The sequence below is a fragment of the Hemicordylus capensis genome, chromosome 5, assembly GCF_027244095.1.
Source record: "Hemicordylus capensis ecotype Gifberg chromosome 5, rHemCap1.1.pri, whole genome shotgun sequence".
NCBI lineage: Eukaryota > Metazoa > Chordata > Lepidosauria > Squamata > Cordylidae > Hemicordylus > Hemicordylus capensis.
Window position 1 is genome coordinate 119,953,315 of NC_069661.1, and position 129,277 is coordinate 120,082,591.

The following is a 129,277-nucleotide window of genomic DNA, read 5'->3' on the forward strand; positions in this document are numbered from 1 at the left end:
GGCAGAGGCGTATCTAGGGGAAATAGCGCCTAGGGCAAGCACTGAAATTGCGCCCCCTGTCCAAGCATTTGACACCCAACTTTCAGATAACTTTACCATAATATCAGCTGAAAAATACAAGTCAAGCTCATTAATCGTTTAATATTTCAAAACTATTTAGCAGTGGATGTAGCCAGACCAAAAAATGCTGGAAAACTACAAATTTCAGTATGCTGAGACTCATGAAATACCCAAATACTATGTGGAGGTGTACTTGGAAAACTAAACAGAAGTGCCTGTCTAATTCTCTAGTATGCATTGTAGCATCACTATTACATAAGTTTTAAAAATAAATGGAGAATTTGACTTTTCCCAGATATTCTGAAAATAATTAAAGGATATGCAGAGTAAACTGTGTCACTACTTGGAATATATTCTAGTACTTCAGAAAGACAGTTAAAATGAGAGAAAGAGAGCAAGAAACTCCCAGTGGGCCTTAATACTAAAGATTTCACACTGATTCAACGACAAACTCACCATTAATAGCCATATTATTAAGATATCACATTTAACTCACTTATCACAAGAAGCAAAGTAAGAGCAAATGAATACAATCCTAGCTCATAAGCTTCAGCTCAGTATTCACAAGCCCTGATTCTCTGTACTTAGTGCCAAACTAAATATGTGTACAGGGACATATTATTATTATTTTTTTAAAAAAATACCTGTAGCCCCTTCGGGGGGGCTTCCTAAAGGCCATGTGGGGGGGGTCTGCAAAGGTTCCCCCTCCCCCCGCTGGTCTCTAGGGCCTCTCAGGGACCATTTGAGTATGTGCAGTGGCTGTTTTTTAAAACAATTTTAAAAAACAAAATGGCCACTGAAAACAAAATGGCCACCGTGCATGCTCAAATGGCCTCTGCAAGGCCTGGCCTGGCCTGACCTAGGTACTCACAGAGGCCATTTGAGCATGCACGTTGGCCATTTTGTTTTCAGCAGCCATTTAAATTTTTTTTTTAAATTTTAAAGAATGGCGCGCCCCTTCAAGTGGTGCCCAGGGCACATGCCCTGCCTGCCCTACCCTAGATACGCCCCTGGCTCAAGGCCATGCCCCATTTGCACGGATGTCATGGGAGAGAAAGGGGAATAGATGCTTTCAGGCCGCAAACGCTGTCTGAAAAAGATCAGCAAGCGCTTGCTGGCTCCCGGTAGCCCGGGTGGGGGTGGGGGCGGGGGCAGGGCGAATGCACGTCATCAGAGGGGCACCAGGCAGTAGGCTGGACCCAGGCCGCCACTTGGCTGGCTCCGTGCCTGGGTGGGATATGTGGTGTTCTCCTTCTAGGAGAAGGTTCAAAGTTTAACATGGTCCTAACTGGTGTCACTCCTGTTCACACTTTAAAAGATGTACATATATTACTGTGCATGTATGAGTATAATTACATAAACATATATGTGTGGTGTTTTCCCAGTAAGTCTGCAATTTCCTGGATGGACAACGTCGCAATGGATGCCGTACCATCACCTGGTGCCTTATTAAGAATAAAGAACTGCCTACCCAACATCACTTGCTTTCACCCATGTGCCTTTTCCCTTAACCTTAGTGGCTGGATTATGTGTGTGACATCAGCAGTGCTTGTTCAGTGGAAAGTGTGGCATGTTAGGAACATCCAGGGTGGCACAAGCATTGTTTGGATTCGAATTTGGGAGACCTGTCATATCGATGAGGATATGTCTATTGACGAAAAGCAAGATGTCATGAAATGTGGAGTATTCAGTGACGAACACACCTTCCTCCCCAAGGAAATTTTTGTTGCCCAGAGTCTCATGGCACTTGCTACCATTGCGGGAGCAGTGGAAACTGGTCTTCTGTTTGGAATATGGTTTTGGTCTTGTTTGAAGTGCCTGTTTTCTTCCCTGAAAATTTCATTGGCTGCCTCAACCAGAATACCAGCATGCTGGAGCTGCTCTTCCTGTAGGGTTGGCCTCTGTCATTTTTCAGGTGTTGAGTGGACGGTTTCAACAACATGTCAGCAATGTCAGCAGAAACATCAGAAAGGAAAAGGGAAGCAGCTATCTGTCCACTGTGCTCTTCTTTGTTAGTGCTTCAAATCCCAAACCCAAGTAAATGTGCTCCTGAGACCAACAAGGTTGAGAGCACATCAGAGATCCTCCACATTGAAACCCCGGCTGTGATCTTCCAGATGGACCACTTGTGTGAAGACAGTACAGACAACGTGATCAATCAAATGGAACCTCTTCCACCAGCACCAAACTATCACATTATATTTGTGACTCCATACACTGAACCATCAGTTCATGATTAATCTAACTAATCAGATTCTCATCTCACCATGCCATGAACTGTAAATATTTGCAAGTTCTATAAATCTTTGAAAGGGATAATGATTCTTTTTGTGTTGTAAGAATATATTTATTTGCTGTAACGATAGGTTTTTTGTTTTTTAAATTCTTTGGGAATAGTTTTGTGCTGTTAATGATAGCGATTGTTTTCATGCTATAGGCTACCCTTTATAGTTTATGTTTCTAACCTTTTATTTAAAATACTCACATTTTAACAATCACATGACTGGCTTTCATTTTTTTCATTAGTATGCAACAATGGACTATGCCATTATAACTGCAATGTCACCCAGACACATAATTTCACTGCCAATACTATATATTAGAAGATCAAAAACCTAAAACCAGAAAAGGCTATCTCAATCAGGCTCAGACTCCACAGAGTTGGGAAATCTGAACCTAAGACTGATGCCTTAACTGGTGTGCCCCATGGATCAATAATGATGTTGTGCAATGTCACAAATTCTGCTCACTTTCAATTTGCCCTCCATGCACTAACACTTTTCTTTGGTCTTTGAGGCCCAAATTAAGATGAGGAAGATGGAGTGCCTGGCACCAGCAAAGATGCCCCATGTTGTCCTGCTCCTGTACTGCCTTATGAAGCATCACCCATCATTCTTATACTGACTCAACAGAAAAGAGATTTTATGGTGCACTCCTCTATAGGCTGGCCTTGGATAACCTATCATTGGCTTATCTCTCTGCAGTCAGAGATCTTAGACTTTGAAGTTGCCTATAGTCTATTGTCCCATAGACCATAAAAGATGCCAGAGTCACTCATGTGTTCTCTATAGTCTATGGTGCCTTCCAGTTCTGTTTTAAACCTTCATCTGGGTCAAGGAGCACCAGAGGATGATGAGAAGGAGGACGCTGCTTCAACAGGTGAACAGAGTTAACCATTTCTCAAGAGCTAACCAAACTGCCCTGACAAAAGAGTGGTGTCCCCATTAGTGTCTCCACTCTAATGGGATGTCCCCACTCTCATTTTCATTTGTAAAAAGCTAAAATATATAATTTGTAAAATGACCCACAAAAACATGTCCAAATATAAAGTTCTCACAGAAAGCACAAACGGAAAAAAAGGAAAGGGAAAAAACAAATTAAATGAAATCAGTGAATTCATTAATAGTGGCAGTGTCTACTGGGCGGTGACAGGAGTGCTGTGGGTGCTGGGTTAGAACGGGCATTCTGCAAGGGCTCCTGTTTGTTGTGTTGGGGTGGAAGAACCTCAGGAGGGTGTGGGTGATTGAGTGGTGGTGCTGTGTGGGACCCAAGTCTAAAACTCTGCTTCCCCCCCCATGCCACCCTTTCCCTCCCCAGAGCCACTGCTGAGGGAAGAACCTGCCCAGCTGCTTTTTCCAACTGACCAGCCAACTGTGCTAGTCAAGCCTGGTGAGCCCCAAGATGAGCCAGCCCCTGGACCTAATGCCCTGCAAAGACCCCTCAGCAATGCCGCACGTGTGGCACAGCTTGGTAACCGGAGGAAGATTGGCCATCTCCAGCTGGCGAAAAGACCTTGTGGTGCAGCAGGACACAGAGTCCTCCCAGGCCACCTGCAAGGTGCAGTGCAAATTGGATGTGAGGGAGGGGGAATGGCATGAGGAGGAATGACGGGTCTTTGAGGCTGCCACAGAAAGAACTGTAGCCACCTACAAAAACACAGACCAGAAGGTGGTGGGTGCACAGGGGAATGCAGTGGGGAAGGTGGTGGGCACCCTCAAATGCTGCGATGAGGCGGCAAAGTTGTGTTTTGAGTGGTACATGGGGTACCTGGAACACATGATAGGCACCATGGAGCAGCTGGGAAACCAGCCACAAGCCTTTCGCCCCCAGCAGCCAATGTACCCACACCAGGTGCTTGTCCAATGGGTCTACATGCTTGGCCACACAGACAGGAGCACTGGATTCTGAAGAAACCACGCGGAATCATAATTCAATACTATAATGAACTGTACTTTGAGCTTGCATAAAATAAATAAAACAGTAAAACCTCATCGTGCTAGATAACACTGGGTTATATGTTTGCTTGGATGGAGAGAGACAGAAGTGAGTGTGGAGGAATGCAGGAAAAATAACATCAATTCCCCTCCCCCACCTTCCTCGAGGAGTAAATGGCAACATTAACCCTTTGCTTTCTGGCTAAGACTAATCCCATTGCTATCACAATTCCAACACCTGCCATGTGGGCAGGGAAGAAGAATACTCTACAGTCCTATAAGGAGCCTCTTGGAATGCTGTTCTTTTCATGTAGATAGAGCAGGATCGTGGCCTAAATCTGAAGAGTGTGTGATTAATCCATGTCAGCCTTTGTATGGCATATGGACATATATGAAATGAGGCTATATGGCTGGGCACTGGCAAAATGCTTTTTCATTTATAAACATGTACAATGAGCTATAAATTCTGGCGTGCTGTTACTGCAGTCAGATCTCTGCCCCTTCTGCAACGGATGACAATCTCTCGTATTTCCCAGCACACAGAAATGAGTACATTTTTCTAAAGAAACCTACATCTGTATTACACATTGAGAATTTAGATGCTTCCCTGCAGCTAGTTTCAATCATATTAGATATTGCAAGATGACGGAAGAGGAAAAAACATTGTTCCAACTAGCCAAGCAAACAGCAGCATTTTGAAGTTAACAGCTCTTCCACCAGGTAGCTAATATATTATATAGAACGGCAGTATAGAGCTATAAAAGAATGTGCAGAGTCCTCTCCTGAAAAATGGCACACCAATAAATAAGATTAGTTGAGGAACCAGGATGTAAAGAAACGTATTATATATAAAACTTTTAGAAGGTCAGAAGAGGTCCAGGAGATAAAGCTTGCTAGCTAGAGGAGAAAGGAAACGAATTTGGAATCCAGCCATACAGTGATGAATGCTTTTTTTTCAGGTTTTTACTGCTGTCCTTGAAAGTGAGCTTTCACCTTGGCTGTGGAATTATCTTGCTATGGTGAAAGTGTTTGCATGACTATTCCAAAGAGAACAAAAGGCTTAACATGGTGATTCTCTTTATTTAGCAGGGGAGAGCAACTGGCCCTATCCAACCCCAGCACATTACCCCTCTAGTGACTGTTGCTGGTGTCTATCTTATGTTTATTTTTAGATTGTGAACCCTTTGGGGATAGGCAGCCATCTTATTTATTTATTTATTATTTCTCTATGTAAACCGCTTTGGACACTTTTGTTAAAAAGTGGTATATAAATATTTCTTGTTGTTGAAAGATCTTTGCTTCTTTGTTTTCTTTCCCATGCATGGTGATGGGGAAGGTAGGCTTTTGCTCCCTACCCACCTCTCCACATGAAGGCTAGTCCACAAATGCTATAGAGAACTAGGTGGCAATGGGTACAACAAATAAGGCCACCTCCAAAGGATCCAAATGGAAAACATGGTCCATGGAAGAACATTTACTGAGGTTAAATATGTTGACCAATACAATGTCAAGTCTGCTTTCCCATAGGGACGTGCAAACCAGCTCAAGATCCTGCTGTTTGCCATCAAAATGGTCCGGCTTGAGGGCTTGTCCTCGAGCCGGACTGGGCCCGGTTTGGCTCCACCTTAAGCTGAAACCCCCTTCCCCAGCCGGCTCGGAGCCAGTTCAGCGGTTCTAAAGGTGTGTGTGTGTGTGTGTGTGTGTGTGTGTGTGTGTGTGAGAGAGAGAGAGAGAGAGAGAGAGAGAGAGAGAGAGAGAGAGAGAGAGAGAGAGAGAGAGAGAGACATACATATATACACACACAACTGCTACTACTACAATTTATATACCGCTTCTTAACAAAAGTTTCCAAAGTGGTTTACATAGAGAAATAATAAATAAATAAAATGGTTCCCTGTCCCCAAAGAACTCAAAATCTAAAAAGAAATATAAGATAGACACCACTAACAGTAGCTGGAGGTACTGTTCTGGGGGTGGAGAATGCCTGTTACACACACACACACACACACACACACACACATACACACATAAAACACCCACCTAGCAGTCTAGCAGTCTCGGGGGGGGGGTGCTGCAGTGGCTGAGGGGGGTGGTATCTGCCATTTTCCCCTCCCTCCCGGCATCCTCCCACTCTTCCATGGGCCATTTTTGTCTGCTTTTTGGCTATTACAGCCCTTTCTCTGGTGGCAGTAGCCATTTTGTAGGCTGCCACACATGTGCTCTGGCCATTTGCATGGCCGGGTCATGATCCAGGCTATGCAAATAGCCAGGGCACATGCATGGCAGCCTCCAAAATGGTGTCTGCCACCAGAGAAAAGGCCGGAATGGCCCAAAAATGGGATGAAATGGCTCTTGAAAAAGTGGGGGAAGACTGACAGGAGGAGGCCAGTGGAGGGGAGGGGGAAATGGCAGAGAGAGCCCCCATGGCCACGGCAGCACCCCCCAAGACCAACGGACCTGGAGGTTAGTGTTTTTAAAAACAACAACAACAAATATTTATATATTGCTTTTCGACAAAAATTCCCAAAGCAGTTTACACAGAGGAAACAATAATCAAGTGATAAGATGGAGCCCTGTCCCCAAAGGGCTCACAGTATAAAAAGAAACAAAAGGTAGATACCAGCAGCAGCTGCTGGAGGGATGCTGTGCTGGGGCTAGATAGGGCCAATTGCTCTCCCACTGCTAAATATAAGAGAATCATCACTTTAAAAGGTGCCTCTTTGCTCAGTTAGCAGGGGCATTTTTTTTTTTAACTTTAGAACCCCCAAACCGGCTCAAATTCGAACCAAGCCGGGGATCTGTTTGCAGGGGCACAAAACTGAACATGCCCAGTTCGGCTTGAGTTCGGTTCAGACTTGAACTGAACTGGGCAAACTGGTTTTGTGCACACCCCTAGTTCCCCAGAGTGGAGAGGCCTGGCATTGTCAGTTACAGACACAGCAGGAGCACTGGGGACTCAACAGTTGCTCAAAGATGCCATGTGGTGAGGCAAGGCTGGGTGCAGTGAGGTGAGATAGGCGTGAAGTAATGCAAGGCATAAATGATGTGAGGCAAAATGGAGGCAAAGGAAAAGCAAGCTAGAAGTTGTCCATATTATCAAGCCCAACCTAGAATCTAGTCAGACTTTACCATGTGACTTGCTCTAGCATTTTATTGATTGATTAAGTGCCATCAAGCCAGTGTCAACTCTTAGCGACCACATAGATACTCTCCAGGATGATCTGTCTTCAACTTGGCCTTTAAGGTCTCTCAGTGATGCATTCATTGCTGTCGTAATTGAGTCCATCCACCTTGCTGCTGGTTGTCGTCTTCTTCTCTTTCCTTCAACTTTAACCAGTATTATAGACTTCTCAAGGGAGCTGGATCTTCACATAATGTGTCCGAAATATGATTGTCTGAGCCTGCTCATTTATGCCTCAAGTGAAAATTCTGGATTGATTTTTATCCTGTAGTGATATTTTGAAAACTGAGTCAAGGTGCCAGATGCTATCCCCATTCCTATCCCCACCCCACACTCACTCATGTCCCCATCCCCTTACCTGGCTCTTCCTGATATACCACCTCTGCTCTTCACTGCTGGGTTGTTGGTGAGTGAGAAAGTGAAGCTGTGCCTGAAGCCGATAGCCATGGAGAAGAAAGGGGAATCGGAGGGATTTCCACGCATAGACTTGAGCAGAGGTGGTGCCACCCACATACTTGAGCTGGCTAGAGTGGTACTTGTGGCTCTGTAAGGCTGGCAGTCATAGCAGAGATGAATGAGGAGGGGGATAGCTCTGCATCTGCCATGTCCCCCAATTCCTCAGCCGAAGCAACTTGCTTCTCACTCTGTTGCATGATAGGGCTGGCCCTACTGTTCTGACCAAGTGTCATGGGCATGCTGTCAGACTCCGGGGATGAGGAGGAGGCAGGCAGTGTGACAGTGGAGGAGGGAGTGCATCTACCTCAAAGGCAAGAAGTTGCAGAGGCAAGCGGGACCGACTCATGGGACAATGAAAAAGAAAGAGAGCCTAGTACAACAACTCCCGTGGAGAAGGCGCAGCCAATCTCAGCTGTAGAGAGGCGTCAATCGAAGAGACAGGAGGAGATAAGGAGATGCACACACAGAATGGCTCAACTAACAAGGAGAGCTGCTGAGTCAAGGACCCATGATTGAGAGCACATGGCTTCAGCCTATTTAAGACAGCTTCACCGCAGCTGCATTGCTGGTAGCAACGTTGTACTTTGGTGAGCTACCCAGCTGTGTTCCTGCTTGTTTAATTGTGTTTTGATTCTGGACCGTTTGGACTCTGTTTGTGGAATTTGAATTGGACTTGGTTTGAATGACTGGATATTGTAATGACAGACTGGCTATGGTTTGGACATTGCTTACTGTTTGGCTCTTACATTCTCCTTTTGACCCTTTGCCTGCTGCATGCTCCATCTGCTGATATATAGCTCTTGATTCGTCTGAAAGGTTTACAACACCAAGAGCATTACCAAGAGCTTGGTAATGATTGATTGATTGATTAAGTGCCATCAGTTTATTTATTTTATTTATTTAAAACATTTATACCACACCCCTCCAGTACATTACTGCTCAGGGCAGCTCACAACATTTACAAAACAGTTACAATATAAAATCAGACTAATAAAATTAACCAAATCAAACAAGTTAAAAATCCAAGCTAAAACCACAGTCAAAATTAGCTTTTAAAATTCGAGTGGATTTTTAACTCAGGAGAAATGGGGGCTGAAAGGGGGCTTTTATTCCTCTGGCACAAACATGGCTCAGGAGCAGCTAGTAGTTGTCTCACCACATGCAGGCTTGCACGTGAAAGATTTTTGTACTTTTCCAATAGCAAAAGAAAGAGAGCTTTCCCAGGGAATTCCACCCCAAGTCCCGGGAGGTTCAAGCTCTATAATAGAGAGGCATAGTGGGGGCAGCCATTTTTGAACCTACTAGAAATCCAAAAGAGTTTTAGGAGTGGCCTTTGCCAGAAAGCTTTGCAGGAATGAGTCAGCATTTCTTTCCCTCATGTGAGCTTGCTCTGAGATAAAAGCTATAATCTGCTACAGAGTGGATTACATCATCACAAACTATGCCATTGAAGTGTCCCTATGTGTCCCTACAACTGTACCAAATTTGGTTCAGATCAATTAGGCGGTTCACAAGTTAGCCCACTTTCACCTCAAATGTTTACATGTCCGCCATCTTGAATTGGGGTGGATGGCATCATCATAAACTATGCCATTGAAGAGTCTCTTATGTGTCCCTACAAGTATACCAAATTTGGTTCATATTGGTCCAGGCATTGCAAAGTTGCTAGGGACACACACAGATGCATGGGCATTCACAGAGAATGTTGGGTGATCTCATATGCTTACTTTCCTTAAGGAAAGGAAAGGAAAGCAAAATGTGTGCTGTGATTTTTGGGAAGATTTTATACTCAACGCTATAAAGCATCCCAGCTCTTTTAGAAAAGCCTTAAACATATAAGCAAGTTTGTGGCTTAGCAAATCAGCTAAATACTTCCCCACAAAATGGTAACATAATGACTGTTTTACTAGGTCACTTTGGGTCACTGTTGTAATATATGGGGACAGGTTTTGATTGCTCCTACGCTATTTCAGCCTGCTATAGATAAGGAAATTCATGCCGTCAGATCCAATTTTTACCACATGTACATCAGCTGCAGTCAACGGATTTTATTTTTCAAACTGGTTGACGCCATGAAATATGTAGTCTGGTGGTTATGAAACAAATTTGATTGATAGACTTCTTTTCATCTCTTCAGAGCAATCCTGTTCTGTTCTATATCATGCAGCAAACTATGCAAAATGTATTGGACTCATTTAAAAACCATCCCACCTGTAACTAAGTTGAGAATTGTATAGGACTTTTTTCCCATAAGGGGAATACCTGATCACCAGAATCAGATTATAAATGTAACCCTTTACAAAAAGTTCAGCATCATATGTTTTAAACAGCACTGGTGGGTGTCATAAATTCATGAAATTATGAGCATCCAGCATTCTCACTCTCATTCTTATACCTTGGGAAACCCATTACCATAATTATTCTTGTTTCTTTCTATTTCTCCCTGACTATTTTTACACCTGATATCGACTCAGCCAGCCTTGTCTGTTTTTCGTTCAGATGGTCTTAGGAAGTCTCTATTCCCCATGGTGAAGATATATTCCCAGGTGATTTAATAATAAATATTTAGTCTCTATAGTTTGTTCATTTTTAAAAAACTAGTAACACAGAAGTCATTTTATCAGCAAATCCTAGTATTAAATTCCCAAGATGGCCAGTTGTAAATGAAATTTGACGGATGGGAAGTAATTTTTAAATTGCCAATTTCTAAACTACACACATAGCTTGTTAAATGGAGCAGTCCCTTTCTTGTATACTAAATGCCTTTCAGCTATTAACTAGAATGCAATTTGTTTCATGAAAATTCCCAGTAGACTTGGCAGTCAGTGGACCAGTCACAATACATATCGGTGATCTTAAACTGATGGAGTGAGTCCCACAACTGGCCTATCCTGCTGGCATCAACATCATATTTAAAAAGTGATTTTTAAGAAGATAAATGCTGGCAGAGAGAAAGACTGGGAGAACAGGAGAGAAAAAGGAGAAAGAGAAATAAAAGCAAAAGTTTACATATTGTTACCACACTTGCTCACACACCTGCATGCTACACACAAGTGTGCCCATTCTTTTGGGTTAAAATGGGAAACTTGTGCAAAAAACCAAATTTGTAAGTGTGAATAACAAACAGAGCATAGTCTGGAAAGAGGCAAATGCCAGCATTAGGGTACTCCAGAGGAGCAACAGACTCAGAGGCAGGGCTTTTGAAAATGAGATAAAGTGTATTGTAAGCTGCAGAAGTGCACTGTGAAATGGTGGTATTTGGCAATTTTGGTACAATGTGGATGCACAGGGAATGAAAGCAGCCTCAAGGGCAAATAATCAGAGAGGAGGAGCAAGGAGTGGAGGCTGTAATAGCCTAGTGGTTGGCGAGTGCTGGAATGTGAACAGGAGTGGGGGAGATGTGGGAGGGAGAAAGAGATATGGTGGTGGTGTGCAGAAGAGCCTTTTACCAGCCACAGCTGGTACGCCAGTTGCAATCCTACTCAGAAAGGTTGAGCCTGACCTCAGTCACTCATGGTCAGATGACATGCCTACAGTTAACAAAGCAGAGCACTGGATTTTGCAGGCAAGCAGGTGCAGGGGTAAGCCAGGGAAGCCCACACAGGTAATGGCCCAGCCTCATCGGCTCAAGGATTCCACTCTGGAGTCTAGGGGCTCTCAGGCAGCGACCCACCCATGACAGGCCCACACAGAGAAGGACTCAACTCTGGAGTCCAGGGCAAGCCAAGGTTAGGCCTCCCCACAACAAGCCCACGCAAGGAAAACTCAAGGCCAGTGATTTCAGCTCAGCAGTTCTAAACTCTGCAGTTCAAAGTTGCAACTTGGGGACTCAGCAGTCAAAATTATTCAGCAATAGGAAGGATTTGAGAAGAGTGCTCATCCTGGCAAGCTTTTTAGGTAGTAGGAGGCAGGATGTGCCACCCAGCTCCCATGACAAGGACTTCAGCCAAACAGAAATCAGAAGTCTCACAAAAGAACAGGCAAGCATGTCTGTGGGAAGAAGCTTTTTATAGGGTTGGTTCTTCTGCTAGGTTCCAGAGTTGTGGAAACTTTGAAAGACAAATGGGACAAAGGAGAACTCCCAGGTCCCAGATCTGAGGAGAGATGTGGATGAGGCAATAGCTCTTCAGATGAAGCAAAGAATAAACCTACTGTAATTTCTTCTGTGACTGTCACTTTACAGTGCTGAATCTACATAAGCGAATCTACCAAAGTTGGCCATAGGTTGCTTTCCAGGGTGTGCTTTTCTTCAGGGGCAGAGCCACCATTGCACAAATAGGTTCAGAGAACCCAGGCAGACACACTTCAGGGGCCACACCTCACGCGCCAGCCGCACCCCTGCGTCTGACACAGGGGTGTTATTTTGCTTGCAAACAGGGCTGCACGGCCCCGTTGACAAGCAAAATCGGGCTAGCACCATGTTCACAGCGTGGCTGGAGTGACTTTCCCTGTCTTTTAAAGCAGCAATCCCTGCCATTTTTGAAAAGGCAGGGAGAGCCGCTCTGGCCACGCTGCAAACACAGTGCTGGCCATACTTAGCTTGCAAATGGGGCCACGGGGCCTGACATCAGATGCAGGGGGTGTGGCTTAACCATGCCCCCTGCATCTGATGTCAGATGCTTATGTCTGAAGCAGGGGGTGGGGCTCGGGCTGCAGCTGGTCTCCCTCAGGGTAGTATTTATCATTTCAAAGCTTTTTGCTGTGTCATGAATTCTGGTTACATTAAGCATGTACAGAATTCAATGGGCAGGGTGGGACCCTACCCCATGCCTGCTGAACAGCTGGGTGCCACTCTCTGCAAACCTGTCGGCCTGAGTGTCCATTCTGGCAAGGAATATTTTTCCCCCATAGAGATCACTTCCTTTTCATAGGAAGGTTCCACCTTAACCTAGAGGACACCCCATGCCTGGTGAACAGCAGGGCCAGGCAGCTTTTGCACCAGTTCAAATAGAAGCCAGGTTTTCCCTCTTGGCACCAAGTGAACATAAGAACAGCCCTGCTGGATCAGGCCCAAGGCCTATCTAGTCCAGCATCCTGTTTCACACACTGGCCCACCAGGTGCCTCTGAGAAGCCCACAGGCAAGAGGTATGTGCATGCCCTCTCTCCTGCTGTTGCTCCCCTACAACTGGGATTTAGAGGCATCTTGCCTCTGAGGCGGAAGGCTATATGAGCCTATAGCCACCAGACTAGTAACCATTAGACCTGTCCTCCATGAATTTGTCCAAGCCCCTTTTAAAGCCATCAAGCTAGTGGCCAACACCACATCCCATGACAGAGAATTCCATAGATTATGTGCTGTGTGAAAAAGTACTTCCTTTTGCCAGACCTAAATTTCCTGGCTTTTAGTTTCATGGGATGACCACTGGTACTAGTGTTGTGAGAGAGGGAGAAAAATTTCTCTCTGTCCACTTACTCCACTCCATGCATAATTGTATACACCTCAATCATGTCTCCCCTTAGTCACCAGTTTTCCAAACTAAAGGGCCCCAGATGCTGTAGCCTTGCCTCATAAGGAAAGTGCTTGCCAATGTTCTGTTTCCTTGGCTTCTAAAGGAAGTCAGAGTTTTCAAAAAGAGGCAGGAAGGCTGTCTGGTAACAATATAGCATATTAGGCTAAAAGTGTGTTTGTCCGAGAAGATTAATGACTACTGGTATATATAAAGTCTGATGCAGTGAATTAAAGGCCAAGCTAAAGGTTGTTTAACACATTATGTCAGTTTCTGTTCCAAAGGAGGGGGGGAGATTTAATGATGAATTTCATCTCATTTTTCCCTTTCATGCTTTATAGAGAAATAGTGCTATTTCACTATTTATTTAAAAAAGAAAGAAAGAAAATCAGTCATTAAAGCCTTCCCCCTGGGGGAACAGAACCTGGCATTGAGGGAATTCATAGAGTCTCTTGAAAGAGCAAGTAACAGCCTGTTCTACTACTACTATTGCAAATGTGTATATACTGCTTTTCAACAATATTCTCAGAATGGTTTGCACAGCAGAATGAATAATAAGATGGTTCCTTGTCCCAAATGGGCTCACCCTTCATTTCCTGTCTTACTCACAGGGACAGTCTCTTTCTCTCTCTTTCTCCCTTTGATTTTCCAACTTGGCTGGCTTGATTTTCTGTCAGCAGCAGAATAAAACTATTCAAACATCAGAGGGCAGAGAGGGCGCGCATGCGCGCACACACACAGATGTTTGGAAGCAATGAGCTGCCAGCTTGCAATAAAAAGGCAGCTCCTGAAGCAAGAAAGCAAAGCAATGATTGGCTGAGATGTTCCCGCCCCGCACAGCAGTGTATTTTAAAAATTCAAACTACCTGGACAAATGTATTTTAGATGCAAAATACTTTTCTGAAAAGTATTTTAAATACAAAAGTATTGAAAATACATCTTTTAAATACTTGTATTATATACTGCCCATATCTGCCACTGCAGCCCTTCTTATCCCATATAGTCCTGTTCCAGAGAATCATTTCATGTTCAGTTGATATTTGAGGATGCAAGGGGCTTCTGTGCTTATGAGAGAACAGGAAATTTCACTTGTGTAACCTTCCTTCAACTCAGACTCCTGACTATACAACACTATGCTTTCTTTGACAAATGGACAAAACCATTATTTTTCTGCAAATTTACATATTCTATATTTTAATAAATAACATCATTCGTGTATCTGCAGCAGTAAGTGCCCAGATAACCCAAAACTGGCATTGACTTTGCAAGTAGGTATATGATCCTCCTCCTTCCTGATAAATAAATCACAGCTAATATATTGTGGAGTCAAACAGACACAAGAGTTACATGGTTAATGCACCCCAATCATAATAGACAACTTCAAAAATTTAAAGGGGGAGGAAGCTCAATTACTTCCCCAATAATTATGTTGCTGTCTCGATCTTATGAATAATAAAACTGCAGTAATTTCATTTGGAGAGGGTTATAGAAAAAAGGTCACTTCAAATGTAAGAAATTACTCAGTGTAATTTCCTAAGAAATCACATTGAGTGGGTTAGTTTCCTCTGAAATACGAGAGAAAGAAATGTCTGTAAAAGGAATTATTAATTAAATAATTACATATAAAAAACATACACATCTTTTCTTTTTTCTTTTAAGCTGTGCTTGGCAGTGGTGGCAGCAATGCTGGATAGGGATGTGCATGGAACTGGTTTGGAGGCCCTTTATGGGCCTCCGAACCGGTTGGAAGAACCGGCAGTTCCGCTTGTTTGAAGGAGGCAGGAGTGCCACTTTAAGAGTGGGGGAGAGTGCACTTACTTCTCCCGCCGCTTTCCCCCTGCCGGCATCCTTTTTTTAGAAAGCTAATCGGGGTGGCAGCCTACCTCCCTGCCACCCCATTACCCCCATTGACCAGATATGGCCAGAATTCCCTGACACACCTGCATGTGCTGACATGTGCACATGCTGGCACGTGTGCAGGCACACACGCTGGTGCGCACAGGCAAGTCGGGGACTTCTGGCCATACCTGGCCAATGGGAGTAATGGGGCGGCAGGGAGGTACGCTGTCACCCTGATTAGCTTTCTTTTAAAAGCACACCAGCAGGGGGAAAGCAGCAGGAGGGGTAAGTGCACCCTCCTCCGCTCTTAATGCGGCACCCCCGCTGCCTTCGATCCGCCCCGCCGTGGTTCCGTGCATATCCCTAATGCTGGAAGGACTGGAAGTCTTCTCAGAGACTTTCTCCCAGAATGCAACAGAGAATGATACAACATCATGATGCTGCAACATTTTCTAGTGCATTCGGTGGGGGGGGGGGATAGCAATCCTTACAACAGCGTATAGGGATTATCGTTTTTCTTTGCCTGAAATACCCAGTAGCTTTTTCAGACAGCGACTTTACCGCAACTTTACTTTGGGAAGGTAGGTGTGCATTCACATATCGGCCAGATTTACCCCAAAGTCCATGTGATATTTCAAAGAGCACTTCACACACAATTCGGGCTTTCCCCTCCATATTGGAATCTAGCCCGATTTATGTCAGGGGTAAAGAAATCCTCCTTTTGTGTCGGAGTATCCATTATGCCCCGAACTTGCAGTAAAGCCTCATGGTAAACCCATGGAAAAGCCTCAGGGGAATGATGTCATATCATGCAGTATCACTTCCTGCTGCATTCAGGGAATTGTTGCCCACTACTGCCTACAGAAATATGGTGTAGATGAAAGATTGCCAATATAACAATGCTAACACCACCACTGCTGCCAGTGCTATCCCCCACCCCCAAAACGCATCAGATACTCAGTCAAAAAGTCCTGTCTCATTTCTCCCCTGAACCTCTTTCATCTCTCCCAAATACAATTGCACTGAAAACATTTTTGGTGAATTTGTTCAGTCCATCTCTAGAAAGGAATGCATGTAAGTGGGTCTTCATTCCTCCTAAGGGTGCTTAAGATCAAAGTGTTAAATTTAAATTATTTATCTTATCTGCTTTATCAACTGTGAATAGGAAAAAGGGGATAACTCCACTAGGAGATCAATATTTCCAACAGCATTGGCATTTTGCAGCATGGTGATTCATTCTGATCTGGAACTTGGCTTTTGTTCACTTTCGTACTCGTCACCTCGATTGGGCTATTCAGTCAGGGCCAGGTCTTGGCTTTCAATGGTCTCTGTCCTTAATTGACCCTCTTGTGTGTCTGCTCCAGCACTCCATCCGGCTACAGTCTTTATCTTGCTGCAGCTCACACTTCAGCTCCCCTGTACTCGACTGCCTGCAGTACAGCACTGGCCCATATCAAACTGGATTGGTATGCTAACAATGTTTCTACCTTTCAAGCTGCATACTCTTCCTTCATTGTTGAACAGCACATCTGCCCCATGCACCCAATGATAGGGATTAGGGATCCAGGCAATGTTAAGCTATATCTCTTCACTGATGAAGCTTTGTGTAACAGAGTCTTCACTTGACTTCAGTGTCATTTGCTTTCACAATAGAGGGGGTTTGTATCATCATGTTTACAGGAAATTTTACTGGAGAGTGAGAAACTCATAATTCTTCAGTAGTTACTTGATTTCATCCATGAGCCCCCCACACATGTACACTCACAAAGATTGTAAAATCCAGACCTAGCTCTCAGTGAGGTGGAAAATCTAGACTGGACTGCATCACTTCAGACTGTAGTTTGGGGAGACACAATTATATGTTCCATTAAAAAAAATGCCATGCCTATAGACAAACTGGAAGTTTTCTGTGTGGAAGTAGAGGGGGGGGTGTCACATGAGCACCCACCTGCAGTGTGAAATCATACACCCCAAATTCAGTTTGCCACTTCAGGAATTGGACTTGAGAAACACCATCATCAAATTCCAAATTAAAATTGGACACTGCTTTTTCTCTGTAGTTATACCCTAAACAGCCAAATTTTGTTTCTTTGCTGATGTGATAAAATAAAAGGACATGTAAGTATTTATATCGTACATTTCAAATGGTCAAAACATTTCATATATATTTGCTCAGTAATTACAGCAACCATTCTGCACTATAAAGCTGTATGAGTATCTGTATATTTCTTTGTTTAGTAGGCTTGTACTCTGCCTCTCTGTATTCTCCGAGGTGGCTTACAAACTATACAAAAACATAAAATAAGAATCACATGAAAACTAGGACTTTTCAGCCACAGATAACAAACATTGGTGCCAATGGATACTTTTTCCTTGTTAAAATGTGCATACAAGAGTGATGTGGATCATGATCATAGCAGGGGGTAGGGTTAAGTTTCCCCTACTTTTCTCCTGGCTGTAGTCTGTGAGAGCTCAGGTTTGGCCACCATTTGCTCAGTTACAAACAATGGTGTTAGCATTAATAGAAGGCCTAACATCATCTGTAATATGGCCTAAAGAGTCCAGATACAATTATTAAAACATTTTAAGACGTTACCCACCCACCCACCCCCCACTCCACAATTAAGTGCATGGAGTGAGGAGACAGGCTTCCAATGTTGATGCACCTAATTGGCTCTACTTCATGATCTCTTCACATTGGGCCGAATGTCTGAAAGGGACACATACCTGTTCATAGTTGCCCCTTCCATGCATCCAGTTGAACACATGGATGTTGGGGGACATGGCCAGTGCATGTGCCAATGCCAGGGGTGGGGCCAGCAGGACAGTTCTGCTCCCCTCTCCATGCATTCAGTGAGCATGTAGAAGGCAACTTCTGAAAAGAGCTCTTGTTTAAAGAGTTCACCACCTCGCAAAACAATGAGATCCGGCCATTAATGCGTACACATTGCTGAGATACGCCATTATGTGCGGGAGGAATATAATTCAGCAGCACCAGATTCCATTCGAGTATTTTCTTTAAATATTTCAAAAAGCAATTAGCATTCACTTTTCAGAAGAGACTGAATAAGGACTCTAAATTATGTTCAAGGCAAACTATTCTTTTTAACTATTTATTTAAATAAGTGTCAGGAAGGATTTCGCCACTGTTCATGAAATATTTTATTTATTTATTATTTAGCACATTTCTAACCTGCCAAAAACAAGTGCCTCGTGGCAGTTTACAATGGGTTGCCATCTCTGCTTGGTGCCAGCAGGACAGTGCAGAGTATTTCGCTTCAGCCAACGCTTTGCACAGGCCCAATAAACAATTTCCCTCTCCAAATGTGGTTTTACAACTGTCCATGTAACAAAGAGGGGGGTGGAGTGGGAAACTCTGTGGCAGGAAACTCTTAGGAGCAGTTTGAAGGATGGAAATAGTGAATGAAGAAAGGGTTGATCACACTTCTCTGCTCTAAATCCCCCTCCTGATTATTACATGATAGTATGTACTACATCATTAGCCCCTAAAATATGGGTTTTCTCCATGTGATCAATCACTCAATAAAGGTTAAAACTGGATAAGTCATACACCTTGTTATGGATCAGGTGTATGATTTATCCATTACAAGCTATAGGCACATAAGCTCATTGAACAGCACTCCAGCCTACACTTTTGCTTCTGCCTGTGTTACACATAATAACAATTGCAGGTCCATGTATGTGCAGCCCCAGTCAGAGCATGATGTGGAAAAGCCCAGTTAGAACTGGGTACTGGAACCCTGCCAGAGTTAGAATGTAGCCTGTGAACACAATGCCTATGCCAAGCTTCTCACCTCCTCACTGTACCTTGCCCATGATGGCAGATACATCCCAATGCAGAGGTCCATGGCACATCAACCTGCCATATCTTGCCCAGGATGCCATTTGGGGATGTAGCTCTTTGCCTTGCTCAGGGTAGTCATTCTAGGGCAGTAATAGTCCTCTCCTACCACTGAACAACAAGAGAGGCGCGCCACTCTAAAAATGGAGTCCATCCACTCCCACATGAGAAAGCAGGATCATTGTCAGTCTTCGTGAAGAAATTTATGGGCCATTTCAGATGATGTATATCATGGTTTTTTATGATCATGTGGAAAGCAAATGCAGACTAATGTGGGTAGAGTGAATTATCCTATCCTGGGCTCTGTTGTATATACAATTCAAATCCAATGGTTAGGTGGGGGGAACACCACATAGTGATAATCTAATCACAATAAGGTCACTAGTAGAGGTGTGCATGAACCTAAAATCGTGGTTCGGCTTGAATTCAAGTCAAACCGCATGCTGCTGAATGTGCGAGCCCATTTGGCAGTTCAGTCACTGCATGCTGGCGAACATGCAACCGAACTGGTTTAGCAGTTCAGGAAGCTAATACTTGTAAAGGGGAACCCAGTGAGGATTACCTTTTACAAGTAAAGGCATGGGGGTCCTGGAATCCTCAAAGGGTGGGCAGGTGGGGGCAGCGAGAGAGGTAGAAATGTTCTTACCTGGCTGGTGTGGCAGCAGGCACAGCTACTCTCCCTCCCACCACCGTGTGGCCCCAAGTGCTAACAATGCTGTTTTAAAAGCTGCCCACATGGCGGTGGTGCAGTTCTGGCCTCTGCAGATGTGCAGAGGCTATTTGCATGGCCACGCAAATGGCGTCTGCGCATCCACGGAGGCTGAGACCATGCTGCTGCCTCATGGGTGACTTCCTAAACAGAACATTGCTTGCAACTGGTGGGGCAAGCACAGGGGCTGTGCTGACCCAGTAACAACATTTCTACTCTCTCACTACCCCACCTGAACCAGTTTACCTGAACTGGGCTTGATCTGGTTTGATCGCAGATCAAACAGCCCCTGGTTCAGTCTGAGACTGAGCCACCAAACCAGCCCGGTTTGAGACAAATGGTTCATGCACACCCCTAGAGACTAGTCAAATAATGGGTAAAGATTGTATGATTTTTAATTCAATGATCATTTGTACACAATTTAGAGGAATCTATTCACTAATTGAAAGTATTGTCTGAACTGGCCCTCTATCTCTACATTAGAATGCCTAGAAGGTTCCAAACAGTTTCTCAAACCTTGTAAAGACAGTCTAAAAGTGGAAGGTTGGCTGCTGCTGCCAACTTTGGGACTGATCTGTGTTTGGGAATCATATAGCTTGAGAGGATTGCAGTAACACAGATAGTATTCCATGCATGCCTGTCCTTGAGTCATAAATGCAGAGTCGTTAAATCTTGACAATAGTTCCCAGGAGTTGTACTACATTACAACCTCCGCTTCGCAATTCCTGATGCTGTTACTGCAGAGATACTGCAGAGCAGACAGCAAACTCAGGTTAACTGCCCAATATAGCAACCTTGGATACTGCAGTTTTGCATTGCAAGGTTACCATTTATCTTTAAGCTGAAATGAAAAGTATATGACAGCCAAGTGTGCTGTTTGTTTGTTTTCAAAATAGAGTCAACATAACCTGTGGTCATTTTTGTTGTGGTTTAAAACAAAAACACCATATATGCAGGGTTGATACTATGTCCCTCAGTCTTGATATCTGGATAAACTTCCAATTCCAAGATATTGTCATCTATAATAAGTTCCTGTTACAAAATATTCCATACGGACAGAATATATTACATAATTGATTGATTAATTAAGTGCCGTCAAGTTGGTGTCAACTCTTAGCGACCACATACTGTAGATAGATTCTCTCCAGGATGATCTGTCTTCAACTTGGCCTTTAAGGTCTCTCAGTGGTACATTCATTTCTGTTGTAATCAAGCCCATCCACCTTGCTGCTGGTCATCCTCTTCTTCTCTTTCCTTCAACTATTCCCAGCATTATGGACTTCTCAAGGGAGCTGGGTTTTTGCATAATGTGTCCAAAGTATGATAGTTTGAGCCTGGTCATTTGTGCCTCGAGTGAAAATTCTGGATTGATTTACATAGCTTCTTCTTAAACACTCTCCTGCAAAATTAAGCAGAGTAGGGAAAACATGGAGCTCCAGACATGTAATTGGACAGGATACACTGGACTTTGTGATCGTTAGATGTGGCTATGAGATGATGTCACTAAAAGCAAATGAAGCTTAAAAAGTAAGTATGATGTTTCCTGCCTAGTCACACAGGCAATCCTAGCCAATCAGAGAACACTTGAAGAATCAAACATTTTCTCAGTTTCTCCCAACAATCACAAACAAAGTTAAGCAAAAAGAGAGTGAGGGCTCCATTTCAAAGAACCCTTTTAAGGAACCCACTTTAGTTCAACCCTATTTATGATGGATGCTGTGCCATTACTATACTATAATCCCAGCTAACTGGCAAAGATGCAGCTTTTAAAGTGGTGGCTCTCTTCCATTTAGCAACTGTCCCAATTCAGCAAATCATAGTGCCCCTTCAGTAACTGTTGCTGGTATCTCCTTTGTGTTTCTCTTTAGACTGGAAACCTCTTTGGGACAGGGAACTGTTTTTCTCATTCATTTTGCTATAAAAACCTCTCGCAGAGCTGTTTTTGCTGAATAGCAGAGGAGCCTAATAAAATAAATAAATACACACACACACAAATAGTCATGACCTAAAAACAAAACATTCTTGACACACCCTTTCTCTCATCCCCATGCAAATATCATACAGCACCGGCATAGCTAGGGGAGGGTGGGCCTGTGTTGCCCCCCCCCGCCCAGCGACCCCATGGGCAGATTGCATGTATGGTTCCCACTCCTGCCTGCATACACAAAGCATGTGCACCTCCCCTTACTTACCAATGATGGCCCTCTCGCCCACTTCACCACTCCACATCCCACCAGTTCCCACCAGTTCGTGGGAAAGAGGAAAGCCCCAAACGGGAGCTTTCTTCCTCTGCCCAGCCCAGAACTGGTTGCAAATGGGGGACACACATGCCTGTCCTCCATTTTCAGCCAGTTCCAGGTTGGGTGGAAGGAGGAAGCTCACATTTAGGGCTTTCCTCCTTCCCATTGCCTGGAAGCCGGCGGGATGTGGAGAGGCACAGAGAGCAGTAAGAGGCAGTGTGTATGGTGAGCAAGCAGCCAGGGGCTGCAGCAGGAGTGGACCATTGCGGCGGGGGGAGGCCAGAGATGGCTCCTAGATGGTGGGCGGCTCAGGTTCTTTGAACACATCTGCCCAATTGTAGCTCCACCCTGTCAGACACTCCTCATGCAATAACACCCTCCCACACACACGACTGCATGTGCATTCCCCTAGCTCAGAAACATTTTAAAGACACATACCTACAACAATTACCTTATATATTCCTACAATATCAACAGTAAAGAGCAAGAAGTGAGCTGTCACCCAGCTGGCAGCTCCCGCACCCCGAAGGGCCCAGGGAAATTTGTGTCCCTTGCCTTGTTCAATGATAGCTATGCCCCAGCTAGAAATAAGAGCACTACACAAAGCGAACTTTCATGAGAAGCCCACAGCCAAAGTTCTTCTTACTCTCTGTTGCAATACAAAGGGCACAACCCACCAGCAAATTATTCTGCACAAGCACCAGTAGAAAACTATGTTCCTAGGCAGCTCCTGTTTCTTTTGTACTGTATGTTATGGGAGGGAAGCTTAGATTTCAATATAACCAACTTTGGTTTTTAGCTTTCTTTCTTTCTTCTTCTAGAGTCTTCATATACATGTGTGAGGAGTTCCTTTAAATTCAGTGGGCAATCAGAATATGAAAAAGTTAGTATGGCACACATGCACACATATACTCCTAAAACAAAACTGATGAATGAGCCAGTATCCAAACACTGGGGATGGAATCTAGGCTTATAAGGGAGGCCTTCTCCCAAGCACACTCCATTTAAGCAGCAGTGATTAAAAAGTAAAACATTGCCACCTGCTGGCAAAATAGATAACAGCATGTGAAAACAAGCAAGAATTTGCATAAGCAAATAAAGAATAAAGGCATTGTTGGTCTAGTCTAATCCATCTAAACCAAAGGGTACTTATTCAGATGGGTGCCTAATCCCTTTTGTAGAATGTAGCTGACAGTAAGCAAACATGCAGCAGCTGACACAAGAGTTTAGGCAACATTCTTGACCCCTAGAGAGGCGGCTGAAGCCAATTGTGGTATAAACAAGACAAAAGCTGAATGTATTGTTTACACTGCAGCAAGGGAGAACTGCAGAGGACATATCAGGCAGCATAGGAACTGTTCAAAGGTAATGTTGCCAACCCTGTGGTCATCAACAGCCCTTATTTGCCCAGTATATCCTGGCTTCTACTTCCCTTCTTTTCCTCTATTTTCTCATTACTTTGAAAGTGCCATGGGCATGAATGGTGATATGTTATTCTTATTCTTATCAGTTTTTTTTATTACTGTTGCTGCTGCTGTTGTATGTGGAGTACATTATTTATTCTAATATATGTGATGCCATGAATATCATGACTTTGGTGATTGCAAATTTATAGACAGACACTGACAAATTTTGTGAATATAAAAAAAAAAACCCCTCATATACTGGCATATGTTGACAATTACATTGTCAATTACATTGTCAATTACATAGCATAACTCTAATTATTAACAGCACTTGCGTGTATGTCTCAAAGGATTGTCAACATGCAGCTGTGAATGTCAGCATGCACCAGCATTTGGACATACATTTCCCTATTTTTCTGGCATTCAGTAACAAATGCTGACAATCACATTTGAAATAACTGTCAACCTTCACTAGTGTCTTTCTGTGTTTGGGGGCATTTATAAAGTGTGTCTGGGATTCACGAATCTGGACACTCACTATAACTGCCTGCCTGTCTGTCTCCTACCAACACACACACACACACTCTCTCTCTCTCACTCTCTCTCTACTCTGGTCAGCAACAATTTGGATATATATTGAAAATGACCAAAGGATACTTCCATGGAAGGCAAGATACCAGGTCAGAGGTCTTTAACTCCTACCTAACAATAGTAGCTTTGGCAGACCCCCACCTCTTTTATTATGCACTTCCAAGATGTGGGCTAAGGGCTTTTTGCAGGGCCTGAGTCGGGAATCCTGTAGACCAACCACTGGCTTCCTGCACAATTGAGGCTGCTGACTGAGGGAGGAAACTGCAGGCAATTCCATCGTAATCATAACCCAGGAGGCCTTGGAAGTCAGGTGCCACCAGAGGGCCAATCCAGTACCACCAATTGCTATAAAGACTCTGAGATCTCTGATTTCCCTACCTGAGCAACATGTCCTTAAGGAAGGGCAGCTATTTCGTCCTCCATCTATGGGCTTGCAGCCCGCCCCCCGAGTTATCTGTCCACCCTCATCACTGAGCACCTCACACTTAGCAAAGATGCAGATGTGTAGAGTAACAACCAAGGAAAACATAGCAGGATATTTATGGCTGGACATCCCAATGTTTTTTGGGGGGATTAGACTAAAAATAAGCTGCGAGGAGCTGAATTTTGACCAAAGAATGGAGGGTTAATCCTTTCTCACACATATACACGACTTCAAAAGCAAAAGGCTCCTGGAAATTGGGGTAGGATGTTAACTAGAATTGGAGCAAGAGGTTGCTGGTTCGAATCCCCACTGGTATGTTTCCTAGACTATGGGAAACATACCAGGCAGATATCGGATAGCGGCAATATAGGAAGATGCTGAAAGGCATCATCTCATACTGTGCGGGAGATGGCAATGCTAAACCCTTCCTGTATTCTACCAAAGCTCTGTGGTCTCCAGGAGTCCACACTGACTCGAGGGCACAACTTTACCTCCCCTGCAGCTGCTATTAGGAAGTGAAGGGAAAAACAGGAACTGCAAGACAGCAGAGGGCATCTTGAGGTGCATATCCTAACAACCAATCTCCAGCGCCTGAGCTCCTGTGCCACCCATATATGGGCCATGAGCAAGCCAGATGGATTAAAACCTCATGGAGCAAGGGGACCCTCTGCATTGCAATACTGGCCTGAGCACTGTCAGCTGACTCCAGACTGGCTGTAGTAAGCCAACTCTGCTGTCCTATTCACATGTTGTGTTCAGTGCATGTACAGTGTAGCACACATGTACAGATCTGAAGGCACATAGTTATTCACACATTATGCTCAACACACATCCAGCACTACAATGCCTAACTGCAACCTGCAAGGGGGACTGTATCCCGGTTTACATTTAAAATCAAGGAGTGTACAGTCATGCACTCATAAACATGTACAATACATGGTTTAAATTAGGAAAATAGTGTGGAAGTGAAGGGTTAACCCCTCTCCATCCCCAGCACAACAACCCCAATCCAACCCTCCAGTCCCAGCGGCTGCTTCTAAGTCTAAAAAAAATATTAGGGGAGACCCAGTCGTGGTTCTCCTGCATTGTGCATGTAGTTTAGCCTTAAAAGACTGTGCTGTGCGCTGCAACACCCTTGAGCCTGACTGAGCTCCCGGGCCATATTATGTACTCAGCCCCAACTAAAGCGCCATTCCTATTTCAGAAGCCCCTCATGAACAAGAGTTCCCATTCACTTCAGTATGACTGTTTCTGACACCAATGTGAATGAGGAACACACTGCTTATACAGAAGCTGGGGGTCGAGGAGGGCTGTCCCATGCATACAAGGAGTGTTGGGTGTGTGGGGTTGTTTCACTTAACCTGAGGGGGAAGGGAAGAAGAGTGGTAGCTCCCAAAATCACCGTAACACTGAAACGATTTTCCATGGCAACAGACCCTCTAAAGCATCACAGTCTTGTTTGTATGCTAGTACTGTATTGCCTCAGTTACAAATATCTTGGAAAGGAGAAGGTTTCATAAGTGATCCTAACTCTAAAATTCTCTCTCTTCTAGGCTCTTCTGTAGCCAAGCTGGCAATACTCCTTATCGGCTTGTAGTTTTGAGATTCTGCAGCAGTGAAACATGATTGTACTGCATATTATTTCAGAAGTCATTTTGGAAAAATGGTTTCTGCTTTACAGTTCCGTGAGCCAAGAAAGACTTTACATATTCATATGAACATCTGGGGCAAAAATGAACCCAAATTAGCTGTGTTATGTTCCACTGATTTCAGCGACTTAAGACTTTCATAGACTTAATCCTATGAACATGATAGATTTGACTGGATTGTGCCCATTAACTAAACAACATGAATGTGAAAGTATTTGGGGCTGTGGGGGGTACTTACCAGAGGAGAGCTGGTCTTGTGGTAGCAGCAAGCATGACTTGTCCCCATAGCTAAGCAGGGTCTGCCCTGGTTGCATCTGAATGGGAGACTTGATGTGTGAGCACTGCAAGGTATTCCCCTCAGGGGATGGATCCGCTCTGGGAAGAGCAGAAGGTTTCAAGTTCCCTCCCTGGCTTCTCCAAGATAGGGCTGAGAGAGATTCCTGCCTGCAACCTTGGAGAAGCCGCTGGCAGTCTGTGAAGACAATACTGAGCTAGATAGACCAAAGGTATATGGCAGTTTCCTATGTTCCTATCGTCTATTCTTCCTCCAAGGGGCTCAAAACAGCATCCAAGGTGAGTTATCCTATTCAGCCTCACAACAACCCTGCAAGGTAATAAGTTACATTGAAAGACTATTACTTGCCCATGGCCCTTCATTCTGGCAGCTGTTGTTGCAGCTGCACCCCCATCCACCTAGACAAACGCAAAGCAAGCAGAAAGAATAACCCAAAAATCTAGCTGGCTGTTTGCAAATGTCAACTTGGAAGAAGCTTTAAAGCTCATGTAATTTTTAAGCATTTTCCAAGATATGGGCATAATGTAATACAATTATGTATTTCTGATACAATTTGTGAACAGATCAAGCTTTAATAATAATACTCAGCTCTTTAGAATGTGTTCAAAGCACTTTACACATTGTTTCAGTAATGCTAACAACAACCAGGGACTTCCGACATCGAAATCTTCCTGGCTTGAGCCAGGGGATTGTCCTGCTCTTGTCCTGGGGTTTGTCCTGCTCTTCCTTCTCGTTCTTGAGAGCAAAAACTCACTGGAAACTCTTTCTATCAGTATCATTCTCTGTCCTGAACCAGGGTGGACGGTTAGGGATTAATGTATGCAAGATTCATATCTTGTATATGGAACCCACAAATGATACAGCAGCTATCCCTAATTAGAATGAATATACCTACAAGTAGTCATATTGGAGATTTTTAAAAGTCAGGGCTGGCCCTATAATTAGGGTAAATCAGCCAGCCTTGAGTGACAGATTGTTGAGCTATTGTTAAAAGAAAAGCAAACTGTCAGTTCTTTAGTTCCTTATATCTCTACCACTGTAGGGGCTTACTATTTTGATGTTACTTAAATCTTTATCCCACCTTTCCTCCAAGGAGCACAGGGTGGCATACATGATGGGTGTCCCCACTCCTTTCATCCTCATAACAACTCTGGGAGGTTGGGCTGAGAGATGATCAATCCAAGGCCATCTAAGAAGCTTCAAGGCTGGGTGCAGATAAATACTCTGATCTCCCCAGGCCTAGTCCACTCTAGCCACCACATCCCACTGGCTGTTTTCTGCCTTGGGCACCACAATGTCTTGGACTATCTGTGTTTTAAGTTCATTCATAAGATAATCAACAAATATATAATTGTATATAATGCATGACAACAAAAATGATACCCACTGCATATATATTGGCAAGGCATATAAGAGGGAGTCCATATACCTCAGTGGCAGAGGGTCTTTTGTTTCACTTGCTGGCATCTCCCACTAAAACGATCTCAGGTAACAGGGCAGGAGGGTCTGTGATCTTAAATTGTATTTGCAGGAATCCTGTTTTTCTGACACTCTTTTAGTATTTGTCAGTTGAGCAACTTTTATGAGTGAGCAGAGGGAGCAACCTAGTTACCACCTCTTTACTATGCTTTCTAGTTTTATTTATGCAACTGTGATTAGCCATTAAGCATAACTGACCTACCCTGGCCTAGCCAATTCATTCAGGGGTTGTAGGAGACACCGCAGGGAAATCAGAAAGAAATTCTGTAAAATTTAACTATGGATTACTATTCTACATGCCTATGAATGTGAAAACCACAAAGCAGAGATTTGACTACAGAAGAGCCCTGATCCTAATCAGCAAAGTTTTGGTTTCTCTCATTATTATCCTCTCTAATAAAACGCTTGGTGTCCGTCCGTGGACGGACACCAAGCATGCGTTCGTGCCTCGCCTGTTCTGTGCATGCCCAGAACAGAGTGCATGCCCAGAACAGAGCAAGGGAGGCACGAACAACAGGACCCGGTGGCCATCTTGGGCGGCCAGAAGCGGCCACCCTGAAGAAGCTGGGTAAGCGGCAGTGGGGGACACTGGCCAAGGCGGCGGCAAAGCCGCCGCCTCGGCCAGAGGACGCGGCACGGCCAAGGCGGCGGCGGAGCCATGGCCGCGGCCTGGTCACGCTGCCGAAGCCGGGCGGGGGGAGGAGGCGGCGGGGGAAGCCAGCCGAGGTGGCGGCAGAGCCGCCGCCGAGGCCTGGCGCTGCCGCCGAAGCCGGGCAGCTGGGAGTCCTTGGGGCCCTTGCCCGGCCGGGGAGACCGGCCGGGAATGTGAGGCGGGGGCGGCCCGGACCGGACCGGCAGCGGCGCCCCCAGAGTCCGCCCAGCCGCTGATTTGCCCTTCCCTTCCTAGCGCCCGTTATTCAACGGGCTAAAATTTACTTGTCTATATATATAATTCTCCTGGGTGTGCCTTTCGAACGTGTGTCCCGGCAGCCCAGCTGATTGGCTGGGCTGCGGGGGCGCCTGATTGGCTAAGGCGCACCCAGGAGAATTGCCTGGCTGGGCAGATGCGAGGCGGTGGCAGCGGGCCTGGCGTGGCCTGGCAGCAGATGCGAGGCGGCAGGCCTGGCCTGGCCCGGCCACGGCAGCAGCTGGCGGGCCCGCCCAGGCCACGGATGCAAGGCGGCGGCTGGCGGGCCCGGCCAGGCCGCTGGCAGCGGCCGCACTTGGCCCCGCCGAAGACGGGGGGGTGGGGAGAGAGAAAGAGGTAGCCGGCCCCAAAGAGCGAACAGATGCTCTGTGCAGGGTCGGCTTATTATTATTATTATTATTGCTGCCACCACCGTCAAAAGACAATTCCAGGGTTTGTGAATGAAGAGTCATCATTCACTAAATCCGAATGTGTATCTTTCTGAACAATTGCTACAGCAAATCCCTTTCTCTTTTGCCACCTCCAGACTGAAGGGAGGCCCCATGCTGAAATCTACTGGAGATGCCAAATGAAGAGGAGCTGGTTCACACATGCATCTTGATGACCACACTATCAATAATTCTTTATTTTATTTATTTATTTAACATATTTTTAGACCGCCCAAAACTTACGTCTCTGGGCTTGCATATGTGAATGACTTGCATATGTGAAAAGGCCAAATATAATGCCACAAACAGAATGTCCATATCATCTCACATCCCCTTGAATAAGATAGTTTTCAATGGAGTCAGTTCATTCATCAATTGTACAGCAATCAGGGGCGTAACTATAATAGGGCAAGGGGAGACAGTTGCCTGGGGGCCCACTGCCTGGGGGGGCCCTCAGAGGCAAGTCACATGACTGACTCCCCCAGCCGTGCACCCACCCGGCTTCCTTCAGTTGTTTTCATCCTCTGAAAGTGATGTGAGTGTTACGACCTGGAGCTACCAGAACAGCACGTCTTTCTCTAGTACCATGAAATGACTTGCATCATCCACAATTTACAAAACCTTTTTAAAAATAGTTTAGGATGATGTTCTATTGTGGCACATAGGAGACAGGAAATATTCTGGCACAAAAAGCATAGTAAATATTTACTATGCTTTTTGTTACCACTATTCAGCCTCATTCAAGATTTCTTTACTTCATGAGCTGAGCTTCAGTGAGGTGGGGGGCATTTTAAAATCTTGTCTCTGGGCCCACTCCAACTTTGCTACACCCCTGACAGCAATCCAGTGTAAAGAAATTATGTGATGCACATTCATGTATGCACCAGGAATAGACAATACTATCCTTCCAAGATTCATGGAGAGGCAGATGCACACTCTTGAAATCTTTACACAGAGTCCAGTCCCCTTCGCAAACATGCTGCATAACGTCAACTTTATATGTTTCATTTTGACATAAAGTATCCTTGTGTACGCGGTAAGATTTTAAAGAAATAGGAGTGTCAAAAAAACAGAAAAATTCACACACACACAAGAGCTGGTCTTGTGCTTGATTAAGTGCCACCAAGTGGGTGTCGACTCTTAGCGACCACATAGATAGATTCTCTCCAGGATGATCTGTCTTCAACTTGGCCCTTAAGGTCTGCAGTGGTGCATTCATTGCTGTAGTAATCGTGTCCATCCACTTTGCTGCTGGTCACCGTCTTCTCTTTCCTTCAACTTTCCCTAGCATTATAGACTTCTCAAGGGAGCTGGATCTTCACATAATGTGTCTGAAGTATGATCGTTTGAGCCTGGTCATTTGTGCCTTGAGTGAAAATTCTGGACTGATTTGTTCTATGATCCATTAGTTTGTTTTCCTGGCTGTCCATGGTATCCTCAAAGGTCTTCTCCAGCAAGAAGTTCAAAAGCTTCAATGCTTTTTCTATCTTGCTTCTTGAAAGTCCAGTTTTCACATCCGTAGAGTGTCACGGGGAAAACCATTGTCCGAACGATTCTAATCTTTGTAGGTATAGACATGTCACGGCATCTAAATATCCTTTCCAAGGCTTTCATCGCTACCCTACCGAGTGCTAGTCTGCAGCGTATTTCTTGACTGCTGGATCCTTTACTGTTGACAGTTGATCCTAAAAGGCAGAAGCGATCCACCAATTCAATATCTTCATTGTCAATTCTGAGGTTGGTTGCTGTACACGTTGTCATTAGTTCTTGTGGTAGTGAGCATGAATTGTCTCCTTTGCTAAGCAGGATCTATCCTGGTTTGCATTTGAATGGGAGCAGTGTTAGCAATGTAAGATATTTCCCTTAAGGGATAGGACCACTCTGGGAAAAGCACCTGCATGTTTGCATGGAAAAGGTTCCAAGTTCCCTCCTTGGCATCTCCAAGATAGGACTGGGAAAGACTCCTGCCTGTATTTTCTCTCTCTCTCTCTCTCCTGGGTGTGCCAGGGGAAATGCATCCCGGCAGCCCAGCTGATTGGCTGGGCTGCGGAGGCACCTGATTGGCTGGCACACCCAGGAGGAGAATTGGCCACTGGCAGGCCCGGCCTGGCAACGGGTGGTGGCCATGGGCCCGGCCGCGGCGAAGGGCCCAGCTGAGGGCTGAGGTAGTGAGGCGGCAGGCACGGCAGACCGCATAGGCGGCACTTGGTGTGGCGGGCCCGCCAGAGGGACAGGCCGCAGAGGCGGCTCTCAGCCAGGCGCACCGGCCAGGCCAGGAGGAGCCCATGGGAGAATGGGGTGGGAGGGAACTGGATGGCGGGACATTCCTGTTCGCCGCCCGGGAGGAGGAGCGGTGGCCGGGTAAGTAGAACTTTTAAAAATGCAGGGGGAGGGCAAGAGGGAGGGGGCAGGGGAGAGGGCAGGAGAGAGGAGCAGGGGGAGGGGAAGGAGGGCAGGAGAGACTGGGGCAGGAGGTTGAGAGGGAGGGGAGAGTGAGAGAGAGGAGTGGGAGGGAGGGCAAGAGTGTGGGGCAGAAGGGAGGGAGGGAGGAAGAGTGGGGCAGAAGAGAGAAGGGAACAGCCAGCACCAAAGAGCACACAGATGCTCTGTGTGGGTTGGCTAGTTATTATTATTTTACATTTTATATCCTGCTCTTTCTCCAAAGAGCCCAGAGCAGTGTACTACATACTTAAGTTTCTCCTCACAACAACCCTGTGAAGTAGGTTAGGGTTAGGCTGAGAGAGAAGGGTCTGGCCCAGAGTCACCCAGCTAGTATCATGGCTGAATGGGGATTTGAACTCGGGTCTCCTTGGTCCTAATCCAGCACTCTAACCACTATACCACGCTGGCTCATAACCTTGAAGAAGCCACTGCCAGTCTGGGTGGACAGTACTGAGCTAGAAGGACCAATGGTCTGACTAATTAGAAGGCAGCTTCCTATGTTCCTAGGATGGCAGGATGGACGTTCCTGGATCCATGGCAGAAAATCACACATACATGAATGTCAATAGCTTGGAATAGTCTCCCCCCACCCCTTTCATTATGGCGGAGTTTAAGCAGCTGGAGGGAAGGAATACTTTGGTGAAGAAGTTTTATCCATTTGTTACTTTGAGTGAAAAATATTATAAATATATGTAATATATTGAAGCTCCAGTTATCTATTATGTGTTTTGAAGACTGAGTGTGAAATAAAAACATACTTTCTGATGACCTACAGATACCAATTTTGTATGAACAATCCTGCCACTGAAGTTAGCTGAACGCACTACTTTTTACAGTGGAATATGCTTGGTGAAAGGTTTATTTATTTAGATATTTTAGAAGACATTCCTTATGTAATCATCATATTTTAACTGTTATTTGTTTTCAACAGATTTTGAGAATTCAATCAGCTCAACCAACTCAATAATTCTGAAATGACATCACACCCAAGAAAAGCAGATAATCTTTCCCAGATTCAAATTTACAATGATTCAAGTTTACCATATATGGTCGTTATACAATAAAAATGAATAATGTTTGAAGTTTAAATCCTACAAATTTCAAACTGTTCTTTTACTTCCATTATGCAAGCACATTAATAAAGAAATCCTATCCTATTGTATTTAATTTCTTGAACATTCCTATATAAGTGTAATCTGCACAAAATGATTTTGCCTGGTCAACAATAGGTCTCACCTACTAGCAAAGCATATTATATATGCCGGACGTAACCGAATATTATTTCAGTTTAAATAAGTAATGTCCAGGATGGTCCTTAGTGTGTTTACTGAGAAATCCCACCGCTTACTTCTCACATTCAAGTAAGCAGGAGGACTCACTCCCAAGTATGTGCAGAATTGCAGCTATGCAGTCCAATCCTAGCCCTGTTTACTCAAAAGTAAATCCTCCTGAGTTTAGTGAGGCTTTCCCCCAAGAGTAAGTGTACAGAAGATCACATCCCAAGGCTGAAATCCTATGCATACTTACTGGGAGTAAATCCCAACAGAAAAATATGCATACGCATAGGGTGCATATCCTATATAATAAAACCCTAAGGTACCTGCGTCCGTGTCTCTTGCGGGTGTTCTGAGCATGCGTGGCGTGCTGGAACTCTCATGAGATTCTGCAAGAATTCCAATATGCTGCCTGGTAACAGCTGGAACGAAGGCAACAACTGAAACGGAGGACGAGGGAAGAGGAGGACGGGGCTCCCGAAAATGGCAGGGAGGAAGCTGAGGAGGAGGACGGAGGAGGACGGGCGGTGGGCGAAGCCCCGCTGCCCTTTGGAGGGTCAAAGGAAGAGGAGGACGAGGGAAGGAGAGGACGGGGCTCCCGAAAATGGTGGGAAGGGAGCCGAGGAGGAGAACAGAGGGCTGGGATGGAAAAGGGCGGAGGAAGACAGGTGGTGGGCGAAGCCCCGCAGCACAGCACCTCCAACACTGCCTCGCCACTGCCCGCCACCGGGCTCAGCACCCGCTCTTGTGAGCCATCATAAAAGCCACACAGAAGCTGAGCTGCAGCCCACAAAGGAGACAGGTTCTGGGGTCGAGGTTCAGGCCTGAAGGTGGAGGAGGAAATGGTTTGTACTCCAAGGCCGGTGGGGGTCAGAAGGGGAGAAGCAGGGTGGAGCCCCACATGGCAGGCCGAACCCGGTGGAGATGCGCTCATGGCTCTGGAGACACAGCGCGACTCGGCCCACCCAGTCCCACCTTGCCCTTGAAGAAAGACTGTTCTTGCAAACGTTTCTACACAACTCTTCTAGCCCCCGTTAATGTAACGGGCTTCATGTCTACTAGTTAATGAATAAAGTTCTACCACACAGGCAGCCTCTTCTACCCACTTTGAAGGGCAAGTGCCCTTCTTCTCTGGTCATCACACAAAGCAAGTACACGTTTTAAGTCATTCCAAGAGGGTTCTAACCTTTTCCTGAATAACTGATTGATACATTCGCATTCATTTGCAGTCCTGAGTAAAAAGAAAAGCCATTTTTAACCTCAGGAAAGCCATCCGTGAATAGCGTTAGTCTACGTTGGAGGATAAATTAAACGCCATGTATCCCGCATATAACGCAGAATTCGATTAAGGCTGCCTTTCGAAGCGGGACTGACTACTACTGCCCAGGAAGCCTACAGAAGGCCGCCCTACTAGTAACAAGTCAACGTACGGCCGCAGTCAGAGCGTCATGACGAGTGCGCCCTATTTAATGCCTTGGGGCTTACTCCCGCGTAAGCCTGCCTAGACTTGCGCTCAGCTAGACCAGCGTTCTATCACGCCCAGGGGCTGAGCTAGAACTAAAGGGCGGGGCTCGGAGAGGCAGAGCTGGCACGCGCACTTCGCGACGGCGAGTGTAACATGAGATGTCTGCTTGTGGGTGGCATTTCCTTTTGTGTCCGATGGGCGCATGCGTACTTTGCCAGGCGACGAGGCCGTCTCTGGTCGAGGATGCCTCTCTTGCCCTCCCGTCCTCTGCAGCTTGTTGTTAGTCGCTTCCGTCCGGCATTCCCCTTTGCTTCCTGGGTTAGGGTTAGAGAGGAGGGGTGGAGCATCTCTGCTGCTCCGTAACCAGCCGCTGTGTGAGGCGCTGCCGCCGCCGCCGCCATCCCCTCCCAGCTCTTCACCATGTCCAGCAGCAGCAGCACCGTCGTCGTCGCCGCCGTAGCAGCAGCGGCGACCTCCGCGGCAGCCTCCCCGCCCGCGCAGCCCCCTCCACCGCCCCCTCCTCCTCCGCCGCCGCCTCCCCCTCCTCCGCTCCCTGGGACTTCCTCGGGTGCCACCACCGCTGAGCCCGAGCTGGTGTCGCTCATCCTCAACCGCCTCAAGAGCCAAGGGCTTTTCGACCAGTTCCGTCGCGACTGCTTGGCCGATGTGGACACCAAGGTGAGGGGGCTGCACGAGCAGGCTGGCTTGGTAGGGGACGGGGCCCGGTGGCAGCTGCAGGGAGCGAGGGATCTTCCCTGGTGAGGGAACCGGCTGCACGCTCTTCCCTGGCAGGGCTCGGGCTGGTGGTGTGCGACAGCAAGTGAGGTGCAGGAGGCAGCTGAAGTTTCCCCCGCAGTCCAGCAGAAAAACATCTTCCCTGCTGAAAGGCGGGCTGTTCGTCAGTAGGGTTGGCCAGGTCTTAGGAGACTCAGGTCCTGATACTTACAAGCTTGGGAGTGGAACTTGGAGGAGTCGGAGGCAGAGCCTGGTAATACATGCTGGGGGACATTCGGTCAGGGACTTCAGCCGGTGGCTCAGGAGTGTGGCCTGATGGAAGTGGACCTAATAGCAAAAACGCACTTAGGCCAAGCAGAAAATAGCTTTTCCCCTTGCCTTTTGACCATGAGAGCTTACTTCTTTGTTTGCAAACTTTGTTGAGGAGGCTAAAATCTTGAGACTTCAGGTTAAGAACCGATTGGTAAGACTATTTGGCAAGTAGCTACCAAAGATACAAGAGCCCTATACAGTCTTAAACCTCCTAGCAAATGTCAGCTCTATCTATATGTTCTTTCTCTCCCCCACAATTACCATATTTACCTGAATCGAAGGCTAGATTTTTCCCAAGTTCTTTGATGTTAAAAACTGGACGGTCATCTAAATTCAGTCTCTTCTTCTTTTCAAGTAACTATAGGTATAATCTGTATTTAATCTCTACTTTTTAAGGGGGTCATCTTAAATTCAGATTTACAGTATCTTCTATTCTGGTAAATGTGGTAGCGGTTTGCTAGTTTTTTGTTACAGAAATGGTAAACCTGCACTGAGATCATATAACTTCTGACAGCAGGTGAAGACTTGCATGTTTAAATGTCCCCCAATACAAAACATTGCCTGCATGTACAAAACTAAATGTTAGAGAGAACAGTTCTAGCCTAGCCCTCCCACCCATTCCTCTCTCTCTCACACACACTCGTGTGTTTGTACTTGGGGTTGGAGATATTTTAGGGAGGATCAGTGAGCTCTCACCTACAACCAGAAGTAGTATGACCCAAATATGGGTTTATGCGAGAACTAGGTTATTGTAAATTGCTTATCCAAATTTGTATAGAAAGTGGGGGGGGGGGAATCACATAATGTGTGAGGGTGTATTTGTATTTACACACTCAAACAGCAGGAACTTCATCAGTAAAAAAGTTAATTTCCATGCTGCCAATTCACTGGGTATTGCCACAGAATCAGTTGTGCAGACCATACAGAGCAAGACTTGTCTGCTCTGCTGTTGCAAGCTGCTGCTCTTGGATAGGGTGGGTGCGTATTCACCTTCCATGACCCCAAACTGTTTCAGCTTGCTAACAGGTGGGAATAGACATATGTAAACAAACATTTAAAGGGCTCTAATCTTACTTTTTAACCATTAATAGTTAGCAGCTCTGATGAAAACCATCAGGGGATCAAATTGTACTCCTCCATGGTCAGTCTGTGTCCCAGGAAGAGAGGTGGCCCTGGTGCCCACTAAGGATTGCAGCGGTATCAAAACAGGCTTAAGTTAGAGTTGAGAGTCCTTTGGTTTTTCTTCTGGCTCAGCTTAAGCATTCCTCTTCCACACAAAGTGAGAAAACAGCCGTCAGCATCTATCATGAGCTTTAGCAGACATGGGTTTGGGGCATCTTTTTTGGTGGGGGTGGTCTCTCGAAAGGTCATGGTTCTCTTGAGAGGACCAGGAACATTCCCTGAGTCAACAAATCTCCTCTTCCCATCCTGTCCCAGGCTGGTGGATCACATGGATTCAATGCATCACCAAGGTGCATTAGAGGGAGACAAGTGGATCAGTTGCTGCTAAAAGCAGCATAAGAACAGCCCTGCTGGATCAGGTCCAAGGCCCATCTAGTCCAGCATCCTGATTCACACAGTAGCCCACCAGATGCCACTGGGAGCCTACAGGCAGGAGTTGAGGGCATGCCCTCTCTCCTGCTGTTACTCTCCTGAAACTGGTACTCAGAGGCATCCTGCCTTTAAGGCTGGAGGTGGCCTATCGCCCTCCAACTAGTAGCCGTTGATAGACCTATCCTCCATGAAGTTATCCAAACTGCTCTTAAAGCCATCCAAGTCATTGACTGTCACCACATCTTGTGACAGAATTCCACAAGTTAATTATGCATTGTGTGAAAAAGTACTTCCATTTTTTGGTTCTAAATTTCTTGGCAATCAATTTCATGGGATGACCTCTGGTTCTAGTGTTATGTGAGAGGGAGAAGAATTCCTCTCTATCCATTTTTTCCACAACATGCATGATTTTATAGACCTCTGTCATGTTTCCCCACAGTCATCTTTTTTTTTTCTAATTTAAGAGGTGCCAGGTGTTGTAGCCTTGCTTCATAAGGAAGGTGCTCTAGGCCCCGATCAACTTGGTTGCCCTCTTCTGCACCTTTCCCAGTTCTACAATATCCTTTTTTTGATGTGGTGACCAAAATTGTATGTAGTACTCCAACTATGGCTGCACCATAGTTTTGTATAAGGGCATTATACTAATAGCAGTTTTATTTTCAATCCCCTTCCTAATGATCCCTAGCATGGAACTGGCCTTTTTCACAGCTGCCGCACTCTGAGTCAACACTTTCAACGAGCTGTCCACCATGACCCCAAGATCGCTCTCCTGGTCAGTTCAGTTCCCATCAGCGTATATGTGAAGTTGGGGTTTTTTTGTCTCAGTTGGCATCACTTTACACTTGCCAACATTGCACCGCATTTGCCATTTTGTCACCCACTTGCCCAGTTTGGCGAGATCTTTTTGGACCTCCTCGCAATCTGTTGTGGGTTTCACTACCCTAAATAGTTTAGTGTCATCTGCAAATTTGGCCACTTTGCTGCTCACCCCAACTTCTAGATCATTTATGAATAAATTAAAAAGCACTGGACTGAGTACAGATCCCCGGGGGACCCCACTTCTTTCTTACTTCCATTGTGAAAACTCTCCATTTATTCCTACCCTCTGTTTCCTGGTAGGGGAACTTCCCATTGAGGAACTTTGTCGAAAGCTTTTTGGAAGTCCAGGTATACTATGTCAACCGGATCACCTTTATCCACAAACCTGTTGACACTCTCAAAGAATGCCAAAAGATCTGTGAGGCAAGATTTACATTTGCAGAAGCCATGCTGGTTCCCCCCCACCAGGGCCTGTTCTTCTATGTGCTTAACAATTATATCCTTGATCAATTTGCCTAGAACAGACATTAAGCTAACCGCTCTGTAATTTTTGAAAATCAGTGTTATATTTGCTACTTTCCAGTCCTCCGGTATAGAGCCTGTCTGTAGGAATGTTATATAATTTTGCACGGTTGGCAATTTCACAGTTGAGTTCTTTAAGGACTCTTGGATGGATGCTGACTGGCCCTGGCGATTTGCTTGTTTTTACTTTTTCCAGACAGTTTAGAACATCATCTCTTGTCACTTCTATCTGACTCAGTTCTTTAGAATCTGTCCCTGAAAAGCCTGGTATATGCTTAGTATCCTCTGCCATGAAGATGGACGCAAAGAACTCATTTAGCTTCTCTGCAACCTCTATATCCTCCTTAATAATCCCTTTCACTCCCTCAGTGTCTAACGGTCCAACTGCCTTTCTGGCAGGTTTCCTGAGTCTGATGTGTTTAAAGAAGTGTTTGTTATTCCCCTTGATGCTTTTAACTAAATGTTCCTCCAACTATCTTTTTGCCTCCCTTATTGTCACTTTGCATTTCTTTTGCCAGCATTTGTGTTTCTTTCTGTTCTGTTCATTTGGGCAGGCCTTCCAATTTTGGAAGTATTCTTCTCCTTTTTAACTTCCTTGACTTCACCTGTTAGCCATGCTGGCATCCTCTCAGTCTTGGTGGTACCTTTCCTTCTTTTTGGTATACATTCTAACTGGACTTCTGGTATTGTAGTTTTGAGTAAACTTCATGCATTCTGGAGCAATGTGACTCGCCTGATTTTCCCTTTCAGTTTTATTTTCACCAAACTCCTCACTTTGTTGAACTTTACTCTTCTGAAATTCAGAGTGTCTGTGTTAAATTTCCTTGGTGATTCTGTCCCCGCTTGTATGCTGAATTTGAGCACACTATGGTCACTGTTTCCTAAAGGGTCCATGACACCGACATCACACACCAGGTCCTGGGTGCCACTCAGGATTAATTCCAAGGTTGCCTTCTCTCTGGTTGGTTCCATCACCAATTGTTCTAGGGCACAGAACACAGTCATTCAGTGGATCTAGAAATTTGACCTCGATGTTATTACCTCACTGTGAATTTACCCAGTCTGTGTGGGGGTGATTGAAGTCACCCACTATTACTGCCCTGCCTCTCCTTGATCCCTCCCTGATTTCCTTCTACAACTCACAGTCACTGTCAGCATTTTGATCCGGAGGGGATAGCATGTCCCCAGTAGCACATTTTCATTCAGGCCTTGTATTGTCACCCAGAGGGTTTCTGTGGAGGACTCTGGTCTTTCTAGGTTTTCTAGCTTGTTAGATTCTATCCCTTCTTTAACATACAGTGCTACTCCACCTCCAAGGTACCCTCCCTGTCCTTTCTATAGAGTTTATATCCAGGGATAACAGTGTCTTACTGTTCTACCATGTTTCTGTAATGCCCACTATATTTCTTCATTGGCAACTAAGGACGCCAGCTCGCCCATCTTGACTCAGAAGCTTCTGACATTGGCTATAAGCACCTATATGCTGAATCTCTTACCTGGTGTTTGCTATTTTTCTTTAGGGTCTTTGATCTCTTTGACCAGCTATCACAGTCTTCTGTCTGCTCTTTATGTAGTTCTGCTCTGTCCCCTTCTGTTTTATCTGAATCTTTTATACCCTCGCACCTTAAGGGATGGCATTTTTTGAACTGGATACTTCCCAGCTCCTGTCGGCTATTCCCTAGCCATCATTTTAAAAGCAGCTCTGCAACCTTCTTGATTTCAAGTGCCAGCAGTCTGGTTCCATCTTGATTCAAGTGCAGACCTTCGATTTTGTACAGGTTTTGCTTGCCTCCAAATGTATCCCAGTTCCTAACAAATCTAAACCCCTCCTTCCAGCACCAACATCTCATCCACACATTCAGACCCCTCAGCTCTGCCTGTCTTGCTGACCCTGCACGTAGAACAGGTAGCCTTTCTGCAAATGCTACCATGGGGGTCCTGAGCCTCCCTAGCAGCCTAAATTTGGCTTCCAGGACTTCCTGACTACCTTTCCCCACATCGTCGATGCCACTGGCTCCTCCCCAGCACTGCCCAACAGCCTGTCTAGATGCCATGTGATGTCCTCAACCTTTGCACCAGGCCCAAGGAGCAAATAGTCATACATGTAACACTCAGTGCCAGTGGTCCCTCTTAATTTTTTCCATCTCTGTGTGGAATGAGTTTTGTTCTGGGTGGCAGTATCAAGGCACTGTGTGCGCACATGCATTCAGAGTGGGGCCTTCCTAATTCTACCTGAGCAGGATCTAAAATTAACGGTGTAGACATCAGAAAACTTGTCAGCACACACATGCGTGCACACCTTAAGGAAACAGTGCTCAGTGCATTAGACTGGGAAGTGCCCCCTCCCCTGCTGACTTTCTAGCTTCATAACTGGTTTTGTTGGCTGTTTATAGTATTTAGCAATTGTTGATTAGAAAGTTAGATCTTAACTGTATTGGTCAGCTATTTAACTGTTCAAACTTTCTCTCTCAAGAATATGTAGGAGGGAGTCATACTTACCTTCTTTTTCCACTGGGCTCCTTGGTATGGAGGGGATTTGTTTTAGGCTCCCCCACTAAACTTCACACACAATTCCAATGCCTTGTTCGTTAACCTCACCTCTTATATAGAGAGTAGGCTTCAAACTAAGTCACAGGAATGTGGCCCCTCCCACCAGGTGTGACTCACTACAGCCCTAGCTGACTCCTCCCTCTTTCCCCTTTCAGGCAGGAAGAAACAACAACTAATTGCCACAGAACCCCCAGTGCTAGCTCTAGCAAATGCTAGCCCTGCCAAGAAACACATGCGCACACACACACACACACACACACACCGGGACTTCTCCCTTAAAGAGAAACTAGCCCCTCAAACTCTCCCCTCCTCCTGTTAGTTTGTTTGAAGGAAAAAGGCATGTTGTTTTGTTTAGAAAAGCTTGCTAACCTCCTGAATCTGCTTCTGCTCTTATCAGAGTAGGCTTCAAACAGCATTTTGGAGCCATGCCGCAGTGTTCTTCAGTGGAGTCCTTGTGCGGATAGAAACAAATGCTTTGCTTTTAGGCTGCAATCCTAAACACGTTTTATTAAGTGGTGCTGCCTGTGGTGTATTTGGTGTTAGTAGAATATACCTGCTAAACATGAAAATGACCCCTCTCCACTGTAGTGGTAAGGTAACCTTTTTATTTGAGCAGAAAATGCCAAGTCTCTATATTGGTGGCTGAATACCTGTTCAGACACGGCCTTGATCAGCTAACAGTATATTAGCTCAGGCCTCGACAAACTTCATTTGGCTCTAAAAGCCAGACTGCCCTCTGCTCCATGGGAAGTGACGTGACCAGGAGGAGCAAGCAAGGCCGGGGTGGGTTTCTCCCTCCTTTTCTTGGTGGTTGTCTGTCTGGCTCAGGCAGATGATGGACCAATAAGAGGAGGGGGAAGAACTCTCCTCTGCCTTGCCCATTCCTGCTGGTCACCTCAACCCACTGCCTGTCTTGGGCATCACACTTAAATTTCCAGGGGCCATGGCAAGCTGGCACCTGAGAGTTGTTGGGACTTGTATTAACAAATATATACCAGATTTACCTGAATCGAGGATGACTCTGAATTTAAGACACACACAGCTGTAAAAGATGGCTTTTTAAAAGGTTATACATATATATATCCCAGAGGGAAAGGACTCTATTTAAGATGACCTCTCAGTTTCTTGCTCCATGGAATTTGGAAAAAACCTAGTCTTGGATTCAGATTAATCCATTAGCAGAATATGTATGTTTCATAGGAACTTCAATACTTCTTCATCAGAAACTTTAGATGCATATAGGTTTGGGTTCAGAATGCAAATTGAATTCTTGCTAGACAGTGTAATGGTATGACTGGGAACATGGGTATCTTGAAGCTATGGATAACTCTAGGTTTTAGTGTTTACCATGACATGTTATTTGTTGACCCATTTAGTGCCAGGAAAGAAGCACAAATAAATATTTCATGATAACTGCAAAAGCTAGATTTTTGTTTCTTCTCCTGTGATGCTTTTTGTTGTTGCTTGGATGGTTTATGGTTTGAAACCTCAAAATTAAGGCTATTGACTTCCAGCCTCTAGGAATCAGCTTAACATTTTTGACTAGGATGCAAGGAGCTATCTAGGAGGAAGAAAGACAGAACATAATTTTAAAATCATTGTTGTTTACTACACATCCATTACCCAATCCCTATTCTGAGCTTTTTATCTTTGGTCAGTCTATAGTAAAGTCAGGAATTGATTTTCCAAGGTGAATTGGCAATTTTTGGGCAAACACTGCCACTGAGACTCCTGGAGTTATTTACAAAAACCTGCATTAATCTATGTGATTTTGCAATGGGCAACAGTAATAACGTCACGTGGGTTATTGAGATTTTCAGTAAATAATTATGAGAGTTGAGCAGTTACAAGCAGTAGTGTGAAAAGACAGAATGATGATGGAGGCTTATGGAGAGAATGAAGGTGGTGACTGTTGTCCATTCTTAACCTTTGGTTTAAATTATCCCCTAACCTTTGGGGCTTGGCCCCTCTGACCCTACAGGACAGTTTTCAGTCTTCCTGGGGAAGGGCTGTGTGGACTAAATTGTCGCTCCTAGGCTTTAAAGCCCGCCCCCCACTTGCTATGGACTGTGGCCAGGCGAAAACAGTAATCAAACAGAGGATAATAGATACTGAGGTCCAGGCTGACCTAGGCAGGGTTCCATACTTCCTGTCCTCAAAAAGGCTCAGAATATACTCTGCCTCCCGCACCGCGTACCTGTCACAGCTAGAAATCCCAAGCCACAGAAGGGCTTATACCCTTGCCTATTCTCATGCCCTTCTCTCCGCTGTATTGGAAGGCAAATACAGAAAGATCCCAATTACAGAGAGACTTTGTCCCTGTGACACTGGGGAGGTAGAAACCACAGAACATGCACTCCTGTCCTGCCCCTTTTACAGAGACATTCAGGGCAAGCTTATATTTCCACTACTTCGCAAGTATCCTGGCTGCCCAAACAATGTCTACTAGTGTTCCTACTTAGATGACTTATTTTATATACCCCGTTTTAGCCACCGCTTTTTGTATTTTATATATTTCACATTTTATATGCTCATAATTTTAAAAAATACAGCTGTTTAATAATCTCGCAGCTACCCTCTTTTCTAAGGGTAGCAGTTTTATCTATATATTTTAGTTCTCTTGGGACATGCGTGCCCAGGATTTGGCAGCGGAACTCTCGTGACACGCTGCGAGAGTTCCAAAGTGAGGAGAGGGGGAAGAAAGTGCCGGCGGTGGCCAGCCGGCTGGTGGACAGAGGAGGTGGGAGAGCAAGGCGGCAGCAGGCGGGAGGGGGAAGAGAAATGCGGCCGCGGGAGGGGGAAGAGAAAGGCAGCAGCGGGAGGGCAGGGGGGAGAGAAAAGCTGCGGCGGTGGCAGGCGGAGGGAGAAAAAACGGTGGTGACAGGGCCCTTCTTGGCCACCCGCTGCGGCTCTGTGGGGGGGGAGGAACGGGAGGAGAGGAGGGCTGGAGAGCGCAGGGCCGGAGGGAAGGGGAAGAGAGGAGAGACCGGGGCAGGAGGAAGAGGGAGGGGGAAACAGCCGGCCCCAAAGCACCTCACAGATGCTCTGTGCGGGGTTGGCTAGTAGCATTATAATATAGCTTTATACTATTAGAGTAGTAATTTTAAAGTAATATAATTTTATGGTTCCATAATTTGTTTTTATTATTTTGAATCATGCTCTACTGTTCTGCCTTATGCTGGTCTTGGACTGTAATAAAGATGATTGATTGATAGATTGAAGATGTGGACTTGCTACATTTGCAAGCAGTAACACAGGAAAGAGACCGAGGCTTCAGTTGCAGGTAGTAAGTGGGAAGATAAAGCAATTGTTGCTAGAGTAATCAAACTAGGAACACATAGATTCTTCAGCTCTTAAACATAGTGACTTAAGTCCAATTTAACAGGGTGTTTTTTTTAACAGTTTAGTGCTTTTCATCCCTACTGACAGGTACTGCAGATTGTCCTGTCGCTCCTTGAACACTCTAGTTTGAGTGAACACAGGTTCTAGCTGGGTTTCATCTTAAGCTCCAAAGACTTTCCTTAAGAAATGCCTTGCTTGATTGGGCCAAGGTCCAGCATCCTGTTGCCATCAGTGACCAGCTAGATGTTTCTGGAAGGCTATGTGGTGTGAGGGGTCGGGGTGTGTGAAAGTGATGGCCTTTCTCAATTTGTCCTCAGTGTCTGGTGTTCAGAGAAATTATACCCCTGAAAATGGAGTTGCCATTTCACTGCCATGGCTAGTAGCAGCTTATAGACCCATTCCTAACTAATTCTGTTTTTAAAGCCATCAGAGCTAATGGCTGCTGCTGTAGTTAGTGGTGGCTATTTTTTTTTTTAACGTAAAGTGCTGTGGGACAAATCTGCTTATTTTTGAATGATTTTTAGATTTCCTGTACATTTTCCTCTGCTTCATTCTTCTTCTCGTCTTTTTTGCCTTGCTAAAAGAAAAGGGCATGTTTTTCATCATTTACTGTGATGTCTCACAAAATAGATTTTCCAAGCTTCCTTGGATACATCTTTCTTTATAAATAGTGTCTTAGCAAGCAGTCTTTCCAGAACCCAAGTCCTTACCTTGCAAAAGCATCTCTGAAATACCTGACAATTCAAGGTGACAATTCACTCAAAAAGAGTGAAAAGCATATCATTAGACAGACAAATTATAGCATATCAATAAGTATACTGATTGTAGCAGACAATGTCATAACAATTTGCAGCTGTACCTGTTGCACAGTCTTTCACAAAGCATAATTATTTTTGTCCAACCTGAAACTGTGCTTCCAGTCAACTGTATTCTTTTTCAAGTGTTGATGGCATTACTTGTGCTTGTTCTCTACAAAACTGTCCCTGCACTAACAATCCAGACAAGATGGAGATGCTCTAGGTTAGTAAGTCTGGCATTCTGGGTAGCGAGGTCCATCCAGTTCTGGACGGAGTTGCACTTCCCATGAAGGACCAAGTCTGCAGCTTGGAGGTGCTCCTGGATCTCAGCCTCTCAGTGCCCAAATAGCAGCAGTGACTAGGAGTTCCTTTTACCAGCTTCAGTGGATGCACCAGTTGTGGCACTACCTGGAAAAGATGGATCTGATCAGTCACCCACCCATGCCATTTGTTACATGATCTTCACAAATAGACTGCGGTAATATGCTGGACATGGGGATGCCTTTTTTAAAAAGCTTTATCTGGCCCAGAATGCTGGATACTTTTGTGATCTAGTCACTATGTAAGCATAACACACATTATTTGGCAGCTTCACTGGTTGCTAGTTTGCTTCCAGGCCACATTCAAAGTGCTGGTATTAACCTTTCAGACCCCTTGCAGTCTGGGGCCGGAATATCTTAGGCAGGTTCATATATGCCCATATGAACTTGCCCAAGCCTTAAGGTCTACCTTGCAAACCCTTCTCTGTGGCCCACCATTGTCTCTGGTTCATATGGTGACAATTGGAGATGGGACTTTTTCAATCATGACACAGTGTCTATGGAACACCCTGCCAAGGGAAATCAGGCAGGCTCCATCCCTGCCTGTATTAAAGGAATAACAGGAGGATCTCCTTTTAAAGAGAAGCTTTTGGCCCTAGCTGACTTGTTTTAAATTCCTTTTCACTTTTAATACCTTACAGCTGCTGTTGCTTATAGAAATCTGGTTAATGTGCCTTTTAAAAATGTTCTTCTGTTGATGTGTGTTTGTGATAAATCGAGAGAGAAATTTCCATTGTGTGTGCACCATAATTAGTAAATTTCTAACTGGTGCCTACTTTATTATGTAGCCTGACTACTTGTGAAGGGAAATTGGTGTCCTCCAAGAATAGAAGTTAGCCAACTCTATGTACAATATCTAATCATAACTGAATTTTATGTAGAAATATATACTATAGATGTGCAAAGGGAGAGAGCTTTGCTTTACTTATTATTAAAAAATACTTTTCAGCAAGAAAAGTAGTTTATATAGCGAAAGAAATGAACAGAAGGTCCCTTGTCACAAAAGTGGTCACAGTCTTTAATTTTTTTAAAAAGTAGTACTCAAAATAGTCTTGTACTAGTTTAAGGATGTAATGTTCATTGGTTGTGCAAAGAAATATACCTCTGCTCAAGACTAGTTCTGCTAGCACAGCCTCTTGCACAAGCCTGTATATATGTAAGTGGGGAACTCCTTGTGAAACATTTATTTAGGAGTGGGGATTGCCAAAAATCACTCCTCACCTCTGTGCACCCCGTATGCAACTCTTAAAGCTGGGTGTCAACCGCTGTTTCCATGCCAATGCAGCTTGTCATCCAGGAGTAACTGAGCCTTTTGCCCAATTGATAAGATCTGAGATATTCGGCAGATCTTATAAACCTTTATAAATAAATAACCTTTATTTATAAAGGTTTCCCTTTCTGTAATAACAAAAAAGTGTGCTTATGCTTCAGTCTTGAATACTTTGAAAGTTTGATAAACTGATTTTTTAATTATTATTTCTTGTTTACACAGTCAGACAGGTGTTATTGACTGGTTTGTTTTATCCAGACATCGAGTCCTTCCCAAGGACCTGGGATGCCAGAAATTTATCATCAATACTGTTGGTTATTATAGATATCATTGCAGACTATAGGCTGTTCCCAGCAAAGCTGCTTTTTGTAATTGGCTGATGGCGATTTCTGTGGCCCCTATGGTGTTGAGGTGCTCTTCAAGGTCTTTTGGGACTGCACCCAGGGCGCCAGTGACCACTGGGATTATTTTGGTCTTTTTCTGCCACAGCCTTTCAATTTCAATTTGTAGATCTTTGTATTTGGTGATTTTTTCTATTTCTTTTTCTTCTATTCTGCTATCCCCTGGTATTGCTATGTCGATTATTTTGACTTGTTTTTCTTTCTTCTTGACTACAGTGATATCTGGTGTATTGTGTGGCAGATGTTTGTCTGTTTGTAGTCGGAAGTCCCATAATATTTTTACATCTTCATTTTCTTCAACTTTTTCAATTTTATGGTCCCACCAATTCTTGGCTACAGGTAGCTTGTATTTTTTGCAGATGCTCCAGTGTATCATCCCTGCTACCTTGTCATGCCTTTGTTTGTAGTCAGTCTGTGCGATCTTCTTACAACAGCTGATCAGGTGGTCCACTCTTTCATCTGCTTCTTTACAAAGGCGGCACTTGCTGTTTGTTGTGGATTTTTCAACTTTTGCTCTTATTGCATTTGTTCTTAGTGCCTGTTCTTGTGCAGCCAGTATTAAACCCTCTGTTTCTTTCTTCAAGTTGCCATTCTTAAGCCATTGCCAGGTCTTGGTGATGTCTGATTTTCCACTTATATTGTGCAAATATTGACCATGCAGTGGCTTATTTCTCCATTTTTTTTCTCTGTTCTTGTTCTTTCTTCTTCTTCTTCTTCTTCTTCTTATTATTATTATTACTACTACTACTACTACTACTACTACTACTACTGGTGCTCCATATTGCATGCTCCTAAGCCATCAAGATTTCTCTGTGTTTCTGGCCTGGTTTACAGAGTCAGTTGTTTAACTCACTTTCAGCCCTTGAGCTGGAAAATAGACCAGGGGTGGTTCAGAAGCATTCCAAAGAGTGACTACATAGATGAAAGTAGGATTGTTTGGTCTGATAAGGAGAAGTAGGCAAAACATAGAACTTTCTGTTAATACAGAGACCAACAAATGACCCCTGAAAGCAACTAAAGATGTGCAAATGTATGTCTAGAGGTTGGGTCAGTGGCTAGAGATGTTGGATATATTGTAGAGAAGAGGGAACATAAATTGTATGCATGCAAAGCAATGTGTGCTTTACAAACAGCATATGTTTGCTGTTACATATGTTACCCCCAACTTTGCAAGATCTCCCTCAAAAACAAAAAATAGAGTGGGTGTAACATCTGCTTCTTATTAAAGATGGGAGAGGATGCCCACTCTGTCACAGTCAACCAGTTACCCTGCCAACTCAGTAAAAATGCACATTTTAAAGTGGGGATTATCTGTATTTAGAAGGGGGAGACCATAGTTTTAGTCAACTGTAAGGTACTCATTCTGCAAAATTGGAGTCTAGTGCTCTGGGTTCTTCTTGCTTGTTTTAAATTTGAATTTAGTTTTGTACTTCATAAGTTTTATATTTGGTAATTTTTGATGAGTGTGTCTGTGATATTTCTGTATTTTGTGTTAATTTGGAAGCTGCCTTGGGAATCTTCCCGGAACGATTGAGAGACATCATCATAAATAAATAAAAAGCAAAAGGTAGATCCTTGCTCTGAGCTGCTTTGCCATGCTAGTTTGCCTTTCAGAATCTGTTTTAAAGATTATTTCAATAATGAAGCACTTTGAAGATTGAGAGGAAAGTGCTTTATCAAGTATTATTACTTATTTTATTTACATTTATATCTATATACTGCCCTTTGTCCTAAGGCCCCTGGGCAGTTAACAAGTTAAAACAATAAAACTCAATTTAAAAATAACAGAACAAAACATTTTAAAAGAGCAGGGTCAGCTTATTGGCCAAAAGCCTGACTAAAAAGGGCAGTCTTCACTCTCTTCCTGAAGGCTGAGGGAGAGAGAGCCATGCAGATCTCATCCGCAAGCGAGTTCCACAGCCTGGGGCAATAAATGAGAAGGCCCTGCCCCATGTACTCAACAAACGGGCCTCAGCAGGTGTCAGCACAAGGAGCAGAGCCCTTCCAGCTGACCTAGTCAGGTGGGTAGATTCAGCTGAGAGCAGACAGTCCCCAAGGTACCTGGGGTTCAAAGATGTTTTTTAAAAAATCTTTTAAAACTAATTTTGGGACAATAAAAATTGTAAATAAAATTTTAAAAGTCATTATAGGAAGGGTTTCTGTTAGAGAAGGCTGACATTTGTTAGGTATCCCCTTTCCCTCTTTCACTGAGTCATTTTCAAGATATAGATTTTGAATGGTGTGTCTTCAGTCTAGTTAATGCCCAAGGTAGAATCCTCACCAGGATTTCATTTCTTCCTATTTAGCCTGCATATCAGAACTTAAGACAGCGAGTAGACAACTTTGTTTCCAACCATCTAGCGACACATACATGGAGTCCTCACCTGAACAAGAACCAGCTGAGAAATAATATTAGGCAACAAGTTCTCAAGTAAGTCACAGTTGTACCAATCTATTGCTGTCTCACAAGTCATGATTAAAATTATAGTATAATAGGACACAACAAACATCCTCTATGGCTATATGACTGTATTGCTGTCTAAAGAAAGGCTGATCTGTGATGGTTGGATTGGGAAAAGCTGGCTAGTGGATGAGACTCAAATAACTGCTGAGGCCCAAGAAAAGTACCGATGCTATCCCAGTGGGACAGGGCATGATTGCTGGCATCAAAGGCTTAACTTCTTTTCTGGTAAAAGGCAAAGAAGAGAAATGTAATATCCTTCTCTTAGAGGAAGACCCTCCCCATCTTTCTGGCTCTATTTTTTACTGAATAACAGGTCATAACTCTTGTTTATAATGGTTGATTATAAGAAGACTGGGGGTTAAAAGAGTGTAGTGACTGGGTGTGAGCCTGTGAATCGGGGAAGTCCACAGTTAAAGTCTAGCTTCTGCTGTGAACTCAGTAGGTATTGGGCTGGCCACTGTCTCTCGTCCTCTGCCCCCCTACCCAGTCTGCAACATGGAGATATTAATTCTGGCCTACCTTCATTATGCTCTTATGTGGATTACCAATTATGCATATTAACATTTGAAACATACTGCAATAAATTATTATCCTTGTTTTCCTGTAGGAAACTTATTATTTACACTAAAGCAATCAATGTGAGGAACTTGCTAGGCAAAAGAATAGTCTTTTCTATTGTCATTTTGTTTCAGATCTGGAATGTTAGAATCTGGAATTGACAGAATAATTTCACAAGTTGTGGATCCAAAGATCAACCATATATTCAGACCACAGGTGGAGAAGGCTGTCCATGAGTTTTTAGCTACATTAAATCACAAAGAGGAGGCCAGTCCCAGTACAGCACCATTTGAGGAGAAACCAGATGCTTCTATTACAATGCAAGGTATTTCTTTCCACCACCTGAGGCAAAACTGACAGACTGTTAAATCTTCATCTTGGGTTTGCTGGTGACACTGTCTAAAAATTCAGAATTAGAATATCCATTGCAGATGGATGTAAAAAGGTGAAACTATATTAAGGAATGTACTAAGGAACCTGAAGTTTAGCCCCCCGATCCCCAAAACACTTGTATGTAAATAATTCCAAGTAATTTCAGTGAAACCATAGAATTCCATAGAAGTAAAGTAATTCCACGGAAGTAAAGAGCTCTTAATCTATTTTGACAGTGGGAAGGGAAAGAAAGGAGAGACAGTAAGAATGAATGGATGTCAGCAAATGCAGTTATACATACTTAGATGTTGTTTCAGTTGAGGGTGAGATTTAAGGCATTAAGTCAAGTTTGACTTGGATAGTATTGTGTATCAAGAAATCAAGGCTTCTGGTCTAGTAGTTGTTACTTATCAGTTAGTTGGTTAATGTATATGTTATGTATAATGTGACATTTTTATCATGATTATCATCATCAGTTGGTTAATGTATACGTTAGGGTAGGTCCCAGAACTGTAGTGAATGTTGGCATGCACTGGCAGTATCAGAAATGTTTGTGCTGTCAGGATTGTTTTAAAGTTTACATAACAGACCTCCATAGCCAATAAACAATGGACATAAGGTAGATATTTAATGAAAGCACTTTGTGGCCTTTGAGATTTACTGGTAAATGTCAGCATTTTCTGAAACTTTTCTTTGGTCCTCTTAAAATCTTAAGAATAACAACACTTAACATGTTCAGGCACTCCTGGTAACACACTCAAAATATTCTCTTAATTAAATTTGACTTTTTAATCTTGAGGTCTCCCTTGAGGGATGGAATACAAATACCTTGCTTTAGCATCTGAGATACATAAATATGGGAGTAGTTTTTCAGATTACATGCATAGCTAATACTGCTTCTTTACCTCTCATCTTCAAAGGTGTTTCTGCTACCATCCCAAATGTGAGTGTGGCTAATGATGCCATGTCCATTTTGGAAACAATAACCTCTCTGAACCAAGAAGCGAGTGCAGCCAGGGCTTCCACAGAAGCAACAAACACAAAGACTAGTGACAGAACTTCAAAAAGACTCCCATCTCAGCAGAGCTTGGATGGTGGTGTTGAAAGAGAACGAAATGCTGAAGATCTGCCAGATGGAGAGAAACCCACTTGTATCTCTACAGAAGAAAGCTCTGAAGCAGTGACAAACTCTGAAGATGTGAATAACTTTTCTTCAAATGAAGAAGTTAAAACTGTGTCAAAAGAAGTTAATGATCTGGTTAATTCAATTAAGGAAGCTGGGCAGGAAAGTGATGAGCAGAAAAACAAGCTGATGGACAAAGGTGATCGAAAACCAGAAAGCTCGGAAAAAGGAGAGAGGAAGAAAGAGAAAAAAGAAAAATCTGACAAAAAGTTAGATGTCTTGAAAAAGAGTGATGATGTTCTAAAAGCAAGAAAAGAAAAGGTAGCAAAAGACAAAGAGGCAGAATCAATAAAACTTTCAGCTCTGGAAAAGAATAGCAGTAAACACAAAGCAAATGAAAGTACAAAAGAAGGTATACAAATAACAGATGACTAAATCTGGATATGTGGGGGGATAATGGCATTAGGAAGCAGGCTTTGAAATCTAAGGAATCTCTACAGCTGAATAAGCAGATAATGGCAACAGCATTCTGTGGCTTACGCAGTGGTATATCTCCCCCACCCCACCCCACCCCCCACCCCACACACAATCTGCGTTATGGTGGTATATCTAAGAAGCAAAAATGTGCTTACCTGACTTATGCACTACATTAGCGTTGTGAATGTGTAAGATTGTAGCAACCTTTTTTGGAACATTTATTAAATATTAAGGGAGAATCTTGATAACAAAATATCAAAAAACAAAACAGATTTGTTGGATGTGCTGAACGTTGTTATACATTTTGTTTCTTTAGCTGTATGACTATCTGACTGGCCATTCTTACTGTTTCTCTTAGTGTGTCCTTTTCTACTCGCATTCTTAATCTGTCAGTATGTCATACTGTTCTCTTCCCTCACACCCGTTCTGTATCCAGTTTACTACTTTTTACTCTTTACTGTTACTTCTTGGACCTCTCATACTTTTTTTTTTTTGGTGGGTTGGGGGGTGTTCTAATTATCACTCATATTTTTTTGGTTCCAGATCTGTCTCCATTTTCAGCTGCTAACCATTTTGCCTGTTTTATGTCAATCCATGCTTGTCTCTCCTCTCACTTAAGGAGAAATTCAGCTACTTTGGTTCCTGCTATTTTTCTGTCGTCGTGGTTTTCTCCCTAACATACCAGGAACCTAGATGTGATTTCCTCCCTACCCACCCCCATGCTTATTTGTCTCCTCCACCCACCCCCTGCAGATTCTGGCTATTTCATAATTGTGTCATTCTCAACATTAATATTTATAGACTATATTCTTTTCTCTCTGATGATGATGATGCCTTTCAATTTTCTCATTTTTAGCTTGGCTTGATTACTACAGTACCCTTTTTTGTTCGCCTGGTATCTATTCATCACTCTACAAGTCACCCCATTATCTTTCCTTTAAACATGACCATGTTTCTTGCCCTTTCTTTTTTCTCTTTGCACTGGCTTCTCTTCTATTAATTTCAAAATCTTATTTTTTAAATACATTCACTCTGCTCCTATACATCTTCCCTCTTTCATCTCTCTTTGTAACTCCTTCTAAAGGCCTGCTTTCCTCCAATACCAACCTTTTAGTTAAACCAAAGATTCCATGTCTCCATCCATTTTCTTATTTTTGGTAGCTTATCTTTGAAACTTAATTGCTCTCAGATTTTGTACAATCCTTCTGTTCGTTGATATACTGCAAGAGAACTCTTTTCATGTGTCTCTTCTAATTAACATAGCCATTATAAATCACATATCTGTGTTGTCTTTCCTGATGCCTTCCCTTTTTGTGTGTATCTGTTCAGATTGTAAACCTGTGAGGACTCTGATGTGTTACGCTCTATTATTATTATTATTATTATTATTATTATTATTATTATTTTAATACTTTGGCCACCATGTACAGTATTCTACTTGTTCATCAAGGCTTTTCTGCCTGCCTCTCCCACAGCGGCCCACCAAAAAGATGCTCCTGAAAATCGGGGAACCTTCTGGAGCAGCATTCATTTCATTTCCTCCCCCCCCCCCGCCAAATGCACAGAAACATTTTTCACTTGTGTAGAACTCTTTAGAGCTATACCTATGCTTTAGGAAATAATAATTAGTATTCTTTTTTTCTTTCTGAAAGTTCTAGAGGATTCTGATGTGGACATACTCAGTGATATCACTGTTAGCTCTGTGCACACCAGTGATCTTTCTTCCTTTGAAGAAGAGAGCGAAGAAGAAGTTGTGCTATCTGACAGTACAGAAGAGGGAGAGATTGTTTCTGATGGTAAGATGAGATTTTCTTGGATATCAGATTTCCTTACCTAATTGGAAGAAAACAAAATGTTAAAATGTTTTGTTGATGTAGGATTGATGACGTGTTGATGTTGCCAGGTGAATAGTAGTGTGTCAAATCTAGGGTAGATGTACAACTTAGCAAGGTCTTGGAGGTAAGGATCACTTGTTTCCTCCCCCTCATGCATGAATTACTTCTAGTCCCCTCCACTCAGGTCAGTATTTCATGAGACTATTGTTCTTCCGAGAGTGAGTGAATGTACTAAGTGAATGTACTAAGTGAGTGAATGTACTAAGGCAACAGTTGTGTGGGGCAGTGAATCCTAGATGAGGTAGATGGGGATAATTTGCATGTGAGAAGGGAAGGTATGCATCCCTGTGGCTTGGTTGCATTATATGTCTGCACTGGGGGTTAGTCAGTTGTCTGATGTCATTGGAGTAACGTATACTAATGGAATGTCACTGGCATTAAAAATCCATTTGGGTTTTTGTTGCACTTGAGATTATCTTGAATTCACCCAACGAGGGTCCTACTAGATACTCTCTTTCAGTACTATAATTAAGAAGATATTTAGTCGCAATAATAGTTTATCTTATTTTGGTTTGTAGCTCAGACATGTCCTGTAACATTTCACTAATAAGCAACGTGCTAAGAAGAAGAAAACACTTTCCTCCCCCAAAAAATCATCTGTCCAATATTCAGCACAGCCTCACTTGGGTGGTGCTGATCCATCCATGCTGCCGCCAAGTTTGCAATGAAGTGTCAGGGTTTTGTGCTTTTTTGCAAATGCACAAATACATGAATTAGCACACCTGCCCTCTGGAAGCACTGATGAGATTGGAATTGCATCACTTGACTGCCAGCAGCTTCTGGAATGCAGGTGTACAACAGTGCAAGACTGCCAGAGTTTTGCTACAAGCCTGCAGCAGTCCAAGTAGTTCAGCACCATCTGCATTAGACTTTGCTGGATGTTGGCCACTGGGTTGAAGTTCTATGTCTTATTTTTGAGGAGAAAATACCAAGGCCAGAATTCAAAGTAGGGGCATAGCAAAGGTGAAGTGGGCCCTGGGACAAAAAAGTGAAGATTCCAGGCCTTTTGCTGAATTAATTTTAGGTTTCTCTTGGGAAGGGTGATGCGGGGGTACTTCCGGCAGCTTTTGGGCAGCTATTACTGTTGTGGTGGGGAATCGAATAATTGGCGCTGGCAGAGCAGCTGGCTGTTACAGGGGAAGGGAAATTATTCATTCATTCATTCATTCAATTTCTATACCGCCCTTCCAAAAATGGCTCAGGCAGTTTACACAGAGAAATAATAAATAAATAAGATGGATCCCTGTCCCCAAAGGGCTCACAATCTAAAAAGAAACATCAGATAGACACCAGCAACAGTCACTGGAGGTACTGTGCTGGGGGTGGATAGGGCCAGTTACTCTCCCCCTGCTAAATAAAGAGAATCACCACGTTAAAAGTTGCCTCTTTGCCAAGTTAGCAGGGATTTAGTAGCTGTTTCCACTTCCATCTGCCCTGTCAGCTCTCAGGCCTCAGGGAGCAGTTCCAACTACCCACAGAGACTAGCCATGATCCTTTGCAATGCCAGGTTAGTTTAGAATAAGACCAAAATAATCCATGACTTGATCAGGTCAGGGAACTGACCTGGCATGCATTACAAGAGACCAGGATGGGGGAGGCTAATGGCCCAGTTTGGGCCCATCTTCTCCCACCAGGTTACTCAGTTGTGGAGCAGGGTGGGGGTGGGGTGGAGTGGCTGTGGTCCATAAGAATGCCATCTCCCTTAACAGGGCCGCTGTGAGACAGTTGACTTAAATTGAGTGTGTATTTTTGAGGCTGGGAACTAGGGATAGATTAGGGATTATGTTGGTGTACCGTCCACCCTGCAGCCCAGCTGACTCCCAAACTGAGCTGACGGAGTTGATGTTGGTGTTGGATTCACCCCAACTTTTAGTGCTGGGGGATTTTGGTATTCACTTTGAGGCTGACTTGTCTGGTGTGGCTCAGGAGTTCATAGTGGCCATGACAACTATGGGCCTATCCCAGTTAGTTTCAGGATCAGTTCATATTGCCAGTCACACACTCAGTTTGGTCTTTTGTCCAGATCAGGGGGGTGTTTCGTGGATGAGGGATCCTGTGGTTTCTCCATTGTCATGGACAAACCACTACTTGGTTACGGTTGGTTTCACACCCACAACCCAACTCTGTAGGGGTGGTGGGCCTATTAAGATGATTCACCCAAGAAAGCTGCTGGATCCAGTAGGATTCCAAAAAGCCTTGGAGGGTTTTAATGCCCTGGCAGGAACCTGGAAAAGGAAACTCACCAGGGCAGAAACGATCAAACCTGTGTCCCTTCCGACCTGCTTTAAAAGTGGCCCCTTGGTATACAGAGGAGTTGCACAGTCTGAAGCAGCAAAGTAAGTGACTGGAACACAAGTGGAGGAGAACTAGGCTTGAATTTGGCAGGACACTGCATAGAGCCAACGCGAAGGTTTATACAGAGGCAGTGCTCACAGCAAATATATAAATATATATATATATATATATATATATATATATATATATATATATATAGTCTGCGCACATTGCTTCTGCAGGATCACGTTCAGCAGAATTGTCTTGGGTCGTGAGGAGTTTGAGTCAGGATCCTTCCATTTTGAACCAGTCCCTGGAGACTATGTTCTGCTGTAACGCTTTTAATGGGTTTCTTTGCAGACAAAATCTCTTGTATTCAGGCTGATTTAATAGACTACTATTGCAGAGTCCTTTAAGGTGGTGTCCAGCAATCTCTCTTGCAGTATTAGATTGGATCAGTTTCAATCTGTGATGCCTGTGCTGTTCTTGGACCATAATAAAGATTGATTGATTGAATGAATGAATCTGTGATGCCCAAGGACGTTGACAAGCTACTTGGGGCTTTGTGGCCTACCACTTGTTCTCTGGATCCTTGCCCAGCTTGGCTGCTTCTGTCTAGCAAGGAAATTGTTGGAAGTGGCCTAGTTAATATCATTAACACATTGCAGAGAGGGTAGGATGCCTCTTTGTTTGAAAGAGGCAACGATTAGACCACTTCTTAAGAAGCCTTCTCTAGATCCTTCAGTAATGGGTAGTTATAGGCCAGTCTCCAGTCACCCATGGTTGGGCAAGGTGATTGAGAGAGTGGTGGCTAACCAGCTCCAGGCAGTTTTGGAGGAAACTGATTATCTAGACCTAGACTAATCTAGACTAATGAGCCTCTGGTGGCGCAGTGGTAAAACTGCCGCCCTGTAACCAGAAGGTTACAAGTTCGATCCTGACCAGGGGCTCAAGGTTGACTCAGCCTTCCATCCTTCCGAGGTCGGTAAAATGAGTACCCAGAATGTTGGGGGCAATATGCTAAGTCATTGTAAACCGCTTAGAGAGCTCTGGCTATAGAGCGGTATATAAATGTAAGTGCTATTGCTATTGCTATTGCTAGACCCATTTCAAACTGGCTTTAGAGGAGGCTGTGTAGTTGAGACAGCCTTGGTTGGTCTGATGGATGATGTTTACCAGGGAATTGACTGAGTGTGACTCTGTTGGTTCTTTTGGATCTCTCAGCGGCATTCAGTACCATTGACCATGGTATCCTTCTGGGTCACCTGGTGGGGTTGGGGATAGGAGGCACTGCTCTGCAGCGGTTCTGCTCCTATATCTCAGGCACATAGGTGATGATTGCTCTTCAAAATGGGAGCTATTATATGGAGTCTCTCAGGGCTCAATTCTGTCACCAATGCTTTTTAACATCTACATAAAACACTGGGTGAGGTCATCAGGAGATTTGGTGCAGGATGTTACCAGTATGCTGATGACACCCAAATCTATTTCTCCTTGTCAGCAGCAGCAGCATCGTCATTAGGAACATAGGAAGCTGCCATATACTGAGTCAAACCATTGGTCCAACTAGCTCAGTATTGTCTTCACAGACAGGCAGTGGCTTCTCCAAGCTTGCAGGCAGGAATCTCTCTCAGCCCTATCTTGGAGATGCCAGGGAGGGAACTTGGAGCCTAGATGCTCTTCCCAGAGCAGTTCCATCCCCGAAGGAGAATCTCTTATAGTGCTCACACATCAAGTCTCCCATTCATATGCAACCAGGGTGGACCCTGCTTAGCTAAGGGGGCAAGTCATGCTTGCTACCACAAGACCAGCTCTCCTCCCTCAGGAAATAGTATTCATTCCCTAAATGCCTGCCTACAGGCAGTAATGGGTTGGATGAGGGACAACAAATTGAAGCTTAATCCATGCTAGATGGAGGTGCTCATTGTGAGGGATCAGAATTTGAGGAATGAGTTATATCAATGAGTTCTCAAATAGTTGCATTGGTTGCCAGTATGTTTCCGGACAAAATACAGAGTGCTGGTTATAACTTCTTATGGATGAGGTCATCTAGAGAAGTCCATCTCCAGTTACCACCATTTCATCTGGTGGCAACTCAGAAATGGAACTTCTCTGTAGCTGGTCCTGGCCTGTGGAATGCACTTGTGGCAGATATCCATAGTTTGGGCTCATAGTTGGCCTTCAAGAGAGCCCTAATAACTTGCTTGTTTGGCCTGGCCTTCCAAGGTTTTTACATTGTTCTTAAATGTTATAAATTGTTTTAAATGGTTCTGAATTGTTTTAAATTTGTTTTTATATTGTTATAAGCAGTTTGTTTTAAATTGTGTTTGTTTTTGTGTTGTGCAATGCCCAGAGCCATTGGATGGGGTGATATAAAAATGTAATAAATAAAAAGATGGGGCCCCTGCCCCACCTTCCTGCTGTCATCTTTGGAGAGGCAGGAAAGGGAGAGCAAAGAGCAAGCTCTTGCTCGGCAGGCAGGCCTCCTCTCCCTCAGGGGCCCAGGGACATGTCCTCCCTTCCCACTTGCTGTGTGTGTAAATATGTTTGTGCTTGACCTGGGTTGCTGGGGGGAGACTTTTCTCCCCCTTCCAGCTGTAGCCTTTCAGGTGGGGTGGGTGTCATTGAACATCAGGACTGGCCTTTGGGGGCCAGCAGAGTCTGCAGTCGAAAGTGAGGCTAGAAGAGCTTTACTGCTCATAAGAGATACTGTGGTTGGCTTCTGGGATCTAAATCTGGACTAAAATTTGACTTTTCCTCTAAGTTGCCTTCATTGTTTCAATATTTCTCTAGATGAAGAAGAAGAACCCAATCAATTGAAAACAAAACCAGAGGCTGGTGAGCCTAATGAGAAAAAACCAAAATCTGGTCGACATGCTTATGTCCACAAGCCTTATCTTTATTCAAAGTACTATAGTGATTCTGATGATGAGCGGACTGTAGAGCAACGTCGCCAATCTGTTGTAAGTCTGATTAGAACTAAGTTGTGAAATTTCTTTACTTTGCTTTCTTAATCACAATGTTCTGCAGTAGTCTTCCTTCTCAGCAGCAGCACCTGTTTAAATAAACTTTCTCCAACCAGTTTATGTTTTGGTTTAAAACTGTATCCGAAACACATTAGTTTGTTTGATAACAGTTAATATCATTCATAACTTGGTGGACAATGCAGTAAATTGAAAGAGGGCTTTCACCTATGAAATATAGACAGATTTGTAGGAGTATATGAGTTTATTTAAATGCAACAACAAAAATATTTTGACTAAAGAAGCCTATAAATATGTGTAAGGGGGTGGGGAGCTTGATTTTCTTCTTCTGGCACAGTTCCCTGCACTTCCATGGAGTGTTGCTGCAGACAGTCCTCAGACCTTTGGGAAGCATTTGGGGGATGCACATGGCTACTGCTGGAAGGGGAAGCTAGCTGAAAAGCCCCCATGCATGTCCATTGCTTTGGATTGCAGCCTATAACTCTCCCTTGGCTTCATGTTGTCTATTTATCTTTAGGCTAGAGAAAAAGAAGAGAGACTGTTAAGGAGGCGGCTTAACAGAGAAAAACTTGAAGAAAAGCGGAAACAAAAGGCGGCAGAAAAAACAAAAACTTTGAAAACTGGAAATCAAGGTGCGGAGAGTTTTATTTTAAATGAACATCTCTTGTGGTGATTTCACTCTTTCCCCCTCTCTCTCTTTGTATTTTTGCAAAAGAGTTAAAACCTAGTCTTGTCATCGATAACAGTTTCATTTTCAGTCAAAGAATATCAATTAAACTAGTGCTGCTTGATCTTTTTATTGTGTCATTTTAGGCAAAAGCAGTCAAAGCTTGGAAGAGTCTTCAAGCAGAGGCCTTGAACTGAAAGCCAGTGGTGCCAGCATTAAGGATGTGCTTAAAGAACAAAGGTTTTTAGAAAAGAAGGTAGCTTTAAGCAGGAAAAGAAAGAGAGAGTCAAGGTACTTTATTTTTATTAAAGAGGAAATTTGGTTGTCATATTAACTTTTGCATATGTAAAACTAATTTGTTCTTTATTTGGGGAATCTAGGCAAGGATTAAAATTTCTGGGGAACTACATTGTTTGTTATATGGAAATAAGTGAAATCCAGAAGAAATTAGGTAATCAGTGAGTTGAACTCTCAAAATGGTTGCTGTGCCCTTTAAAAAAAACAATACTGCTTTATATGCTACCTTTATTGACCTCAAATTTGCCTTTGATCTAATATCTAGAGACAAACTGTGGGATAAGCTTTTAAATTCCTCAATTGGACCGTCAGCTTCTCCTTTTTAATTTACAAATTGCATGAGAACACTTGTCTGAAGGTCCACTGTAGTGTTGTTCAACATTATACAAAAGAAATATCATCATATAGAGGGGTTAGACATGTTTGCATTTTGGCTCCATCATTGTTCAATTTTTACATTAATTCCATTATTTCTTACATGAATAATTTGGCTTTTTACCCGCCCAAGCTGGCTTATAGATATCTTAACATCTTAATTTAATGCAGATGATGCAGTCATTCTATCACAGGCTCCAGTGGGTCTCAAAATGGCCTTACGTGCCCTGGCAGTATTTTGCCATGACCAAGCACTTAAGATAAATTACAACGAAACAAAGATACTAAACTTTGCGAAGCACCCAAGAGTTCAGAATTGGTCATTGGATGACCACAATCTGGAACAAGTTAAAACCTTTAAATATTTGGGCATTGTTTTTCATGCATCATGTAAACAGCACTTTCAGTTTGTCATTCAAATTGCCCAAAAGTCCTCATTAGCCATCCCATCCTTTTTCCACTCTGGAGGTGTGCATTTTATTCCTGCAGCAGTTAAACTATCCTTGTGAAAACCCTGGCCCCAACTTATTTACGGAGCCCAGCTTGGTCCATATAGCAATTCCCCTGTTCTTGAAGCGGTGCAAATGAAATTTCAGAGAAACCTCTTCCAGGTTGCCCGATGTGACCCCAATGCAGTTCTCCGTCTACAAGCAGCCATCCCTAAGGTTGAATCCAAGGTTTTGCTGAGTATTCTAGACTGTTGGTTAAGACTAAGCTATCATCCTGCTGGCTTAGCCCCTTTAACATTGGCAGACAATTTTGACTCAAGCTGGAAAAAGAGCAGTTCACCAAAAACTAAACTTATATTACCTTAACCTGGAGTCCTTACTAAGAATGGGTTATGCCCAAGCTAAAGGAGTCCTTAAGCAGTGAGCTGGCAACATGGATGTGCAAACAGAACAATCTCTGATCCTGAAAGGAGTTTTTCTTGGAAGTCAACCACAGCCTTCATATTGTTATTATTTATCCCAAATTACAGTCTCCAAATATCACAGGATGTTCACACTAGCCCGTTTTAATGTGTTACCTACTGCAATACTTAAAGAAAAATTCAAGAAAGTCCCTTTTGTTCAAAGACTTCACCCCTGCACATCAGGTGCTGTTGAAACTACAGTGCATGTCTTACTTTATTGTGAACTGTATAGGGATTCTCGCTGGCTTAACATTTCCCCGCTTTTAACTAATTTCCCAGGTCATTCAGATTTCTTTTATCTATGTTTTTTGTTATCAGACCAGAAAGATGAAACATCCCTAAATGTTGCTAAGTTCTGCTTGATTGCCTGTAAAATCTGGCATGTATTTTGCATAGGGGGTTAGGATACAGCATTGTTTATGTGTTGTTCTACTATGCCTAACTGCTCCCCCTTTCTCTGATCTGTACTGTTGTTTGCTGGTCTGTGACCGTACCAAAAAAGATTGATTGATTCATTTTCCTTTTTAAAATTTTGTTCCAGGCATAATGAAGAGGGGAAGAAGAAGAAATTTGAACAACTTGAGGTAGATCTCTCGGAACTCCAAAAGACAAATGAAGTATGTTCCTATAACTTGTTGTGTTTTGTCCTGTATTTTAACAATCCAGAAGATGAATTTTGACAAATATTGTATACCCATGAAGTTCCATATTATGGAATTCTTTAAATTATTAATCTGGATCGTGATCTGTTGGAATCCATAAGGTGGGCTGGACACCCTTCGTCAGTTCCCTTTCGAACATCTTAGCAATCACACCTGGTCACTCCAGCTCCTCGTTGAATCAGTTCATTGTGAGTTTTTGTTGGAAAAAGAAAGTTTAGTTTATTATCCTCTGACCCGGACTGTTTATAGACTACTCTTTTGGACTGTTGTGACTGTGTTTTTCGGACAAACAGACTGCCTTTGACTATTATCTTGGAAAATGGACTGTTTTGATGATATCTTGGACCCTCTGGCTAGAAGTGGAACGGACGTGGAATCAAAAACTGAGAATAAATCTTTTAAGTGCTGTGAGAACTGTAGGATGAAGTTACTCTCCCAGGATAAGCATAATTCCTGTCTCATTTGCCTCTGGGAGCAGCATAATAGATCTGCTTGTAAGATATGCATGCCATTTTCCAAGCAAACCAGGTGAAATCAGGCCTTCAGGTTGCAAAATTGGGCCCTCAGGTCTACAATGATGCTTTGAACCCTTGAATGCCGGGACCAGCAACTCCTTCAACATCGAAGGCATTGACTTCAAATGCTTCAACATCAGGGTCTCTACTTTCGAAACAGTCTAACACCCCAACGCCTGCTTTTAAGCGCCATGAGGTTATCTCCCGCTCCAAGAGTGAATGAGGCATGCTTTGGTCCCAGAGGATTCCTCCATAGTGACTGCAAAGAACCACAAGAGTCATGAGGGGAGTTCGAAGGCAACACTGTCCCCTTCAGGGCTTCATTTGGCACCCATGATACTGAAGTCACCACTGACTTCAAGGACCTTACTTCAACTGCATCAGTATCGGGACCTCCGACCCCTATGCCCACGGCAACAACAAGGTCAGCATCAACAACTCCCTGTCCGATGTCGATATCTCCAGCAAACATGGCTATCCGATCTCCACTGGCAACACGTGAAGAACGATAAGAAGAAGAGTTGACACAGAAAGTCCAAGACACAAACGACTCTCCAAGACTATATACACCAGTTCTTTCGGTGTTGAGACATGTAACCCCTTGGTATCGAGAACCGTCACCAGCTCTAGTTTTAGATATCGAAGACAAGCCAGACAAAAAAAGCAGTGGTCTAGATCCATCCAAGGCCTAAACTTTGCTCTTGATACTCTACTCGAGTAATAGCACACCTTCTACTACCACTTATAAAGGTTTTCTGTCACAGACACCAGCAATCAAGATGATGGCCAGGATGTAGTGCTTGTCATGCAAACTACACCTCACAATATGGGTCCCCCTGTACATCCCCAGACTTTTTCAGCAAGCCAGCCAATGGGACAGACTTCAGCCTCCTCACAGTGGCATCCATCCATGCAGGTTTTCACACCGCTCCCCAGCACTGCTCTCCTGGCTACCTAGTAAGTCACTGGGCATGACCTCCCCTGATCTTCCATATGATTACCAGGATTATAAACTTTGGAAAGTACAGAAGGAGAAACCATCGGCTTCATTCACTCTGACCAGCAGCCTGCCTGACCCCTTATGCACGTTGGCTGCAGGATATGATCCCACCTTTCAGCATAGAACTCTAATGATGACTGCAGTATCTCAGACCAGTGTCTCTCCAGTTACGTTACCAACAGATAATCCAATCTTGATGACAACTACTACACATGCTGATCCAGAAATGCAGCCTAAAATGTCCATATCTACCCAATCTCTGCCTTCCCCAGAAGTTTTCAAGAAAACATCTACCATGCAGACTCAGACACCAGCACCAGTAAGAAGACGCCGGCACCAGTGGAGCCTGAGCCTGCTTCTCCTCCTCAGTTACTGGAAGAAGAGCACATCAGCACCTCCAATTTTGAATTGGACCCAGAAACTATTGAACCAGAGGACTCTCCACACAGCGTCCCACCTTCTACACATGTATCACCTACAGAAGAGTTAAAGGCTTATCTCCAGATGAAGGCCATGGCAGAAGCACTATAGGCCTTGATCTTGACGGTTGTGGATGACCCGGTCTACAGCTTCATGGTGCACAGCCAGTGGCTTCAAAGCACCCAGGTTGGGATGGGAAGACCCTGTTCAAACACCCAAGGGATTTTTGAAAGGCCTGAACAATCTGTACCCACCGATTAGCAAGCTGTCTCCCAGTGAAGCATATCACTGGTGCTTTTGGCCTTGTTTCTAGAGCCCTTTGAACCCATAACCTCATCATATCTAAAAATAACAACATTAAAAGCTGCTTTTCTTGTGGCTATCACCAAAGCTTGAAGGGTGTGAGTGAACTGCACTCAGGATATAAGATTGTCTCGGCCACATAAACCAAGACATTATCCTACTGACTGTTTTCAGAGATCCCTCCATTCCTCTGGAAAAAACTTTGCACACGTTAGACGTGAGACGATTTAGAATGCACTAAGCCCATTCAGACTTACTAAACATTTATTTGTATATTACAAAGGGAAGGCAAAAGGGAACTGTGTTTCTAGGCAATGCTTCTCCCACTGATTAGTAGAGCTGATATTAACCTACAGGATCCAAAGGCAGAGCCCCCAAAGTGCATCAGGGCTCATTCTACAAGGGTGTATACTGCTTCAGTGGCCCATTTGTCAGGAATTACTTTTAGTGACAGCTGCAAGGCGGCTACCTGGTCTACAGAGTTTCCCTTTGTGAGACGTTACGCCATTGATCTTCACTCTGCAGCAGAGGCTAACTTTGGGAGAAGTGTGTTGAAAAGGCTGTTGCAATAGGTACTGTACCCTCCACCTCAAGCAGCTGGCTAAACACCCATTCTTATGGATTCCAGTGGATCACAATCCAGATAAACAGGTTGGTCACCTGTAACTATTGATCTCATAGTGATCCGTTGCAATCCATAAGACCCTTCCAACCATCCCCGCTGCAGCAGCCTTCAATTGTGTATTTAAAAAACCATTTCGAGACTCACCTTTTTATCATTATACTGAGGATAATCGTCTGCACAGCGGTTATCCAGGAACCGAGAAAGGGCATCCAGCCCGCCTTTTTATACCATCCACACTGAGCATGTGGGGTGGAGCTTGGATGCCGAGAGGAGCTAGAGCACTTGGCCGGGAGGTCCCTGCGCAGGCACAGTAACCATTCTTATGGATTGCAGCAGATCGCTACCCGATCAATAGTTACAGATGAGCAACCTGGTTTTTTCAGTTATACTTTTTTTATTAAAGCCACTAATAGGAAGAAAATATTGCTGGCTCTCATGAGATAGCTACTGGTTGACTGAATTCTCTGTGCTATAGAAATCTTTGATAAGAGAAATTATCAATCATCTTATGATAGCATCTTTAATTTTTCTAGCTGTTTTGAATTATCAAGTTCCCATTGATTCTAATGGAACTTACACATCTTGTGTCCCATTTTCTTGTAAAACACAAAGCACCAGTATTGATTGCTGAGCCAGCTGTTGGTTTGTTTTTACCTGTGGGAAGAAGAAATGTCTTAGCGCAAATGGCTATGCAGTTACTATTCCTTTTAATAGCAATTAAAGCAGTGAATATGAGTGTTGGCATAGTATCAATAAACTAGCAATGTTAGCATTAAAAAATTGTCTGATAATCTGTCTGCTACATTTTTCTTGTAGAGTGGTGAAAAGCCCTCCACAAAAGAGGTGAAAGCTAGTCAAGGCAAAAATGAAGTGAATAAACTTGCTAGAAGACTTTCAGAGTTGGTGCATTCAGCTGATGAAAACAGAGGCGATTCCAAAGTAGAAAGAGAACACAAAAGAAAAACATCTACTTCTCTTCAGCTGGAAGGAACACAGCAAGACACTGAACCCAGGGATCCTAAGTCTCAGTATGAGAAAGCAGAAGGCAGCCCAGAAGCACCACCTAAGCAAAAACATGCACTTAAAAATGAAAAACACATTAAAAAGGATGATTCAGAAACTCAAAACTTTAAAAGTGTACCCAAGAAAGAAGCCAAGTCATCAAAAGAGAAAAATGAAAAAGACAGAACTCTATCTGAAGATAGATCATTAATGAAGCATAAATATAAAGGTGATGGCATTCATAAAACAAGTGATGAAACAGAAAATTTGCCATCCGAGAAAGGCCTGAAAGGTGATGAGAATGTTCAGAAACACAGTCAGCTAACCAAAGCCTTGTCAGATGACAAAGCTGAAAGGAAGAATAAGCACAGAAGTGAAAGGAAAACATCTGTAAACAGCAAAGATGTAAAAAATGTTTCTGAACATGCTTCCAAAAATGAAGAGAGTTCACGTAAAGAAAACAGAAAAGACAGACATCTTTCTACAGAAAAATCAAGAATGGAACACAAATCCAAAAGATTGTCAAGTGATTCTAGGCCGCAAAAAGAGTTGCAAAGTGGATCAAAACAACACAGTTCATCAAGGAGGAGTGAAAGTTACTCAGAAGATAAGCATGATGCAGAATCAACTAACTCAGATAACACTATAAGGCAAAGTGACAGTATTCACAAAGACAGAAGAAGATCGAAGAGTGTCTTGGAAGAAAGGCTCTTATTAAAGTCCAAGTCCAAGAGTCACAGTAAACAAGCCAAAGTACCTGAAAATGAATTGCAAGAAAACTCCTCCAGGCAGGATTCTGAGCAGAAATCAGACAAAGATCGGCATACAGAAGAGAGTGATCCAGATAAACAAAGTAAATCCAAAACTGAAAGTAAAGCTTTTAAAGAAAATTCCGTAGAGTTAGAGTCTGAAACTGCAGCACATGCAGTTAGTAGTTCACAAAAAGATTCTGGTCACAGAGTTAAGTTACAGTCAGGAGAAAAATCAGCTATAAAAGAGAAGGGTAAAAATGATAAAGATTTGAGCAGTTCCAGACTGGAGAGGAAATTGTCGGTAGAAGGTCACAAAAGCAGAAGTTTGAAGCATAGTAGTAAGGAAATGAAAAAGAGAGAAGATGACAACAAAACAGAGGACAAAGGTGTTAGACAGACAGACAGCCATACAAAGATGCAAGAAAATAACCTGTTCCTGGATAAAAAATCTAGTAAAAGATTAGCTGGTGAAAACAGAAAGGGAAGTTCCTCGGCCCAAGAAATTGACATGGTAGAGGAAAAATCACCAGCAGTCACATCTGTTGCCAGCCAATTTCCAAGCCTTCAAAAGCCAGTCCGGACTAGTGGGCACACATTGCATTCTGAACAAAGCCAAGAGCCAATGGAGATTGAATCAGAACAAAGGCTCATTAATATGCACCACCCAATATCTCAAGCTGAAGAAGGTGGCAGTAATGATTCACAACAAGACAGTAAATTCAGAAATATTGTCAGAGACCAAACACATCTTAATTCCGTGTATGAGTTAAATAAATCTGTACATTCCAAAGAAACGTCATCAGAATCTTCCTCTTCAAGTACTGGTAACCCTGAACAAAAGGCTGAAAATATTCACACAAAGGGAGTGGATGCACCAAGTAATGCATTTAAACAAATTTCCAAGGATGTGGGATCCATTAAACAAGAGCCTTATCACGTGATCACTGATTATGAGACAAGTGATCGAATTTTGCTTGATGCTTCTCGTAAGGAGAACAAAAAGCTAAAATTCCAAAGAATGACTGAGGATGCTCAAATGCCAAAGAACTTAAAAAATATATTTGTTGGTCCAAGTGAAGAAAGCAGTCTTCCAACAAAGAATTCCTCAAAAGAAGATGATGTGCATACAATATCTGTGGATATGGATCTTACAGAATTCACAGACCCTTTGGTTGGTGTATCCAAAGAAGAATCTTTGAATTTAGATAAGCCTTGTTTCAGAGATACAAGACAACAAAACACTTCAGACAACAAAACACATACTGTTAAAATGGCACAGCAAGATAGAATTGTACCCAGCAGTAACATGAAAGAAGGTGAGATCACCAGCCTGGACATTATAAGTAAAGGTGGCAAAGTACACACAAGTTGTGAACAAGCAACAAAAGAGAACATGAGTGCTTTAATAGAAGCTAGTGTGCACGGAAGAGTTGGAAGTGCACTAACTGGCATTATACATAATGATAATCTGAGTGACCCAGCTTGCGTATTTCGGGATGTAAATGCAAACAAATCTCTCCTAGCCAGTTTGGAGAAAGAGGGAAGAGACAATCTAGGTGAAGATTCTTTTGAAAAGCAAAATGAGGATGCAATGGAATGTAAGGACAAAACAAAGGAAAATCATCATACTAGTGCTGTAATAGAATCCTCTTCAGGGTCAGTGGTTGAGAACATTCCAGAAGAAATAAGTGAAGTTTCTGCAAGAGTCAGTGAAGGAGGAGGAGGTGGTTTAAGAGAAGTCACTGAAGATAAATATGAAAACAGTGTCGTAGGCAGCAGTTCTGTTAGCATCAAGCACAACACCATGGAGACTACTGAAGCCATTGTTATAGGAACTAGCACGGAAAGAAGTACTGGGAGCACTGCAACAGCCACTAGTACCAGAGAAGGCCTAGGTGAAGAAGGTACATCAATAAATTTGCAAAGGGAAGGTGATGCCACCATTACATGTTCAGAAGAAAAAAGTGAGCCTGCTTTGAGCTGCACAAGCATAGAAGCAGATGAGGGTTTCACTGTGGGCATCTGGACCAAGAACAAGGAAGATGCCCATTCTATAACCAAAAAGAACTTTGGTGAATGCACTGTCACAGCAGCTGAAGAAAGTGGTCGTGTTACTGAAGGTCTTGCAGCTTGTGAAAGTTCCTTGACCAGCACAAAAGAAGAAGAAAGTGGTGAATGTGTTATGAATTATGTTGATGAAAGTAACAAGCAGTTAATCAATGAAAGTGGAGTAGAACTAGAGCAGAGTGTCAATAGTGTTGAAACGGACGAGAAAGACGATGCTGTAACCAGCGCAGGCTCTGAAGAAAGGTGTATGGCTTCCACTTGTGGTGATACAAGCAACTTGGACAGTGCTGCTACCTGCATCAGTGAGACAGAAGGTGACGGTGCTGTAACCAGTGCAGGCACTGAAGCTCAGGGTGGATCTTTGGCTGAAAATCCAGATGGATTTCAAAGTAATGCAACAGGAACTGAGCAGGTTAAAGCAACTGACGGTGCTGTGACTTGTACAGGTGCAGAAAGACTAAGCGTTGGATTTGCCATCTGTTCAGTGACTGGTACGGACTCACAGGAAGAAAGTGCTGTGACTGGCGCATGTGCCAAAATGGTAGCCAACAATATGGCAACTGGGCCACATGCTGACAAGAGTGAAGACATTGTGAATGGTGAGAGTGCTGTCACCAGCACAGGCATAACTGCAGAAGATGACCCTGAAGCTACAGCTGCTTGCACTGGCTTGGAGGACAGCAATGAAGGTTTTGCAGTTTCTTTAGACGTACAAGAAAAATATGAACATGCCACAGACAGCACAGAAGCCAGAGCTGAAACCAACCTCACTGAAGTAAGTCGAGGTTCCTGTGATGACGAAGGCTTTGTGACTAGCACAGGTGCAAAAGAAGATGATGAGGAAAGCGAAAACTTTGTTACCAGTACAGGAAGAGGCAATGAAGAAACTGAGCACATTTTGGCCTGTACGGGAACAGAAGACAGTGAGAGGGTTCTGGTTTGTGTGGGAGCTGCAGCAAGTGGAAGCTCCTCTGTCTGCCTTTCTGCAGGCCAGCTTGGAATAGAGTTAGCTGTGCTTACCACAAACGCAGTTAAAGGTACCGTTGACAGCATGATGAGCTTAGAGAAAGAAGCTAAGAGTAATGACATTCACAATAGCACAAAGGGGGTTGTTGAAAGCAGCACTGCTAGTGTTGGTACAGACGGTGAAAATGTTATGGCCTTCATTGCCGAAAAAGAGGGGAAGTCCACAGTTTCGGAGACATACGAGTGTGGCGTGATTAGTGTGACCTCAGAACAAGGTGCCAGTCAGCTCTCTGCTGTGGAAGAGAAGGATGAGAATGCTATATCTTACTTAGACAGTATGAAATGTGAAGGTCTGTTATTTAGAGCAGCCTTAAAGGAAGTCGCCATTCCTTCAGCTTCTGCTAATGATCATGATAAATGTGAAGGTGAGACAATCTCTACAAGTGGGGTCGAGCCTGCAGCTGCACATTGTTCTGCCGAGCACATTGAACAAACATCCTCATTTGCTGCTAGAACAGTTGAGACCTCCGAGAAAGCCACAAGTCCTATAGGTGCAGAAGACTTCGAGGCCCCTATGCCTAGCACGGCTGTTGAATATACAAACCAGGATGGAGCAGCTGCTGCAAAACCAAATAAAGTTTCCACAAGTATTTCCGAAGACTTTGAGGCCCCTATGCCAAGCGCCATGATGGAAGATAGTGAGAGTCCATTTGCTACTGTAAGAGCTGTAGAAATGACCTCCACCAGCTTGGAAATGTATGCCGTTCCCATGCCCAGTGAGTCCACAGGAGGAGCCGATGAAAGCCATCCAGAAGTCTGTAGCAAAGAGGAAAGAGATGAGTGCACTGTGATTTCCACAAGCATTACTGAAGAACCAGAGGCTCCCATTTCCCAAGTAGGCACTGAAGATCCCATTCTGCACTTTGCCTTAAGATCAGAACAAACTGCTGATGCAGCTGTGATTTCAACCAGCACAACAGAACACTTTGAGCCTTCTGTGTTTCCTGCAGATACACAAGAGGTTGATCAGGTCTCTGTCACTAGGCCAGAAGGAAGACTTGAGACTTCTGCTATCTCTACAAGTACAATCGAAGGATATAATGGCACCATGCTTGGTGTGTCTGTGCCAGCGGGAAAGAAAGAAAGAGATGAAGTTTCCACAGATGCAGCAGAGGAAGGCAAGGATGTCTATTCTGAAGAAGCTGTAGTCCAAGGATGTGAATTAGTTGTCCAAAGTACAGAAAGAAGCAACCAAAGTGTGACTGTTTTTGTTGGAAAGGAGCGGAAATATGAAGCACTTGGACTCAGTGTTGCCAGTGCCAAACCTGGTGTGCAATTGGTTGCCTTGAGTACAGAGAATCCAGAGGAAAAGATCTCTGACAGAAGATTGGAAGAATGTGACAGTGTCTCCACCATTGCTGCCTCAGAAGAAACTTCATCTGCATTTGCAATTATAGAAGAAGATGAGAATAATGTTGCCATATATGCCAAAGAGTCTGACGACACCACATCTTCAGCCCCAGAAGAAAGCGAGAAGTCTTCAAATGTGCTTCATAGAGAGAGGCGGATATCCTATCCTGAGGAACCTGAGGGTGCTTTGATGGGAGAATCAACATCAAAGAGCACAGATGATACCAAAAGCATAGCAGTGCCTGTAAATACAATGAAATCTGTCAGTGTAGGCGAAAATCTCTCCACAGAAATACATTTGGACTTCTCTGTCAGTGATGGATTATCCTCTGAATCCTGCATGCATGGAAACAGAGCTCAAGAGGGTGGGCTGCACAATGAAGTTACATCGAGCCCTTCTAGCATTCCAGTAGAGCAAGAAAGAGGAAATGAAAATGTAGGAACAGATTATATTACTTCTAAACCAGTATTAAAAACTGACCTTTCTGAAACAAGGGGCTTCCCTGACAAGAAGCACTTGACTTCACTGAGTTCTGTAACAGGAACCAATTCTGAGGACAGAACACTTGTTGGAGGAACAGATCTATGTAGGGAACACAGCTTGGCTGAAACAGATGCCCAAGTGAATGATCATCATGAACCTGAAGCTGCTTCTCAAGGGAGTACAGCGTACAATTCAGGTGAGGTTTTCTGAGTTTTTTATGTGATGCAATGTTAAAAAAATTTTAGAAAGTCATGACTTTACATTTTAGAATCAGGTAATGTAAATGGATTTCATTAGGTATACAGAAGAGATCTGCAATAAGCAAAGCTAATATTATTACATAACCCAAAAAAATCTACTAAGACCAAGAATAAAGTTTGGACTTTGGAATGTTAAACTTGACACTTGGTCATGCTGGCTGCTCATATTAACTGCTGCAAAATGAAGGAATCAAGACATTTTCAAAACGGAGATAATTGCCCAACAACCACTTCCTTTTAAAATATGGTTTTATTTAAGCATATTTCAGGAAATCCTGGAGAGAGGCTCTTAGGAAGGGAATGTAGTCAGGGGGGAAATCCAATTAATGTAATGCTAGCCATTTCTAGGAGACAGCATTGTGCACCATCTTACTTTTCCTCCCAGAACACCCTATGGAGTATTAAGCAAACGTCACTGTTCAGGTGGCTCAGTAAAGGTACAAAAATAAAAGGGAAGATTTACAAATTGAGGCGTTATGCATATGATGTTGACTTAACTTTTGACAGTTAAAAGCAGATCCATTAAATTAAGTAAGAGAATTCAAACAAAATTGGCAAAATGTGGATGAATAGCTGGTTTTAGATTAGCAGAAGCAAAAATGAAATTGTGTGTGTCTTCAAGAGACAGCAAATTAAAAATGGATTAAATTAGCACTAGACTGAGAAACCTGTAAGATATTTAGGAGTATATTTAACCAAAAAAAGGAAATAAAAATGTGAACCACTTGGATAACAAAATGAAACATTGTTCAAAGGTGGCACAAGTTAATTTTACCTTTCTTCAGCTGCTGTTAAAATGACCATGCTGCTGCTGCTGCTTTCAGACATTACCAAGAATATTGAATATTAAATGTACTATGAGAATTGCTTACAACGAATCATGGAGTCATTACAAGGAGCTTTGTTTTCAATTGAGGAGGAAGCTGCATTTTCTGTCCCTAGTTGTTTGTCTTGGTAGCTTGACTGTTAAATTCTGAATAACTACAGTTAATTTAATTAGAAGTATATAGATTTAAGCAGACATTCTGCATATGGGTGTTCAGAAGTAAATCTCATTGAAAGTAAGTGTCTTGTTTCTGAGTAAATGTAGCTAGAATGAGGCTATTAATCCCATTTATTTAGGACAAAATCTGAAAAAACAACAAACTTGATTTTGATTCTGATGCTCTTCATTTATAAAATTGGTGTCATTTTTTTTCACCTCTGTGTGCTCAAAGCACTATGCAAAAGGGAAGGGGGAAAGCTATTCTAAGAAAGATTGTTGGAAAATACTTTAGTCTAGGATTTCAAAGCAAATTAACTTACTACAATGCAATGTACTAATTCAACTAAATGCCATCATATTTTGCTGGATAGCAATAAGACTGCAGGAGGTATAATCTTATATATAATAAATGGTTAAATTACTGTTCTTTAGACAATAAAGACATTCTGCCAGTTGTGACTGAAGAGCTGGAACTAACAACTAAGGTGACAGCTGATGAGGTATTTATGATACTTTGCAATATTTTTAGAATATTCCTTTCTGCATAATTCTGCACAGTAATTTGATTCAGTGTATAGTTTCAACCCATTCAAAGGGAAATGAAGCAATTTGAGTTTTGCAAACACTTCAGAAGATGTTGACAGAAGGATTTAGTATTGATGCTTCAGAGTATTTCATACTTCCAGTTTAGGTGATAGTAACAAAATAGGTTTAATTCCATCCACTCATTTTGTTGGACCTGCCATAAAATACTGAACACATCTGATATTTCAGGAATTCAAATTAAATTATTGCATGCATGTTACACTGTAAGCTTGATTTGTTTAGAAAATGTATATCTTACTTTCTGCTATATACTTTCAGAACCGCTAACAGTCAATAAATAAAACATCATATAATAACACCAGCATGATTAAAACATCAGAGGTGATAAAAGCCCTCACTTATCACAGGAACAAAATAAGACCAGATTCAATTGATGTTTGCAAGGGTCTGTCTTTGCCTGGCACCGAAAAGCTGTGTCAGCTCCAGACAAGCCTTCCTGGGGACTGCATTGTAGAGATTGTGTGGGGAGGGCAGGAGTCACAGCAGAAAAGTCTCTCTCACCAGTTGCTCCGCCTGCGAACTTCAAAATGCAATGGAACCTAGAGAAGGGTCTTTGAAGGACACAGGCAGTCACATGGGAAAAGATGGTCCTTCAGCAAGACCTTTTCTGTCCTTTTCTCCCCACGGCCTTCTCCTCAGTCTTAAAACATCTTAAAATTAGTGTTGTTGTTATTAAGCTTCTGAGGAAGCGAGAGGTTACCCATTTGTTTTCTGAGATCTCCCAGGAAACTTTGAAAAGACTGGAGTGTTTTTTAAAAAAATTATCCAGGAAAGGGAATGTCCTATATGCCCTTCAAGAGATTACGGGTGTATCTTAGGCTGCTACTCAGGAAAACCCATTTTGTATAGTAAGCAGTGGTACAGTTTTTATTCTCTAGTGGGTCCCACTGAAAAGCAAGCTTTGGAGACTGTGATATCAGTAACCTTGAAATAGTTTTCTTTCCTTGATTTCATAGGATCCTCAGCACAGAAGTCCAGCAAAGGAAGATCCATGTGAAGAGTACCAGCCAGAAGAAACTTGTAAAGGTAACTTCATTCTTCTAATGACAATAAATTCACTGTTGTTTGTCATATTGACTACCATGACAACCGCTGTTCCACAGTGTTTAGTATATGAAGAATAAATGTCTGAAACACTAGTCACATAGGAATTGTTTTAGCAGTAGGAACAGAGATCGTAATCCACCCTTCAGTGAGTCCAAAACTTGGCAATTTGTCAGTGTGAGTAAAGAAGATGGAGAGAAGCTGTCTAATCTCCCCTTTCACTGAGAGAAATGGTTGCTGTGAAAGGCAGTTAAGGGTGCCTTTACCACCTTGATGGCTAGCAAACTTCACCCTCTGTAAAGTAGTTGGGTCCTTTAAACCAGCTACGCTACTGGGGCTGTAGTTTGTTAGCCATACAAATGAGTCAGAGTATGTCTGTATATGAGAAACAAAATAAGTGAACAGGAAGTTCCCTCCCCCCCGCCGGCCAGGGATGTGCCCAAACGAGCTTGGGAGCTCGTGGGTGGGGAGAGGCTGCCTTAAGAAGCAGGTACGCTGGTCCTTACCTGCTCTGCTGCTGCCCTGCCGCTTTTCCGTGTGCTGCGCTGTTCCCTGCAGCCTGCACGGGGCGTCGGCACACAGATGGCTGCTGCACATGCGTGGCAGCTATGGGCATGCCAACACTGAGTTCAGGAACAGCAACACAGTCGCGCACGGCCTTTGGTAGAGCGAGCGCCATGCCCGGACAAGCAGATGGGCAGCAGTGGAGCAGGTAAGGACTTGTTTACGTGCTTCTTAAAGGAAGCACTCCACGCCCTGCCGAACCAGTTTGGTTGCGGGCACCTGAGCCAGTCCGGTGCTTTCCTAAGGAGGTGCTGACCCAGTTTGTGCACCTCCCTAGTCTCCTCCCCATCCCACCCCCACCAATTCCTGACACCAGCATCTCCCTTTTACTCCTAGCACTTGAAATAGCCCCAGATCAGAGGTTTTCGCTACTGTGGAAGCATTAAATGATTCTCTTCTTGTGGTTTTGCTATACATTCTCAAGCATCCAGACGTCATTGCATTTCAGATCGCTGATTCTTTGCTCAAATGTTGTTTTTCTGTCAAACTATGGCTCAGAAAGTAGTCTTTGAGGAAATTCTGCTGTGATATGTAAATTGTGTTATATATGACACGTGTTAAAATGTGTAGTACTTTTCCCATTAGAGAGACATTTTTAGAACATTCCCTTGGCTTTGTTTGGTGCAATTCAACCTGGGTAAAAGGAAGCTGTTTAAGAGAGAATCCTGTCTTCTGTCAGAGCTGAGTACGCACAGCAGACAGGGAGTTTCATAGTCCAAGACTGCAAGGAATGTAAACACTCCATTGCTGTTTGAGTAGCTAAGATCTAACTCTAGGCTTGACAGTGTATTTAAAAATTGAAAGATTCTCTTTTGTATCCTAATGTAGTAACAATAAACTAAAACTTGTACACATTTTAAATGATTTTTTAAAAATGAGCATTCTCTTCTCAAGGCAGTCTGAGAACACAACCAGTAAGCAGTATTATTCTTAAGTTTACAGTAGGGAGTTCCAGTACAGCAGAATTTTAAACATTTAAAGTTGGAATAAGCAAGTAGGAGCCATGAGCTTCCTGCCTGGTGCTCCGCATAATCCTTCAAGCCCCAAGGGCCTCTCTGTTGCCCGTGTGTGGGAGCAGCGGAGGTGCAGATTAAAGAGAGGGTTCTTCCAAAGCCTCTGTTGTGTCTCAGCCGGGAAGCAGGGGGTTAAAGAGCCCTTTGATGTGTCTTGGCTCTTGGGGAAAGAATCAATATGTAGAGTTTGGAGGTAAGGAGTGAGAGTGAAGCACAATTGTGAATTCTTGACGCGCGCGCACACTATATTTAATAAGACAGGGAGAAGAGCAGGTACTAGAGAACAAAACGCTGATAAATCTTGCATCTACATGCTATATCAGAGGACTTTCCTTTTGAAATAAAGGAATGAGCAACAATAGCATAGTGGCTGTTTTAGTACTGATAAGTCTCGATCAAGTGATTGTTTGTTTGGTTTTTTTGTTTTAAAAGGCTTCTGTACATTCAAAAGCAGACCAAGTAGTTCTACAGCTGCTCTCATGCCACTCAGTCCCAAACCTGGTGGCTGTAGTCCAGGGAAGTATGCACACCAAATATCCATGCACACATGTGTCTGCTCCCCTTCCCCCACCCCATCTTTTTTTAATCTCTTCCCAAAACTAGGATTTAAATATCTGATCCTCAGTACTGAGAGGTGTTCCTGCTTAAATACAGCATGCAGTGTAGAAAGGTTTTCTGTTCTTGCAAGGCAACTGAAGCTTGTTTGCATTTTTCTGAGAATTGTTTGTAATCATTGTTGCTGTCCACCCTGATAACTGGGCTAGTGCAGTGTAGTGTTTAGGAAATGGACTGTGAACTAGGAAGTCATCACTTCCAGTGTCAGGTCCCCTGTGAACTTGATAGTAGCCCTTAGGAAAGCTACTATGTTCTTAGCCTCAGTCCTATATCTGTAATAAAAAGATGCTTCTGGCCTACTTCACAGGATTGTTATATACATTACTGAGAATGTAATACCTGTAAAGCTCTTTGAGCACTCATGTGCCATATAAATTGTAAGGTTGTTATTATTCATATTGAATTTATTTGTGGCTTTGTATTTTAGTCCTTGAAACCACAAGTGCTTTGGTCATAACAGATGCAGTAGAAGTCCCAGTTCCTGAAGAAAATTCACTAGAGGTTTGCATTTATCTTTGCTTGTTTTTCTTGAGTTTTTTCTGGGGATGGGGGGAAGGAAGCACACCCTTCTTCTGTGTGTGTTCTGGTTTTTCTTTTTTTAAAGCCTCTTACTGCAAAAGAATAGGTCCCAACTCGTTATTCAAAAATCCAGTTAGATTTTCAGTATACCTTTAATGCCAGTGTTTTGTTTTGTTTTGTTTTTAAGGATTTCACACATTCATAAAGGATTGGTCTGTCAAAGGCAAGATAGCTATATCATGGTCATGCTATTTATTTATTATTTTTTTAAAATGTTTATTCCCCGCCCCTCCAGTGCTCGGGGCAGCTCACAACAATAAGATAGACACAAGATACAATAAAACTAATAAAATTAACTAAATTCAACAAAAAAGTTAAAGGATAACTCAAGGCAGTATCTCTCTAAACAACAGATGCTGGAGATACTCAGTGGTGCTTCTCCTTATGCCCTGCTTTTCAGAACGGATTGCTTTACTCTGGTCTGATCTCTTCTCCTTTTTCCTCTCTTCCTCTTGGTTACAGGTAGAAATACCCAATAGGGAAGAAGAACACTTCATGCCAGAAATGACAGACCATCATCCAGCTGCTGCAGATGATAAATCAGGTAGTTGACAGAGAAGCACTATTTCATTCTTGCATCTCTAATAGTGAAGCTGGGCAAGGTATGGCTTGTAGGTCAGCCTGAATTAGAGAAAGTTATGCACATGACTTCAGTATTCTCACCCCAACTCTGTGGGAAATCTCCCAGATTAAATGGTAAAATTATTTTGCAGATGGCGGTGTGGTGTCTCAGATTTTGCCAGAAGAAATTGAACAGAGCCAGTGTGTTGAATCCAAACCAGAAACTGATACGGTATTGCTTTAAAATCTGTTTTCTTTGTCCATTCCTATGAACTCTTTGTTTAGAATGGTAACCAAATTATTTCTACAGTAAATAAAAATTGAGAATTGCCAAACAATTCTGGCCCAATTAGAAACTCATGTACAATGGCAGTCTTGTGTACTCTTTCACACAGATTCACAAAAGTTAGTCACCCGTAAAAATGTGTACAAGTTCACTTGCCCACATATATGTGGCACAATGACTGCCCAAAAGGGAAAGAGAACTCCAAGCTTTAAATGGGGAATTGGGGTGGGGGCAGGTGTGCAGACAGAAATTATCTGTCTATATGGTTATCCATATAGATAACCAGCTTTATGGTAGGGTTTCCTACCCTGTGGCTGCTTGGATATCTGAACTACTACACACATGACATGCATAGTGAAGTTTGGGATCTTTACTAAGTGGTGAGGCTTTCCTGCATAATTGAATGGGCCATTGGTATTCATAATCCATGGTAGGTGACACTGAGTGAGGAGAGTATTCCCCTGAATTATCTTCTTTTAAGGAACAGGTCCCCCCCCCCCCACACACACACACTTTTAACATCAATGTTTTTCAACTGTTATAATGTCAAGAATTTTTTATGTTTTTACAACATAAATATAATGTTCATGGTGTATTTTGTGTTTGGGTCTTCTTGGGGTGTGTGTGCTTTTTTACTGTGAAATGACTCTTATATCTCCAAAATTATGTCTCTGTGCACTTGTGTTACCTGATGAGGGACTGGATGGTGAGCAGGGTATATGCTATTAATCGTGTATCAGTGTGCACAGTGAACACTTTAACTGGGACGTTTTCTACACTTTTATCAGATTGCAAGATTATGTGAATGTACACTAACAATATGTATTTTAAACATGCACCACAATCATAGTAAGCTGTGTGCTCATGCAATCAGATGATTTAAATCATTTACAGGAACCTGCTTTAACCTCCTACCCCTCCCCACAAGCTTACCATTTTTAAAAAGCCTTTAAAAACCATTTATTAATATTTTTATTTTTACATAGAGAGCAACAGCCGGAGATTTGGGAGAAATACCTGAAAGTGATTCTAACATTCAGAAACCTTCATCAGATGCTGTACAAACAAAAGGTGATGTCAGATAAATTTCTGTTTTAAGTGGTCCAGAAAGGATTGCAGTCCACCAGTAACTTTCCCTATGAATGTCCCATTGAAATGAATGGAGACCTGTTTGCATGGATTTGGTGTTGTTGTCTTGTTGTTTAATCCTCAAGAAAGATACTGGCTGATATCCTAACTGAAGAATTACTAATGCAACACCATTGCGTTCCAATCTTAAATATCCAGCCTAAGGAAAAAATGTGCCCCTTTCCTTGCTTAGCTGCCTACGTCACCTGAAAATATGTCCCTGGGGCTGAAGGACATATTTTTGGGTGGCACAGGCAACTACAGAAGGAAGGGGAGATTTTTATTTGGTTTGTTTTTAAGGCTGGGTCCTTAGTCTAAAACACAATGCTGTTGCATCAGCAGTTCATTAGTTTAAATGTCAGCCACTGCCTTTAAAGGCAGCTAAAATATCTACTGTACATGGGATTATTCAATTAGTCAAATATGGGATTAACTCTTAATCACCAAATTCTAGTGCTTTAGCTTTTTCTCCAGAAAATGCTCAGGATTTCATTTGGCATGCCTGTAGAGGGAGTTGAACAATGCAAGCTGTACTCCAGGCAGACTGAAATGAGTAGGTGTAGGTCTGAAAATGCTACTGTCTGGTCGCATCTCTCTTTCCATCCATGAAAATGATTTCTTACTACTTGCAGAGGCAGGCTCTTTAGAAGAAATGGTGGGATAGGGGGCTGGGCTAGGAGGTACCTTCTTCCTAAAATCAATTTCTGCTGACATAGCAATAACCTACCCTAGTCAAAACTTCCCCTAACTAGCAGAGAATCAAAAATGCCTAGCCAGAAGGCCTCCTACAATGTGGGAGATGCCTCCTAGTCCTGCCCCTCTGGTCAAGTCAATCTTAAAAAAAAAAAAAAAAAAACTTTCTGGTGCACAGAGAGGGGATCACCCAGTGTTTGGATCATGATATGTTAAGCCAAATAGAAAATGAGTCCCCATATGAGCAAATTCTTCCTTCTTGTCTGCACAGTTGCGTATAGTGCTAAGTTCAATGAATACTCTAATCCTGGTCACTAAACAAGAGAGTACCTTTTTAATATTAGCTCTAGGTACCTGATACAGGAAAGTGTTGGACAAGTTACAGCGGCAGCATATTCACTGCTGTTTATTTAAATTGTCACAGAAGTAAAAATGATAGGGTGTAGTACAAATGAAAACCAGGATTTATACAATGCAAAGGAAGTTACCAGGTTTATGCAAGCGCTCAAAAATGATGATAGGCAGTTAATATGTGTGCATGTTAACTTCTCTTTTCCTCCAGATGATATTGTTGGCAAAGTGGATATATGTGAAAAGCCAGATCTTAAATCCAGCTTAAATCCTGTTGAGGCAAGTAACCTGGTCTATTCTGATTCATTGCTATTTGAAAGTGTGCCTTCACATGGCACAAATGATTGATTGTGCTTTGCCAACTATAGTGATAAGGAATTGTTTCCCCAACATAGAAATGGCGGTAAAAACAATGCAGTGTTCCTTAGCCAACTAATTAAATAGGCACATATCAAAGATTGTTTCAGGTAAGAAGTCTTGGCAGTTTTTATTCCCATCTGAAGGTCTAAAAAGCAGAAGAAGAAAATCAAAATTGATGTACAAGTGTGTTTAGATATGCTGCAGAAGTAGCATATTTATGGCAGATGTAAATTTTAACATTCCTCTTTCTGCTTTGCCAAGTTGTTCATCTTCATCCAGGGTCGTAGCCACCATTGGGTGACTGGGTTCAAAGAACCCGGGCTGCCACGCCTTGCAGCCCCTACATGCCTGCCCCCCGCGTCTGACCTCAGACGCGGGGGGCGGGGGCTGGTTTAGCTCCCAAGCAGGGCCGCACGGGAGTTAAATGGCCATCGCTGCGTTTGCAATGCAGCCAGGAGCGGATCTTCCCTCCCTTAAAGTCAGGGAGAGCCGCTTCTGGCTGCGCTGCAGACACAGTGCTGGCCCCAATCTAGCTCCCGAATGCATTTGCAGAGCAGCCAGGAGAGAGGCTCTCCCTGCCTTTAAGGCAGGGAAGAGCCACTCCTGGCTGCTTTCTGAATCTAACTCCTGGACGGGGCCACCCAGCCCCATTCAAGAGCCAGACCACCACCACCACCACCCACGTCTGATGTCAGAAAACCGCCTTGGGGTTTTCTAACCGCCTTGGGGTTTTCTTTTAACGAAAGGCGGTATATAAATGTTAAAATAAAAAAATGTGGGGGCGTGGCTAACCCCCGCGTCTGAGGTCAGATGTAGGGGGTGGTGCGAGCCAGGCCACCGCAGCAGCTGGACACAGGCCGCCACTGTTCTTGCTCCGCTACTGTCTTCATCATCGTATTTGTAATCCAGCCAAACTTAAATCTTATAAAGTTAATATTCTTAAGACTCCTTTTCCTGCTGGCAAATAAATGGGAAGTGGAAGTGCTTAATTTTGGTTGATCATCCCCAGTACGAATATTTATATTATAAATATAATCCACATTGTTCTGGTGTTAGACCATCAAAGTTGGAGGGCACATTAACCTTCCAACATATCCCTTAAGTTACACCGGCATGCAGTTCTGAGTAGTGGTTAGGGATGTGCGTGAACCGTTTCAGCGCCTCCTTCAGCCTAACCAGTTCAGTGGGGTGAGGAGCAGCTCCCTTAAGAAGCAGGTCCTTAACTACTCCACTGCTGCCCTGACGTTTTTCCAGGCGCATTGCTCGCTCTTGCAAAGGTTGCCCGGAGTGTCAGCCACACATGTGCGGTGGCCATGTTCATGCCAACACACAGGCTACAGGGAACAGCACCACAGCCACACGCGGCAGCAGAGCTGTTCATGCATGAGCCGTTCATGCACATCCCTAGTAGTGGTGTATCTCAAGACCTGTAGGTGCACAGGACTTGCACAAAATCTGAAACTTTTCCTGCTGGCATAATTTGAGCATAGGATTGCACCAAAGTTAGTTCGTTTGAGCTGGATCATGGCCTTAATTTGGGATGGATCATGCCCTGTGACGTGTAATTGGGAGGTTTTCAGGTGTGAAGTTTTTATGGTATCACTATAGTATGAACATTGTTAATACAGCTTCCAGGGTGTAGCCATGTTAGTCTGTTGCAGTAAAAACAATGAGGTCTTGTGGATCTTTAAAGACAAATGGACTCATTATGGCATAAACTTTAAACCTGTTAGTCTTTAAGTTGCCACAAGATTCTTTGTTCTTAATACAGTTGCTCTACTAGAAACCTTGAACTGGTTTCAAACCAAATTGCACTCCTTTTGTTCTCCTTTGTTTAGGTAAATCAGCAAATACCAGTTAAGCGGAAAAGAGGAAGACCTCGTAAACATCCTATTGAGACAGTGGCACCGCAGGGTAAGTATGATGCCACATCTCCCTGGAAAATATATGTTAGCATTTCATTGCACTTAAGACGTTTATTTTTCCTTTCAGGTCAAGATTTAAAAGCTGACACAGGCACTGGGAATGTAAGCATTTGGCTGGATGTTGTGTTTGGATGCATCACACATTATGGGAATGTTGGTTTTTTATGGAACGCTATTTAGAGTTTCTCGATTACAATAACAAACATTGGCTAGCATTCAAAGAACCATGGAAGTAGTTCCTTGAGCCCAAGGAGCTTTTTACTACAATAGGCCCTGGTGCCACATGGCAAAAGGCTTTTGCAATTGACAGAAGTTTCAAAAGCGGTTCGTAATATAGCATGGGTCTCTGCTATTCAAAGTAAAAATTTAAAAATCCACTGGATTCGTGCAAACCACTTGTCTGAACCTAAGTAACTCTTTGGGATCCCAGCCATTTGCTTAAATAAATTAAAATATTAAATATTAAAATTTACTCACTGTGTGTGTATACTCACTCACTCTATTGACCCCATTCAAGTTAGTTGCATTGTTAGTTCAAGCAAATTACAGTTGCCATGTGACAACTTGGTCATTTAAATTTTTTTCTTCATATGTCTGCCTTTTCATTATGGTGCATACAATAACTGTTTGTGGGAGGAAGCTTGGTGAGATGATCATAGCATGAAAAAGCTGTTAAGCGGCATATGTGAATTGACCCAGAAGTTTTGTGAACTGTCTTCTCTAAAGCAAGGTAATAGCAATGCAACATTCTAACCGAAGACTAAATTGAATAGGAATATGCATCTGACTGCTAACTGGATGCACAATAATAACCAGCATTTATTTTGTACATTTCAAATGCTCAGTGCGTTTTTTACATACATAATTTCATGATGTTCTTATACCAAATCTTATAAGAAAAACTAATATTATCCCCATATTGCAAATGCAGGGATAGGAAAGAAATAGTGACTTGACTTAAAACTATAGAAGAAGTTTGTGACTTGGGTGACGTTTGAACAAGGGATTTTCTGCTTGTTAGCCACTATGCTACATTAAATTTTACCACATGCCAAAAAACCCCATAATTAAGTTAGCTTTAAGTATGATGAGTACAGACCTATGAACAATTCAGATCCCTTCACACACACCTTTTAAGTGAACACCTAGGAATGTTTAAAGAGTTCATCTAAATATGGAACATGTGAATATGACAAACAGCTGCAATAAAACATGTTGTAATATACAGGTACATTTGTAAAAGAGTTAACTGGTCAGGTGTTCACTGTGGCGATCCCAGGTTTGTTGCTGTGTAATGTGTGAAATTGCCCTCAGCTGCAAAATGCACTGCATTGTTAGATTCTACTCTAACATGATTTGCATTAATTGTAATAGTGTCTAGGGTCACTTAAATGCTTTTAATTGCTTGATTATGCATTATAAAAAGGCATTGCTATTTGGTTTTTAATTAGGTGCAGAAGTCTTCAGGTCCTAGCAACAGAGTGAGGATTACCCCAAAAGGTAATGGTTCATATTTTTGCTCTTTTTGCAAAGGAGGCTAGAGAGAGTAGAGGGGCTTGAGGTATAGCTGTACTTTAATTGCTGTTATTTGAAGAATTACTATGAACTTGTTCTGATGTGCATACAAAGGCTTTCCTGTCCACTTCAGATATAGGTAAAGTTCTTCATGCAGTTCTCTGTACAATCATGGACTGTGATTAATTGGCTCTGATCTATATTCAGGGGCTTTCCTGCTCACTTTGTGAGCTATGTAGGCCCAATTAATGTGTTAGTTGATTGGCATGGAAGCTGCAGCAGCATGGCTACTTCCCACACTGCTCCGGAATATTTGAAGTGGAGCAGTCCCATGATTACTTCTCACACACAACCTGTGTGTCGGTGATGCTGGCATGGAAACCACCTTGCCACTTAATTGCTTCACTTTCACATTTTAGCATTGACAGTTGACACTGGCCAATATCTAGTCTAACTTTTCACTTGCAGAATAATGGTTTGCACACATTGCAAGGGAGAAGCAATTTTCACTAATCCCCCCTTCTCAGTTGCTGGGGTCAAGGACACCTCAATGAGTTATTCCCTTCACATGCTCCTAGGCAAGACTGTGTAACTAGTTTAAAGAAGCAGACGCCTCTAAAGCCTGAGGGAGGATAACTCCACCCCCAGTTCTTTCAGTCCTGCGTAGCTCCAGGCAGAATGATTTTTCTCTCTCCACAATTTCCACTACTATTCTTGTACTACCTTTATTCCTTCTGTCACAAACCCTTCTCTCTTTGTCTTCCAACTCTTCACCTGCAAAATCTTTTTTTTAACCTTTCTTCATTTCTCCTCAGTGGGTTTCCACCCTTTGCTATCTCGTCCCTCTCTGTCTCCTTTCCCCTGCGATGGAGCATGCAGGGAACGAGAGGAGGATTTGTGTTCCGAGGGGGAATGGGCAAAGTGGCTTCCCGGAAGGCAAGAGCTCCTGGATCCCCCCCTACACACACACACACACAAAGCGTTGAAGCTGACCGCTTTCAAGCCACCTGGCGAAACACCACAGCAAGTCTCCCGCCTTCAGGACATGAGACTCGCAGTAGCGCAGCCAAGAACCCCCAGAGAGAGCACAGAGACGGCACAGAGGCTTCCATTCTTCCATCTCACCTCACCGCCAGGCTTAAACAGGTGGCAGCAGCCCCCCTGATGAAACCACCACCAACGGGCAGAGCTGAGGGCATGGCCGGCCGGGTTGGGACCCTCTCAGGCAACCTTGAGGTTGGTGGAGGAGCGCAAGCCCCCAAATGGCGGTTGCACTGGTAATGGCGTGAAAATGCCCAGCTCTGCAGGAGGAGCACAGAGGACACATGCAGGCAGCACCAGGGACCGGGACCAAGACCAGGGACATGCAGGACTGCGGGTGAGACCTCTCCTCGCTGATAGCATTCCCCACGCAGGTTCCTCAAAGCCAGTCCTTAGCTTCCCCAAGGCAGTTTCCCCCAGAGTGGCAGGCTTGGTTTAAGAACGCTATCATTGATACCATCCAGCAGCTTAAGCCTCGTGTAAAAAGTAAAAAAACAAAAAAACAAAAATCATCTTCATCTGAGGAATTTACCTCGAGGTCATCTAGTCCATCCCCTAAAAATGCTAAAAAGAAGAGAAAACACATTACACATTCAAAGGGAGCCAGGGATTTTAAATGCAAATCCAAAGAGCAGCACTCCTCAGATCAGTCAGGTCCAGACTCAGGAGATCCTAAACCACAAAACCCAGGCCCATTCTCCTTGATAAGAACCTAAGAACAGCCCTGCTGGATCAGGCCCAAGGCCCATCTAGTCCAGCATCCTGATTCACACAGTGGCCCACCAGATACCACTGGAAGCCTACAAGCAGGAGTTGAGGGCATGCCCTCTCTCCTGCTGTTACTCCCCTGCAACTGGTACTCAGAGACATCCTGCCTTTGAGGCTGGAGGTGGCCTATAGCTTTCTGACTAGTAGCTGTTGATAGACCTCTCCTCCATGAAGTTATCCAAACCTCTCTTAAAGCCATCCAGGTTGTTAGCTGTCCCATCTGGTGGCAGAGAATTCCACAAGTTGATTATGCGTTGTGTGAAAAAATACTTCCGTTGGTTGGTCCTAAATAAGCACAAAGTTCCAGTTACACCGCTAATTGACTTGGAGGCTGACCCCGAGGGGGAACCAGATGAGGGAGATGGGAGAAACCAGGACCAGGATATGGTACCTGACAAAGAAGAAGGTGAATGGTTGGGGGGCGGGGGGGGGAGACCCAGATTCAAATGATGTTTCTCAATGCCTGTTCCAATCTGAGGACCATTAATACTCAGGACCACTAATCTTCACTATCTGAGGATCCACTAATGACTAGGGTCATAGAGACTATTGGTCTGCAATCTAAGGTAGCACCAGAGGCAGACCGCAAAGGGGGACCTGGTATTTCCCAAAGCAAAGCCCAGGGATATGTTGCTAACAATGCCAGAATGTTTTACTGAAGCAATAACACAAGAATGGCTACTACCAGCAGCAAATAGGAAGCCAATGCCAGTGGCGAATCGTCGTTCCTTTTTACAGGAGTCCACAGACCTATTAAAAATGCCGAATACAGAGGCACCAGTGGCGCAATTAGTGTTGGGATCATTGCTCCCCAGGGATCGGGAGGCAACCTTAAAGGATCCTTCTGATTAAAAAAAGTGGAAATATCATTTAGAAGAGTACGTGATTCGTGTTCATTGGCAACACGCTCTTCTGCGGCAGCGACAATGGTAGCTAGGGCATCCTTGCTGTCAGTTGATGACTTGCTCAGCAACCCTCCTTCAGATCCAATTAAAATAAGGCAACAACTTCTTAAAATCCAGAAGGCTCAGACCTTTGTGGCAGATGTCATACTAGATACAATCAGATTTTCTACGAGAGTGTCTGCTGCATCGGTGGTAAGCAGGAGGCACCTCTGGCTAAAGAGCTGGCAGGTGGACTCAAATTGTAAAACAAACTTTCCCGCTGTACCCTAAAACAGCACAAAGCTGTTTGGTGAGAAGGCACTGAAGGACATCCTTGTAGAATCCAAGGATAAGAGAAAGACCATGGCATCCACACCACGAAAACCAAACTTTTCAGCCCTTTCAGAACACTTTTAGGGGCCAAGATAGGATGATCTTTTGATCTAGTCACCGTCCAAGGGGGTAGCAGAGACTGATCTACAGAGGACACTACAAACATTACAGGGACATAGGTTCTTGGTGGACCTTAAGAAAAGCCAGCTGATTCCAAAACACAGGCTACAGCACCTGGGTTCGGTGACAGACACGGTACAGGATCGTCTGTTCTTGCCACAGGACAGGTATACAATGATCATCTCGGAGGTCAAGGAAGCACTTGCAGTACCGCTACTCTCACTAGCAAAATTCCTGGGTTTGATGGTGGCAACTTTGGAAGCACTTCCATGGGCAAGATTCCACCTCGGAGAACTCCAGTGGTTTCTCCTTCCCCTTCAAAATGCCATAGCCAACAAGAGACTTGTACTACTGTCATCCCATCTACATCATTCCTTTCAGTGATGGATATTGCCACAAAATCTGAGAGGAAAGCAATTTCTGGATCCTCCAAAAATTAATATAACGGACGCCAGGGGCTGGGGAGCACATTGCCTTCAAAACTCGGCACAAGGGAAGTGGACAGTAAACGAGCAACAGCACAGTATAAACTGGTTGGAGCTCAGGGCTATCCACTTCGCTCTAAGCGCATTTCTTCAGAAACTTCAGGGGCACGATGTACTGATCAGGACAGACAATATGACAGTGAAGGCCCATGTAAACAGGCAAGGAGGCATGTGTTGGAAAGCCCTGCATGTGGAAGCGATTCTGTTAATGTCCTGGGTGGAACAACATCTTGCGTCGGTATCGGCCCATCATGAGAAAGGGGACCTGAATCAACTGGCTGACAGGCTCAGCCAAGAACACCTGATACCGGACGAATGGTCATTGAACTGGAGAATATTCCAGCAAGTAGCTCAACGATGGGAGAGGCCAGAGCTGGACTTGTTTGCTACACCACAAAATGCCCAACTCCCAAGGTTCATATCCAGGTTTCCATGCAAACAAGTGGAGGACGCAGATGCCCTGTCAACAGATTGGCTAGAGGGCATGCTATTCACATTTCCACCAACTCCACTGTTGGCAAGGGTGCTGAGGCATATCAGGTTGTTACAAGTGCAGGTGATTCTGGTGGCTCCGTTCTGGCCAAGGAAACCATGGTTCACGGAGCTTCTACACCTGGCAATAGCAGACCCATGGTTTCTTCCAGTCGCACTGTATCTACTTCTACAAGGGCCAGTTCAACACCCAAACCGGAGTTGGTTACAGCTTGCCGCTTGGAGGCTGAGCGGAGGTTGATAAAACACCACGTTTTCTCAAACAAGGTGGTCAGTACATCACAAAGTGCCCAGAGAGGAGGCTGCTATTCAACACCTACTACAATTCTTACAAGAGGGCCTTGATATGGGTCTGAAGCCTAATATGCTGAAAAGACAGGCAGCATTACTAGTGGTCTAATCTTGGGTGTTCTGTCGAGAACCATAAATTCACATCCACACCTGAAAAGGTTCCTCAGGGGAGCTACTCTCTTGTCTACACCGATGGCACAGAGTTTCCCCTCTTGGAACTTGGGCACTGTATTGAAGGCCTTACCATCTCCACCCTTCGAACTGCAAAATCCATCCCGATAAGACTGTTATTTAAGTTAGCATTTTTAGTAGAAGTTTCCTCAACAAGATGGGTTTCGAAACTACAAGCTTTGTCCATACATAAGTCATATTGTGTATTCGTGAAGGACTCTGTACATCTTATACCTGATCCGTTTGTCCATCCGAAGATTGCTTCTCCTTTTCATCAATCACAAGATGTCTTTCTTCCGTCATTCTGTCCGCATCCGAACCATCAAAGGGAAAAAGTGTGGCACAAGCTGGGCATTAGGCGATGCCTTAAAACCTGTGTAAAGCAAATGGCATCCTTCTGCACTACAGACTCCATTTTTGTATCTTTCCTACCGGAATCAATGGGAAAGCCAGTGTCTTTGTCGACCATCACTTGATGGATCAAAGCACTGGCATATGAGACACAGCATCTCTGCTCACCTATAAAAATAGTGGCGCATTTCACAAGGGCAGCAGCTACATCGGACACTTTCTCTACTAATGCACCAGTAAAGGAAATCTGTAAGGCCGCTACGTGGAAGAATCCATCAACTTTCATGAGGCATTATAGAATGGACACGTATGCCTCTGCCCAGGTGGCCTTCGGAAGAAGGGTGATTCAACAAGTGCTTCCCTAGGAGTACCCAGAAGCACTTCCTCCCTAGGTGACATACAAGTTATGGTATGTCCCATCAAGATGTCCTTGACCCCAGCAACTGAGAACAGAGCATTGGTTCACTTTCCGTGAAGGCGTCTTCTGGTTGTTGGAGTCAAGGACATCTCGGCCCACCCAGCTTAGCACAGCTGTCTGCTCCTGGGGTATCACATGGTTGATCGCTGTTGCTCATGATGTATTGCTCACAAGTGCCTCGAGGTTGTGCTGCAAGAACCTTAACAGACAACTCTTTGGAGCAACATTTGATGTTGACCTTCATGTTTTATGAGACACAATATATGTTCTGATTGTTTATATGTTTTTTATATCTCTATTCTGTTTATACATTTCTGGAACATGTTGTTTCTAGTCATACCTTCTAACTTGGCCTGGAACTGGGGGCAGAGTTATCCCCCTCAGGCTCTAGAGGTTTCTGTTTCTTTAAACTAGTTACATAGTCCTGCCTAGGAGCACGTGAGGGGGATAGGCCATCGAGATGTCCTTGGTTTTATTTATTTAAGTGAACCAATGCTCCATTCTCTCTGCAGCCCTCTCTGCCTCCCAAAAATATGTCCCTTGAGGTTGTGGGACCCTCAGGGACATATTTTTTGGGAGGGACAGGCAATTGCAGGGTGCAAGGGAGACTGGCAAAAACCATTCCTCCCCCATTGCATATGCAAAACTTTAGTCTGGATGTTGGCCCTTGAGCATTAAAAAGTCCTGCTTTTCAAGAACACGATAGTCACTTCAGTTTGCTGTTGCCTGACATCTCTGCAAGAAAGAATTTAAATGTTTGCTTTAGTCTGCTATCTTGTGTTTAGAGAAAGAGTTGTGGCGGGGGGAGTCCTAAGTTGCTTGATTTAATTTTAATTTAAGTTGTTCATTACCTTTGATTAAACAATAAAAGTATATTAGGATGGTTTATTGTGTTTTTAATGCAGAGTTCTGACCACTCTTTCTCATTTTTAGTCCAACACCCATTGAACAAGAATGAAAAAGACAACGTAAGTATGAAAACTTCTTAGTGCAAGTCCCTTTCAACCATGATCCTAAACACATTTACTGTGAAGTAAGTCCTTTTTGTTTCAGGAGAGTTATTTCTGTACAAGTGTGCTTAGGATCACTGCCAGCACAGTCTCCAATGAAAACAGTTTTGAAAGAATTGCCTTGTTGGGTCAAACCAAGCTCTATCAAGTCTTCCAGCAATGGCCAACCTTACGTTTCTCAGTACTCTCAAGCAGGGCATGAAGCTGAACAGTTTCCCTTGTTCTCATTCATTGGCATCTAGTAATAGTAGATGGTCCAACCCCAGCACAGCATCCCTCCAGTGGCTGTTGCTGGTGTCTATCTTATGTTTGTTTTTAGATTGTGAGCCCTTTGGGGACAGGGAGCCATTTTATTTATGTATTTATATCTGTGTAAACCGCTTTGGGAACTTTTGTTGAAAAGCGGTATATAAATATTTGTCGTATTCGTAGATATATTGCATCTAGGCATGGAGGTTCCAATTGGCTATTAAGGCCACAAATGCAAAAATCCAAGTCATTACTGGTGCCTAGAGACCTGTCATGTCGTTCCTGGGCTGCTATAGATGCCATGATTCAGGTTTTTTCTCCTAAATGGGCCCTAAAATATTTTGCTGACTCCTGAAATTGAGGCCTTTTTGGTGGTGTCCCCACAGTTCTGAAAATCTCCTCACAACAGGTTCCCTCTTCTCAAATTTAGACAGCTGTTGAAAACTATTTTGTTCCAAAAGGCTTTGTGATTCTTTGGGGTTAAACTGGTGCTTTTTATATGCTTAAATAATTGTTTTCATTGTGTGATATATGTGTAAACTTTGTTTTGGGAACATGTTTTAATAACTGCTTTGATCATCTGTGTTGGATAAATACTAGTTAAATGGTTTTTGCAAAACTTCTTGCATGCCTGATTATGGTTTATAGTAATTAATAAATCTCTTTCATTTGCTTAATCCCTTTTTCAAAGCTATCCAAGTTAATGGTCATATCATATGTTATGGCAGTGAGTTCCCTAAGTAAAGTATGTGTTGTGTGAAGAAGGTACAGTAAAATGTCCCTTGCTCCATACTGCTTATACTTTTATAACTTCTGTCACATCAAACCCCTTGGTTACCTTCTTCTGTCTAGCACTCTCTCTATTTTATTTTATTTTAAATTTTATTTTTTTATATTGGTGAACAAAAAACCATAAAACTTCCAACTTCATTACTGTTGTCTTGTTTACTTCCAACTGTTAGAAAGCTGAAGGGAAGGCAGAGGTGGTTTTGCGTCGAAGAGGAAGGAAGCCCAAACGGCCTCGTGTGCCATCAGAGGAAACAGGTAATGCATGGAACCTCTGCTTTTTAAAACATTTTTATTGTTTAAGGTATACATTAGCTTAGAACAAGTTCAGTTTTATTATCCTGTATTCACTGGAGGAAAATCATTGGGTTATAGCTAAAGTAAATATTATGGGGAAATGTGCAAATTGCTGTAATCTTATGTCAGAATTGGTACATCCCAGCTGCTTCCTTAAACCCACTTGAGTTTTCTATGAATTCTGGCTGTGAACTGAAGAAGTAAACTATTGCAAATGTGTTTGGAGAAATCAAGTCAAACAAATATGAATTAAAATGCTATGGGAATGGAAAATTACTTCTATTACTCACAAGGTCCATCTAGAATTCCCCTTCTAAAGTAAGTGTCTGTCTCCTTTTTGGAGGCTTGGGTGGAAATTTGAGAACATGTATAAAATTTGGCAGGAACGGACACACCTAAGCCAGCTAAAAAACGGCAGAAGCTAGCACCTGCAGTTGAAGAGGAAACAAAAGTCCAGGATGAAAGCAAGGAGAGTGGCGATAATGGAGAAGTTGACAGCGATGATAACGGTGGTGGTGCTGATGAGTCACGTTCAGGAGCCACAACTAGGTCAGCCTCAAGACTGGAAGCTCAAAGGTAATGTATGTTCTTTGAGTTTCATTGGATACTTCATCAGAGCATCCCTTGACCATTGTGAGTGGCTTTTTATAGGGCATAGTGAATCTGCAATATGGAAGGAGGAGCCCAAAGGTCCTGATGTACAAGGGCAAACAACCTTGAATCCTGGCCTTGGACTCAAATAATCAATATATCAAGCTCCCAGTGCAGTGTGAATCCTGAAGCCAATTACTCATCTCATTGTTTGTGAAGAGAAATCAAGATCTTTCATTCTTAGTAACTCCACCAAGTGCATGTGGTTTTAATTTAAAAGATGACTATCTTGGCAAGTGGCATTTCCAGGAGTTCACAAATGCTCAGAACTTGACAGAATCTTTGGCATACAGATTAAAAATTTTCCCTCTGTGTGCTTCTAATTCAGAGAGCAAACAGCCAGCTTAGTCTAATATAGAAGATGCTTTCCAAATTCTAGCAATAACCATTTTAATAGCTAATGGCAAAAATGCCAACATATTTTCAAAACCTCTCAGTTCTTTATGATTCTCCAGTGAATGGAGACACACTAGTGGAATTGTCTCTTCCAAGTTTTAATTGAAATGTGGTTTGAAAAAACTCAATATTGGATTGTATCCAAACTCCACCTTCTGTTCGCATTCGCTTGTGGTCGTGCTAGAAGGGACGCTATAATTTTTACCAATTCAGGAGCAGATTTGGTGGCGGGGGGCATATGCAGGGGACTGGAAAGGAAAGAGGGAACTGGTGAAAATCATGTGCTCTCTTGTATGAGCAGTAGCATGGATAGAAGATGGGATTTGGATACAAACTATTGCTTACAGTGTTGTGGGTTGTTTTTTTAAAAAGAGGCAAGGAGGCTTGCTCCTTCAAGCACCTTGACTTCTTTGTCAAATGTGGTCCTCAAAGATATCTTCGAGGACCACATTTGATCCTTCTCCTTCCATGTCCTCATCATTACTCTTTCCATCTGATGCTTATGCTCCAGACTTGTGAAGCTTCAATGCTATGCAATGCTAACTTTCTTACAGAACCTAACTGACTGAGAGGAGATTTTGTGCCCTGTATTTGTCTGGGGGTGGGAAAGAATGTTGCCCCCACCCCCACCCCAAGAATACAAACATTGACCTGCTCTGGCTGAAACTGTACAAATAATGCATGTTATGTACCTGGAAATTAAAAGGCATCAGCAGTTCTGCATTAAAATCATTTATTCTTCACAGAGCTCCCTTGGAGTGAAAGTATGCATTATAAACAAGGACACATAACAACATATTGATTGCAACTTCCGTTAAGTCAAAGGAACATCATAAAAAGATATGCCTTTGCTCAGTGATAAAGTGTATACTTTGCATCCTGAAAGTCCCGTGTTCATTCCTCAGCATCTTCAGTTAAAGGAATGTCAGGTAGCAGAACTGGGAAAGGCTCCTAGCTGAGAACTTTAAGAACTACTGCCTGTCAGAGTAGGCAGTACTGAGCTAGATGAACCAATGGTCTGAAGTTAGTTCCACATGTGCATACGAGGGAGTTACCTGAAGCAAAGAAGTGGGTGTACATGTTTGTGCACATGCTCACGTGCATGTGCTCACTCTCGCTTCTCGCTTCTGATATTTTCAGAGGACAATAACCTAATTTGGCTATTTAATTACGTCTGCTATACATTCACTTTGCTGTGCTATCTGAAACTATCAATTAGAAAATATTTAGAGTGGAAGCATTTTGAAGAACTCTTCTTTTTTTCCCTCCCCCTCAGAAAGCAACCCAGCAAGCCAACTACACGTGCAGCATCTAAAAACCAAAGTCCAAGTCCAGTGTCTCCTAGAAATCGCAGAAAGTTAGCTGGGAAAAAACAGCCGCCAACCAGTGCACAGTCAAATAAAACTCTCCTGGCACAGTAAGTATGGAAATGAAAACCACGTCTGGCTTGCATCAGGGGTGCGCAACTCAAATGCCCCAGTGGGCCCAAACCAGCCATAACTTGGTCTGTGGGAGCCGAAGTCAATTTTTAGGCTCTAAATCTAAGGCACTGATTATTAAATTAATATTTCACTAATGTCTAATAATTGACATTTAATTCAATAATGGAATTAAATCAAGATGAAATGGAATGAATTTAATGAAAATTACTTTTAATTGTTGAAGCTCTGGCAGGCCAAGATTAGCTGGATTTAATTAAAATTCATTTTGAATTTAATTCCACCGGCTGCAGTGGGGGCCCTCAGCCTCCCCGCCACCTGCCCTTGGGCGACTTCCCTCCAGTTTCAAAGGTCGCATCCACCCACCTCCCAGGCTTAATGGAAGCAGGATGGGCCTGGGAGCCCTGGTGAGCGGACAGGTGGTGGGAGTAGTGGCCAGGCCATATGCTACTGTGCGGGCAGCACTTCTTGCCTCCCGCAGCCACTTGCCCTGCCTCCCAAGCCTCTCTGTTTCTGTCAGGGCTGGGAGCTTCTTGGGAATAAGGGCATGCGTGCCCCCGGAGGCATGCACGCCCTCGTTCCCAGAAGGCTCCTGACCCTGACAGAAACAGAAGGGCTCAGGAAACAGTGCAGGTGGCAGGAGGCGAGCAATGCGCTGCCTCACCACTGCTTCTGCCTTTCTCCCAGGCCCTCTGCCTCCAGGGCTAGGAGCCTGCAAGGAATGAGGGTGCACACGTGCTCTGTGTCTCCCATCAGGGCACATGTGCACCTTCATTCCCAGCAGGGTCCCAGCCCCAACAGAAGCAGAGGGGCTTGGGGGACGGGGGGGCAAGCGGTGCCTCTGTAGCAGCGTGCTGCCTCGCCAGCACTCCTGCTGCCGGCCCGCAGGAGGTGGGCGGAGGCGGTGGTGGCCTGCTTCTACCGCAGGCCAGTGGAAACATGCCCGCGGGCCGTACCTTGTGCAGCTCTGCACCTTTCTTGTGTTTACCCTTTCCCCTCCTTTTCAGTATCTTTGATGTTGCCTGTTTGCTAAATGGAACATCCACTTTCAGAAGCAAGTATATATAACAGTTAACAGACAAACTGTGGAGAAAGGCTGTGCTTCCATGCCCTGATAGTAGCATAAAGCACCTAGCTGACCACTGTTTTGGAAACAGGATGCTTCATTAGATGAACTCTGATTTTGATCTGGCAGGGCTTGCCTTATATAGTGTCATTGCTGTACATGGCGCTTCACAGAGTGAGAGAGAAAGATAGCTTCCTGTCCCAAGGAGCTTACTGAAATCTTGAGGGTAACATGAAAATCCCAATTTGTATTTGTCCATACAAACAGATTATCTCTAAAGCCCTGAATTACATACAGAGTTGTGTCACTAGCTAGGCTACTCCAGGTTCAAGTCCAAGATAATCCTTCCTATTATTTAGGAATCTGAGTAACTGCCCTGGCCAACCAGGGCTTTGGCATGGTAGGCAATTTCTGGTACAGACCAAGATCACAAACAACAGTCAGCTGGTATGAGGCTGTGGAATCATTGCTGAAACAAGATCTGAACTGTGGGCTTCCTGGCTGATATTCTGACTAACTCTGCATGCATGCAGCTAAAAAAGGCATGCACACAGTGAATGTCCCCATTTCTTGGGCCTGCAGAGGGCATGTGATATTTGCTGATCCCCCACTTCCTCTAGAACTGCTCTGAGCAGTGCAAGATTATGTCCCTAAGGGTCATGCAGCCCTCAGGGACATAATTGTATGCTGTTCAGAGAAGTTCTGGGGGAGAGGAGATCAGCGAAAAACAGAGCTTCCCCATCACCGCCGCCACCACCACATGCGAGCCCCTGCAATTCAGATGTGGGGACGCTTTTGCTGCATGCATGCCTTTAATTCCTGATTCCTGTTGGTCAGGATGTTTAGTCCTGTTTCCAGAGCTCTGCTTCACCATGTCAGTCAGAGCTTGAAAAAGCTTGCTTGAAGGACAGGATGAGCTCTTGTTTTCAAAAGCCCTTCCATAATTCATTTGTGGGCTAAAATATAGGAATGTGCAGTGCACCTGGATGCAGATGATACTAATATAGGATATCCGTGTACCTAAACTCTTGCCAAAATCCTCTGGCAGTAAGAGGAGGGAAGGAAGGACTTGACAGTCCTACATTTCAAAGAGCTGGGGATGAAAAAGAGGAGGTGATGGAACGTTTCTTTCTTTCTTATTCTACTTGTCGGTAGAACATTTTTGTTCTACTTAGAAAAACTGTAAGGCATAGATAATTTAATGGGTGCACTAACTTGTTTAATTTATCTTGCTTTTGCATGTTAGTATAGAGTTGCAAAAGCCTCTTGCCTAGTCACCTGTGTTGACCATCTATTGTTTCCAGGTAGCAAGGTAGGGAATTCTTGTACATTAGCAAAAGGTTGTTTTTCAGTTTCAGCATTTCAGAAAACTCTTGACTACTGTGGGAAAGAGAGAGTTTTCCTTTGTGTGTGTTCATAGTCAAATTGACCAATGAGAGCTTCTTTATGAGCACAAGAAATGGGATGGGATGGAGAAAGAACGGAGAAAGTACTTCCCCAGTGTCAAGGTCTGCTTGTTTCTGTGTTCCATAAATGACTAAGTAGATACATACACTTAATTCCTAAGATGTAGAGCAATTTGTGTCTTCCCCAGGTATTAGAACCCCTGGAGGGGAGGGGAGGGGAGGGGAGGAGGCACTAAGAAATTCTGCAGCATATTGCAGTAACTGGTGGAAATTTCCATTTAAGTTGGTCTTTTCAAAAGTTGCTATCAAGTTTCTAAAACTTACTGCAACACATATGTATGTGGATGTTTATAGGAAAGAAGCTGAAACAGCAGATGAGTGATCTGATGATTTTCTTCCTAGTTGTCTTTTATCATTTGTTCAGATAGAATCCATAATCAAAAATGAAAATAGCCAAGGTCCTGTGAATAATGGAATTTCTGATTCCTGTTAGAATTATTTGTAATGGTAAATTTCTCTCTAGTTTAAATTAGCTGTGTAAGTGACTTGAGGTAGCGTTGAAACTGGATTAGCTGATAAGTGTGTTCATTGGTTTGGCTGTTCTTAGGGGTGGGCAGTGTTTTCCACTAACACAATTATACTAAACATATTTTTTAAATGGATGCAGGAGGAAATGATCTAGCTTGTAAGGTCTTGCTGTGAAATAAAATACAACTCTTTACTGATGAAATTAAAATAACGTTTAGAATACTTCTATCTTTCCCCCTGGTCAGGTTTATTTCCAGGCCAGAAACTTTGTATTATGTTCAAAATTCCATCATAATCTCTGTACCATTTTTATACCTCAAAGGGAAGCAAGGCATAGTGTGACATCCTTAAAACTTTATAAGCAAAAGGCTTCATGCAAGTGGTGAGTTTTTGAGCTGATGTGTTGAGAGAGACATGTCAACGTGTAGAGGATATTTCCTGGGAGGAAGTTCCAGGTGTAAGAAGCAATACAAAAGAATGGGTGAAGTCAGTGAAGATCCTAGGAAACTCTGGAATGTATCTGAGTTAGAGACAGGTTACTCCAGGGATATAAGAGCAAGGAGAGGAGGCAGGGATGAAGCCATGAAAAGCTTTAAAAGTGTGAATGAGTGTGTACTAATTGCAGGATAAGCCCGAGTGTGTATATTTGAAGAGGAGCATAATGCTGTCTGGACAGTGGTTGAATGATTTTGGCAGCATTTGGCAGCAAGGTCAAGGAAAGACGAGAGAAAAATTAAGTGCAGCATGAATTCTTCCTGATCCTCTCCCATGGGCAGCTACTTAAGCTGGATGAGAAGCTCTTTACCACTCTGCCTAGCTAGTAGAATCCCCCAGATTCTCCCTCCTCATAAAGCATATACACTTTGGCTTAATTTCAGCTGTTTGGATTACAGACAGGGACATTTCATTGATCACACAGTAGTCTTATTTGCTTCCTTTTTATGTGCATCTTCCCCTCTCCTTTTTCAGTTCAAAGCTGCAGCCCACCAAGCGTAAAAGGGAAGCCAGTCCTTTGGTGGTACACAAGAGAGGTCATCAGAGAGGAGAGGAGCCTGAAGCAAAAAAATCTAAGCGGTAGTTGTACCCCTGACAGAATGAACGGGGAAGGGGAACAACAAAAAGGCCTCCTCTGCTTCAGTTTGAAATGAAAGAGCCAAGAGGTTTTGCATGCGCTTGTTTCCAAGGTAGAACGTAATAGATGCAGAACTCTTATGTTAGATATTTTAAACAGCTATATAAACTATTTGTTTATGCAGAAGATTATATGCATTGCAGAAGTTTACTTTCTATCTCAAGCAGAGATTGTCAAGAGTGACTCGCTGATGCTTCCAATCCACTCATCACCAGTGGCCTCTCAATCATAACTTTTGTACATAAGCCATGTATAAAAAAGAAAAGGTTGTATTTTACTGTGTATGGATTTAATCAACAAGGAACACTATTTATTGAACAGCAAGGACTGATCTGTGAACTTTGTTACATCATCTTACGTTAGTCATTTTAACTGGATTTTTCAATGTTGTGCAGCCATCCTAGCTTTGTGTCAGAGGGGAGAGGGATTTCCCACCCCCCAACAAAATCAGCAGAGATCTCCAATATGCCATCGAGTAACTGGCAAAGTATTTCCTCGCATGTATTCAAGTCAATTAGATTAGTATGAGGAAGAGACCTCAGTTCCTTTCCTCATCACATTTGTGGCTTTTTGTAAAGTAAATTTTAAGGATGCATTTGCAGTGTTACGTAAATGCACCCTATTCACTTTGAAATATATTCTTTCATCTGTAAATTTTCTCCCAGCATCAAAGTAGCTAGAGCTCATTGAGGTAGAACTTAGACCCCTTCAGCTGAAACTTTTCTGAAGTGAAAATGTCTGTCTCATTTTGAAGCTTTTAATTGTTCTCCCATCAGTATTTCTCCTTTTCAATTGAAATATGCTGAAGTTACAATAACGCTTGTAGGATTTAGAGATTGTCACCATTTTATCTTTATATACTGGTATTAAAAGAGAATTTAGGGCTGGTGCTGCTGCCAGAATCTTTTAGTAGACTTGCATTTAGTCTCACAAGAACAAATCTTCAAGTTCAGTTTCATGTAAAGCTTTTTTTATTCTTATCAAAATTTGACTCCTGCAAGGATGTAATAAGTTGCCAAATAACCTGAGATTATTTTAAAATGTTCATATTCATACGTTTTATAACTAAAATCAGCATTCTATGTTTTTCTAATTGTTTATGTTTTTGTTTTGTTTGGGGACTTTTATTGTTGTAATGTGGATTTTTCTGTCAAATATTCTACTTTGTTTCTTACTGAATTTTTATATATAAATTATAAAATGTTTCCAAAACTAGAGTCCTGTTATTTGTTAAGTTGCTAGATTTCTTTTATTTTTTAAATAATATTGTATTGGCCTTCTGTTATATACAAAAGGTGTGGTCCTGCTAATGTTAAACACTCTCAAGTCTCATTGATTTAAATGGGGGTTAAGCACATGCTCAAATCTCTCTCACTAAAATGAGTGGAACTCAAAAGTGCTTAAATTTAACTGGATTGTACCTATAATGTTTATAATAAACTGTGGGCATTATACACAAATAGAAGATACCACTAGCACTACAGTTATTGGTCCTTCTCTGCTGCTGGATGAGGACATGTCATGTGGGTTATCCTGCCTATGTGCTCCGGAGGCAGGACTATGCAAAATAACTAGCAACACTTTAAAAGCCTGCGGAAAACAACCCTGCTCAGTTCCTTTTAGTCCTGCATCCGGCTCCAGAGACAAGCCTTTTCTCTCTCTCTTTTTAAAAAGCCTTGCTCTTTATATCTTCTGATGGGTTATTTCAGTATGCTACTTCCTTCGACTTCTCAACCTTTACTTTATCCCTCTGGAGTCGATCGCTCAACCATTCAGCAACCAGGGCCCAAGGTCCGTAACATTCTTATCCCTAACGGGAAGGCCAGCGCTCAGTTTCAACGGTGCATACCCTCTGCCATTGCCAGGCTGCACAACCGCAGAGTACCATGAAGAGGATACTCTGAGTCTCCCACCAATAGGCCATGAGACCCATCGAGGCAGCTGAGAGCTCCAGGACACTTCAGGGGATGATACCCTCGTGATTCTGCTCAGAGCCCCGTCAGCTGCAGCCACAGCATCAGAAAACACTTCCTCTACAGTGCCACATTGTGCAGCCATCCCAGGGCCATCCTCTGGTGATGCCTTCAACTGTCCCAGGTGGGCCAAAAGCACAGAGGCCCAAAAGGCCTGGTCCAATGTACCAGCCAGGTCAAAACCATGGAGGCCTGAAACACCCAGTCCAATCCCAGCCTTCATACATGGGAAACCAGAACAGTCGTGACACAGAGGGCAGGTGCAGCATCATCTGGGCCCACAGGGCCGATCTCATTGAGAGGAGCATGAGAGCATGGGAATCTACAACAACACACAAGGCAGGTGGGGCCTCTGGAGATCAGAGGGATCATTCGGCGGGCAATTCACATCCAATTGCATTGGAGAACAATCCAGGGCTGGTGCGATCTGGGACCCTCCTGTGATCACAGTAGATTTAACTGAAGGCCACGCCCCTTCTGTGCCTTCAGATTTCCAATCCTCTGTATCACCAGCTTGGCAAGCTTGTTTTAATGATATGCTCACCAAGTCCCTCCAGCAGACAAAAAGGGGAAAGCACAAAAGAAAGAGAAGAGTGTTCCCCTCTCCTTCCTCCTCATCTTCCTCTGATAGCCAAAATCCTAGAAAAGGAAAAGGCAACGATCAGCAAAGTCTGGAAGAAATAGGTACACCCCCCGCCCCCATTCCACAATATTCTCAGATTATGAGTACCCCAGACCCACACAACTCGAATAGGCACCCAAATGTCCCTGACTCACAGGATGCAGACCTTGTGGAACTGGGATCCCACCCCACACTATTAACCCCCATTCTATAACCCCCATGGGATCCTGAAGCCCTTGGGAATTTAGTTACAGATCAGGATTATAGGGAAGAGAGGGAGTAGTCTGATGATCATCACACTGATTCTTTCTCTTAATTCTCAAACGTTATCTATCTCTGATGACCTTGCTCCATTGTTGAATAAGGCCATTCACATTCTGGGATTACAACTGTTGCCTTCCCAAGAGATTCCATCCAATTCTCCCCACCCCCAAAAAGGAACAGCGATAATTTTCCTTTCCCCGATTTCTTCAGTGACATGGTTAAACAAGAGTGGGCCAACTCAGCTTCTGCCAGATAGGCTAGTACCCAAGTGTGTGGATAAAGGTGATCCAGTTGATATAGTATAGCTGGACTTCTAAAAAGCTTTTGACAGAGTTCCTCATCAAAGGCTCCTGAGAAAACTTGGCAGTCAAGGGATAAGGGGACAAGTAGATGTGTGGATTGTTATCTGGTTGAAGGACAGGAAACAGAGGGTAGGTATAAATGGAGAGTTTTCACAATGGAGGGAAGTAAGAAGTGGGGTCCCAGAGCATAGCTTCTCTGGGTAGATAATTTGATAATTTGATTCAGAACCCACCTGAGGATCCTGTTCACTTAAAACAAACCCTCTTAAAGATTCAAAAGGAGCAAGAATATTTTCACAAAGATAATGGGGCCATTAATAACGCATCTCAGACTTCAGGATGTCCATCTTTTTGGTTTTGGATGATATGCAGATCAGATCACCAGACATAGCAATAGCAATAGCACTTACATTTATATACCGCTCTATAGCTGAAAGCTCTCTAAGCGGTTTACAATGATTTAGCATATTGCCCCCAACATTCTGGGTACTCATTTTACCGACCTCGGAAGGATGGAAGGCTGAGTCAACCTTGAGCCCCTGGTCAGGATCGAACTTGTAACCTTCTGGTTACAGGGCAGCAGTTTTACCACTGCGCCACCAGGGGCTCATGACATCATGCCCACATGACATCTGCCCACATCTGCCCACATGACATCATGCCCACATGACATCTGCCCACACATATATAGAGTGGATCCTTTAGGGGTTGACCAATCACAGTTTCCCCATCAACAAATCCAAGAGCCACCTGTGTCCAACACAAAGGCTGCACCATCTGGGGTTCTGATAGACAGCACCCTAGACAGGCTGATCATACCTCAAGATCATATCCAGAAACTTTTGATCTGGATAGTGAGGCCTCGACAAACATAAAATGGGTTCTGCGCCTGCGCAGGACAACTTCGGGTAAAACTGATTAGCTCCTCGCGACGCCTTTCAACTGCCTCTGCACGAGCCGTGCAGTACATATACTGGCAGTTAGGCGTCAGTTGCTCAGTTTCTTTCTGACCGCTGATGCGTTCGGACCTCGGAAACTTTGTTGCTCCTCGTATAGGGAATTAGTGATTTTACTCTGAAGACGACATTTTTTACTTACCACCTTTACATCTTTGTTTAATGAACTGTGTCCCTACTTCCCCCTGTCACGACTAGTAAAAATTAATAAAGTATTACAGAGCTAAACGAGCCGGCCACAAACTCCTGTGCCCATGAGTAGTTCTGTGAGGGAGAAGACCACCTTTAAACGGTGCATTCGCTGCAGGGCAAAGCTTCCGTCAACAGACGGCCATCGACTTTGTCTCCACTGCCTGGGAGAAGAGCACTCCACAACTGCTTGCCCTATTTGTAAGTCATTCTCGAGGCAAACTCTGAAGAATAGGGCGGCGCGGCTTAAAGTTTCGTTAATGGAGGACGCGCTCCGCCCGACAGCCGCTTCCTCCATGCCGAGGGCTGCTACTATGCAGTCTAAACCCTCGAGCACTGCTCCCAATACTGCGGGGACCTCTGTTAAAACTACAAAACAGAGCTCATTCAAGGAGCCCTCGATACCGAACAGCGACAGCCTGAAGCGCTCATGCACTTCAACGCCACCTCATACTACAAAGAGGAAGGAGGCAGCTCCAACTTCCGCCTCACGGCATGCCACTCCGTCTCCCTCAGGGTTACAGGATGAGCCCCTGAGAAGCAGAGCGGGATCCCTGTCGCCTGCTCCAACCCCTAGACAATCGCCTTCGACACCAGCCTCGATGTCGAGCGCAGTAACACCACCTCGACATCGAGCTCGCAAACGACACCGCAACGATGCTGCTAAGGTCAAAGACTCCGCTACAACTAAGTCAAAGCGGGTGGGGGGCATTCCCTCGGCATCGAAGGCACTGACTCCACCCTCAATATCGACAGCAGCCTCCCCTGCTTCGACGTCAAGGGTCGCTCTGAGAGCTGATGTGGATACATCCCCAGCAAACAGGGAAGGCATAGCACCTCCTCAAGCTGAACGGGCATTCTTGGAGGATGGCATGCATATTGAAGTTACGCCAGGGGAAGGGGGCGTCCCCCTACAACCCCTTCAGCCTGTGAACACAACCCCTTTCGCCTCTGCCTTCCAGGGGTTCATTTCCCAGGGTCTGGATGTGGATGAAGATAATATTAACCTTCCTCCTCCTCAGACACCTTCACTCACTCCTGCTCAGAGAACACCTATTGGTCTGTGTCCATTGAGAGGGTGGGGTGAGACTGACATCACTTTATCTCCTAAGGAGTATACGCTGTTTAGGGAATGGCAGTTAGAACGGATAAACAGACCCCAATTTCCAGATCGCTCTATGGCAGCCACGACTCAGACAACACCTACTGTTCCACCTTGCACTTCAATTTCTATTCAGACTAATACTCCTTTAAGGGAGGGACCCATGAGCAGAAATACTGCAGTACAGACCTTAGAACCACGTCTATGCAGACCTCAGGTTCAGGAATCTTCGGTTCAGGCTGCCATCTCACTGCCTTGCCCTGTCAGAACGGTCTCGATTCAGACCTCATTGCCTCCACTGGTGACACATGGTGGCCAGAGGTTACACACTGGTCACGGGGAGAGTGTACTCTCAAAGTCATCTAACTTACCTGATACCGTGCCATCCTCCTCTGCTGAGGATGAAGAGGATTTCTCTTCCGACTCCTCAAAGGATAGCCCCAATGATGATTCAGAAGATGAGCTTCCTAATGACCCCAGCCCAGATGTGGTGCCTCTTCCTGCTGATTCACCTACAGAGGAGATGAGGTCTTACAATCAGCAAGTAGCTGAAATGGCAGAGGTACTGGGTCTTGATCTCTCTCAAAAGACAACAGATTTGGATGACCCAGTATATAATTTCCTTAAAAAACCGTCTGGCTCTCAACCAGTTTACCTGCCAATGCTCCCTGTGATCACAAAGGCAGCTAAGTCAGCATGGGAGGTCATACAGACTTCCATGGCTACTTCAAGGCATCTGGAATCTCTATACAGAATAAGGGAAAAAGAAAACGAATATCTAATTACTCACCCAGTACCTAATTCGCTGGTTATTGACTGTGCCTCCTCTGCAAAATCGGGGAGAAGGCATACCACGCCAGCAGACAAGGAGGGCAGGAAGCTTGATGTACTTGCTAGAAAGGCTTACTCTACAGCCTGCCTGTCCATTAAGATTTCAAACTACATAGCTTGTCTGGCAAAATATACCTACGCTTTGTGGGAAAATCTCCATGCTCAGAGATCGTCCTTGACATCAGAGGAATTTCAAAAGTGTTTTGATACTGTTTTTGTGAAAACCACAACAGCTACACGCCAACAACTGGCGAATGCTAAACACTTGGCGGAGTCAGAATCGCGCTCTCTAACAACTGCTGTGATTTTGCGACGCCATGCATGGCTAAGGTCGACCACTTTGATGCAGGATATGCGCGACCGCATAGAGTCGTTACAATTTGATGGAAAAGGCCTGTTTGCAGAGCAAACAGATGATACTTTGGAACACCTTAAGAAGTCTAAGTATACAGCAAAGACGTTCGCAGCACAGCGCTTTACAAGTAATAGGTTTCAACCGTATCAACTGAGACAGAACTCTTACAGGAGAAATGAGCGCAAGGAGTATAGGAGACCCTTTAATCGATACAATCGCAGAAATTACGCACAAAGAAACAAGCCGGAACAGCAGGGCCGTAATAAGTCGGCACAGCAGCCAAAACAACATCTTTGATTGCTGCCAGAGCCCACAATTACCGGAACTGAAACAACAGAAACAGTTAAGCTTATCCAACAGAACCACAGGGAACAACATCACCTTGTTGCAAACCAGATACACCATCAAACTGGCAAGCCATGCCCAAGCATGGCAACACATAACATCAGATGGCTGGGTCCTGCGCATAATCAGGACTGGTTATGCTATTGAGTTCAAGACTCTTCCTCAGTTCAATGGGATAAAATATACCCCAGAAACGGAAACACTAGAGGAGGAGGTCAAGGTTCTGTTAGACAAGGAAGCAATTTCGCTGGTTCCGTGGGCTCATGCTATGACAGGCTTCTATTCAAGGTACTTCCAAATACCCAAGAGGGACGGGGGCATTCGCCCAATCATGGATCTCAGATGGCTGAACCTTTATGTCGACATGAAGAAATTTCGGATGATAACGCTGCAAGCGATCCTGCCTCTTCTTCATCAAGAGCAATGGATTGCAACGTTGGACTTGAAAGATGCCTACTTTCACGTCGGGATTCAGGAGTCCCACAGGAGATATTTACGTTTCACACTGGGCAGTCGGATCTTCCAATACAATGTCCTGCCCTTTGGTCTGGTGACAGCCCCACGGGTGTTCACGAAGTGCATGGCTGTTATCATTGCCTACCTACGGACACAAGGAATTTCGATATTTCCGTATCTCGACGACTGGCTTATTACAGCGCAGTCCAGTACACAATTGGACGACCACATACAAACAGTGACTGCACTGCTGAGCGACCTGGGCATACGAATCAACTGGGAGAAGTCTCACCTGGCTCCCTCGAAGCGCCTAAGGTATATCGGTGCAGAACTAGACATGGACTGCCAGAGGGCGTTCCTCCCGCAGGACCGGTTCCATTGCATAAAGGAGATGGTGTTACACTTTCGTGCTACTCCACGTCAACAGGCCAGATCAATCCAGGTCCTATTGGGCCTGATGGCCTCTTGTACCACTACTGTTCGCTACGCGAAGCTACGCATGAGGAAACTGCAGATGTGGTACCTGGATGTTTTTCGCCCCAATGTAGACCCCCAGAGTCTGCTCCTTCAAATTCCGCATGCAGTCCAAGAATCATTGCGGTGGTGGACAAAGGATGCAAATATGCAGGAGGGGATGCCATTTCAGACCCCGGTACCTACCTGCACGCTGACAACAGATGCCTTGATGCTCGGATGGGGAGCTCATTTGGGAGTCCACAGAGCACAGGGCCGATGGAATCACCGAGAGAAGGAGTATCACATCAATTTCCTCGAGCTTCTGGCAGCCTACAAGGCATTACAAGCCCTTCAAAAGATCATTCAGGAGGGAGTACTGCAACTTCAGATGGACAATACCACTGCAATCGCCTACGTCAACAATCAAGGAGGTACGGTGTCGAAGCCGTTGTGCCATCTAGGACTCCAGATATGGAACTGGTGCATTGCACATCGCATACATCTGGTGGCTATACACATAAGAGGTCAGGACAATGTCCTAGCGGACACCTTGAGCAGATCACCTGTCCAACAGCAACACGAGTGGGAGCTCAACCCACAGTTGTTGAGAGAGATATTCCTTGCCTGGGGGACCCCAACTGTCGACCTGTTTGCGACAGCAGGAAACAAGAAATGCAGCCAATACTGTTCCAGAATGGGGGTGGGCCTGTCAAAGGGAGATGCCTTCCAGTACCGATGGACGCAAAGTATGTTTTATTTATACCCTCCATATCCCCTGTTGAACAGGGTTGTGGCCAAGCTTTTACAGGACAACACCAGGGCGATTGTTGTCACGCCTTGGTGGCCCAGGCAACCTTGGTTTCCTCAACTCTTGCGACTGTCGGACAATGTGTACAAGAGACTGCCACAACAGAGGGACCAGATATATCAGCAAGAAGGACAAATACTCCACCCCAACCTGTCAGTCCTCAACCTGACAGTATGGAAAGTGGGTTACTGAAGAAGATATTAAAGAATAGCAGGAGGAAGTCGACTAGGAGAAATTATTTCTGCAAATGGAGAAGATTTTCATTGTATGCCGCAGAGCACCAATTTGAACCTGGAGAGGCCTCTGTGAGGGAGGTATTGCTATACTTAACCTCCTTGAAATCCAGTGGATTGGCCAATACGTCCATAAAGGTTCATTTAGCGGCCATTTCTGCTCACCATGATGGCTGGAATCAAAAGACGGTTTTTACTCATCCTAAATGCAAGGAGTTTTTGAAAGGGTTGAGTAATCTATACCCCCCAGTAAGAAGACCATCCGACAAGTGGAGCCTCTCCTTGGTGTTCTCGACTGTGATGGAGAGTCCATTTGAACCTATGGCCACTGCTTCTTTGAAGTTAGTAACGTTAAAGACCTTATTCCTGGTGGCAATCACATCAGCAAGGCGTGTGAGCGAATTACTTGCTCTACGAATGGATGAACCATATACTCGATTCTTTCCCGACAGGGTAGTTATGCGTTTGGACCCGGAATTCCGCCCAAAAATAGTGACTGATTTTCACTTAAATGCAGACGTGGTTCTACCTACGTTTTACAAGAATCCATCCACACCGCTGGAAGCTTCTTTGCACTTGCTGGACGTGCAGAGGGCCATTCTTTTCTACCTGCAAAGAACAAGGGAAATGAGAAGGACAAGGAATCTTTTCATAGCCTTGAATGGAAAGAACCGGGGCCTTCAGCCATCCCGCCAGAAGCTGTCCTTTTGGCTAGTGGAACTCATTAAGATGGCCTATGATATACAGGGAGTCACTCCGCCATCAGCTATTAGAGCCCATTCAACTAGGGCTCACGCTGCCTCGGCAGCTCATCTTTCAGGAATAAGATTCAAGGATATTTGTATGGCGGCCACCTGGTCCTCGGACCAAACCTTTGTGAAGCATTATGCACTGGACCTTCGCTCTATAGAGGCAGCACAATTCGGCAGGGCCGTGCTGCAGAGGGTGCTTCAATAGCTTGCGTTGCCCACCTCCATTTGGGCAGCTCGTGATTCACCCATTTTATGTTTGTCGAGGCCTCACTATCCAGATAAGCAGGTTGCTTACCTGTAACAGGTGATCTGGTAGTGAGGCCTCGACATTCATAAAACCCTCCCAGCCGACCCCGCTGCAGAGTGCAAGCAATTGAAGCGTTGCATTTCTTCGAAATACGAGCGATTGGAACGTTGCATTTCTTTGAAATACAAGTGAATGTGCTGCTAATTTTCATCGCCAGCTTACGGTTCCTGTGGATGTCATTGACTCTTTTAAGTGCCGAGCGGCCATTCAGAAACTGAGCAACTGACGCCTAACTGCCAGTATATGTACTGCACGGCTCGTGCAGAGGCAGTTGAAAGGCGTCGCGAGGAGCTAATCAGTTTTACCCGAAGTTGTCCTGCGCAGGCGCAGAACCCATTTTATGAATGTTGAGGCCTCACTACCAGATCACCTGTTACAGGTAAGCAACCTGCTTTTATCTTGAATTCAGAGGCATTCACAGTTGATCATTCCTTTGATGGATTTAACAGCTTCATCAAAGTTATGTATGTTATTACAATCACCTGTAATCAGATATGGACACAATTGCACAGCCATGGGTCAGTGTTGACCAGTATTCAACAACAGTAACATACTGCATTTGGGAGAATAAACTGAAAACATAATCCATCTTAAGACACAAGTACAGCTGATCTAAGGGTCAGTCAGCCTGAGTTAGGGGTACAGCAAACACTGGATGGGATTGCATCCCCTTTAAGATGTAGGTTTGCAGTTTTGGTGTTTCCAGTGAGAAACGGGGAGTAGATACAATGTTATGCCACTGTATTATATTGCATTGCACTGCAATACAATAGCAGCATCCAATATTCTATTTCACATTGCCCGGTTGAAATACAAAAAGTTGCAAGCTAGTAAAATGTCCATAAGTATTATAAAACTTAACTTTACTGGAGGTATATATTGATGTTCTTCCCATACTTTTGGGTCAAGACAATTTGGGAAAATATCTAAATATTTTGTTCAAAATATTTTTACACTGCCCTTCAATCAGATTTCCAGTGGTTTACAAAGCAGGAAGGAGAGAACCCAAACAATATAACAATTTAACTATTGTGGGATATTTGTGTTAACTAGCAGTTAAAAGCAAGAGATAACTGAAAACTTTAAAAGCGGGAATAAATAAAAAGGACTTTGCCTGGCAGGTGAAGATTATCACAAACAGGATACCTGCACCAAGATGCCTTTCCAGTCACCTACCAACCATAAAAGGCAGGAGCACCTGGAAGAAAGTCTCAAACTGAATTCTGCACACAGATAGATGTATGTGAAAGCAGGTGTCTCAGGCACCAAGCCAGTGTGGGCTTCAAAGCAGGGGTGGAGCCACCATTGTGTGAACGGGTTCAAAGAACCTGGGCTGCCAATGAAAAAGGCTGCTGAAAGACCCTGCACACATGATGTTATGCACTGCACACCTGAGCGAGCTCTCCCTCATCCATTTCAGGCAGTGCTTGCTGCCTGACAGCATTTATTTTTCTTTCCCTCGCTGAAGGGAGAGAAAGGGAAATAAAGGCTGTCAGGCAGCAAGCGCTGCCTGAAATGGACGAGGGAAGAGCTCGCTCAAGGCTCTCCCGAGCCACGCCCCCATGCACGTGATGTCACATACACAGGGGCATCACTAGAGGGGCTGCCGGGCGGGGCCAGACACAGACCACCATTCAGCTGGCTCTATGCCTGCTTCAAAGGTAAGCTCCCGCATCCTGGCTTTCGGGGCGGATGGGATGAAATCTGCTCATGTGGCTGAGATCAAGGCTTGAAATTCCTAATTTCACACCCCAAAAATTTCACTGCCTGCTTTGGGGTGGCCACACCCCCCAAAGCAGGCAGCAGCCAAGTTGACTCTGCTGTGGCATCATGGGTGCTCTTTGTCTTTGAGGCCTGTTCAGTCTGAGTATGGCGAGTGAAGTTTCCTGCAGTAATCTGACTCCAAAGAGCCATGATGTTTGAAAAATCTAGAAGGTACAAGTGGTGTACTGTGCCAGTGTGCAAGAGAACAACTAAAGGCAAGCCGGGGGGAAATATTTGTGTGTGTATCTAAAGAGAAGAAGCAATGGGAAGCTTGGTCAGATGCAGTGAGAAGAGAAAAGGTGTTCCTGTGCAAAATCTGTGGTGTTTGTGTGACGGGACCATTTCAGTGGTGGTTATTCTCCAATATTGCATTTTTATTTATATATGATTTTTTTCTCTCCCCCCCACCCCCACTTTTTTATATATAAAAGAGAGCAGTTGTGTGGAGAAGGGCAGGGGAGGGGTGAACAGTTTAATAGGAGTGAAGATGAGGACAGTGAAGTCCACAAGGTTAGTATTAGAGCTAGTTTATAACTCAAAAGAAAGAAAAAAACCCTCCTCTCCCCCACAATTGCCCCCTTATATGGCATGCCAGTATAAGGGGAAATTTCAACAGGTGTCGTTTCCAGCCTCCTATGGTAAAGTTGCACCAATTGGATGTCTGCCTGTCATGTCTAAAAGGCCTAAGCCCTCTGGCCCTCACAAGGAATTCAGCAGCCCCTTCTGCTTATGAGGTACAAGGTTGGAGGGTTGTAAAAGCCAGATAGGAGCTCCGAGGCCTAGCAGTTCTGAGGTAAAATGACCACTGTCAAATAGAAGCAGCACCACTGTTAAGCAGCTGAGGCCTATGTGATGCAGGGGAACGGGCCCCGCCTACCTCAGAGACCCATTAAATCATTCTAGTGTAATAATGGTTGCCCTTTATTTTCAAGAGATTTCACCAGCCCTGACAGAAATTATTCTCTGCTGTTACTAGAGTGAAAAGACAAAAATAGCAGAAAACATGCACTATTCAAACCTTCCGTTCCCCCCACCACACAGTTGCTCCCCCTCTGTGGAGAAAAATCAAAAATAGTTCCTCCTATCCTGGCACACCATAGAAAAGGGCAATATTTTGGGGAGGGGAGTTTTTTCTGAGTTATATAACCAGTTCTAATACTAACCGTGTTATCTTCTCTCCCTTCATCTCCACTCCAATGTAATCTTCATTGCCAGCAAAGAGATTTGGATCATGCATGGATCTACAAATGACAGATTAACAAATCCTTTTCCAGTCATTTTCAGCAATCAGTGCAAAACAAATCCACACAACTCAGTCAGTTCTCCGTCACAGATCAGAAGCCTGCAGGGAGGTTGAGCACCACTGATGTCATAATCACCTCCACCAATGGAACAGTGTGTTTTGCTGTGCCAGGGAAAAGTTAATCTTTAAACAGGTTTTTAAAAAACAAACTAATGGTGAGTTGCTGAATGGATTAATACTACTAAAAATGCTATATGAGATTTAGGAGACATCTCTACTGTTACTTAGATGGACTGAAAGCCAGTATAGATCTTTAAACATCATTAAGCTATGGTCCCACTAACCAGTCATAGTTTACAACCTACTGGGAAAGTTGGAGTTCCTTAGCAATTTTCCGCTTACATATATGTTAATTTGGTAGCACTGTGGGCACTGTTACCAGTTAGTATGGCAGTGTTTCAGTCTTGCACCACGTGTTGCAGTGTAGACAACTCAAGATTAACTCCAGAGTTGCCTCCCCTCTTGTCTCTTCCATGGATAGTTGTTCCAAGGCACAGTCAATTATCATATAATCTGGGCATTTTTGGCCATGCTCTGGTAATGCTAGGATTGAATAATGGCCTAGTTCTGAAGATCTGATTGATTGGTTGATTGATTAAGTGCCGTCAAGTTGATGATGACTCTTAGCGACTACATAGATAGATTCTCCCCAAGATGATCTGTCTTCAACTTGGCCTTTAAGGTCTCTCAGTGGTGCATTCATTGCTGTCGTAATCGAGTCCATCCACCTTGTTGCTGGTCATCCTCTTCTTCTCTTTCTTTCAACTTTCCCCAGCTTTATGGACTTCTCAAGTGAGCTATGTCTTCGCATAATGTGTCCAAAGTATGATAGTTTGAGCCTGGTGCCTTGAGTGAAAATTCTGAATTGATTTGTTCTATGATCCATTTGTTTGTTTTCCTGACTGTTCATGGTATCCTCAAAAGTCTTCTCCAGCACCAAAGTTCAAAAGTGTCAATATTACCCATTTTAATTGGTTGCTGCAAGTTTTATATGATGGGGAGGGGGAGGTCATGAATTCAGGGCACACAATCCTTTAACTTTTATAAAACTACCTACTTATTTTATGAGGTTATTTGGGTTCTGGTGTGTTGTAGTAAAAAAGGAATGGGAAAAGGTTAAGTATGCCTTTTCTATCTAACTGAATTACATATACGAATACGATGAATATTTATATACTGCTTTTCAACCAAATTTTCCAAAGTAGTTTACTTACAGTAATTAATTAATTAATTAATTAATTAAATGGCTGCTGGTCCCCAAAGAGCTCACAGTCTAAAAAAGAAATATAAGAAAAATGAAACATATATGTGAAACATATATACCACAATGAGTGATATATGCTATATGTACATGTAATGTATTCATTTCATATTCTTTATTTCCAAAAGAAATTGCATCTTTGGTAACGTCAATAGTGATGACTGGTGAGGCAAATTTGCCTACAGGAATTGCTGGTGCTTGCCACCACTTCTACAGAGACTGAGAGGAGACAACAACAAAAAATATTTATATACTGTTTTTCAACTAAAGTTTCCAAAGCGGTTTACATAAAGAAATAATAAATAAATAAATAAATAAAATGGATCCCTGTCCCCCAAAGGACTCACAATCTAAAAAGAACCATAAGATAGACAACCAGCAACAGTCACTGGAGACACTGTGCTGGCGATGGATAGGGCCAGTTACTCTCCCCCTGTTAAATAAAGAGAACCACCACGTTAGAAACGTGCCTCTGCCCAGTTAGCAGGGGTTAGCAGGAAAGCACATTCTTACTAGCAGTGATAGCAAGGCGGCGGTAATTATCTCAGCAAGCTACACCAATGCCAGGGCTACAAGCCATTCAACAAGTACACACTTGCTCAGTACTGACTGAGTTGCCCCTGCTTTTGCCACTACCTTCCTATGACTACTAGTAGCAATGTGTTTTCCTGTCAATCATTCCATAGAAGCACTGGATAATTTCTAATAGTGAACCACCTTGCTGATTACCACTGTAATCATGTTTTAAAATGGTTTACACAAATCAGAAGTCAGATCATTACTCAACAAAAAATTATTTAATTGACAGTAGCCATGTTCAGGCATTCAGAAAGAATGTCGGTGGACATGCTTACAAGGCTGAAATGGGGTTGGAAGTCCCAGCCTCTTGCCCCACTCTCTCACTCACTCTCTTGCCCCACTCTTCACCCTTAGAGCAGCATTCATCTGAAGAGATGAAATCTGTAAGCATGTCTGCCTCCATTTCCATGATCAAGAGGCTGGGGCACCCTAGCTTCTTGATCAGACATGCTTACAATGTTTGTCTCTTCAGACCAATGCTGCTCTAAGCGTGATGAGTGGGGCAGGAGAATGACTGACAGGCTGGGGGCAGAACTTCCAACTCCCTTTTGGCCTTCTAAGTGGTGTTCTCTCTGAATGCCTGAACAGGACTAGTGTTGCCTTTTAAAGTCTTCTAACTCCCTATTTTATCTGTCCTATGTCACTCTTCCATTCTGGAGAAGAAACTGTTTTGTTGGAACCTGCGTGTCAACACTGCTGAGAAAATTAGTTTAAAGAACTATGTATACTAGTCCAGACATATCACTTAAACAGCTTGGACAATCTACATTTTCCTTCTTTCTTTTCTGTCCCAGGTGCCAGGAAGCAATTGAATATAACAGGGGAATGTCAGATCAATTAGGTTTAGAGTTTTATTGTGAGTTGTCGCACATGTGATGCAATAATTTCTCTCTAAATGTCAAAGCTCATTAATGTGAGTGAGGAAGAAGAAATACAGGAAAGGGGTAATGGTTAACAATCACATACATAATAACCTGTCACCATTTCCAAGTCTAAAACTGAACACTTTTTTTCTGGTTCAATGCCCAAAGAAAGCAGAAAGCTGGAATATTTTATTTTGAGACAATGATGGGTTATATTCTGCTCTCTTAATATAAACATATGCTCGGAATCATTCAGCAACAGAATCCCCATTTAACTCAGTTCTGCCAGATTTTTAAAAAGATGATTTAAAAGATTACTAAGTTAGTAATTTGGATGCCACCTTTTTTAAAAAAGAAAAGGCTTGTTAGCTGGTAACATTTTACTTATATCAAGCTTATCTCACCCAAACACAAAAAGATTATTAAAACATTGTTAAAAGATTTAGCAATGGATCTGCCTCCAGACAAAAATGTCAAGGGAAATATGAGCAGTTTTCCTGCCTGACTATATGAAACTGAGCTGGATGAATTTATGAAGGAATAGAGCCCTGAAAGCTAGAGTATGGGCTGATTATTTCAAATCAATATGTGATTCCTCCCTGCTGCAGCTCCTAGGCCTATGTACCTCTTCTCTCAGATGTTCCTTCTTTCTGACACTTTTGGCTTCCTTTTCCCTTGTACTCCTCTGGAAAACTCTTCCTGGGTCTCAGCTCTCCTAACTGCCTGCCTTCTCCCTAGCTCCCCACTCCACTTTACTTGGCCTGCTGCCATCTTAGGCCTCATAGCGGCTAGCTTCCCTGGGGCCATGCATTTTCTGCTCTCATCTTGCCTCTGAGCTACTCTAATATCTGAGCAGCTCAGCCAGTGGTAGCTAGAGACAGTTGCCCCTCTATGACAGTAGGGCAGCTCAGCCAATCACACTGCTGGAGGCTTCACCACCACCTTACACTGCCTTACTCATTACAGAACATTTCATTATTGCTTCATCTCTGCCTTTGTCTTATTTGGGGATATTTTTGTGTTTTAGGTTGGGTCTGTGTGTTCTACATTTATATGTAAGTCATCCTGAAGGCTTGTTAAGCAAAAATGCATGCTATAACTATTCAAAATGAAATAAAAGTGAAATACATAAATGTGATTTCTTGTCTGGTATTTCAGTGATATCCTTTTGATTTAGGAAGGCTTTTTTCTCCAACATGTGGTCGTGAGATCTCCCCCTCTCCCATAACACACACTATTTGTGGTACCATAGAACTGTCACAACTAGGACAAGTGGCTGGATATTGTGATCCCACCTATAAGTAGTGGCCTGGAAACTGATGCAGAGGGAGAAAAGCTAGCTGAGACAAAAAGACCCTGCCACTGAACCCAGCGGCCAGAGATGCCCATCTGGAAACCCAAGCTAGATACCACCAAGAAGCAGCATCCTGGCCCTCAATGGGTTTTATGCTTCACAGGCCCCAATCACCAATGCAAGCAATTCACCCAGTGAGAGAACAGAGAAAAGTACTGTCCCTTGAAGGTTCTCTATTCCCCCTGCAAAAAGGTAGATCCTGTGAGAGGTAGTTAGGCCTATCAACTAAATAAGGACTTCAGTGACACCAAGCACCTGATAGAACAACATGTCTGCTTCCAGGAACCTGTCCAGGGTTCTGAAGGATCTTTCTCTGATCATCCTTGTTTTCCAGTTGTGAGTTCTTGGTGTGATATATAGCCCCTGCCTCTTGGTTTTCTGCTCTTGCTATCCAGTTCTCTCCAGTCTATATCACTGCCAGTCCTGCCTTCTTCAAACCTGTCCTTGACTCAGGTTTATGAAGACTGGACATTGGGTGATACAGAGATGAATCAAATTAAAATTCCCTAGGTAAGTTGATTCCCCCCCCCCCCATGCTCATGGTGTGTTGATCACCTGTTACCTAAGGCCTTAGATGAGGTCTTATAGGTAAGATTGGAGGATCAAATGCACAAAATACCTCTTGAAGTTTCTTTCTATTCATTAATTTGAACACTCAAAAGGCCCAGTTAATTTCTGAGATAAGTAAGAAATGGTTTGCAAATCACTTCTTGGCTTCATTACTTGAAAACAAACTTCAAGACAGTGAAGAAACTGAGAAATATGCTCATCACAATTTATCATGATCAGCAATCCATAATACGCTGGACTAATAGGAATTTCATTTTTCAAAGGCAGCCACATATTTAATAATTTGCATTAATCAAGCTTGAATCACAAATTGCTGTAGCTAGATAATCTCTTTCCAGAAGGCAATGCAACTAGCACACCAACTGAAGCTGATGAAAAGACTCCATTCTACAGATGCCCCTTGTACATCAATTCTCAGTGCTGTATCTGATTGCACCCTCATGCTGTATACCTGATCTTCAAGAAGGAATGTTACCCATCCTAAACACACAGAATCCCAACTTTGTGGCCCAGAAGATCATAAGAACATTCAAACAGCCCTGCAGGATCAGGCCCAAGGCCTATCTTGTCCAGCATCCTGTTTCACACAGTGGCCCACCAGTTGCCTCTGAGAAACCTACAAGCAAGAGGTGAGGGCATGCCCTCTCTCCTGGTGTTGCTCCCCTGCAGCTGGTATTTAGAGGCATCTTGCCTCTGAGGCTGGAGGTGGCATATAGGCACCCAGCTCAAAGCCATTGATAGACCTGTCCTCCATGAATTTGTCCAAGCCCCTTTTAAAGCCATCAAGATAGTGGCCATCAACACATCCTTTGGCAGATAATTCCATAGGCTAATTATGTCCTGTGTGTAAAAGTACTTCCTTTTGTCAGTCCTAAATTTCCTGGCTTCAGTTTCATAGGGTGACCCCTGGTTCTAGTGTTGTGAGAGAGGGACAAAATCTTCTCTCCCTCTCTGCTCTCTCTACTCCATCCATAATTTTATACACCTTTATCATGTCTCCTCATAGTTGCCTCTTTTCCCAACTAAAAAGCCCCAGATGCTGTAACCTTTGCCTCATAAAGAAAAGTGCTCTAGGTCCCTGATCAACTTGGTTGCTATCTTCTGCACCTTTTCCAATTCTACTGTGTCCTTCCTAAGATTTGGTGACCAGAACTGTATGCATTACTCCAAATGTGGTGCACCAAAGATTTGTATAAGGGCATTATTATAATAGCATTTTTATTTTCTATCAGATTTATAAAATATCACCCAATAGTCCTTCCATCTTGTTTTAATTGAGCTTCAGCTGTGATGGTGCTGCGGGGAAGCAGCTTGCCTTGCCATGGAGCAAGAGGCTGTTAGTTTGAATCCCCACCGGTGTCCTTCCCAGACTATACCTAGTAAATATATATATATATTAGTCACCTATATCCGGCAGCAGCAATATAGGGGGGTGCTGGAGGCAGATGCTCACTTCAGTGACAATGGCAAAAGGCATCATCTCATACTGTGTGGGAGGAAGGCAATGGTAAACCACTCCTGTATTCTACCAAGAAAACCACATGGCTCTGTGGTCACCAGGAGTCGATACTGACCTGATGGAACAATCTTTCCTTTTTCCTTTTCAGTTTGTTAGCCTTCATCCAGCTTATTGCTGACAGTTCAGGGCAATGATTCTCAACCTTGGGTCCCCAGATGTTACTTACTGGACTTCAGCTCCCATAATCTCTATCCCCAATGGTCTTTCGTTCTGGATTATGGGAGTTGAAGTCTAACAACATCTGGGAATCCAAGGTTGAGAATTTATGGTTCAGGGCATCCACTGCTACAGCTGACTCAGATGAGAAGGCAAAATGGTCTATGTTTTTTATGTTTTGCTCTTCCCTTAAAACCCTTCCAGTGGCTTCCATTGGGCTTCCTGCAATCTCCCAGCCCAGAACTGATCTGGTCCACACCAGCTTAGCTTCAATAGTTCCCACACCATTCACTGCCCACTCCCACCCCTCAACCTTTCTGTTGTTGTCACTGGCATTATCCAATAGGACCCCAGGACACATTTACAGCCACATTCTGTGCTGCACCCCAAACAGCAGTAGGTTCTTCACTAGCTGGAAACAGACTTACATTTTTTTTCTCCATAGAGATATTTTATGTAGCATTTTAAGCAGTAGATAAACATAGTTTCTCTTCAACAGAAGTTCCTCCTTGAAGAAAGATATGTGGCTCACCTAAAACACCTGAAACAAGTGCAATCTGCCACACACGCCCCCAAAAGAAAAAGTGGGGGCAGGACCATCGGGAGGCAGGATTGACTGAGACCCAGTCTACATTAATGCAGATCATGTGGCAAAATGGTGTTTGGACTGTACCACTTCATACTGTTGGTTAGGTGCTTCACAGTGGAATGTTCCTCCACAAATAAAAATCCCTACACAGAGAAGACTTACTGTAACATGTCAGGGCGCGCCTAGGCTTCACTCTAATCTATTCTCTCTCTCTCTCTCTCTCTCTCTCTCTCTCTCTCTCTCTCTCTCATATCCAGTTAGGCAATTCTCCCAGTTTCAGTCTTGAATGATACAGTCCATGCACTGTTTGACCATGCCAAAGCATGTGGGAGTGGCCACCGAGTTGTGAGACTCTCCCAGCAAGCATTAGGCATGCAGAGCAAAGAGACATATATCATGGGGTTTCACTAGATCACCTGGTTTGCATGGATAGGCTCCAAGGTTCAATTCCCAGCATCCCCAGGAAAAGGGCCTCAGGTGGGAGGGGTGCAAAAGAAAAACTCTTTGCCCCAGAACTTGGAGAGCCACTGCCAATCAGAGTGGACAGTACTAAGCTAGGCAGATGAATGATCTGATTCCATATAAGGCAGCTTCATAAGAATATATGTCATACATTCCCAGAATATGATAGTTCTGATCCATGCTCCGAGTACCTCTACATATGATTCCGTACAGAGAGGAAGCATCCCAATGGCACCCACAGTGTGTGTTCCAGCTGTGGTTTAGATCAGGGTTTCTTAACCTTGGGCCCCCAGATGTTGTTGGACTACAACTCCTAGAATCCCCAAGCAAAAGCCATTGCAGCTGAGGATTCTGGGAGTTGTAGTCCAATAACATCTGGGGGCCCAAGGTTAAAAGACCCTGGTTTAGATGGTCATCAATGTCTTCCGATTAACTTTCAGTACTGGAGATATAGAGAAAACAGAAGGGGAGGGGGTTGGGAAGAGGAGTGTTATAACAGATTTACAGTGCTGGTGGCTGGAGTAGTTCTCAGAATCTTAAATGCCAGCACTCAAGTTCTAGTTCCAGAGATGAGGTTACAAAAATGTCTTTTATTCTGACTTCCAACAGCTGTGGCTTTGAGCTTTAAAGATGACAAAACAGTTTCATCCAGCACACAGTCAGCAAGATTCAGACATTTATTTCAGTGAGGTTGTAAACTTCTATAAGGAATGTTTGTATTTGAGTCTCCTGGTCTTAAAAAGAACATTCTCCCATATAAGGAAAATGAAATGAAAAACATGAAAATCTTGCTAGTTTAACCATTCAAAGCTAGGGCACAATCTAGCCAAGGTTAAGCATGTCTAAGTCCTGTTCACTGCAGTGGGAGAGGCTTCAGGGGCTTAAGTTGCACACCTCTTTTCCATCTGTGCTTTAAAATATCAGCACACACAAGACAATCACAAGCCCTTATGCTTCTGAGGGGAAAAGCTATTCAAGAGGCCCCACGGAACAAAATGCCGACATTCCGCTCTGAGTTACGGTGTGCCCTCCCAGGTGCTGGTGGGCAAATCTAGAGGGAATTGACTCACAAATTCCTCACAAACTGAAGAGTTCTGCTTCTTGATGTTAACTCTTGAAAATTTAGGGCTGAATGAAAAGAAGGTGGGACTGAGCACCAGTGCTCTCCCCCCCCCACACACACACCCCAAAAATGGGGGGGCAGAATGTACACATGAAGAAAGACTCAAGTTAGAGGAGGGACTCCTGTCTGTGTAGCTTTTTCACCATGGTCAGCCACAGGCTCAGATAACACATGCACACCAGGGATAGACTGCAACATTCTTTTGCAGGTCCATACCTGTAATAATAATAATTAGCTAGGCTGGGCACAGAGCATCTGCACCTCCGGCCGGCCCACCCACCACTTCCTTTTTCTTCCTACCCACCCACCCCCAAGGCTTTATGGCCGGCCAGCTGGCTCACTTCTTCTCTCCTCTGCCCGCTTCTCCGTCCGCCCACCCCCCCCCCATCGCTTTCTGGCTGGCTGGCTGGCCGGCCTGCTTCTTCTCCCCACCCCCCTTCCTGTCTTCTCCACTTCTCCCCCTCTCCGTGCTTTCTGGCTGGCTGGCCGCCTGGCCTGGTTCTTCTCTCCCCCGCCTTGCTGCCCACCCCACTTTCCGGCCATCCCCCACCGCTTTCTGATTGGCCAGCCAGCCACCGTTTTCTTCACCACCTATCCTGTGGCTAGCCTATCCGGCAGCTCTCTGAACTCTCACAAGATCTGCCACGCATGGGATTTGCCACAGGTATGTCTTAGAGAATTAAATATATAGATAGATACCTGTTACTATATAACATAGTATATAGCATGTTACTATAGCATGAATACCGCATGAGGAAATGTAGCTGAAGGATCAATTAAAATGGGGGGAAGGCTCTTCTTGCTGCCAGTGCTGCTCAAGTAACCATAGACAATGCTGGCTCCAAGAGCATCCCCCAGAGATTTTTACACAGCAGGCTTTACTGTGAGTTTACTGGGAGGTTTTATTGCGAACTCAAAGTTGTCCCAAAAACCCGATGCAAAGAGTGGATTTTTTTTTACCCTGGATATAAATCGGGCAACACTCTAACATGCAGTGAAAACCCTGAATTATGTGTTAACTGCTCCCTAATCACTTGCAGGGACTTCGGGGGAAATCTGGCCAATATGTGAGATGTGAGTTAAAAGGTTTTAAAAGCCCCATGTAGAAAACTTCTAGGCTGCAACCCTAAGAGGAGTGCAACTTCATCCAGTACCAGCTGAATCTCACCTCCATGGTCAGATAACCCAGCTACCTACAGTACCTCCAACTTATCTAGATTCAGAGTCAACTTATTAATTCCCAACCATTCCATAATTCGGACACCTGTTCACAACATCTACTGCCTAACTTGGATTAGATGAAACGGGAAAGTAGAGCTGAGTGTTATCTGTTGGAGATGAACTTCCAGTGCATCGACCTTTTGCACCAACTGTCCTAATGACCACTAGGGGCATTCAGTGTAGAGACAGTGAGTAAAGGTCTCCCTATCTGTCCCTACTCTATGACCCCTGAACTGACTCTGCAGCACTTCCTGTGCTGAGTCACAATCCTTCCTTTCTTCCTAGATGGAAACATCTCTCTCTCTCTCCTTACCTATCCATTATGTAGTCCTTTAGATTAGATATAGGTCTTTCCTATCTAAGTGCATTTAACCAATACATGTTTAATGTTTAGTCATACAAGGATCTCCATGTGTTTTCTCTAAATAGCTGCAATATCCAAACCATCCTCTGCTACCTACTCTGTAACTGGAGTGTGTGCTCATTCCTTAGTGCTCTACTGTTTTACCTATTATGGGTAAAAATCAACAACCTCTAACATTATCAATATTTTGAAGGCAGCTTATCCCAAAGCTCTGAATAACATCAGTGGCATCATGTAAATGAAAGTGCCTCCAGTACAAGTGATCTGTGGATCAAAGCTGGGTGTTGTGAGACTGCAATTCTACTTCATGGTATTGAGGACACATTCTCTTACCAGCCCTTGTGGAATGCTGTGGATAATGTCACAAAACATCAGGCAGAAATCCATCCGATTGCTTGTGGACTGCTGAAGTTCTGCTTGGACATTTACTATTGTAGGTGCTGTTTGAGGGAACCACTGTGCCTTGCAACAGGCAGAAATTCACCAGGTGCACCTCTAGGAAGTGATTGAGGAAGCTGCACTTTTTGAATTTCTGCCTGGGCACGCGCATCCCCAGCCCAATGTTGAACTAAAAGACCAAGGCAAAGAGTCAAATTTGTAAAGTCAGCATGATGTATGAGTCTGTTGTTCAACGTATTTGCTCTTTACATGGCACAGAAGTTAAGGTGATCACTTTAACTTGCAATATGAGGCTGTTAGGCAGCTGCTGTAGACACAGAAGAGGCTCAGCAAGCCAGCAATCTCTTCTCTGACAAGGGTCAAGTTAAACTCACTGCTCAGCTTGCTATAGTGGCTCAGTTGGTCCACGCACTATGGAGAAAGGCAGGTGGCAGCCATCTTTACTTAGGAAAAATATTACTACTGGGAATAATCAATCATGCCATTTGCCATGTGCTGAGAAGTGGACCCTCAGTTGATTTACATTGTTATAACGTGCCTTCAAGGGCTAATAAAGAAGAAAAGCACATGTTGCTCATCTATGGATCTAACTTTTTGAAAAAGCGGGGAGGGGGGAGGTAGCTGACCCTTTGCCAAATGCACCTTATTCCCTGAATAGAAGACGATTCTGAATCTAAGACAATCCCCTTAAAGATAGAGCTTAGCTACAGGTTATACCTGTATTTTCCTGAAAAGAATAAAACTCTGAATTTAAGATGACTTCCTGATTTCTAACATCAAAGGATCTGGGGGAAATCTTGTCTTGGATTCAGGAAAATACAGTAGGTCATCTGTCTGTAAAAGTCAGGGGTCTATTTTCAAACTGCTCTATCTCAGTCATGTTTCAATATATCTGCACCAAATTTGGACAGCTGGTGTCACTCGTCACCTAGTTGCTCCATTCCAAATTAGGCAGATGGTTTGGATTGTATGGCTGATGGAATGGCCAGGGCTTAAATGGTAACATGCAGTTTTTACACCTCACCTGAGCTGCTGTCCGCCAGCTCTGCCCAAAAGATCAAGGAGCCATTCCAGCTTTTACCAGTGAGTAAAGAGCAAGCCTGTATGACTATGCAGTGGTACTGAAATAGAAGGAAGTAGTTGACAGCTACAAGGCAGATAATTAATCAGCAAAAACTTATTTAATTGGTTGAAAGCCCTATAAGACGGAGGTAATGTTGATCAGTAGGAGAGCCAATCAGGATGAGGTGATTCTACCTGTTCTAGATGGGGTTGAACTCCCCTTGAAGGAGCAAGTACGCAGCTTGGGGGTATTACTGGACATGGCTCTGCTTTTGGAAGCTCAGGTGGAGGCAGTGGCCAGGGGTGCCTTTGCACAGCTTTGGCTAGTGCGCCAGCTGCATCCCTTTCTTGAGAAGGCAGATCTGGCCATGTCACCCATGCCATAGTCACGTCACAGCAGGATTACTGTAACGCACTCTGCGTGGGGCTGCTCTTGAAGAATATCCAGAAACTGCAGCTTGTGCAAAATGCAGCAGCTAGGGTTTTATCTGGAGCTGCCCGGTGTTATCATATCACACCAATTTTGAAAGAGCTGCACTGGTTACCAGTGTGTTTCCAGGTCCAATTCAAGGTGCTGGTTTTGACCTTTAAAGCCCTTAATGGTTTGGGCCCAGGATACCTGAGGGACTACCTGCTCCCAAGGGTTGCTGACTGCTTGATGAGATCATCTGAGGGGGCTCTGCTCTGGGTGCCGAGAATGAGGGAGGCTCGGCTGTCGTGCACTCGGGACAGGGCCTTCTCTGTTGCTGCCCCCAGACTTTGGAATGTTCTCCCAGTGGTCATTTGCTCCTCAGACTCCATCACAGTTTTTAGAAAGCTTGTTAAATCTTGGCTTTTAAATCTTGTTAAGGCTTGTTAAATCTCCAGGCCTTTACATGATTGTTCCATTGCTGCTTCTGTATGTTTTTATCTGTGCCCAGTTTTTATGTTTGTATTTTATATATTTTAAATCAGATTTGTTTTCATATTTTTAGCTTAATATTTTTAACTGTCATTTTTATTTTTATTTTTAACTTTTGTAAACCACATTGAGATTGTTTTTAATGAAAGGTGGTATATAAATTTAACAATAAATAAATAAATAAAATTAGTTAGTGAGTTAGAGAATGATTACAATTAATATAGGGCAGCAGTGATCCCCAGCCACTGGTGTTGCTGAACTACAACTTCCATCATTCACAGCTACAATTTATTGTGGCTGGGGGTGATGGGAACTGTGGTTCAGCAACATCTGGAGGAATCCAGGTGGGGAAACCACTGATTTAGGGAACAATCCAGCAGAAGTTAAGCATCTCTAAATTGCATTGATTTCAATGAGAGACTTAAATACATACTTATATTCGGCTGGATCATACATACCCTAGCATTTAATGGCTAGACTATCCAAATTTTAATTTGATTCATTCTAATTTTTTTCCCATTAGGTGAACATTTGCAACGAGATCATCCACTGTTTCTCCCTTCAGATAAGTGATACTGTTCCTAATCGTTAAAATGTTTTCCAGTTCTTGAGCTAGGCGCCGTCACGCTGAAGATAACTAGGTGGGTTTATTTTTTTACTTTAGGATAGACCACTGTTCTAGCTTTAGAGAGCTCACAGTAACAAACCTTGCAGTTATGCTGAATCGCCTCTAGGTGGCGCACAATCTCTGTCTGTATGAGCAGGAGCTTGTTTTTTCGTTGTAAATAGAAATCTGCGCGGAAAGGAGACGTTTGGTTGTCAATTCGAATTAACAGACGTCTCTTCAGAAATGTCCCATTGAATTCTGTGGCGTTTATTCTCCCAGTCATTGTTCAGAAGGCCAAAATAGATGCTACCGTAGCCACGGGTGAAGTGCTGCTTGCCTGCAAGTATCCCACGTGCGGCAATTCAAATGCACACTTGCTCAGAGTTAGCACGCCAGTGATCGGGAGTGGACGGCTGGTTGCTAGCTCTACATGCGAATATGGGCTGACTCACGAGGCGACTTCTTTATGCATGATTGGACCGGCGAGGAATTCTTACGTGGGCAAGCAACATACCCACATGGACGCCGTCTCTTGTTTCAGCCCCTTAAGCATGCAGAGATCCACAGAGCCATGGGAATGCAGAAGAGCGAGAAGGACGCTCCGGCCTCTACCACTGCCAAAAAAACCAAGGGCTATCGGTTAGGGTTGTTTAAAAAATTCATTCATTCATTCATTCTTATTCATCATCATCATCATCATCATCATCATCTTATTAATAACACTTTTATTTATTTTATTATTAATGTTGTAAAACTTCTTGGGGTTTGTTTGGTTGCAGAGTAGGGTATAAATACTTAAAATAAGCCCTATGTAAGAGGAAGCAACCCTACGTACACTTTACCTAGGACTACCCCGAGTGAACATGTTTAGGATCGGGCTGCACATATCTAAACGAGATCCTGGTGCCTACCCTACAATAATGCCAGCACAGTACACTCCCAGAGTCCCGGCTTGGAAATGTTACATACCGTACGTATTTATCCGTCTGGTGCAGACGTTGGAGAAATATTGTTTTTCTTCCCTGAGTCTACATGTGCTTACTTCTGATCTTATGTCATCAGAAGAAAGCCCCACTCAGAAGTAAGCCCGCTTGATTCTATGGGAGTGATGACTCCCAGGCTCAGAATGAACGGCCTCTTCTCTCCCACATTGCTAACTGGCTCTTCATGGTCTCGCGAGCATCCCACTTCGTGTTCTCTTCCACCCTCCACTGCGATCTATGATTTTGCGTTCTGATAACGAATCGTTCAGGCAGCAGTCCTAAACACACGTCCTGTTGAATGCAATGGGACTTCTTTCCGAGAAAACAGACACACAGGATCGCACACTGCACGTAATGGAGGGCAAATAGTGGTGGGGGAAACTGCCAGATCCACAAGGTACGAGAGGATGAAAAGGTTCCCGAGAAACCCAGGCACAAATGCACCACTCAGTATTACCTGCTGGAAGGAAGCACTTTTAGGGGCGTTTTAGAATACTTATGGGAAATAAATCCCTTTAGAGAGGAGTGCAATGGGGTCGGCTTCCAAGTTATGGGGATGATTCTCGCCAAAGTCAGCACTTCCAGGCGATTTCAAGGGAATGCTAATTAAGTGCTTACGGCTGCCTGCACAACTTCCTAGAAGTAAGCCCCACACTGAACACAGGACTTACTCCCAAGTAAACATGCTGTTATCCTAAATCCACTTGCCATTGAATTCTGCGTGCTTTACTTCTGTGTATGAATGGATGTAGGATCGGACTGAGCACTTCTCCCACCGATACAGGGATCCAGTCCAGGATCGCAGCAGCTGTTATTGTAAAAACAGGCCCAATGTTGGGCCAGATCCCTCTGTGCACAGATCCGCTTTTCCTCACAGTGTTTTGCAGAACGTCGTTAATTTCCTTGGGAGAGATTTGTATTTCTGTGCTGCAACGATTTCTGCCAGCCTCCACTGGGTAAACCGCACGATCTAATGCAGGGTTCCTCGGAAGCAAGTTCCAGGGAGTCTACGGCCGGTCTTTTACTGCCAAGCCTTGCAGGGCCTGAGGGGGAGGCTGCAATGCCCGCTTTCTCTGCCGGGTTGGGCACTAGCACCGGTCCCTCCCTGGACCTCACCATCCCAGGGCCCGGCAGCTGCGTAAAATCGCTCGCTGACTTGCTCGCTCCGGCTTTCCCTTTTAACGAGGACACCCCCACCCCCCGGCGACCTTCGCCCCCGCCTGTTCATTTCTCCCTCTCGTTCTTAGGCTCCCGGAGGGAAATGGCCGGGGCGGGGGTGGGGGAGAGGGCTGATGGCACTTCCCGTGCAAAGAAGTGAAATGGCTTTGCTGGCCTGCCTGCCCGGCTTCCCCACTGCTGAGAAGAGCCGAGAGGCGGCTGCTGTGGGGGGAGGCGACTCTACCCCAGATCGGACCACCCAGCAGCTAGTCTCCCCTAGCGCCCGCCGCCCTCATCCTCAGGCAGCTGCAGCCCCGCCTGGATCGCTCGGCCTCCCGCGCCCTCCTCGCCTGCCTCACACCCACCCACCCATCCACCCACCCTCGACGGCTCTCCTCTTTAGCACTCCTCCGGCTCCTCCGCAGGCGTTTCCTCCTCCCAATGATTGTTTGCTCTTCTGGAAGAGGGCGCAACATTCCCACTGAGCTGGAGTAGAGGGGGAGCCCGGGGGTGGGGGGTGGGTGGCAGCGAGCTCCAACCTTTGCTAAATTAGCAGGGAAGAATGACAGCCATTGTAAACTCACCACGGGGATTGCCAAGAGCTTGGGCTGGCTGGCTTGTAAATCCGGGCGTGGTGGTGGTGGTGGGCGTGGGGCTATAAATCCCCCGGAGCTCGGGCATGAAACCAGCGCCACAACCGCGCAGCCCCCCTCTCTTCCCCCGCCCTTCCAGCTGATTTGCCCCCATCTCACCTTGAAGGCTCCCATCGACCAGTCACTCATTCCAGGTGACATTCCCCGCCCGCATTCAAGCCTCCTCTCCTCCCCGCCCCCTCCCCCATGCCCGACTCTCTCATATCCACACCGACGTCACGCTGGTGATTGATTGGATCCTACCTGCTACAGGAAACGCTTTTTACCGGGAGGGGAGGACTGCTGAATATTTTCAGGCGCGCTATTTCAGGTTGCTGCTGGGCGGGGGGGGAGATATTTCCGGGGGTGGGGTGTGTGTGTGTGTGTGTGAAGATTCACAACAAAGTTCAAAAGGCAGCTCTTGAATATATTCAAGATTAAATATACGGGGGGATCTTATGCTGACAGCATTGGTTGTGAGGGGTGAAGGCACGCGCGCGCACACACACACTTCATCCTAACTACTCCTGCGGAATAATGAGATATGGTCCGAAACACTGGAGAGAGGGGCTGTGCATCCTGATAACCTGGAGGGGAAACCTCGGAATATTATTTTTTTCTCCTATACTCACAAAAGCAGCACTATCAGTTTCACACACCGCTTCCTCCCGTTCTCACACGATCGTGTCAATTTCACCTCCACATTTCCTTATTCAAATAGAGGTGTTCAGTGTGGGGAACTTCCTCATCCCAGTTCGAGCAGTCAGAGCATTCTGGTGTATTTCCCTTCTTAATCTCGTTCCTCCATTGCCTGTAGTACCATCAGATCCATGTATCGTTCTCTCTACACACCATCGATGCGCCTCCCATATCACATCTTTCCCCAGACGCACACACAGAGACTCCTCCAATTACCTCTAACACGTGTCTGAGAATATAAATAGTGAAAAAAATTGGGCTTCTCAACCAAACGCAGCCAGCATTTCCTCCCTGGTCTGATAATTTGATTTCAATGATTGATTTCAAAGAGTACGAATTGTACCCTTCCTGGTCTCAACTAAATCGGTTTGCTCCCTGAGAGCCTTCTAATCCGTAATAAGAGAAAACCATCATCCATGGTACAGTAAGACGCTGTACATTTTACATCGATCTCTTCACAAAAGTCTAGCCTGAAAAAGTCCATGTCAGAAAATAAATACAGTAAATGGGCGCAATCCTCCCGAAGTGAAGCACACTTAAACGCCGGTTTTAACGGGAGAGGTTGCCCTTAATTTCCCCATTGGAATTAATAGGATTTAAATGTTGGCGTATTTCTTAGCTTTCAGTCCTTAAGGTAACACAGATAGGACTCTTGTTTTTACAGGTTTACAAAGAATGTTTTGCATGCTTAGACCGAGAAAGAAAGAAAGAAAAATGCAACTTCCCCTCTCTCTTTATTGGCCTGATCATGAATTATATCAATAATCAAAGGGCCGAAATAAAACTGACTACAGTATGTCAGTATCTTCCAATTTCTTTGGTGTATTAGTAACAGGTTTCAGATGCAACAAATAACAATCATATTGGACGTGCCTTTTTCTTTTGATATCATGGTATAGCCACGTGCAAGTTTGCAGTGGGTGATCTCTTCTTCAGGTTTGGCTTTCCTTTATCAAAAACGCGGCTGAGAAGGAAGGAAAAACACATTAGGTGCCGTAAAACTACAACCAATTTCACTTCACTGAATGAATGCCCTTGATACAACATCAGCGCCAGGGCAAAATAGACGCCATGATCGACTACAGGAGGGCCACCCCTTCTCCAACAAGGCGCCAACCGGCTGAAAGCCGTTCTCTGCCACAGAATATCCAACCTCACATCAGGCACGGAATTAAAATCCCCACGGCGTGTATAACTTAAATATTAAACGGAGCATATCGATATCTTAAAACGGTCAGCAAAACCAGAGGGAAAGGAAGCGTTGAGCGGGTGTAAGAGAAACGCTGTGGGTAGTGGGGACTAGAATTGCAATTAATTCCCTCAGATCCAAAGCAGACCCCC

The 129,277-nt window shown here is 43.9% G+C and overlaps 1 protein-coding gene and 2 long non-coding RNA genes across 6 annotated transcripts; 1 reads left to right on the plus strand and 2 right to left on the minus strand.

Annotated features, from left to right (window-relative positions):
- Positions 1-18,342: 18,342 nt before the first annotated feature.
- Positions 18,343-34,498, minus strand: LOC128327003 (uncharacterized). Its single transcript, XR_008308398.1, has 2 exons — positions 33,252-34,498; positions 18,343-21,168 (listed from the first exon to the last, which is right to left on the minus strand). It is a non-coding gene; the product is annotated as an uncharacterized LOC128327003 (long non-coding RNA).
- Positions 34,499-34,603: 105 nt separating this feature from the next.
- BOD1L1 (biorientation of chromosomes in cell division 1 like 1) lies at positions 34,604-99,631 on the plus strand. 3 transcript variants are annotated; one of them, XM_053255040.1, is made up of 25 exons: positions 34,604-35,068; positions 49,319-49,443; positions 50,169-50,359; positions 51,327-51,941; positions 53,659-53,802; positions 58,969-59,138; positions 59,677-59,791; positions 59,973-60,117; positions 61,953-62,028; positions 65,753-71,813; positions 73,295-73,362; positions 74,425-74,494; positions 77,132-77,205; positions 77,746-77,827; positions 77,997-78,076; positions 79,117-79,201; positions 80,514-80,581; positions 82,501-82,576; positions 82,655-82,689; positions 84,039-84,087; positions 90,390-90,424; positions 91,678-91,759; positions 92,182-92,374; positions 94,122-94,262; positions 98,254-99,631. In XM_053255040.1, the coding sequence occupies exons 1-25, from the start codon at positions 34,811-34,813 to the stop codon at positions 98,360-98,362; spliced, it is 9,147 nt and encodes a 3,048-aa protein (XP_053111015.1). In that variant the 5' UTR covers positions 34,604-34,810; the 3' UTR covers positions 98,363-99,631. The 3 variants fall into 3 exon arrangements, with proteins under 3 accessions (XP_053111015.1, XP_053111016.1, XP_053111017.1); XM_053255041.1 differs by having other exon boundaries at positions 77,165-77,205; XM_053255042.1 differs by having other exon boundaries at positions 61,953-61,995.
- Positions 99,632-99,638: 7 nt separating this feature from the next.
- LOC128327002 (uncharacterized) lies at positions 99,639-114,961 on the minus strand. Of its 2 annotated transcripts, none has more exons than XR_008308397.1 (5): positions 114,763-114,961; positions 111,295-111,372; positions 107,842-107,917; positions 104,196-104,336; positions 99,639-101,028 (listed from the first exon to the last, which is right to left on the minus strand). It is a non-coding gene; the product is annotated as an uncharacterized LOC128327002 (long non-coding RNA). The 2 variants fall into 2 exon arrangements; XR_008308396.1 differs by lacking the exon at positions 111,295-111,372 and adding an exon at positions 112,649-112,707.
- Positions 114,962-129,277: the final 14,316 nt, after the last annotated feature.

What these genes read in the sequence shown, in the direction of transcription:
- BOD1L1 (XM_053255040.1), top strand. Translation starts at nt 34,811, where the DNA reads ATGTCCAGCAGCAGCAGCACCGTCGTCGTCGCCGCCGTAGCAGCAGCG. An exon ending in ACAAGAATGAAAAAGACAAC is followed by an intron (nt 90,425 to 91,677) that starts GTAAGTATGAAA and finishes TCCAACTGTTAG; the next exon opens with AAAGCTGAAGGGAAGGCAGA. An exon ending in TCAAGACTGGAAGCTCAAAG is followed by an intron (nt 92,375 to 94,121) that starts GTAATGTATGTT and finishes CCTCCCCCTCAG; the next exon opens with AAAGCAACCCAGCAAGCCAA.